Source organism: Archocentrus centrarchus, chromosome 3 (genome assembly GCF_007364275.1).
Source record: "Archocentrus centrarchus isolate MPI-CPG fArcCen1 chromosome 3, fArcCen1, whole genome shotgun sequence".
Classification (NCBI taxonomy): domain Eukaryota; kingdom Metazoa; phylum Chordata; class Actinopteri; order Cichliformes; family Cichlidae; genus Archocentrus; species Archocentrus centrarchus.
This window is the reverse complement of record NC_044348.1, coordinates 3,426,446-3,552,148: the sequence shown is the minus strand read 5'-3', so window position 1 is coordinate 3,552,148 and position 125,703 is coordinate 3,426,446. Positions and strand designations below refer to the sequence as shown.

At 41.7% G+C, this 125,703-nt stretch overlaps 4 protein-coding genes and 1 long non-coding RNA gene across 5 annotated transcripts; all 5 read left to right on the top strand.

Annotated features, from left to right (window-relative positions):
- Positions 1–11,870: 11,870 nt before the first annotated feature.
- LOC115778178 (N-acetyllactosaminide alpha-1,3-galactosyltransferase-like) lies at positions 11,871–39,100 on the top strand. Its single transcript, XM_030726237.1, has 2 exons — positions 11,871–12,133; positions 38,365–39,100. The coding sequence occupies exons 1-2, from the start codon at positions 11,871–11,873 to the stop codon at positions 39,047–39,049; spliced, it is 948 nt and encodes a 315-aa protein (XP_030582097.1). The 3' UTR covers positions 39,050–39,100.
- Positions 39,101–46,802: 7,702 nt separating this feature from the next.
- On the top strand, positions 46,803–50,649 carry LOC115778292 (uncharacterized). The gene is made up of 4 exons (XR_004019764.1): positions 46,803–46,958; positions 50,124–50,202; positions 50,380–50,442; positions 50,571–50,649. It is a non-coding gene; the product is annotated as an uncharacterized LOC115778292 (long non-coding RNA).
- Positions 50,650–52,472: 1,823 nt separating this feature from the next.
- On the top strand, positions 52,473–63,702 carry LOC115778291 (N-acetyllactosaminide alpha-1,3-galactosyltransferase-like). The gene is made up of 2 exons (XM_030726355.1): positions 52,473–52,605; positions 62,999–63,702. The coding sequence occupies exons 1-2, from the start codon at positions 52,526–52,528 to the stop codon at positions 63,681–63,683; spliced, it is 765 nt and encodes a 254-aa protein (XP_030582215.1). The 5' UTR covers positions 52,473–52,525; the 3' UTR covers positions 63,684–63,702.
- A 27,791-nt stretch (positions 63,703–91,493) lies between these two features.
- LOC115778277 (N-acetyllactosaminide alpha-1,3-galactosyltransferase-like) lies at positions 91,494–110,817 on the top strand. Its single transcript, XM_030726336.1, has 5 exons — positions 91,494–91,631; positions 91,806–91,883; positions 92,007–92,102; positions 96,964–97,101; positions 110,133–110,817. The coding sequence occupies exons 1-5, from the start codon at positions 91,603–91,605 to the stop codon at positions 110,815–110,817; spliced, it is 1,026 nt and encodes a 341-aa protein (XP_030582196.1). The 5' UTR covers positions 91,494–91,602.
- Positions 110,818–119,967: 9,150 nt separating this feature from the next.
- On the top strand, positions 119,968–122,521 carry LOC115800873 (piggyBac transposable element-derived protein 3-like). The gene is made up of 4 exons (XM_030758466.1): positions 119,968–120,145; positions 120,345–120,555; positions 120,667–121,365; positions 121,459–122,521. Exons 1-4 carry the CDS (start codon positions 120,103–120,105, stop codon positions 122,282–122,284), a joined length of 1,779 nt encoding a protein of 592 aa, XP_030614326.1. The 5' UTR covers positions 119,968–120,102; the 3' UTR covers positions 122,285–122,521.
- The last annotated feature ends 3,182 nt before the right edge of the window (positions 122,522–125,703 follow it).

Here is a 125,703-nt window from a genome sequence, read left to right as displayed (position 1 = left end):
TCTCTGTCATTGGATGAAAAAAATGCCATCACAATTCAGCACTCACATGTGATTGGCTGGTAGATCTGTCCCCCATTGGCCTTTATAAAGATAGGCCTGGGTAAGCCCCTCCCTAATAAATAATAACCCAGTAATAAAAATTATTTTTAATTATTATTTCTGTGATATACCTTGTATGTTATGTTGTATTCATGCCATGCTAATAACCTCAACTAAAATTGTGAGGCACAAGTTTGAATTACTTTGTTTTTATTTACAAAGCAATATGCATATACACACACATCATATTATATATATATATATATATATATATATATATATATATATATATATATATATATATATATATATATAAATAAAACAAAAACATTATGACATAATGCTTTGCTACTTCTGGGCCATGTGGTAGTGGCTTTCTCTCAGCGCATGGTCCAGCATACAAACACTTATGGTGCACGGCGTTGTATTTAGGGTGAGCTTCTAGTCTGTCTTGCAGTTTGGCTCAGAGGTCACTGAGCTCCTGGCTAGGGAAGCTTGGGGGTCTTAATCCAGCCCGATACGCCCTCTGAGACGCCATCCTCCTCATCCAACATGAGGTCAGTGGTGACACCGTCCCAGAAGGCAACCTCCTTCACTGCCAGGACACTCGTCCTCGCCTCCAGCAGCTGTTGACACAGAGCACACATTAAGTCATTATGAAACTAAATGAAATATTGTGAAAAATCAGGAAACTACACTGAAAGTTTGAGTCTCTTGACTTTGAATGTACACATAGCAGATAAGACCCTGAATGCAAAAAAAAAAAATTAATGAGCCCATCTTTGTCATCAGAAACAATGGTTATGTGACAAAGTACCAACTCCTGCATCCTGTGAAAAAAAGACAAATGAACAAGTACTTTGAAAACATTTACCACTGATAAAAGTACTTCAGTGATTTTGGTCATTAACCCTTGAGGCACCTTTAAACTGATTATAAACTTTTTATCTTTAGGTCCCAAAATGTTACAGCTGCTGAAACTATAAACATTCAGTGTTTATTATTTTCCCCTTCACTGCATCACCTTTTTATATACATTTTGGGTTGTTCAAAAGAAGCCAGATTTTATATAAAGTTAAAAAAAACCAATAAGTAATATTTCCCAAAAATAAAACTGCATTTACAAGCTAACTACACAAATACAGCAGACCAACAATACAATCCAACACGTCTTACCGGCTTCCTTCTTACACGACACCGGGCAGGATTTTTAATGGCTGCCGCCTTTTCCGGAACGTTAGGCTGACTGTAGCAGAAGCTGCGGCGGACCGTCTGTAGGTTTAACAAGAAGCTGGAAAACATTTTTGTACATTGTAAATAAAGAGTGTAAACACAGTGCATACATAAACATATCCAGGCAAAAAACACACAAACAAACAACACCAATAGATACTTACACACAATTATATCACGGTCCACGCATTAGGAACACTCACACTTGCGTTGTGAGGCGAACACAGTCTGTGGAAAATAAAGGTGAAAATAAATAAGAGTAAAAACATTTTAAGTTCTTCTCTCCTCCACACATTGAATACTGCTGCTTTGTTTCTGATTCTTACCTCTGCAGAGGATCATACAGGCTTTTATTGGATTCGGAGTTGTGCAGGCCGCGAACTGCTTCCTATAAGATGAAACCAAATAAAAATAAGAAACCAAATCACAATACGTCTGTCAGCTTACTGTGACCATTCCTCCACTCTTAGTATTTATGTTTTAGAAACGACCAAGTCTTACCGCAGTTTTCATTTCATTTCAATTCAATTCAATTTTATTTATATAGCGCCAGATCACAACAAACAGTCGCCTCAAGGTGCTTTGTATTGTGGGTAAAGACCCTACAATAATACAGAGAAAACCCAACAGTCAAAACAACCCCCTATGAGCTGGAAGACACACATCCACTGTCCGTTTTTTTTTTTTACATTTTACTTTTTTTTTCCATTTTTCTCATGAAGGTTTTGCTGATAACTCTTATGTACATCCATGTATAGCGAAATAAAAGTTTATATGTTTTATTTGTTTATATGTTTTCTTATTACATCTGCCTTGGTAGTCTTTAATGTCATTAATACATGTGAACATTCACTGAACGTTTATGGCAGCGTTCATGGGATGTTGTCTGAATGTTCAATGCTAGCTGGGAAGCCACTGCACAGAAGAGGATGATGGTGTGACAGTTTTCAGTCTAATTCACTGTAACAAAAAGTCTGAGTATGCTTTTCAATGAAAATAATGCTTCTGGTGTCACCAAAATCAAGTTATAGCCTTTGTTTATCTCCCTCAGTCCACTAAAGTTCAGGGTTCACAAAAAACTCCATGACAAAGGCTCACAGACAGAAGCTCACAGCCTTATTGGAAAAAGGGACAAAAGCTGAAAACATCCAAAAGTATATTTCCAACTAGATAATTCAAATTTATAAAATAGAATGATTTCTTCTGAGTTTAGTCTTGTTTGAATGTTTCGCTGTATAATTTATGTGTAGTCACATTGTAATGGAAAAAGGCTTAAAAGATGATAATGTAAATTTGATTATATATATCTCAAAATAAAAATATGCTGCTTACAACTGTTGGGAGGGGTAGACCACTGGCGAGTACTGGTGACCACTGGTGAGTACTTGATTTGCATTTGTATGACTCACAGAAACCTCCTTTACATATGAGAGCCTGCCCTAGACCTGAGGAGAGGGGGGGGGGGGGGGGGGGGGGGGTGGGGGGGGGGGCTGAGGGAGCACTGACACAGAGGTGCCGTTTACACGAACCCGTTTTCACTGGAAACGGTGTCGTTTTGATGCGTTTCAGCCTTTCGTTTACACGATGGCGTTTCAGAAACGATCCGCGTTTACACGAGGACATGTGAAACGATGAAAACGATGTAGTTCCCATGCCAGGCCACAAGTTGGCGTTGGTTTTCTCTTTGCAGTTTGTTTACGCAAGACGCGCATGCGTGGAGTGACACAGTAGGTAGTGCGGCAAATTGTTCATTACTTACAAAACGGCCAATGTGAGAGGTTTTGTGTGGACCGATGATGAGGTTGGATCGCTGCTGCACACAACGCTGAATTACAAAACGGTAAAAACACAGGAAAAGCATAAGAAGCACTCGTGAATCCGCGAGTACTGTTTATCAGTTTGCGCGTGCGCGAAAAACTGGCCGTCGCAACCATAGTGCGCATGTGCGAGTCGAGCGTTTTCAAATCACCCCGGTTTCAAGTGTTTACACGAAAACGCAAGCCGGTGCGTTTCTGAAACGCTCCACTCTGGACCCCGTTTCTGAAACACATCGTTTTCACTCTGTTGTCGTGTAAACAGAAGGGCGAAACGCATCAAAACGACACCGTTGTCGTGTAAACGCAAGGCCGAAACGCATCAAAACGACACCGTTTCAAAATGAAAACGGTCTCGTGTAAACGGCACCAGAGAGTCCGTGGAAGTTTCCCTACAGTTTATTGTTCTGGCCAAAGCCTCCTGCTGAGAGCCCTAAAGCTCAAGGCGCGCGTCAATATTACATACAAGAAACTGTCAAAAAACCCACTTTTCATGCAGTCCTGGTAGCTTTATGTCCTTAGTCAAGCAAAGTCTGGTACCAGTGAGCAGTGTGGACTATGGTAGACAGGAGGACATCTTGTGTGTTCATGGTGATAAGCATGTGTACCCCAAAGCTGAGTTAACAGTGACTATTAATGAACAACCCTACATTTTGTCCGTTGGGGTAGTTCAGAACTTGCCAGTAGATGTCATCCTGGGAATCGACTTGCTGGTACTCCTGGACTTGCTGCAAGAACAGGAATTGCAAAAAGAAACTGATTTGGGGAAAGGGGAGAATGATGGAGTGACTGTCTCTGGCCCAGTGATGACTCGAGCCCAGACAAAAGCCTGTGGTCAGCCCCTTCCGGATCTTGACAGTAGTCTGTGTGAGGGTGGCACCAAGTGGCCAAGAAAGTCCCATCGCCAACGCCGCTTTGAAAAGCAGCTATGGATGACAAGACCAGACAGGACAAGTTCCATGTGGGAGGTACCTGATAATATTGCAGTGTTACAAAGGGAGGATGATACGTTGAAAAACCTGTTTGCTAAGGTTAATGATGGGGGAATGGGAGGTGTCCTGGGAAATGAAAAGTTCATTGTTGATAAAGATGTGTTGTGCAGTTGACGGTGACCACCAACGCCTCGTGATCCCAACTAGCTGTAGGAACCTCATCATGGATGTAGCTCACACACTCCCCTGGGGTGGGCACCTCGGCCGGCAAAAAACCTACATGCGGGTTAGTTCATGTTTCTTTTGGCCATCTATGTACACAGACATACAGAAATATTGTAGTACCTGTCCAAAATGTCAGAAAACATGCCCTGCCCGTAAGTCAGACCGTGGCCTTCTGCAACCACTCCCCGTCATCTCCACTCCATTCCGTTGGATAGCTACGGACATTGTGGGACCTCTGGTGAAGAGCAACAGGGGTCATCAGTACATCTTGGTGGTGTGTGACTATGCAACTCGCTTCCCAGAAGCTTTCTCACTGCGGACCATCACTGCACCTAATGTTCTGCGTGCGCTGATACAGTTGTTCTCTAGGGTGGGAATACCAGATGAGATTCTCACAGACCAAGGAACAAACTTTACCTCCAAGTTGATGCAGCTCTTCCACAGCCAACTAGGCATCTTGGCAATCAAGATGTCACCTTACCACCCCCAGACAGATGGCTTGGTGGAAAGGTTCAACCAGACTCTGAAGAGGATGTTGCAGAAATTTGTAGCAGACACAGGCAAACACTGGGATCAGTGGCTGCCCTTTCTGCTGTTTGCCTATAGAGAAGTTCCTCAAGCCTCCACTGGCTTCTCCCCTTTTGAGTTGCTCTATGCCTGGGATGTACAGGGTCCTTTGGATCTGCTCCGGAGATGCTGGGAGACTCCTTCCCCCACGCCCAACAGTCAAGGAGTTTGTTCTTGAGATGAGGGATTGGCTGGCGAAATACCTTGGGGAGGCTGAGGTTAACCTGTGTGAGGCTCAGAAAAGCCAGAAGACCTGGGATGACCAGCAGGCTCGACATTGTGAGTTGCAACCGGGCCAAAAGGTCCTGTTGCTACTCCCTTCAGCAAACAACAAACTGCTGGTGAAATGGCAAGGGACATACACAGGCATCCGCAGGATGGGGCCAGTGACCTATGAGATCCATCACCCCGAAAATAAGAAGCGAAAGCAGACCTATCACGTGAACCTGCTTAAAGAGTGGAAGGAGTGTCCAAGACTGGAGGGAAAGCATTACTAGTAAGGGAGGTGACCCTAAAGCCCGAAGTGGGGCCAGAGCAGGAAACACCCCAGCTACTCCCTGTGCTGGCACCACAACAGGTGGCCCAGCTATTCCAGGTGTTCCAGGAGGTTCCATCGTTGTTCTCTGCCAACCCTGGCCGAACCACCCTCGTTGAACACATACTACGCCTAAAAGATGGACGACCCATACACCAGCGTCCTTATCGGGTTCCACAACAGCTGGTGGGGAAACTGCGACAGGAAGTGGAGAAGATGTTGGAGCTTGGGGTGATTGAGCCATCCTGCTCGGAGTGGTGTAGTCCAGTGGTCATCATCTTCAAGAAGAATGGTTCCCTGCGCATATGTATTGATTTCCGGAAACTCAATTCCATTTCCGAGTTTGACGCTTACCCCATGCCACAATTGAGGATCTGTTGGAGAAGATCGGCGCTGCCCAGTACATCACCACCCTGGATTTGTGTAAAGGATACTGGCGGGTACCCCTGGAGAAGTCCTCTCGACCATACATGGCCTTCCGAACACCCACTGGACTGTTCCAGTTCACAGTGATGCCGTTTGGGCTACATGGGGCACCAGCTACCTTCCAGAGGCTGATGGACCGAGTATTGCAGGAGTGTGACCATTGCAGTGCCACCTACCTGGATGATGTGGTGATCAACACTTGACAGATGTCCTTGGAAGGATCCAAAAAGCAGGATTGACACTCAACCCCTCTAAATGTGAGTGGGCACATCAGGAGGCACGCCACCTTGGCTACCAAATAGGACAAGGGGAGGTCCGACCCCAGGTGGACAAGATCGAGGCTATCCAGAAGTGCCCTCAGCCTCACACCAAGAAGGAGGTTCGATCCTTCCTAGGACTGGTCGGCTGGTACAGAAGATTTGTGCCACAGTTTGCAACAATTGCCGCTCCTCTTACCGCACTGACCAATAAAGACCAAAGAAACCCAGTAACCTGGGCGGAGGAATGTGAAAAGGCCTTTGCCACCCTGAAAGCGTGCCTCTGCACTTCTCCAGTTCTGAAGAGCCCTGACTTCAGCAAGAAATTCCTGGTTCAAGTGGATGCTTCTGTCACAACTGAGATGGAGAAGACACACAGGCGGTAATTGATGAGAGCAGAGTGCAAGTTTATTTACAGTGAGAATGTGTGAAGGGAAGCAGGTCCGGGGATTTTGTGGGAAACAGCTGGTGGCGAGCGGCGAGCAGAGAGGCCAAGGGGGGGAGGAGAGGCCAGGCAGGTGAGTGAGCAGGCAGGTGGAAAGGTCCCGAGGATCAGCGGTGGCACGGCGTGGAACGGCGTGGCGAGCGGAGAGCAGGATTTTCAGGGAGCGAAGGCAGGAGCCGACACGGAGATCTGGGGAAGGCGAACAGCGAAAACACAGGTAAGCTTGGGAATACACGACAGGAAGTCACTGAAGGAGCCGACACTAACTTGGAAGTAGTCAATGATCCAGCGACGAGTGAATGTCCGCTGGCAGCTTAAGTAATTCCACCTGATGCCTTGATCCATCACAGGTGTGGTGGAGCCACGCCCACGTATCTGCCCAGAGGTGGAGACGCCTGAAACCCCTCTCCATCTCTGCTGGACAGCCAACAACTCACACACACAAAAACACAGGCCGGCCCTCCCTGGGTTATGACAGTACCCCCCCCTCAACGGGAGCCTCCAGGCGACCGAAACTTCTCTGGATACCGTCTCCGGAAGTCCCGCACCATGCCTTTATCCAAGACGTTAGCCTGGGACACCCAGGACCGTTCCTCAGGACCGTAGCCCTCCCAGTCCACCAAAAACTGGTAACCGCGCCCACGGCGACGTGCGTCCATAAGGCGACGGATAGTGTAGACCTGCTGGCCGTCAATAATCCGAGCGGGGGGAGGAGAACCAGACGGGGGGCACAAAGGACTGGAGGAGACAGGTTTGAGTTGCGAAACATGAAAGACGTTGTGGATGCGCATGTTACGAGGCAACTTTAGACGGACAGACACAGGATTGACAATAGACTCAATCTCGAACGGTCCAAGGAAGGTTGGAGCGAGCTTCCGAGACTCCACACGCACTGGAACATTCTTAGTGGACAGCCATACCTGCTGACCCGGCTGGTAGTCTGGTGCAGGGGTCCGGTGGCGATCAGCAATCCGCTTGTTCCGCTCTTTGGTCCGGAGAAGAGCAGCGTGGGTGGCCTTCCATACCCGACGACAGCGACGAAGGTGATGTTGGACTGAGGGAATGGTGAGGTCCTCTTCGATGGCAGGAAGGAGAGGTGGTTGAAAACCCTGAGCAGCTTCAAACGGGGACATGCCCGTGCCGGTGGAAGAGAGAGAGTTGTGCGCGTACTCAATCCAAGGTAGATGAGAGCTCCAGGTGGCCTGATTGGAAGATGCCACGCACCGCAAAGCTGCCTCTAACTCCTGGTTGGCACGTTCGGTCTGGCCGTTGGTCTGTGGATGGTAACCAGAGGAGAGGCTCACCTTAGCTCCGAGGGATTCGCAGAACGCCTTCCACACCCGGGATGTGAATTGGGGCCCCCGATCGGACACTATATCTTCAGGAATTCCATGTAGTCGGAAGACATGGTTGGTCAGGAGTTGTGCTGTTTCCAGGGCGGAAGGAAGCTTGGGCAAGGCGATGAAGTGAGCTGCCTTGGAAAAACGGTCTATGATGGTCAGGACAACGGTATTCCCTTCTGAAGGAGGGAGGCCAGTGATAAAGTCCAGCGCTATGTGGGACCATGGTCGCTTGGGAGTAGGCAGCGGCCTAAGGAGACCAGAGGGAGAAGACAACAATGGTTTATTCTGTGCACAGATACTGCATGCTGCCACGTACTCACGGGTCTCCTTGATCAGCGTGGGCCACCAAAAATAGCGCTGGAGAAAGGAGACCATGCGATTAGCTCCGGGATGACAGGTGAATCTAGCTGTATGTGCCCACTGCAGAACCCGGGCCCGAACCTGGGAGGGCACATAGAGGCGATTGGGGGGTCCGGTGCCAGGGTCTGGTTCGGCCTGGAGAGCCGCTCGAACGGCGGACTCGATCTCCCAGGTGAGGGTGCCGACAACGCAGGAGGGAGGCACGATAAACTCCGGCTGGACAGAGTGGTCCGAGGAGCAGAATTGTCGAGATAAGGCGTCGGGCTTCACATTCCGTGACCCAGGCCTGTAGGAGATGGTGAAGTTGAAGCGAGTGAAAAACAAGGCCCACCTGGCTTGTCGCGCATTAAGGCGCTTAGCGGACCGGAGATATGCCAGATTCTTGTGGTCCGTCCACACCAGGAATGGATGGGTCGCGCCCTCCAGCCAGTGCCGCCATTCCTCCAAAGCCAACTTGATGGCCAACAGTTCCCGATCCCCCACATCGTAGTTCTGCTCAGCTGGCGAGAGGCGACGGGAAAAAAAAGCACAGGGTCGAAGGCCACCTGTGGCCTGTTGAGAAAGGACTGCCCCCACTCCCACGTCGGAAGCATCCACCTCCACCACGAAGGCCCTGGACAGGTCAGGCTGGATGAGAACCGGAGCGGAGGCGAACCGATTCTTCAGAAAAGAGAAAGCACCAGCCGCAGCCGAGGTCCACCTGAAAGGCAACTTGGGAGAGGTGAGAGAAGTAAGAGCATGGGTGATGGTGCTAAAGTCCTTAATGAAGCGGCGATAGAAATTAGCGAATCCGAGAAAACGCTGTAGCTGTTTCCGATCCGATGGCTCGGGCCAATCCAGAACCGCCTGTACCTTAACCGGGTCAGCTTCCAGTCGCCCCTTTCCAATGATGTAACCCAAAAAGGAGACAGACTCAACGTGAAATTCGCACTTCTCTCCTTTCACAAACAACCGGTTCTCCAACAGCCGCTGCAACACCAGCCGAACGTGCTTCCTGTGCTCCTGCAACGAGGGAGAGAAAATCAGGATGTCATCCAAGTAAACGAACACAAAGTGGTTAATGAAGTCCCTAAGGACGTCGTTAACGAGGGCCTGGAACACTGCCGGGGCATTGGTCAACCCGAAGGGCATCACGAGGTACTCGAAGTGACCGAGATGGGTGTTGAAAGCTGTTTTCCATTCATCTCCTTCTTGTATGCGAACGAGATGATAGGCGTTCCGGAGGTCCAGTTTAGTGAAGACGGTCGCCCCCTGTAGGAGCTCAAAAGCGGAGGTGAGGAGTGGCAGTGGATACTTATTACGAACAGTGATAGCATTGAGGCCCCGGTAGTCAATACAGGGGCGGAGAGACTTGTCTTTCTTTGACACGAAGAAGAATCCAGCGGCCATGGGAGAAGTGGACGGCCGAATGAGGCCAGCTGCCTGGGCTTCGGTAATATACCGGTCCATGGCGTCCCGTTCATGCTGAGAAAGGCTGTAGAGTCTGCTGGATGGATAGGGAGCCCCAGGCACGAGATTGATGGCGCAATCGTAGGGTCTGTGAGGAGGCAAAGAGACGGCCCGGTCCTTACTGAACACCTCAGCCAGATCGTGATAGGCTGAGGGCACCCCAGACAGATCGGATTTTGTCTCCCCCCTGGGCGTGGACGAGCGGTTAACAGAGGGCGTGGCGGACCAGAGACAATGCTGGTGGCACCGCTCGCTCCACCCTGCGATGCTTCGAGTTGTCCAATTGATATGGGGGTTATGCAACTGTAACCACGGAAAGCCAAGGACGATGGGAGTCTGTTGTGAATCAAAAAGAAAAAATGACAACTGTTCTGAATGGTTACCCGACAGGGTGAGGGAGAGTGGCTGGGTCTTGTGAGTGATAACAGAGAGAGCAGCGCCGTCCAGTGCCGAGACCCGGAGCGGAGTGGGCAAGGCTATGGATGGAACATCCCACTGCTGGGCGAGGGCGGAATCCATAAGATTTTGCTCAGCCCCAGAATCTATTAATGCCAACGCCGTGTGGGAACCGGAGGGAAGCACAAGCTTTGCCTGGAGCGTGAATCTCGGCAGGGAGGAACAAGAGTTAAGTTGGCCCGCCAGTACCCCCACCTTTACTGACGGACACGACCTTTTGGGCGAACAGGACAGGAAGCGATGAAGTGACCCATCTTGCCACAATACATGCATTCCCCTGCCTCCCATCTCCGTCGTCGTTCCAAAGCAGACAATCTGGCCCGTCCAAGCTGCATGGGTTGCTCCTCCGCGCCACCAGGAGTCGCCGTGCGCCTGGCGTCATCCTCCGGGGATCCTCTCCGGTCACCGGAAGCAGCGCGGTGAAAGGCATGCTGGGAGTCGTAGTTGCCCGGGGTCCGCCGAGCTCTCAGGCGATCGTCTAGCCGAATACACAGTGAAATTACCGCCTCCAGAGAAAGAGGTAAATCGCGGGTTGCAAGTTCATATTTGAGGTCGTCACTAATGCTATTCAAAAATACTCCTCTGAGCGCTCTCTCCTCCCAGCCGGCTTCCTCGGCGAGAATGCGGAAGTCCACGGAAAAATCCGCCATACGCTGTCTGCCCTGCCGCAGATTGACCAATCTCTGAGCCGCAGCCTCGGGGCAGGATCCCTTGTCAAAAACTTCCTTAAAGCGAGACAGAAAAGTGGGGAAAGACAGGTCGGGGTTACCTCGTAAAACAGCGTGCCCCCACTCCAACGCCCGTCCCCGGAACAGGTTGACCATAAATCCAATTTTTGCGCAGTCTGAAGCGTAGGCGAGTCTTTGCTGTCTGAAAACTAGTGAACACTGAGTTAGAAATCCTCCACACTTCCCTAGCTCACCATGGAATACCTCAGGAGTGGGCAGGGCTTTCTCCGGTGTTCCGGTGGCTTCGGATGCGGAGGCTGACACTACCGACGGTGCCGGCGGCGGGGCAGATGAATCGGGCTGGTGAGGCATGGCAGATAACACAGTGGGTTCCAACATACCCCGTAAGTCAGCCAGGTGTTGAGTGGTAGCACTGAGTTGGCTTGTGATCAGGCGAAGCATGTGGTCATGGCGCTGGAGGGTCTCTTCCTGGTTGGCCAAAGTCCTGCTGATGGGATCAGCCTCCGCGGTGTCCGATTGTGGCTGGATCATTCTGTCACAACTGAGATGGAGAAGACACACAGGCGGTAATTGATGAGAGCAGAGTGCAAGTTTATTTACAGTGAGAATGTGTGAAGGGAAGCAGGTCCGGGGATTTTGTGGGAAACAGCTGGTGGCGAGCGGCGAGCAGAGAGGCCAAGGGGGGGAGGAGAGGCCAGGCAGGTGAGTGAGCAGGCAGGTGGAAAGGTCCCGAGGATCAGCGGTGGCACGGCGTGGAACGGCGTGGCGAGCGGAGAGCAGGATTTTCAGGGAGCGAAGGCAGGAGCCGACACGGAGATCTGGGGAAGGCGAACAGCGAAAACACAGGTAAGCTTGGGAATACACGACAGGAAGTCACTGAAGGAGCCGACACTAACTTGGAAGTAGTCAATGATCCAGCGACGAGTGAATGTCCGCTGGCAGCTTAAGTAATTCCACCTGATGCCTTGATCCATCACAGGTGTGGTGGAGCCACGCCCACGTATCTGCCCAGAGGTGGAGACGCCTGAAACCCCTCTCCATCTCTGCTGGACAGCCAACAACTCACACACACAAAAACACAGGCCGGCCCTCCCTGGGTTATGACAGCTTCCACAGTCAGCCTTGGAGCAGTGCTGTCTCAGGGAGACCCTGGAGAGGAGCATCCCGTTCTATACCTGAGCCGTAAGTTGCTGCCACGTGAAACCAGGTACTCCACTGTAGAGAAGGAAGCCTTAGCTATCAAGTGGGCCCTGGAGAAGCTACGATATTATTTGCTTGGACAAGAGTTTGACCTGGAGACTGATCACCGAGCACTCACATGGATCCATTCCATGAAGGATCACAACAGTCACCTGACCCGGTGGTACCTTTCACTGCAGCCTTTCCGATTTACCATCCAACATCGGCCTGGGTAGTCTAATGTGGTGGCAGATTACCTTTCCAGGTTGCCGCACCTCATCAACCTCCAGGTGGAGGGGGATGATGTGACAGAGCGCCACTGTGGTCACTGATTATGGCCAGTGGACATGAAAGCATCTCCACCGGCATTCACACATTTCACGGTTTATTTACATCGGCAGTGGGAGAACAGCGTTATCTTCGTGGTAGAAAAGTAGAACAGTAAAAACGTCTTCACAATACTGCTGAAAGCCGACAGTGAGTGGCCTTTTGTTTTTGTTTACTTACGGGTCTTCAAGATAGGGTGCGTAGTCTGCCGGGTGCCTCTGTTAGGAGTCGGACGCGCAAGACGAGGCTCAGAGCTTCCGGTGGTTAAATGGTAGGATTGCGCACACATTTTAGGGTCACGTGAACTGCATTATTTTGTTTGTTTGGTTATTTTTACTTTTCTTACAATGAACTTACCTGCTTAACTTACCGGTAAATAGCCATGTCAATGTGTTTTCCTTTGTTTAATTATTTTACATCATAAATGTGAAGACATACCGTCTAGTGGGGAAAAATATCTGAATTAATGCCTAGTGGGGGGAGGGAAGCACGGTGGTGCAGTGGTTAGCACTGCTGCCTCACAGTTAGAATACCATCTGGAAGGCCTGGGTTCGATTCCAGGCCTCTCCCTCTCTCTGTGTGGAGTTTGCATGTTCTCCCCGTGCTTGCGTGGGTTTCCTCCGGGTACTCCGGTTTCCACCCACAGTCCAAAGACATGCACTTACTGGGGTTAGGTTAATTGGCTAATCTAAATTGCCCATAGGTGTGAATGTGAGCATGAATGTGAGTGTGAAAGGTTGTCTGTCACTCCGTGTTGGCCCTGCAACAGGCTGGCGACCTGTTCAGGGTGTACCCTGCCTCTCGCCCTATGACAGCTGGGATAGGATACAGCCCCCCCGCGACCCTTAACAGGATGTGCGGAAGCGAATGGATGGATGCCTAGTGGGAGGGGCAATGGGTTTAAAAGAGGACTCGGTAATGGCAAGAGTCAGTCTGCTGATGGTTGCAGTGAAGGTAACCTGTTTGTTGTAGCACCATAGAGTTGGGAAAAGCTGAGTTCCCAGTAACCTGTAAAATATTTTATTTTTTGTTTTATTGTTTTCTTTGTGTAACCCACATTTAAATAGGGCTTTAATAAAAAAATGCCCTTGACCCTCATAAACTCTAAGAATGCTTTTGGTTTAACAGTTATGTTTTATTTATGGTCGATTATTGTTATAATCAGTAGCTGAAAGAAAAAAGGCATGCATCACTTTAGCCAATGGGCTGCTGCCTAGTGGCACATTGCCCCGCCCACCACTTCCTTCGCGGGGGGCGGAATCATCTGCTGCACATCTGTTGGCCGGGTGGTTTCACAAACGCCTCCTACGAACAGTCACTGGGTAGTATTTACTAGTGATGAGAGTGTGAAACCGAAGCTTCAATACGTGCTTAGAACCCTGGGCTTACAACTCCATAGAACAGGGGTATTCAACTACATTTTTCTATGGGCCAAATTGTCATGAGGCTATTTGCCAGTGGGCCACATATTTCTCGGGACACTTAGTCTTGTGCATACTTATCGGTCCAGTTGTCGTTAAATTTTCTATTTTCGCTGTCCACCTTACGTCTCTTCTCTTTTGAATGTGACATGTTTTCATCAGAAACTGCTGTCTGGCCTCCTGCCAACTCCTCAGCAAGGAAAGTAGCTATTGGATGTCCTAATATTAGCTAGAAGTCGCTATATGACATCCTCACCTAATTTGCATAATTGGTTATTTGCATGTAGTTGCAATCGAGGCTGTAGGAGAGAGGAATAACATCTTTGGAGAGAGAAAAAGTGAAGAAAAAATATGTTTAGAACTACTAGGGCTGGGGAATATGGACCAAAATAATATCTCGATATTTTTTACCTGAACGGTGATATATGAAATATATCTTGATATTTTTTTCTTCCCAAAGGTTATAAACAAAAAGGCACCTCTGAGTCAAAGTTACATGTCCCAAATGTCACACAGACACTTTTATTAACATTCAGCTGTAGATGTACATGAGAAATTGCTCAAAAATAAACCACTGGCATATTTAAATAATAATGCTCCCCAAATAAATTAATGCTTTTTTTCTCCATAACAAAAGACTCGCAGCTGTGCTATTAAAATGTAAACAGAAAAGATACAGAGCGAAAATAGCAAAAGGCTGACTTATTCTTTTAAAAGCCAGTCTGCAGTGAAGTAGACTTCACCAAAGTGCTTCCTCCTGTGTAAGATAAAATATGTAAGCAGACTGAGTGAACAAACTTCCACGCTTCAGTCAGAAGGATTTGTAAATCCATAAATATATATGCTAATGTATCACAGCAAGACTCCCACCCGCTCAATGCGGCGTTGTATCCGCCGGCTGCATCACGAGAACACGATCAGACTCACTTCCACTATTAAGGTCACGTGACTTACGGTACATACCAACAGGTACTCTTGGGGGTCCAGGCGATGCCAAAGCGTCTGAACGGACGCCGTACAAAGGCTGTATGTACACAAAAAAGGCGATAGCGGAGGATTTCAGGTTAACAAAAAGCTCTCCAAAAGTCGCCGACATCACAGGAAAAACTCGCTAAATTTGTCGCTAGTTGCGTTTAGGAAAAAACTCACTTGTGGGGTCTGAAAAGCCACTAGCTCTAGTGACAAAGTTGCCAAGTTGGCAACACAGATAAAATGCCATTCTTCTTCTTTTTCTTCTTGAGTTTAATGGCAGTTGGTAATCTATGGTGCATTACTGCCACCACCTGTAAGGAGTGTGAACTACATGCCGTGCTTACAGTTTAGTCACAGCGTCCTTTAAAATTTTTATTTAATAGAAGTAAATGGGCAGTGCGCCGGTTCAAAATGACTGATGGGCTGGTTCTGGCCCTTGGGCCATCAGTTGAATACCCCTGCCATAGAACCGCTGCTTCGAAGCTTGCTTCAGGATGAAAAAAATCACATGACAAATGACGTCCGAAGCAGCAACTGCTTCGTTCTCGGAATGAATCACTGGACTGGTTCAGGTGATTCGCTGGTTACGAGTGAAGGAGCGAGAGTGAGACAGTCAGCCAGGTTCATACTCACACAGTTTTAGTGTTGTTATAGCCAACAGTTACTGCTGAGTTATGAATTAAAGACAACCACTGCTGGCTCGTCCTTTCAACGTGATGACGGACGCTGTCGTAACACGATTAAGACAAAAGCGGTAGTTACACAAGCACACCCAGTTAATGCCATGTTATCCCAGCACTCTGCTCTATAACACAACACACACATTCATCCATCTTTACTTGTAAATAGAACCTGATATCATATTTGGTCATAACGTGTGTCTCAAACAATGCAAAGATGCTTTAGATCATTCAGGTGTGTGAGCGTGTGCATGCAGGTGTGTAACTGAAAACATTGCACTTTTCCAGGAGAGGACGCTATAATTGAACCTTCGAGTAATTAACTTATTTTCTAAACAATTGTTGAAGTGGTTCAGTGCTTCACAAAAGCTTCATTTTCTCATCACTAGTATTTACTATAATGATGGGAATCCTGGCTCTTTTCAGAGAGCCGGCTCTTTAGGCTCGGCTCCCAAAGAAGAGCCGAGCCTAAAGGCTCTTTTGGCTCCCAAATGGCTCCTTAGATTTTAATTTTTTTTTTAAAAATGCAAAATGAATTACTAAGGTAAAAACATACATTAGGCCTATATCAAACATTTCTTTATATGCTGAACATATAATAGAGTGCTCCAAATACAAATTATAAAACAAAATATTGGGAATCAGAAAAAACAAGGGCCTTTGGGGAGTTGATCCTGTTTCTCCTGCCTGATGACCTGCCCTGTTTTGTTCTTCTAATTACACTGAGGGATGAACAATTCATATACAGTATACCTATGTGGGTTGTTTGTGCAGCCTGCTCGATATTAAATTTTAAATTTGCAGTCTACACTCTATCAGAATAATCCTTTAACGCCAGGCGATCGCTGCTGAATCGCGGGTTTCCTGACCTTACCAGCCGCGAACAGCTGATTAAGACATAGCTTCTCACCACAGAGTCAGCTGGTCAAAGGAACTTGATCAGCTGGCTTTTCACGTAACTCCACGACCATTCGTACTATCAAAAAAATTCAAAACGGTTCCTGAAAGCTCAGAAATTACACTTCACAGTCATGTAGTGGTATTACGGTATTTGTGACCGGAAGTCCGCAAACGTCTGCACTTTTGAAGTACGCAGTGTCTCGTTCGACATGTTTGGAGGTATAAGGTTAAAATGTGTCTAGTTTTTGCTACGCTTTCCGCCACTCATTTTCCTAACCGTTCTCGCGTGTATCCTCTATGTAACGCGCAACTTCATCTGGCTCTTTCCTGTCTCCGAGCGCATTTTGCAGGAGCCCCTCCCTTTCTGGTGTTTGTTTACTCACTGCGCAGTGTGTCCGTGGATTCTCCCCTCCCGCACAGTGTAGACGATCATATGATACCGTTCATCCTAACCAATCACGTGCGGCTTCCACAACAAAAAAAAAAAAAAAAAAAAAAAAAAAAGAAACGAACAAAAATAAAAAATAAACGGCTCATTATCGGGAGCCGGCTCCCGTCGTTCACTTCAAAGAGCCGGATCGTTCGCGACCGACCCATCACTAATTTACTAGTCAGTTCTCTTCTGTTAGTTTATCTCGTGCTAGCACATTCCGAGCCAACACTGCTGCGTCCGTTCTCTCCAGTTTCTCTCTCCTCCTCACGCTTCCTCCTCACACCCAGCCAGTTACAACAGGTAGACACGTACTGACCAGTGTTAATTTTGACAGCAAATTTTGTTTGTTTTAGTCATAGTCTTTTGACAAAAATGTAATTTAGTTTTAGTCATAATTTAGTCATCTGAATAGTTTTAGTTTTAGTCTAGTTTTATTTGACGAAATTATCCTAAGAATATAGTCGACTAAATCTACAGTCGATTTAGTTGACTAAACTATAAAGGGTGTAAAATGTAAATGCTTTTTATTCCGTTCCCTTGAATTAGTCATTATACACACTTACACAAAATTAAACATTTATTAAAAGTTATGGAATATCACTAATAACATTAACATTAGTGTTTCACCTGCTTCCCACACACCTGATCATTAACATCACCTTACTGCGATAATACAAGCGTTTTACAGCAGGACACGCTCTGAAAGGTACAGAGAAGTGTTCAGGACTAAGATTAGGAAAGGCTAATCCACTGCGGTGTGGAGATTTTCTCTAAACACAAACGCTAAACTGGGAAAAACACTTTACCCTGCATGACATTAAAATGCTTACCTTTGCATGGAGATCTGGGTGACTAGTTTGCAGATGTTTAAGATTTGTCGTGTTTTTACCCGAAATAGTCGCCCCACATGGTTTACACATCATTTTGTTTGTCACAGCATCATTAGTTCTATCGGAAGGAAGGACAAATCACTGGCTGGTTTGGTCTTCCCGGGTTTAGAGCAAATTTGTGCATCTGTGCGTTTGATTGGATGTTTTCCTAACTTGCCATATTAACATCTGGGCTACAGTTATATCAAATATCATCATACTACACTAATAATATTCTGTGGACTCACACAACTTGTAATGTAGAAAGATACACAGGTTTATACACCTGATTCTTTTTTAAACAAACTGCTAGCTGAAGTACTGTTTGACACAACATGTTCAACATAATTTAACCAGGAAAACCTGATAATAGGCATAATCCCTGTATTGTTATTCACAATAGTTCATTATTCTAACACATTCATTATACACCTGTGTATAGATTGATTTCAAGTACGTGAAAGTGATTGTATAAACAAAGTAACACAAGCCCATCAGTACAAAATGAATGCATTCTGCAGACTGTCCACGCAATAAACAAAACAAGCCCCTGCATCCTACTCAAAGGATCTCTAAGCTAACATCCCGTATCAACATTAAACATTTCCCAACAAAGGGTTGCAGCAGTAAGTTATCTGGAACACAGTCTTGCGGAACACTCTCTGTACACCATCAGTCTTTAACATGACACACATCTCCCTCTTTCGGCCATGGATCAGCAACAGACATTACTGGTTAGGCAATGACTAGAAAGGTAATCTGTCATTTAAGCAGGCTGTGTGCTTTAAAAACCAATAAATCAAATGGTTTCAGAATAGGACTGACAAAACAGGATCAACAGTAGATTTATGCAGCCAGGTCTCTGAAACAAAAACAAATTCAGGTCTAGAGCATTCAACCCACACTCTGTGTTGGTCCATTTAGGTAGTAGACTTCTTGCATTAATATTCAGAAACCCATACTATTACAAGAGTAATCAAAAGAAAGATCCATTGATGGCAAAGAATTATTTCCCATGACCAAGTTACTACACTGACCGGGGTTAATATGAACATTTCCTGAGAACAATAAAAGTAATAGAGTAAATAAATGACTAAAAATTTTAAAAAAAGTTTCTTAAAAACAACACATTATAAAAGGTAAAGCGGATACTCTAAAAATATCATTCATATTGTGATTATGTAACACAGAACAGTTAAGAAAATAAAAGGTCAGGGCGCCCAGGTAGCTTAGTGATGAAGCCGGCAACCACATGCATGTGGCACAGGTTCGAGTCCCGGTCTGTGGCCAGTTTGTCCACGTGTCTTCCCCTGTAAAAAAAAAAAAAAAACAGTCAAGTGTGTGAGATACCATGATGAGGACAAATTGCTAGATAAAAATTAGCAAGCAAAGCCAACGACAAATAGGGTTGCCACCCGTCCCATAAAATATGGAATCATCCTTTATTTGGCAATTAAATGTTGCGTCCCGTATTAAACCGATACAGGACACAATTTGTTCCGTATTTTCAAAAATATCCAATACTCATCTCTATCACACATACATCAACACTACTGTAAATGTAACAATTAAGCACAGAATAAAATACAAGAAATACTAAGGTCAGCAAAATTGTCGTGGATCCTCTTAGAACCCCCCATCCTGCCACAGACCGGTGTTGCCTGTTGGCGACGTCACACACCCACGCCTTTTAAAAATGCCCGCTACTACACCCGACACTCCACCACATCCCTAGGAACGAAAACGTATGCAAAGATACAGACGTGAGTGGGACGACGCACATCCATGGCTGAAGAGCATCAGTGGAGATGAGTTTAAGGCAACCTGTGTTGGCGAGTATGTTCAGTGCGCAAGGCAGGCTGGCTGTAAAAATTCATAAAACGGGTTAATTCACTGAGAGATTTTGGCACAAATATTGTTTTTTTAATTTAGTGATTTATATGATTTTATGATATGTGGGTTCCCACAAGGTCATTTTTCCCAAAGACAAGCGTCTATAATTTTGATTTGATTAAAAACTGTTTAGTCTTTTTTAAAATATGAAATATCTTGGAAAGATGAGAGAGAAAAAAATCAAAGTCAAAGTCAACAACTTTTAACTTTTTTTTAGCAAAATTTACTATAAATTTGTGGTAACTTAAAGGTTGTCCCAAGTTTTTGTCAACAGATTTTTATAAAAAAATAAATAAATAAAATCAGGCAACTCCATGATTAGTTACATTCCTGAGGGTTTATTGGGTTTTTCCTCTTTAAGGTAAAAATGTCCCCAAGGGTTCACAAAGAGAGTGCCTGCAGCAAGAACAGTTATGTACTTTAAAGCTGCTGCTGTCGGGTCACGACATGGTCACAATTTTAACAAATATGTAAAAAACATGTTTTTTTTATAAAAGTTACAAACTGCAGCTTTAAGAGATAGAATAGAATGCCTTTATTGTCATTATACAATGAGATTGGAGTTACATTAAGTTCTCATCTTATTTAGTTCATTAGTGCACACTCTACACAAACAGATCAGGTTAGGTGGTAGTGCTACTGTCATGTGGTAGATCATACAGTATAGACCATTTTACAGCCTACGTCATCAAAGGATGTGCGCATAATTTGGCAACGGAAGTGAACTGCTACTCCATTCAAATCAATACAAGGAGACTGTGCAGCGTTTAAATGTGATTTAAAAGTGATATCAGCATCAAAATGTCTGGCTGTTGCGTGTTTGGCTGTCAGAATTTCTACTCTACCAAAAGTGGACTGAAGTTGTACCAAATCCCACGAGATCGTGGCTGTTTAAGAGAAAACTTTGGCATCTGTGGTTGCAAGCCATCAAATGTACAGATAAAAATTGGACTGAGGACATGATCAGGACTGAGGAGAGGATCAGGACTGAAGACACGATCAGAAATGCTCGTGTCTGACGCGCCCATTTTATATCTGGTAAAGTTATTTATCATTGTTTATACCAGGATGTCAGGTATCTAACGTAAACAGTATTAGCTGGTAGGCTATTTGGCTTTTAAAATGTAGTGTGGCTGGCTATTTACAGGTGAGGCATCGCTGGACTCAGAGAGTCCTGATTTTTAAATTAACATTTAATCACACTGTTATAGTGGACACACTAACCCACTATGTCTTGCTCGTGGTAAAAATGTGGTCCCCTTGTAATGTAGTCTGGTCAGAGACATGAGATGATGTCACATCAGGTGAGAACTTTATTTTCCGCTGCCATACAATATGCACACACTCAGGCTGACCAGTAGAAATGTGGTTTCTGAAATAGGTATAAAATAGTAACATTAACATATCACTTTAACTAATAAATATCTATTCAGAATGCCTCACAGTCATTCGAAACAAATTATCCTATAACAGTAAGGACAAGTAAGGTGAAACAGCACAGAAACATCAACAAGGGAAAAATCTCTGATTTTAGGGCCAACAGTGCCCTCTACTGGACAGAATAATTCAGTCCAGTGCCGCGCTGACATACGGTTTAACACAGAGCAGCTGTCGGCAGCAACAGGTACAAACATTACACGCTAACTTTGTTCGACACATATTAGCTCAACATAACTACAACATAACTGGTGAAGCAAGGCTAGCACACTCGCTTATATAACAACAACAGAGCCACTTATACGCTAACAGGGATAACTATTATCAAACATGGCTAAATCTATGTGGAACAAAAACAACAAGCACAATGCTCACAAGGTGAACTTACTAGTCCCATGAACGCACACAGGCCAGCTTTAGTCCGATTTTGTCCAAAGTCCGATAACTTGTGTGCAGCTGCTCCATCAGCTCTCCACTGCTACAGTAGGGAGAGAGCAGCTGCGAGCTGTGAGTAACTGATAGATGCATTCCTATTGGTCACTGGGCGAATCATGCTCCCTCCATGCCGCTAATGCATGGTCTGCAGGTGGGCTTTTTATAGATTAAAAAATGCAGTGCCAGTCAAAAGTCTGAGCAGACTTGCATATGAATGGTTGAGTGTGTCTCATAGTGTGACTGGAACAGTATATATTTTTTTCATTGTACATCAATAATATCTGCAGCCGGAAAACTCTAGCTAGAAAAGCAGTTTGACGAAGTACTCACGCAGCCATGCAGGTACAATCCGCTGTGAGGACGTAGTTCTCTGGCTTGTTTACAGTGACCCGAGCCTCATACACAGCGCTCCTGTTTCCTTGTCTTTGACTTGGAAGAACCTCTGCCTTCAAGACACAAAACTCCGAGTCTGTGTCATGATATTTGACGTTTGGTACACGGCCACAAACAACGCAATTATAAGCATCCAGTGACTTACATGTGCTGCAACTTCTCTCCAGTGCATACGCTGGGTTTCTCCACCAAATACACGTATATATCTGCCAACCAGGGTTATTATAGTTAACGAAAACGAACGAAATAACGAAAACTTAAATTGAAAAAACATTGTCGTTAACTGAAATAAATAAAAACTACAATTAAAAGGAAAAAACGATAACTAACTAAAACTGTATTGTGAGTTTAAAAAACTAACTGAAATTATTGTGGATTGATCATTTTTCTGCTCTCCGAGTTTAAGCTGTGTGCGTGCGTGTGCACGAGGAAGCGGCAGAGTCGCTCTGAACCGACCGAGTTCAGAGCGGGTCCACGCTGCCGCAACGCTGTGATGAACCTGTTCAGTCCTTGTGCGTTTCCGTCTACTTTATCAGTGAGAGAATAACAATCAGGAATAATAATCAAAGCATCAGTATAAGGCCTCACAAATGTCAGCAAATTCCTGGAGGGAGACTGCTGTCGGAATGGACGTGAGGAAATGAAGGAAGTGGAAAAACAGGGACAAATATGTTTGCAGCCAAAAAACTGAGCACAAAGAGCGAGGACCAAAAAAAGTCCCAGCTGGCACCGCAGCACACGACCACAAGGTAATTAACACACACAACACACACAGCTACACAAGCATAAATGCGGACATGAGGTCGGACACTTCCGTAGGTTGTGTACAGAGGCTGCAAAGACCCTGCAAGTCTAATCAGAGAGCATCTAACCAAGCTAGCTCCAAAACAGAAGCAGCTTCAGGTGGTGGAGAACATCAGGATGCAGCTGGATTTGACCTTTGACTCCTTCAAAGAGTTTGTTTTTGTCAAACACCACATGTAGGTGTTGTTAATCTACTGCACTGACACTGGTGTTTATTGGGAGTTTATTGTAGAATTTATTGAGTTTGGGAGTTCATGTTTTTCTTTGTTTCTCCCTGTTGATGTTCATGTGTGTCCTAATTATTACACATTTAGCATGTAGTGCTTCTGTCTTGTGAACTGTTGGTTGTTGAATATATTTCTTTATGGTATCTTGAGTTTTTATTACACAATAGTCACTTTTGTGCATTGAAACTTGCACCTGACAAAGTATGAAAATACTAAAACTAATACTGAAACTAACAAAACTAAACTAAAACTAAGCATTAAACCAAAAATAAAAACTAATAAAAAGGAGCAAAAGCACTCTGAAAACTAATTAAAACTAACTGAATTAGAGAAACAAAAGTAAAAACTGAAACTAAACAATAATGTAAAATCCAAAACTATTATAACCCTGCTGCCAACGGATACTGGGCCACTTGCTAACACACTACAGGGATCAGAGTTGGTTGCTGGTGGTCAAAATTATTTTTTGCAGGTAGTTTTCACAATCTTTTGTTGATAATCCCTTCTCATAGATTGAAACGCTATTGAACTCCCCCGTACTTCCGTTTCCAAAATGCGCACGCATCGCTACCTACGTCATCATTGTTTACAAACAGGGTCTATTATCATTTACTAGGCTAATTGTGCAATAACCTTTGTGCAAGTTGTGCTTCATTGCACTTTGTTATATATTTGTCCGTAATGTAGCCTTGCATGTAATGTAGCCTTATTTAACAGCACTTTATATGCAGCAATTTTTCACAATAAAGTCTTCATTGCTAAAAAAGTATTTAATTTTATGTATGACTAATTGCTTTCTTGATCACCCGTTTACAAAAAACACAACATAAAAGTCAGGTGACTTGGGCTATGTTGGTCATGGTCCTGAGAAGCCGTGGCCGGGGTCCCTTATTTTGAGTTGTGAAAGGTGGCAACCCTAACGACAAACATTAAAGTCCCTGTAGACAGCTAATACCTATAACTTTACTGGTCCCATATTATCCAAGGACTAAAGGCTAGTAAGCAGGTCCAATTATAGCCAACAAGGCTGATAGATGAAAGTTAGCAAATAAGGCCAAAGGCTGAAGCCCAACACAGTGTTTTTCAACCTTTTTTGAGCCAAGGTACATTATTTTAATTGAAAAAAATCACAAGGCACACCAACAGCCAAAAATGTTAAAAAATGATACTCTGTAGCCTATATTAACAATATAGTCATTCTTATCAAAGTGTCCTGAATAGGAATCAAATAAACACAAAAAAGAACTTTATCATATAATATACATCTTCTTTCAAATAAAAAGTGCACGTAACATGTCCACTTCAACAACACAGCTTGAACATAACAAATGCCACAACAATGTGGTCTTATAGTAGAAAACTTCAGTGTTTTGCAAACTCTAATTCTGTCCAAAAGCATTCTATTACCAGGAATAACACAACACAACAATACATGAGATAGAGACAAGCTCACAGCTAATGCCAGTTTAATATCATCATGCATAAGTCCCCCGTACAATGTTTTAATAGCTTAAGATTATCATTGTTAAGTAAAATATGTATGCTGTATGTGTGCGTTTCAGATGGCTCTCATGTTGCAAAACTACCGCTGCATACTATTCGGTCTGGGCATTCAACCGGTGCTTTGCATGCCTCCAGTTTCTTCCTGTCGGGTTTTAAAAACGATCGTGGTGAAGGAGTCGCTCTCATGCCTCCGCTAGTGATGATACTCCCTGGCCAATCAGTGGCATGCTGTACTCCGCGTCATATTTTTGCATCGCCTCGGATCGCTTAGAACCTCGGGTGAGTGAGTATGGAAAAAGGACCGGCAAAGTGTACCTGATTCTAATGGAGATGCTGTCAAATCGCGGCGAGTCGTTCCGTATGGAAAAGCGGCTTAATTCTCTTGTCTCTATGTACAATGCAATTCGCTACCTGCTGCTATCTAGTCTAGTGATATGGAAGAGTATTACATGATTATGCTACCAGTCCCTACTACAGCACAGACACTCATGGCATATTAAGTGAAATTGGATAATTTCCCACGGCACACCTGACGATCTCCCACAGCACACTAGTGTGCCGCGGCACAGTGGTTGAAAAACACTGGGCTAACAAACAAGGCAGATGGCTGGAATCCAGCAGACAAGATTAATAACTAAAGTGAGCAAACAAAGCTGACAGCTAAAAGTATGACAGGCAGAAACAGTGCTTGAAACCTCACAAACAGGACTAAAAGGCAAGGTCAAAAGCTGATGTCTAGCAGGAAGGACAAATGTCAGGAGACAAATAGACAGGGCCGATGTCTGAAGGCAGGCAGATGAGGACAACGACTTAAGGGGCAACTGGCAAGTCGATGGCTAAAGGCTAGCTGGCAGGCTGGAGATTGAAGATGATGGTAGCTCTGACATAAGTTGAAACCCAGCAACCAGCACTGCCAATGAGGACTTTGTAGGGAACTATAAACTGATAGCAGACTGATTCCATCTCATTGCAGTTTAATCACTATCTTGATGCACCAAAGTTGCTTTGATGTCAACTGGCTGTGAGTGCTTACAGACCATCTAACATCACATCATGCTCACCACCTTGTGCACAAAATAAATTGTGCATTTTGAGAATAAATTCAAAATTTTGAGAAAAAAGTCGAAATGTGCAGATTAAAGTCATTTCAAGTCAAACAACTGCTACGCCATGTCTGTTATACCCTCCAGAATGTCTTGTATTATGAGTTTGTGAAACTATACTTTAGAAACGGTTTTAGTAATAAGGAAATTTCTCTTTTAGTACATAAACACTATGTAGTGATAAGTATGAGGACGTTAAGGAGAGAGTGCAGAAAGCTACATCTGCTCAGAAGGAAAAACCACACAAAGTGGCACTGGTTAGATGCAAGGATGCACCTTTGTACAGTACAGAGGGGACATGTAGAACCACAAGACACAATAACACAGCTGATCAAGTTGTTTCTACCCAAGGCGTTTTGTAGAGTATAGCAGCTGTGGCCGTTATTTGACTTGAAATGACGACTTTGACGATTTTGACTTTATTCTCAAAATGCTCAAAATTATTTATTTTTGTTTCTCAATGTGGCCCTCACACTCCTTCATATACTAGCAAGCTAAATATTTCAGTAGCACAAAAATAATTTAGTAACGCACAGAAGTGCAAAGTTTGATATGTTTTATTGGTCGAAAACATTTAATAATGGTCAAAAATGCATTTATGTAGGCTGACTGGCAACAGAACTGGTTCTTTAATTTAAACAGTGTTCTGACATGAAAGAATCCTCACAGATAATGTAATGAACAAATTATTCACTTTTTAATATCAGCCTTAAGTTTAAAAACAGCTAATAAAATATGCTTATTCAGTTTGAAACTCTAATCTAATAAATCAAAATAAATATCAATAAAAATAATAACCAAAAGAAATAAATAAAAGTGATACCTCTCACATTTAATACACAAGCTGTGTGCCTCTTTACACCCCTGCATTTAGCCAAACAGGTACACAAAAGGTTAAAACAATGGCCATTTTTTTTCTTCTTCCTCTTTCTCTTTCTCTCTCCCTTTCTCTTTTCTTTATTTTCTCTTTTTTTTTCCTAAGCCTGTCAGCTCCAGCACAATTTGTCACATAGCATGTTAAAAATAATTCAAATAAAATAAAGGGTCACACACTAAAAACACGAGCCTATAGAGAACCTATAGAGCTCATCTTGAAATAGCAAATATGTTTGGCACAGCAATGCATTCAGATCACAGTTCTGTTTGCAAGATCTGCCAAACATTGGCCTAAGCAAAAGAGCCAAAATGATTTTTCCGCCTCTTATTTGAAATTCATTGCAAATTGAATTTTTCTTGTCCTGTAAGTAAACTTTATCCTATGTATGAAAGTAAACTGACAAACAAGCCATATTCATGGTAACATTCCCGACAGACCGTTTTACCTCATTCAAAGAGTTTCTGACTCCTGCCGCTGTCTCCGGCTCCCAAACACTCGGAGCCGTTCAGAGGGGGGCGGGGGGAGCGCAGTGGCATGACGCTATGTAGCGCCTTCAAAATAAAAGAATGCTTGCTAAAAAATTTTTGTAATTTTTGGGTGGGAGAAATGCGCCTGTCTTCGATATTCGGGGGGACACGTCCTCCCCGTCCCCCCCGGTTCCTACGCCTATGGTTAGCACTATTAGCTGGGGGTTTCTGCCATAAAGCAGCTAATATGGGACACAGCCTGTTGCTTCAATACAGTTATACACATGCAACATTTTGGGTTTTCGGGGGCTTCTGGTGTGATGGCGTAGAAAGGAAGACGTGTCTGGTGATCGCTTCTCAAAATAATTATAAATACCCCATTATAACCTCGAAAAACCTAAGGATAAGTACTTTATTAACACAAAGAAGGGGTGAAGAAGAGCACAAGTGGCCAAGAAAACGCAACAATGCCAAAAATCACAAGATAAGAACATCCCGTCGACAAAAGTTAGCAACGCAGCAGGACTAGCAACAGCCAACCCTGGAGCTAGAGTGACAACGAGTGACCTGATAAAAGCTATTGGAGACAACGGTAATCTAAGGAAAGATATTAATACGTTACGCCAGGAAATGAGCAACAAACTCGACAACTTCACCAAAGAGATGCAAGTTTTGACAGAAAGAATGGATGAGCTGGAGACCCGCATGGGACATGCTGAAGACGTAACAAGCGAGTTGGCTGAAGCGTTAATCACGAGCATTGAACGACAAAAGTCCATTTCAAACAAACTGACTGATCTTGAATCCAGGTCCAGAAGGAACAATATTCGACTGAGGAAGGGAAGTCAGTGACTCAATTCATCGTGAACCTTCTTAAGCAGGAACTCCCATTACCGGCTGACTTAGATCTGAAAATCCAGCGGGCTCACCATGCACCGGCAGCGAAACCCTCACCAGGAGCACCCCCAAGACCAATAGTGGTAAACATTCAGGAATTTACGACAAAAAAAATGGTTCCGAAGGAAGCTTGGAAAAGAGGGCGGATCAAGTTGAACAACCAGAACATTTATTTTGATTACGACTATGCCACTGAGATCATCAAAAAACACAGAGTATCAAATGGTAAAGAAATGCTTAAAGCAGCCATCACCAATAGGCGGACCTCGGTCCGGATCCGGACCGAAATGATGTCTCAAGCGGACCCGACCCTAATACCAAAACAGAAATAACCACTTAATTAAAATCTTGTTGAGCGCTTTCTGGTTTACCAGCGCAGCTTTTACAGTCCTTACGGTAGTAGTGAAGCATCCAAGGAAACCCGCAGACCAATTGCATGCGAGTTTGGCTATACCACGTGATACCACCAAGCTGGTTCCTGCCGGCTGGTAAACTTTGTAACAAACAGGGTTATTATAGTTAACGAAAACGAACTAAATAATGAAAACTGAAACTGAAAAAAATATTTTCATTAACTGAAATAAATAAAATCTGTAATTAAAAGCAAAAAACAGTATTGTGAGTTTACAAGACTAACTAAAACTAACAGAAATTATAGATAAAATGACCTTTGTTTTCATAATTTTATTAAAAAAAAAACCCTTGTGGATTGATATGAAATCATTTTTCCCGCTCTAACAGTTTAAGCTGGGAGCGCCATTGGGCAACTGTGTGCATGCTCACCGCATCGGTCTGCAAAGTAATGGCAGCGGTCTGCCGGGTGCGCCTCTGGAGAAATCAAACTACATGTTGGGTCCAAACAGCCCAGAAGGTTGTGATTTACCTGTTCAGTCCTTGTGCGTTTCTGGCTACTTTTTGCTGCAGTGTTTGAATTCATCAGTGAGAGAATAACAATCAGGAATAATAATCAAAGCATCAATATAAGGACTCACAAATGTCAGCAGATTCCTGGAGGGAGACTGCTGGAACTATCGGAATGGATGTGAGGAAATGAAGAAAGTGAAAAAACAGGGACAAATATGTTTGCAGCCAAGAAACTGAGCACAAAGAGCGAGGACCATAAAAGTCCCAGCCGGCACCGCATATAAAACACCAGCACTTTACCGCAAGGTAATTAACAAACACTATCCACCTACACAAGGTAAATGGTTGGCCACTTAAGTCGGTTGTTTACAGAGGCCGCAAAGCTAGCTCTCCGAGCAGCTCCAAAACAGAAGCAGCTTCATGTGGTGAGAACATCAGGATGCAGCTGGATTTGAGCTTTGATTCCTTCAAAGAGTTCAGTTTGTTTTTGTCCAGCATTCGCTGTGTTCTGATGTTTTACACCACGTGTTCTGCACTGACGCTGAAGTTTGTTGGAGAGTTTATTCAGTTTTGGAGTTCATGTTTTTCTTTATGTTTCTCCTTGTTGATGTTCATGTGTTTCCTTAATATTACACACATTAAACACGTAATGCTGCTATTTTGTGAACAGTTGGTTGTTGAATGCAATTTTTTAAACGGTATCTTTTGTCGAGTTATTATTACACAATAGTCACTCTTGCACCTGACAAAGTATGAAAAACTAAAACTAACAAAAACTAAGCATGAAACCAAATATAAAAACTAATGCTCTGAAAACTAACAAAACTTTTTTTTATATATATATATATATATATATATATATATATATATATATATATATATATATATATATATATATATATATATATATATATATATATCACATTAAATAGTTCGACTTCCGGACCTTGGCCTCATGAAATTTTGTCTGACTGGACCTCTTTAAATTTTATTTGAATACCCCTGGCTTAAAGGATAATGACATAAGATTTCAAACACCCTACACAAACATACGCATACACTGGGAGAACGGAGTCCGCACATACAGCAGTGCGCACGAAGCTGGACTCGAGTTATGGAAACGGAGGCTGAAAGTGGAGATGCAAACGATGAGGGTGGAAGAGAACGACTCGGAAACCCAACTACAGGAGATCCTGGGATGGAAACGGAGGTCTCAACACCAGCGACCACACGCTATCTCAACAGCACAAAGAGCAAGGGAGAAACTGATAGAGTTTTAGTCTGGGCACAAACAATGCAAAGGCCACACCGAAACACAAGGTAGCCAGAAGATGAAGGGGAAACGTTGGAAACTTAGGAAAGAGGCAGCTTTTTTTTCTTTCCAAAACCTTCATAGGGCCCTCTCCACGCGAGAGACACCTTTCTAGACCTACCAATGGAGCACAGGGGGGAGCTTTTCCTCTCCCCACCAGATGGAAGTCTCAGTATTGTTGTTTTTGTTTTGTTTTTTGTGTGTGTGTTTGTTATAACGTACTAGTGGGATTTATGTCCTTCTATTTGAATAGGAAAAATGAGTGGGTTATCTAATTTGTAAGTCCTATCAATAAATGTGAATGTCTTGGTAACCCAATATAAAGAAGCAGAATATTGTCAAAGCTCATACGGGAGAAGGTACTTATGCAAGAAACCAGGGTTATTATAGTTAACGAAAACGAACGAAATAACGAAAACTGAAATTGAAAAAACATTGTCGTTAACTGAAATAAATAAAAACTATAATTAAAAGGAAAAAACGATAACTAATTAAAACTGAATTGTGAGTTTACAAAACTAACTGAAATTATTGATAAACTGACTTTCATTTACTTTTTTTTTTTTAAGCCTTGTGGATTAATATGAAGAAAGTGAAAAAAAAAAAAAACAACAACAACAGGGACAAATATGTTTGCAGCCAAAAAACTGAGCACAAAGAGTGAGGACCAAAAAGAAGTCCCAGCCAGCGCTGCATATAAAACACCTGCACACGACCACAAGGTAATTAACACACACAATCCAGCTACACAAGCATAAATGTGGACATGAGGTCAGCAACCTCCGTAGGTTATGTACAGAGGTCCCAAAGACCCTGCAAGTTTAATTAGCAACCATCTAACCAAGCTAGCTCCAAAACAGAAGCAGCTTCAGGTGGTGAGAACATCAGGATGCAGCTGGATTTGACCTTTGACTCCTTCAAAGAGTTTGTTTTTGTCAAACACCACATGTAGGTGTTGTTAATCTACTGCACTGATGCTGAACTTTATTGTGGAGTTTATTGTAGAATTTATTGAGTTTGGGAATTCATGTTTTTCTTTGTTTCTCCCTGTTGATGTTCATGTGTGTCCTTAATATTACACAAATTTAGCATGTCTTGTGAACAGTTGGTTATTGAATATATTTCTTCAAACAGTATCTTTTGTCAAGTTTTCATTACACAATAGTCACTTATGCGCCTTGAATCTTGCACCTGATTAGGTATGAAAATACTAAAACTAATACTGAAACTAACTGAAACTAACTAAAACTAAGCATGAAACCAAAAATAAAAACTAATAAAAATGAGAAAAACCACTCTGAAAACTAATTAAAACGAACTGAATTAGAGAAAAAAAATTAAAAACTAACTAAAACTAAACTATAATGTAAAATCCAAAACTATTATAACCCTGCAAGAAACCCATATGTCCAAAAGCAAGCATGAAAATTTTAAAAGACTTGGTTATCTAAATTCAGCACCTATAAAAATGCCAGGAGAAGAGTAATTACTCTAATTTCAAACTTTGTTAACTTCGAATTGATTGAGGAGGATAGGGACAAGGAGGGCAGATATATAGTAGTGAAAGGGAGGGTAGATAATAATATTGTGACATTAGTTAACATCTATGCAGCTCCAGAAGGCAATCCCAAATTTTTTAAATTAATATTTGAAAAGATAAATTGTATGAGCGAGGGGATACTGATTTGTGGGGGCGATTGGAACACAATTTTGAACTATACAAAAGACACAACAAGTATTAAAAAATATAAAAATTATAACTCTAGGGAACATAATAACCTAATTAAGGACGCAGGCCTGTGTGATGTATGGAGAGATCTCCACCCAACAGAAAGAGACTACACTCATTATTCAGGAGCACATAAAGTACACTCCAGAATAGATTTTTTCTTAATGAATACCATAGATCACCACAGAGTGAGAGACTGCAATATAGGAATGGCAGACTTATCAGAACATCATAGACTTGACCATAAATCTAGATAATCATGTTGTATCGTGTTTTTTGCTTGTGAAGGAATGAGTCAGAAACACTTAAGTCATCATGCAAAAGAATTTATATATATACTGAAAGAATCAGAAAAATCATGTGTACATGGATCTTCTCAGCTTGGAAAATCGCAGTCTGCAAGCAGTTACCTGCAACCAACCTTACTGAGAAGAGTCCTTCCTCTAAGCCAGTGGTTCTCAAATAGTGGGGCCCCCCAAAGGGGGCGCGGTGCGATACCTGGGGGGGCGCGTGTGACCCTGGGGAACAGGCTTTTTTTGGGGGGGGCCGTACTAGTATAAAGTGTAATTGCGCATCCACTACAGTAGGCGGCAGTGGCGCTGTCATTGTTACTTCTGTCACGTTTGCGACAGTGCAACATTTTACGACTTACAAGACAACAGGTTTGCCTTGGTTAGCAGTGTTGAGTCAACAGAAAGCTCCGACTGCGTTCTGCCTATAGCCTCCGTTATTCAACATAACAACCCCCAACATGAAAAAGTTTTTAACAGGGATGAAAAGAAAAGCGGAGAGAGACAAAGATAATGAGACAAAAGAAAGTCACCCGAAAGCTAAGACGAGGAAATACGACGAAGCGTATTTAGCGCTTGGCTTCACTGTCACTACAGTTGGAGAAGAGGAAAGACCGGTGTGTTTGCTGTGTCTAGTTGGTCAAACATGTTTACAGTTTAAACAAGGATTTATTTATTTTTAATTTCAGGCAATGATGCACTTAAAATCTTTTCTGTTGCAGACACGATTTAATAAAGTTATTCTTTGTAAGTTTGACCATATGTCTTTCTTTTTTCTTTAATGTTAATAAGGATAAAATGTTATGCAGAGATGGATAGTCACAGTGGGGAGTGGGGGGGCGCGAATAGTTTTCTTCTTGCTAGGGGGGGCGTAACAGAAAATAATTGAGAAGCACTGCTCTAAGCTAACCTAACTTTTTTTTCACTGCTACTCACAACCCTATTGGTTCAAAAAGGTGGGGTCGGGCCATGGTTTAAACTTGGCCCTCCCCTTTGTTGGTGGGCACGCTGGTCCCAGCCTCTTGGCACATCCAGTCAGCGGCCCAGGAACCCTAAACAGGAAGGAAAACACCTACAGAGCAGACCACGCTCCTAAGGAGATGTGGCTATTTTCATTCCCTGAAGCAGTGGGGGGGTGACGTTTTTACTGTTCACGTTTCACTTTAATGCGTGCAGTGTTTTAGCAACATTATCAAGAACGTACATACAAAACATATTTCCCGAGTCATGACAGCCAAACAACAAGATTAGTACATCATTGAAGTTTGAATTCATCAAGGTTCTTGTACAAGACATTTTCTCCCAAAGCCGTGACCGTTGAGCACCCTGATTAATGCTTTATACAGCTGCAGAAAACACAGAGAACACCCTGACCTCTGGTTTCACATTTTATCTGCTCTGTGTCTCTATCTAATTTGAATTCTTTACCCCACTGCGGAAGACATTATATATCTGCAAGATCCTAATACATTTCCTAAACTCCTAAAAATCTTGCAGGATTTCAGAGGAAAATCGGGATACAAATTAAATATAACAAAGACCCAATTACTCTGTTTGAATTATGAACCTGACAATCTAATACGACATAAATACACACTTAACTGGTGTGCAAATAAGCTCAAATATCTGGGGGTATATTTAACAAAACAACTAAATATACTCTATATGAAACTAATTACAGCGGAGTTAACCACACAATACAGAAAGACCTGACAAGATGGTCAACACTAGTGATGGATCTAAGCTTAAGAACATAGGTGATAAAGATGAACCTTCTACCAAGATTAAATGATTTATTGCTTTCATTACAAGTAGACATCCCAGAGTCTTAGTTCTTAAAATGGGATAGACAAATTTCCAATTTCATCTGGAAGAAAACAAAACCTAGAATAAAATTAAAAACCCTCCAACTAGAGAAGGGGAGAGGAGGTCTAGCTCTCCCAAATATTAAAGACTACTTCTTAGCGGCTCAGTTGAGATACATTGTTTATTGGTGTTCCTCAGAATATCATGCTAAATGGAAATGTATAGAACTGAGTTAAAGCATGTGCCAACCACAGATGAGACTAAGAGAGAAAACCAAACCTCATCCTTTGGAACAGAATAACATTGTGGATTTCACAGTTAGGTGGGATATAGTGCATAAATATAAAATGGAAGGAGACTGTAAAATACTGATATGGCCATCACAATCCAAAAAATTTAGAGCAAGTCAGACAGACAGTACATTTACGAAATGGAGAGACAGGGGAATTACAGCTGTATGCACCCTAATGGAGGGAAAAAAAATTTAAACTTTTGAAAGGCCCAAAGAAGAATTTGAATTGGATAATTCCGATTCAGATACCTGCAAGTAAGGCATTTTACGATTTAGAGATTAGAAAATACCTCTCATGGGCGTTGATAGAAATGTTGATCGATGCCTATAAAAAATTACCCTCAAAAATTGTATCTAAACTGTACAAATGTTTACAAAAACGAAATGGAGATTCATTGTATATAAAACAAAAGTGGGAATCAGAATTAAACATTGTATTGTCAGAGGATGACTGGCACTCGATTTGCCTACTACAGCACACCTCCACTAGCTCCAGGAACTGGAGAGAATTCATCTGGAAAAATCTGTCAAGGTTTTTTTTTAATCACACCTCAAAATAAAAGCAAGTATTTTAAAACCCCACAACAGTGTTGGAGGCTCTGTGGTCAAATTGGTGCCAACCACTCTGGACATGTGTAAAATTTCGCCCATTTTGGGACTCTATTGTTACGACATTTGAGCAGGTTCTGAGATATAAGATTCCTAATCAACCCCAGATTTTATATTTAGGTTTGTTACCTGATAATGTGATTAGAGTGGAGGATCTATATCTGTTTAAGGTGATGATACTGGCATGCAAGAAAGTCATAACAAGGAACTGGCTGAGCAGTGATACCCCAAAACAGAATCAATGGAGGGACATTATGGAGGAAATATACGAGATGGAAAAAATGACGTTCAGCCTGAGACTGAAAGTGAACCAGTTTGAAAAATAATGGAAGAAATGGATCTTTTTCACCACTCATTCAACTACCCTGATAGACAACCCAGATATTGTTGCATATTAGTAACCCACTAATTGTTCTGTTGTATTACCGTTGAGCTATCCAATGTTGTTTTAAAATGCATAAATAAAAATTATATTAAAAAAAAATTGGGGGTTTTCCAGTCTGACTTGGTTTTCTCCATGAAGTTCCTAAGCATGAAAAGGAGTATTCAATTAAATGTCTCGAAATGACCATTTCGGGCTGCATGATAAGGCCTTGTGCTGTTTCTTCTCTATGCTGTCTCATTTCATCATGGAGCTCCTTTTGGTCACTTGGTATCAGGTAAAATCTGTTAGCTCTATTAGCTGGGGGTTTCTGCCATAAAACAGCTAATATGGGACACAGCCTGTTGCTTCAATACAGTTATACACATGCAAAATTTTGTTTTTTCCAGTTGGTTTTCTCCATGAAGTTCCTAAGCATGGAAAGGAGTATTCAATTAAATGTGCTGTCTCTTCTCTATGATGTCGCATTTCATCATGGAGCTTCTTTTATATTAACTGACAATATGTTATGGGGAACACTATAAGCTTGTGAGAGTTGACTTTATTCCCAGCTCCATGAGTGACCAACTTATCATGGTGCAGGGTTATGCGTGCCTAGGCATTGTAGGGGTTGGGTGTATTGTCTGTTGGGCAGCAGCCAAGGGTGGAGGACCTGACAGACCAATCCCCGGCCATCAAGACTGGCTATTGGGACATGGAATGTCACCTTTCTGGTAGCAAAGGTGCCTGGGCTAGTGTATGAGGTTGAGTGATAATGGCTAGATATAGTTGGGTGCACCTCAACGCATGGCTTGCGCTCTGGAACCATTCTCCTGGAGAGGGGTTGAACTCTGTTACACTCTGGAGTTGTCCTTGGTGAGAAGCATTGAGCTGTGAAGGGTATTCTTGTGTCCCCTTGGCTTGTTGCCTGTTCTTTGGAATTTTTACCGGTGGATGAGAGGGTTGCTTCCCTGTGCCTTTGGGGTAGGGAACAGACCCTGTTTGCACTTATGCGCTAAATGACAGATCATTTAGCACCTTTCTTGGAATCATTGGACGCGGTGCTTCAGGGTGCTTGATCTGTGACTCCATTATTCCACTCAGAGACTTCAATGCTCACGTGGGCAATAACAGTGATACCTGGAAGGGAGTGATTGGGAGGAATGGCCTGCCTGATCTAAACCTATGTGGTATTTTGTTGTTGGACTTCTGTGTAAACCACAGTTTGTCCATAACAAATACCATGTTTGAACATAAGGATTATCCATAATTGCACATGGCACCAGGACACCCTAGGCCGCAGCTCGATGATCTATTTTGTAATCATGTCATCAGATCTGCGGTCATATATTCTGGACACTTGGCTGAAGAGAGTAGCTGAGCTGTCAACTGATCACCACCTGGTCGTGACTTGAATCAAGTAATGGGGGGTGTGGATGCTGGACAGACCTGGCACACCTAAACGTATAGTGAGGGAGTGCTAGGAACACATGGCAAGGTCGCATGGATATCTTGGACGGTGCCACTGAATTGGCAGACAGGGTGGTGGTCCCATCTTTAAGAAGGGGGTTCACTATCCTCAGCCTCCCCGGTAAAGTCTATGCTAGGGTGCTGGAATGTAGGGTTTGTCTGTTAGTTGGACGTCAGATTCAAGAGGAACAGTATAGTTTTTATGCTGGTCATAGAATGCTGAACCAGCTCTTTATCCTCTCCAGGATATTCAACTGTGTGTTTGGGAATTTGCCCATCCAGTTTACATGTGTTTTGTGGACTTGGAGAAAGCATTCATCCATGTCCCTTGGGGGACGCTGTGGGGGTGCTGGGTGTATGGGTGTGGTTGACTGGATGGTTGATGCGGGCCATTCAGCCCCTATACAACCGCAGCGAGAGCTTGGTTTGTATTGCTGGCAATAAGTCAGACTCCTTTTCTGTGGATGTTGGACTTCATAATTTTTTTGAACAGAATTTCTAGATATAGCCAAGTGACACAAGGCAAGTATCTTGTTCACGAGTGATGGGAGAAGGGAGCGGGAGAGTGACCAATGGATTGGAGCTGTGTTTGCAGTGATGCGGACACTGCACTGATGTGTTGAGGTGAAGAGGAAGCTGAGCGTGAAAGCAATGCTGTTGATTTACTGGTCAATCTAGGTCCCTACCCTCACTTGTTCAGTTCAATTTTATTTATATACCACCAAATCACAACAAACAGTCACTTCATGGCACTTTGTATTGTGGTCACACGCATTCACCCACCCAAATACACCTACGAGGACTGTGACAAATGCACAAAGATACACATTCATCCACATCTATCCACCCTCTGAAGCCAGGGCAAGTAGACACCCCACCCGGGCCAACAGCGACCCCACGATGCTGCCAGTCCGGCACCCAAAGCACCACCCGACTCCCACCCCGGGCGAGGTGCAGGAAACCTGGGTGTGGGATGGCCCACCCCACCCCACCCAAATTATAAATGTTGAAGTGTATGGCTTCATGTTGTTGGACTTCTGTGTAAACCACAGTTTGTCCATAACAAATACCATGTTAAAACATAAGGATTGTCCATAAGTGCACATGGCACCAGGACACCCTAGGCCCCAGGTTGATGATCTATTTTGTAATCATGTCATCAGATATGCGGCTGTGTATTTTGGACACTTGGGTGTAGAGAGGAGCTGAGCTGTCAACTGATCACCACCTGGTGGTGATCAGTGACTAGGTGACTAGACCAAGTTTGGATTGCTGCTGTACACAACACTCAATTATAAAATGGCAAAAACACAACAAAATATCGACTGGGAATTGTGCAACTCGAAGTACGCCGAGTGTTGTTCATCCATAGTGCGCATGTGCGAGTGCCTCAAGTGCTTCCAAAAAGCATCGTATTCATCCGTTTACACGGAGACGGAGGCCGGAGCAGAAACGCTCCACTCTAGAGCATGTTTCCAAAATGTATCGTTTTCACTCTGTTCTTGTGTAAACGGGAGACCAAAATGCATCAAAATGCATCAACTGTATAAACGGTGCCACAGTAACTGTTCCACTGGTGTTTCCATCATAAAGATGGTCTCAATTGCACTTGGTGTGGCTCTTCAACAAAAAAAATATGTTGAACAAATCTAAGATTTATACTTTTATTAAGAAAATATTACTTTTTTCATAGAAATTAACATACAAGTAAAACTAGTTTTGGCTTCACTTTGATGCTTAGGTTGTACCAGAATAGCTTTATTTATTTTTCATTACAAAGGTTTAATCTTTGATATACTGCAGGTCACTTACTGTACTTTGTAATACAGACTGATGTGAATAGGATTTATGCAGTTATATATCTTTCAGGGATGCATATGTGGGCTTTAAGGTTTGCAAATGAACTCTGGCACAGATTAAAAGTAAAAACTTATGGTTTATCAAAGGTTGTGAAAATAAAAGTAAAAAGAACAGAGGGTAATTATTGATTTGTCTTGTAATGTAACTAACAGTTCAATTGTTCTTCTCTGTGTCTCTCATTAAGGTACCTGGATGCCTATCTCAAGACCTTCCTCACCTCAGCAGAACAACATTTCATGTTGGGGTTACCAGTAACTTATTATGTGTTTACAGATTTACCAGATAAAGTGCCAAATATCACACTTGCTTCTCAGCGAAACATGAAGGTTATCCAGGTGGAAAAGTACAACAGGTGGCAGGACATCTCTATGATGCGAATGAAGATGATATCAGACGCAATAGAGTCAGAGATCCGCCACAGCTTTCCTTATGTCTTCTGTTTTGATGTGGATCAGGAGTTTAAAGGGAGATTTGGATCTGAGGCTCTGGGTGATTCTGTGGCATTGCTCCATGCCCACTATTATAAATTGCCAAAGCACAGGTTTACCTATGACAGAAACCCTAAATCTAAAGCCTTCATGGAGGATGGAGATTCCTACTACCATGCTGCTATCTTTGGAGGGTTGTGGCAAAATGTAAAGCATCTGGTAGATTACTGTTATCTGAGCATCATGGAGGATAAAATAAATGATGTGGAAGCTAAGTGGCATGATGAGAGCCATCTAAACAAATACTATTGGATTCATAAACCAAGCAGGCTGCTCTCTCCAGAGTACTGCTGGGACCAGAGCATTGGTGACAAAAGTGATATACTTGTCACCCGCCTAGTCTGGGCACCAAAGCATTATAACACACTTCGTACTGGGTAGAGTGGCCAGTAAATCAAAATTGGAATCATTTTGTGAGAAAAGTGCAAGCTTGTTGTTGATTTATATTGGTGTGTGTGTGTGTGTGTGGGGGGGGGGGGGGGGGGGGGGGTGCAGGCAAGTGGGAAAATAAATTTTTCTTTTCTGAAAATCCAGTTCAGTTAAATCTGGCTTGGAGAGTAATTCTGTACTGCAACATTATATATTATTCTCTAAATATTTTAGCACTAAAACAAGACACTCCAACTGAATTCAGCGACACACTGTCCATAAAATGAAAGTTCATATGTGTGAAGGCAGACAAGCAAATACTTGTAGTCTATAAAAGCCTTAGTTTCCATGTCCGCATGCAAGCTAAAGGTGAAAAAAAAGTAATCCATATATAAAGTATACTCCCTCTCAGTTTAAAGAACAAAGAATAAATCATGACATAAAAGGAAGAAAATAAACGCCACAGTTAAGTACACTTTACTTATGTAACTCAAAGACTCTATTGCCCTTGATATAATACCTCTAAAGAAAACTGTGGCCTATGTTTGAATGTACAGTCATATAGCAAATTATTGAAAAAACCTCTGGCGGAACCAGGCTCAGGGAGGGGCCGTCATCGGCCGTGACCGGTTGGGGCTGAGGGTGAGAGACAGGACAAAAGACACACTGTTAAAGAGAGTAGAGTGAAGTATAAACAGAGTAAAAAGAAGTGAATGAAAAGAAACACTCTGTTCATCATGGGAACTCCCCAGCAGCCTAGGCCTATTCCAGCATCACTAAGGGGTGGTTCAGGGTCACCTGATCCAGCCCGAACTATAAGCTTTATCATAAAAGAAAGTTTTAAGCCTAATCTTAAATATAGAGAGGCTGTCTGTCTCCCGAATGCAAGCTGGTTCCACAGAAGAGGGGGCTGAAAGCTGAAGGCTCTGCCTCCCATTCTACTCTTAAGTATACTAGGAACCACAAGTAAGCCAGCAGTCTGATACTGAAGTGCTCTATTAGGGTGATATGGTACTATGAGATCTTTAAAATAAGATGGGGCTTTGTATGTGAGGAGAAGAATTTTAAATTCTATTCTAAATTTAACAGGGAGTCACCGAAGAGAAAAACATCCCTATAGTAAATCATGGCAAAGAATCCTGCATCTCAAGTAATTTTTGTCCTCTGTTGACTCTGGAAGGTCTTTTTGTGTACCGAAAGGCAGGGAAACACTTAGGGATCCCTTTTCTGTCTGTCCACCTGTCTGTCCATCTCTCTGTCCATCACGCCTTCAGTAACCATGCAACATTTGTCTCTCAACTGCCTCATATCTGTATTTCCTCTGTCATATCTTTATCAATATTGAATGAAAAAAACTCCACGTATAAAATATAGACAGTTCTATGCAGTACCTGTTGAACAACAACTGTTTACTGTAAAAATCTTTTTGTAAATATTAACTGCTAAGCTAAGCACAGTCACTTACTTTCATTTACATGAATATACTTTCTGAAAAGTCTTTGAGAAGGTCACACATGTTCTCTGGAACACTTGTTATCTTAAAATGAGCACCAATTTACTTTTGTTTAGAACTAACCTGAATATATTATTTTATTTTTGATGTTTGTGCTGTAATCTGATTTACTCTGTCAAAATACTGACAGTGGTTTCTACGATTATCTTGAAGATTTGACATTGGGGGATTAAAATTGCACTGAAGATTCTGTTATACATAATTTATTTGAATGTATTTGAGAGCCAGGCTGTGATGTGATATTTAAAAGCACACTGTTCAAACTGGATTTTCCTTTTTAGTCTTTCTTTTTTTTTTTTTCTGTTACTGACACTGAGAAATGTTTTCCTTATTAAAATCACAACTGACACAAACTTGGTTTCTATTGACGGACTTGGTTTATGTGTCATAAACTAGCCTGACATCTAGACAAAAGTAACAAAGTCCATACAAATTCCAAAAGGCTTAAAACTGAATACAGAAAATTCTACGTAGACAGGAATCTCACAGCCATAGTAGACAGGGATGGGAAAAAAGATGCCAAGACAAAGACTGAAGGGAAGGGCTGGATCATAAATACACACACAAGACAATTAGTGTACCAACCACAGAAGGGTAACAAGATATGACAGAAACTATATCATACACAAAAAATCCTGTAAAGCAGGGTCTAAGTTGGTTTATTATGTAAGTTAAAACACAGTCTAAGTTGCAGGCCAAACAGGATTAACCTCCATTGAACAGTCTTAAAACTGAAAATATTTTAATTAGCAGTATATGAATTTGAATGGCCAGAATAAAGCATTTTCTTTCCTCAACACATTAAATAAAATATCAAATTATATTTTAGAAAAATGAATTATCTCACAGGCCAAATATAATTATATCAGCCTTGAGTGTGACACGTGATGTAAAGGATAGGTGGAAGAAAATGGATGGATGGACAGAAAAGAAGAACAGGAAATAACCATGAAGAAGAAGAAGAAGAAGAAGAAGAAGAAACAGCCTTTATTGTCCCACAGAGGGGAAATTTGGGTGTAACAGCAGCCGCAGTTATTATAAATATAAATAAAGATATAATAATTCACACTATTAAGAAAAGAATATATATAAAATCAACAAACAATATTAACCTTAATACTACTAATAATAATAACACTATATACAATGTGCATGATGTGCCGGACTATTTACAGTATATTATATATTATCCTACATTGTGTAGGCTATTGTGGTTTTTGTTGGGAGCAGTGATGGTTATAAAGTCTTACAGCTGCTGGGAGGAAGGATCTGCGGTAACGCTCCTTTGGAACCAGTGAACATAGAATACAAAAATATTGAAACTCTAATAAAAGTAAAGATCATTAAAAAAAAAGGAATCCAAACTCAGCTTGAAAAAAAAAACCTAGTACCTAATCACAAAACATTGAAACTCAGAGTTCCAACTATAAATACTAAAGATTTACTCAAACAAATGACTAAAATTACTAATTAGAACTACTAAAATACAGAAAATGTTAAGCAGAAAGCTACCTGAAAAGTATAAACTAATTCAGTTCAGTTCAATTTTATTTATATGGCACCAAATCACAACAAAGAGTCACCTCAAATCAATTTATATTGTAAGATAATGCCCATACAATAATTACAGAGAAAACTAAGCGCTCAAATCAACCCAGCCCCTTAAACAAGAATTCTGAACTTCAACTCACTGAAAAAAAAGAAAAAAACCAGGGATAGACCAAGAGATCATAACAATTAAATGTGGCTCATAACAAATGACATTTTTTTACTTTGCATGCAGCACTGTCATACTTATACAAACTGCACACTGCCTCTTTTTTAGCAGGAAAAATCAAATCAGAAAGCCATTCCCAGTGGCTCATAATGTCACACATTCCTTGTTATATTGATGGATGATAAATTGTGCTGACAGCCAGTGAGCCATGAGCGAGCCATATCTCTGTCAGACCTGCCTTTCCTCATCACATCAGATTTTTTTTTTTTAACAAAGATGGTGTTCATCTTTTCTACTCACTGGGTTTTATGAACTAAATTCTGACTGAAACTCTTCAAATAAATCTTTCCTCTGCAAATTATCTCAACTTTTACAACAACTTTGCAACAACTTTTTGGATATCAGTACATAGTCAGCAAGTGAATGTAGTATGGGCTTTTTAAGATATGGTTTAATTCAAGCAAGTTGCTTACTGTATATACATTTTAAATATCTAACAGAAGCACACCAACTGGAATGGATTTTTTTTAATCCATGAATCTCCATCAGCCACAGAAACCGCAGCAGCTGCTCACTTCATTCTAGAACCTGCTTTTTGCAGTAGTTTGCTCAAGACACTCAGCTGATGATTTCCCCCTGACAGGATCAGTAAGGACATGCCAGCTCTTCTCATTCTTATATTTCTTTTCACTGCAGAGGGACTGTCTGCAGCTGTTCTGAGGAGGTAGGTTTTCTTTATATAGATTTTAAAAATGAAAATTCAAACCCATGCACTGCTGGCACATATCATTATGCATCAGTGTTAGATGACAATATTTGGAGCCACTGGAATTTTTTTTTTTTCCCAGAAAAAGTGCATGTTTTGTGCAAGTGTGACTGTGCTACATGTAAACTGAAAGCAATCAAAAAAGACTTGTAGGTGGCAAGCCTTTCCATAAAAGAGGGTGTTTTGTACGAATCTTTGAAAAAGCAAAACAAAACGAGTCCATCTTGTTTTGTTTTGATGTTGTTTTTGTTTTTTCAAAAAAACCTTAACCCCCAACCAAAACAAGTCCAACTTGGTTTTTTTGATGGTTTTGGGTTGGTTTTTTTTGTTGTTGTTGATTTCAAAAATAGGAATGTGAATTGCTTCTGTGGTTATTTCCACAAATAAATGAAAATGTAGTGCAACAATGTTCCTCTAATTTTATCTAACGTTGTCACTGTTTGTACACTGTAAACCCAGATTTTGATTCCACTTAAAAATATTGAGTTCATATTATTTTAAATTGCCTAGAATGTGAACATTACTTGTTAATGCTGAGTAGACTGTACTTTTTGATGGTCTATCTTATTGTAATCATGTGTTTGAGTTCAAACAACTTAATATCATCAAGTTTTGCACCTGCTAAAAATCTAGTTTATACCAGTTTTACCAGACTGGATTAATGCGCCGCGGCATGATGGTTAGCAGTGCTACCTCACGGGTATAATGCCATCTAGAAGGTCTGGGTTCAATTCCGGCTTGGTCCAGGCCTCTCGCTGTTTGGAATAGTAGACATTTGGTGTTTTTGTTCACAACGCTCTCTCATATAGTTTTTTATTGTTCCATGGACAAATGTTATTTGTAAATGTTACTGTACCAGCATTCAGCAGGGCTGAGTTTTATCATGTTTAGTTACCAAATTTAAACAGACACAGTTCAACACTGTAAAAAATATTTGTGTTACTGGGCAGCATAGTGGTATGGTAGTTAGCACTGCTGCCTCACAGCTAGTATAGCTATCTGATAGTCTGGGTTCAATTCCACCTTAGCCTGGGACTCTTGCTGTGTGGGGTTTGTATATTCTCCCTGTGTCTGTGTGGGTTTCCTCCCCCAATCTGAAGACATGCAGTTACTGGGGTTAGGTTAATTGGTCTCTCTAAATTGCCCACAGGTATGAATGGTTGTCTGTGTCAGTCCTGCAACAGGCTGGTGACCTGTATGGGGTGTGCCCTGCATCTTACTGCCTTGTCAGCTGGGATAGGCTCCAGTCCCCACCACCCCCACACAACCATGAAAGGGATAGGGGAATTGATTGATCAAACTATTGATTGATTGATCATGAACTATAAAAGATAAGTTTAGTCAATTAGAACTGGAAATGGAGTAGTGCATACTTAACAGGCTGAGTTAACTGAACTGTTTCATTACTTAAAAAAATTTAAGGCAACGAGTTACCTTGGTTTTTTTAAGTAGATTTAACTTATCCGGGTTTACAGTGTAGCAGGTCTGATGACGGTGCATTGGAGTTAGGACTTCTCTTTGATCTCGGCCTCCTCAGATATCGTGTTAGCTTTACTGATGGTATGAGTCATTATGGCTTTAGGTACAAGCTACTTTTCTACAAAAGGTACCAAAGGCTTTGTAACCAAGCTAAACAAAGGCACCACTGATAAAGAGGATGTGGTTTGAATAATGTTTTGTTTTCCCAGTTGGGTAGAAGTATTTTTTTTAACTAATTTTCATCTGATTGTTTTTTTTTGTATTTCTACAGATTATGGCAAACGGCCTCTCCCTCCACTTCCACCTCCCGCCACCCGCCACCTGACACTGAAAATGCTTATCAACCTAACTTGGAGTCTGAGTACTACTAACATTTCAGACATCACATAACATGTTATAATAAAAATAGTTCAACCTATTTTATTATTTTTTTTATTTTTCATCATTATCATTGACTGGCAGTCAGGTGCTCATGTTGCATCTATCCCCTCAATTTTAATTGTATAGTGTGAATTACTTTTTTTTATTTTTATTCTTCTTATTTATATGTGTGTGTATATAAGGTTGCAGGTACAAAATACATTTCACTGTGCATTGTACTGTGTATAACTGTGCATGTGACAAATAAACACTATCTTATCTTATCTTATCTTAATGGCATTCTAGTTTTCACAGTTATATTCATTTTTTATTTCACTTTTTACAGCTAATACACTCACATATACCAACACATGCACCCAACATTTCACCTTTATCACAGATGAACTCTCCGGGCTTGTTTCCTCCCGTATGTATTTTCTTTGTTTTGCATTTGTTTTGAATGTGTCATTCACCATGGCAGATCCCCTGGACATCCTGCCCATGGATCTGCCACTCCCCGCGGTGTCTCCTTCACCTGTCGTAAGTTGTTAATTACTCACCTGTTCTTCATGAGCACTCATCTAATGGGTATTTAAGCTGGGAGAGGATCTTCAGTCTTTGCTGAATCATTGAACCAGCAAGGTATTGCTATCGGTCATGTTTACCCAATTGGAAAATTACTTTTGTGTGGAAATAACTCTCGTTTTTTTGCGCAGAACTCAACCTGTTTTTGACCCAAGGATTGTTAGAAATCAAGACAGTGTGAGTGTGTGCTGCCTGCCATGCCCCTTTGATCAGCCTGAGCCCTGGCCTGTCCTCTTTTATCATTTCACCCTTTAACATTCTATAAATAAAGAGTTTTGTACTTTCAGTGGCTGCATTTGAGTCCTTTCATTCTTGGATCATGACAGATCTTCTCTTTCAGGTGCTGTATGGTTGTTTTTGCATGTGTGTGTTTTGTTACAGCAGCAGTTGGTGACTATCCTCCCCTTCGTTCTATTTGGTTTTCTCTTTCTATCCCTCCCCAATCGCTCTTAAACATGTAAATAAAGAAACAAATAAAGAAAATAAAAGAAAGAGACCAACAAAGTTGTTTACCACAACAGAGCACAAATCTAAATTTGTACAAAACTGCAAGTCAAATGCTTTCTCTGCATCTAAACAACTGTAGTTTCTAATTCATTATTGGAACCATGTATTGCATTTATTAGTCTACATGTATTATTAGCTGAGTGTTGTCCCTTGATGAAAACCTGTATGGTCAGGATGTATTGTGAATGGAGTGACTTTTTATAATATTCTGGCAAGGAGTTTGCAAATTATTTTAAGGTCTACATTTATGAGTGAGATTGTGCAGTAGCTGAATGGGAGTGTAGGGTCTTTGCCTGGTTTAAGAAGCAGGCTAATGTTGGCCCAGTTCATGTTTGCAGATAATAATGTGATTATCTTACTGAATTTGAGTCACCTTTCTGAAAAAAAATGGGTGATAGTGTAGGACAAAGTTCTTTGTAAAACTCTGCTGCAAAACAATCTGGACCTGGGGCTTTACTGTTTGGAAGATGCTGTATTGCTTCATGGAATTCAGACACTGAAAGAGGTAAATTCAGAGCCACAACCTGTTCATCATTTTGTTTTGGTAGATCTATATTATTAAAAAAATCTTTAAAATATTTATTTGTTGTGGATCATAAGTGATGTTCCCAAGTTTCACAAGTGTTTTTCTTTATTTTCCTTTTGTGACCAGTAAGATATTATTTTGCCATTCCAGTAGTTTCCACAATCTCCTTCCAGGAATTTTTTTTGACATTTGTGAGTCCTTATTGGTAAATATCTGTGTGTTTCATATTTAATACCTGGTGTTCCAACTGACAGATCATCCCACCTCTTCCTCCTGTACACAAGTATGAACTTGAGTACTGAGAAGCAACCCTAGTGTCTCCTCCCTGTTCACATGTAGCCCTTTTGGCAGTGCGATTTCTTTTTGTGTCTGAGTGGAAAACTACAAGAGACAACACAGTTTTATTCGGAGCCTTAATCCAGTTGCTCTTTGGAGGTGTTGCAGATATATGAACCAAGCTGCTCACAGGTAAGTAAACTTTACTTCCAGCAAAAAAAAAAAATTAGGCACTGTTCATTTTAGATTTTTTTTAACAAATGCTTTCTTTCAATTATATGCTATATACAGTATTTTTTTTTTTTACTGCTGAACAATACTGGGCTCTGTTCACAACTTAATAACTAAATAAAAACAGCAAGTTTCTAGTAGGATCAAAATTATACGAAACCACTGAGTCAAATTTGTGTATTTTCTTAAAGAAAGTGTTTTTGCTTGTTATATAAATACCTGTAGGAGCATTTCCAATAAACCAAGTACTAAAAAGGAGTCTATGGCTGACGCATGTTCCTGATGTCCAAAAAGGAAAAAAGAAATGTCTTCCACTTGAATTGCATTTAAAAAATAATTTTACTTGTTGCAGGAACATTCCAAAACTCAATAATCCATCACAGAGTTGTGTACACGGTCAGAAAACCGTGCAACTCTACATCCTTCAGTCCACGCTCCTTCTCTCATCAAATCACACAGGTTTCCATGCTGCAACTGCACTTACACGTTTAAAGTGGCAGGCACCCATTTTTGCTTCTAATTACAAACATTAGAAATTGCTACCTTAGATTCTAACCTTAACAAACACAACACAAATGTTTAAATTATTAATCTTGAAATGATCAATTATGCAAACATCCAAAAAATTATAGGCAAACATGATATTGACTCCAAAAATACACTGCTCAAAAAAATAAAGGGAACACTTAAACAACACAATATAACTCCAAGTAAATCAAACTTCTGTGAAATCAAACTGTCCACTTAGGAAGCAACACTGATTGACAATCAATTTCACATGCTTTTGTGCAAATGGAATAGAAAACAGGTGGAAATTATTGGCAATTAACAAGACACAGTCAATAAAGGAGTGGTTCTGCAGGTGTGGACCACAGACCACTTCTCAGTACCTATGCTTTCTGGCTGATGTTTTGGTCACTTTTGAATGTTGGTGGTGCTTTCACACTCGTGGTACCATGAGACGGGCTCTACAACCCACACAATTGGCCCAGGTAGTGCAGCTCATCCAGGATGGCACATCAATGCGAGCTGTGGCAAGAAGGTTTGCTGTGTCTGTCAGCGTAGTGTCCAGAGGCTGGAGGCACTACCAGGAGACAGGCCAGTACACCAGGAGACGTGGAGGAGGCAGTAGGAGGGCAACAACCCAGCAGCAGAACCACTACCTCTGCCTTTGTGCAAGGAGGAACAAGAGGAGCACTGCCAGAGCCCTGCAAAATGACCTCCAGCAGGCCACAAATGTGCATGTGTCTGCAAAACCAGTTAGAAACCGACTCCATGAGGATGGTATGAGGGCCCGACGTCCACAGATGGGGGTTGTGCTCACAGCCCAACACTGTGCAGGACACTTGGCATTTGCCAGAGAACACCAGGATTGGCAAATTCACCACTGGCACCCTGTGCTCTTCAAAGATGAAAGCAGGTTCACACTGAGCACATGTGACAGACGTGACAAAGTCTGGAGATGCCATGGAGAGCGATCTGCTGCCTGCAACATCCTTCAGCATGACTGGTTTGGCAGTGGGTCAGTAATGGTGTGGGGTGGCATTTCTTTGGAGGGCTGCACAGCCCTCCCTGTGCTTGCCAGAGGTAGCATGACTGCCATTAGGTACCGAGATGTGATCCTCAGACACCTTGTGAGACCATATGCTGGTGCGGTTGGCCCTGGGTTCCTCCTAATGCAGGACAATGCTAGACCTCATGCGGCTGGAGTGTGTCAGCAGTTCCTGCAAGATGAAGGCATTGAAGCTATGGACTGGCCCGCCCGTTCCCCAAACCTGAATCCGATTGAGCACATCTGGGACATCATGTCTCGCTCCATCCACCAACGTCATGTTGCACCACAGACTGCCCAGGAGTTGGTGGATGCTTTAGTCCAGGTCTGGGAGGAGAACCCTCAGGAGACCATCCGCTACCTCATCAGGAGCATGCCCAGGTGTTGTAGGGAGGTCATACAGGCACGTGGAGGCCACACACAATACTGAGCCTCATTTGGACTTGTTTTAAGGACATTACATCAAAGTTGGATCAGCCTGTAGTGTGTTTTTCCACTTTAATTTTGTGTGTGACTCCAAATCCAGGCCTCCAATGGTTAATAAATTTGATTTCCATTGATGATTTTTGTGTGATTTTGTTGTCAGCACATTCAACTTTGTACAGAACAAAGTATTCAGTGAGGATATTTTATTCATTCAGATCTAGGATGTGTTATTTGAGTGGTTCCTTTATTTTTTGAGCAGTGTATAAAGTAGAAATCTGGCACCTACAATACATTAAGATCCCAAATACCCTATTATGAAAATATGAATTACTTATTAATATTATTATTATTTTATATTCGTTAATGAGCTTTTTTTTTTTTTTTTTCTTAAAATGATACATTTTCTCAGTTTAAACAATAAGATTGTTTTCTGGGCTCAAGTATGAATAAATATGGGTTCATGAGATTTGAAAACGGTGCTGGTGTAGCACAAATTTCAGAGAGGGAGAGTCACACTTTGTAGTTTTTATTATTAATATATTTGATATTGTTAATGTCTCACTCTTAAGGAGTTGAGTGGGTGCAGATTAATAATTAATTTATGCTACCACGATTCTGGCCATTTGCATATGTATATGACTGTTGCAGAGGTGCGTCTGTGTAGATTCTCAGTCATCCAGGTCATCGTAGTCTAAAGAGTTTGAAAAAAATGGCTTCTTTAATTTTTTTAAAGATGTTTCACCTCTTATCTCGCTTCCCTGTGCAGGTCTCCCTTTGCATCCATCCCACCAATACTCTCTTTTCCCAGCACATTGCAGGTGGGGAAAAGAGACACAGGTTTACCTCTGATGTCAATGAACAGGTCCTCTGTCTCCCACCTATTTTCAAAGTCCACTTTTCACTTGGCCATTTTGGGCAGGCTAGCTTAAATGTCACTGTCAGAATGCAGATAGAACCTTATAATTCTAAGGGGATGAAATGTTAAGGATCATAAAACATATTTTATTATTAAACAAGATAACTCAATTTTGTAATTTTTTCTTTGCAACATGACAGTCTCTTTTTTGACCATTATGCTCTGTTCAAAATCACTTCCACAAAGAAATGTGAAATGGCTTCAGTGTTTAATTAAGTGTCTTTTCTTTAAGGTTTGTTCCTGTCTATCTTCTCCCCATTCAAGAAGTTGATTTGCAGGGAAATGACAGGTCCACTGCTCCAAACCGCCAGGTAGTAGTGTGATCCAAGGATATGGTGGACTGAGCACTCCATATCCTTAAAATCCCCATTCTTGCTTAATATTAGAATCCTACTATTTTTTAAGCTAGTATCAATGTCTAGATGAATGAGTTGTAACTCCTGAACTGCTTTGTTTGTTTTTGTATGTGTAACTAAACACAATGCAAGGACTGCTAGAATCTTTGGTTTTCTGCTGTTAGCCATCCTTGGTTTCATTTGCTTATATTTAAGGTATGTACCAAAGGCCTCATTGTTTCTTTAGAAGACATATAGAAGTGCATACACAATAAGCCAATATGTAACAATCTATTTGTAACAACTTATTTTCACTGTTATGATGGTTATTCTTTCAATATCAGATATTTAAGGTTCACTGTCGCAATGATGAATCTGCCAATTGCTACAGAACCTGAACCAAGACACAAGATTAATTTTGATGACTCACTTTACATTGGGTAAGAGATCAAAAAGTGGACTCTTATTTGGTAATTAACCTCCCAACCTTGTATTTTTTTTTAAGATGATCTTGTATTAGAACTTTAAAGTCTATATATCCTTCTGAAAGAGTGCAGGCAGTCTCCAAAGGCTTCAGGTCAGGTCAAAGGGATCCATTCTTGGACCTCTTTGATTCACCCTGTGTGTTAACAATATTCTCTGCCACACAAATGTTAATGTAATTTTATCTCACTGTTGCAAATCTGCAGTCTGTTTTTGGCACATTTTTAAATTATCCAACATAAACTGGTTTTAAATTCTGAAAATTAAGTTCATGTTATTTACAAAGTCTCCTAGAAGTATCCAGTGTACAATGAATGTCACAGTTAGGCTGTGTGGCTGGCAGGGGTGGACCCAAATGCAGGACGCACGAGACAAAACTGGAGTCTGAGGCAGTTTTACTGCTGAAATCTTCTCAAAAAAAACAAAACTCAAAAATACAAAATATAAATCTCAACCAAGGCTGTGCAAAAGACAAACTGACAAGCTTGAGAGAAAAAGGGGGAAAAAAACACAAACAGGGGAACACAGACACGGACGCAACAATGTACAGAAGAAAACTGAAGGCTTAAATACACACAAGGTAATTAAGAGAGTGTTGCCAGCAGGGAACAAAGACAAAGAGACAACCAGACACCTGAACACAGAGAAACGTGAAAGACAACTCAGAGAGCATCGATTTAATGTTAAAGCCGCACCTCTGATTTACAGGGAGCTTGGAAGAACCAGATTTAAATAGCTTGCTGTCGACAAATGGAATGAGCTACAAAAGCTAAAATGCTACATCCTCTGATTTCATTGAAACATTTTAAAAGCATATATTTATTTAGCTGCAGCTATCCTTGCACAAGCTTGATGTTTGTATCTGTAAGAAAAGAGATCTTGATATCAATGACGCAACCTGTTTAAAAAGGTATTATTATTATTATTAATAAGTAGGTTTGATTAATGGGCTAAAAGAGACATTGACATTGGAATAATCTTTATTAAAAGTGTGTTGTATGTGTTTATATTATTTGGTAGTAAAATTAAATTGAAAGATTTATAATTTAGTTCAGTGTTTTTCGTTATTTAATTTTTTTCTGTTATTTTGTTTTCACGGGCTTTCCTGAGGGCACATATGCAGCCTGTACACTATTTTGGAACTGAAAATTAAGGTAAAAACTAAGCAATAACTTAGTAACAAAGTTAAAAAGGTCAAAAAAGTGACTAGCACTGGATTTTAAAACAATCGATCCACTTAAGCGAGCTTGTGCTATTTTCCGGTTTCTCGTCACACAGGGATGCATGGGAAAGGAGTTTTTAAGAAGTCTAAAACAAATTACAACCTGGTCAGTCATAATATTTCCCAAATGGAACATTTCCAGAAAAGCAGTAATTGGACAGATGAAGCTAAGATCAACTTGTAAAAGAATTCTGAAAGGAAAAGAGCAATTGTCTATCATCATTCTCCACCTTTTCAAGTATACATTTCAGGGAAATAAAACTAAAGCGTTACAAAAATAACAACTAAAAAAAACTTGCAGTGAAGACCAACCAAAGCAACAAAAATCCTTGGATAACCTCACTGCATTTTCCTGCAAAGGATTCTTGACAAAGTATTAAAAATGAACATCTTATCAGTGTAAATTACACAGTACTAAGATAACTCTAAGTTAAATTGTTGTTTTTAATGTCTCAGACTTATTTGTACAAGTTGCAAGTTTGTGAATGGAATTGGAACTAGAATGAATGCCAACATTTATTTTTTATATCATCCAGGGCCAGACCAGCAGTTCAAACATCCACATCTTGGAAAGCTCCTATCATCTGGGAGGGGATGTTTGACCCCAGTCTTTATGACCAAAGGCACATTGAAGAAAAGTCATCTGTAGCCCTTACTGTGTTTGCTGTGGGAAGGTTAGTTCCTCCATAAACTCTGTGAAAACAAAATTACTATCAAGAAGCAGTGTAATTTTTTCCCACATAGTTGTTCAGTAATTTGAGTCATTGGCTTGCTGAAATATGTGATCCACTTATCCATGCAAAATTGTTTGGGTTTCTTCAGCAGGAAGATGTTTTAGCGTTTTCTTGCATGTGTTGCACTCTTGGACACAAGCACACTTCCTTGTGTGCATATCCCTAGAATAACTCCCTCTATCTTTCTCTTTGTTCTGGAAACACAAGAAACACAAAGACAGGACAACATGGCTGCAGTCTGCAGGCTGTCATTGCAATAAACCCCTCGCTATATTCACATTACTTTCAAATTTGAGTTATATCAAATATCATCATAACGCACTCACAATAATAATATTCTGTGGACTCACACAACTTGTAATGTAGAAGGATACACAGGGTTATACAACATGTTCAATACATCATTTAACCTGCAAAGCTTGATAACAATCACAAGCACAATCCTTGTATTGATAATCATGATAGTATATAACACTTTCATTATACATCTGTGCATAGATTGTTTATACAACCACTTTCATTTACTTGAAAACAAAGTAACACAAGCCCATCAGTACAACATGAATGCAATCTGCAGACTGTCCATGCAATAAACAAAACAAGCCCCTGCATTCTACTCAAAGGATCTCTAAGCTAACATCCCGAATGTTGTATCAACATTAAACATTTCCCAACAAAGGGTTGCAGCAGTAAGTTATCTGGAACACAGTCTTGCAGAACGATCTCTCTGTACACCATCAGTCTTTAACATGACACGCATCTCCCTCTTTCTGCCATGGATCAGCAACCGACATTCGGCGCCGGCAGCCGTCTGTCTCGGAAGACGATGGTGTAGCTCTTGTGAGTCTATCTGCATCGCCAGGAATGGCTGTGCAGTCCAACTCGTGAGTGGCATTCCCTGCCACAATTGATGCATATGAAGGCACATGGCTGTTGGAGCTGGTGTTGCCGCTGCTTCCGCCTGACTCTCTTCTGGGTGGCAGTCATGTTTCACTCTACCTCTGCGTTTGTTGTACCCCGCCTGACTGCGAGTCGCCGGGAGGGGCGGTTGTCTGCCTGGCTCTCCCATGAGTTGGGATCAATGCTGCACAGCTTCATGTCCCTCTTGCAAACATCTTTGAAGCGCAGTTTTGGGCGCCCAGTTGTTCTTTGACCTTCAGCCAACTAACCGTAGAGGAGGTCTTTGGGGATGTGACCTGCGTCAATTCTCCTGACATGACCAAGCCACTGGAGATGCCTCTCACTGAGTGCTGCGTGCATGCTGCTCATGTTGGCTCCAGTACCTCAGTGTTGGGAACTTTGATCTGCCACCTGATCTGCAATATGCGCCGCAGGCACCTCATGTGGAAGCTGTTGAGTTTCCTTTCATGTCTCGCGTAGGTGGTCCACGTCCCGCTTCCATAGAGGAGTGTGCTGAGCACGCAGGCTTGGAGGGTGGTGTTGTTCCACACTCTGAGTCAGTTTGGCCATGACTGCGGCTGCCTTGGCAATTCTGCTGCTAATCTCCGAATCAATGGACCGCGAGCTGGAGATGGTAGACCCGAGGTACGTGAAGTTGTCAACGATGTCCAGGGTGTATCCATCGATGGCGATGTTTGGGGGAGTCTCTGTGCCCTGTGCCATGACGTTCCTCTTCTTCAGGCTGATGGTGAGCCCAAACTCCTTGCAGGCATGGAAGAGGCGGCTGACAAGCTGCTTGAAATCTGTCTTCAGTGTGTGATGTCAAGGCTGCGTCATCAGCAAAGAGCATCTTGCGGAGGAGCACCTCTGTGACTTTAGTCTTGGCCCGAAGGCGGGCAATGTTGTATAGCTTGCCGTCAGACCTAGTGTGGATGTAGACACCCTCTCTGCAGTCCTTGAAGGTGTATTTGAGCAGCATGGAGACGAAAATGCCGAAGACTGTAGGTGCTAGGACACAGGCCTGCTTTACTCCACTGCTGACTGGGAAGGCCTCGGATGTTGCGCCATTGTAGCAGACCGTGCTGTGCATGTTCTCGTGGAAGGACATGATCACTGCGAGCAGGTGTTGGGGGCAGCCAATCTTCCGCAACAAACTGAAGAGTCCACTCCGGCTGACCAGATCAAACGCCTTTGTAAGGTCAATGAAAGCGATGTAGAGTGGCATATTCTGCTCCTGACACTTCTCCTGCAGCTGGTGTAGTGAGAAGATCATATCTACTGTGGATCGGCCAGCCCTGAAGCCACACCGGGTAGACGCGGGAGGCAAGCGTCTGCAGGTGTGCTAGAGTGACACGGGCGAACACTTTGCCAACAATGCTGAGAAGGGAGATGCCCCGGTAGTTGTTGCAGTCACTCCAGTCTCCTTTTTTCTTGTACAAGGTGACAGTGTTGGCATCTCGCATGTCCTGGGGGATGTAATCCTGATCCCAGCAGAGGCAAAGGAGGTCATGTAGTGGTAGCAGCAGGGCTGGTATCCCACTCTTCAGGACCTGTGGTGGGATTCCGTCGCTCCCAGGTGCCTTCCCACAGGTGAGGCAGTCAATGGCTTTGCTGAGCTCTTCCACAGTGGGTGGGGTGTCTAGCTCCTCCATGACTGGCAGGTCTGGGATGGCATTGAGAGCGATGTTGGTTACAATGTTCCGCGTCGCAAACAGCTCGAGTGCTCGGTCCACCATTGCAACCGCTTCTCCTGGTCGGTAATGACATCGCCTGTCTTGGATTTGAGGGGGGCAGTCTTGGATGGGGTTGGGCCCGTTGCCTTCTTGATGCCTTTATACATCCCTCTTGCGTTGCCTGTCTTGGCAGCTGACTGAATGCTGCTGCAGAGGTTCAGCTAGTAGATGTTGGCGCATTGGCAGGTGGTCTGCTGGGCTTTGTTCCTGGCAGTCCTTAGGGCTTGAAGCGTAGTGGGGCTGGGCTTGGCCTTGTAGGCCAGTAGAGCTTTCCTCTTCGCCTCAATTACGGGCTCCATATCCTCCCAATGTGCCTCGTACCAGTCAGTGTTCTTCTGTGCTTTCTTCCCAAAGGCAAAGATGGCGGAATTGTACACAGCATCACAGAGGCGGGGCCACTTTGAGTCAATGATGTTACCTGCTGACGCTTCCTCGCTCTCGTTCAGGGTGTTCTTCAGCCTGACACTGAACTGCTGGGTTTTCTCTTGGCTGCTGGTGCAGCAGGTGTTGATGCGTGGTCTGCCCTATATCTTCGAGTGGTGCAACCTCTTCTGCATTACGTGCACCTTGCTTGCCACGAGGGCATGGACCATATCGCAGTCTGCACTGTGGTAGCTGCAAGTGAGGAGGACATTGCCGATGTCCAATCTTCTGGTCATGACTAGGTCCAGCTGGTGCCAGGGGCTAGAGCACGGGTGCCTCCATGACACCTGGTGGCTCTCTCTGCACTTGAAGAAGGTGTTGGTAATGCAGAGACCGTGGTAGCATGAAAACTCGAGTAGTCTCTGGCCATTCTCGTTGATCTTGCCCCTTCCAAAGCTTCCGAGACAGGTGGGCCAGGCCTCGTGGTCAGCCCCTACTCTCGCATTGAAATCTCTGAGAAGGTAAAGACCTTCAGTGCTGGGGATCCTGGATATTGCTTCATCAAGGGCTTAGTAGAACTTATCCTTCTCCTCGGTGGTGGAGCAGAGGGTTGGGGCGTACACGCCGAGAATGTTGACTGGGCCAGAGGACGTTGACAGACGTCTCTGTGCCTGCTGTAGGAGGTTCAATGAAGCTGATAAGCGTGTTCTTCACCGCAAAGCCAACACCGTGCTGCCTCGGTTGGTCCGGGGATTTCCCTTGCCAATAGAATGTGTAGTTAGCTTCTTTGATGGTGCCAATGTCAGCTAGTCGGGTCTCCTGTAAGGCGGCTATGTCAACATTTAGGCGCGAGAGCTCCCTGTTGATGACACCAGTCTTCCTGGCATCATCCATCTGCTGAAGATCTGCAGTGAGTCCAGGACACATGGACCTGATGTTCCAGCTGGCGAAGCGAAGAGCTGGAGGCGTCTTGCGTTGTGTTTTCTTTCACTTGCCTGGTGCGAGCGTTTTGTGGCCCACTTTTTAACACATGCCTCTCTAATCCCCACGCACCCAGTGGGGCAGGTAAGCCATGGCGGAACGGCACCTTACTGGCTGGGGGCTGCCCAGCTTGAGGCAGGTGGTAGCTGTCCAATGAGGCGCGATGACCTCTCCCACCATTGAAGGGGACCCCTGGTGCTCGTTTCCTGCGCCAATCGGATGAGCTTATAACCGGTAACTGCCCCCTCCCGTGTTGAGTCGACATCATACGATGACGCTGGAGTGACCTCTTCAGTTGAGCTACAGAGCCTGGGCAAAATTATATGGAGGGCCAGCTGTTGGCCATGCAGCAGCAGCCCCCCTCCTCGCAGCTGAAGGATCCAACGGAAAGACAGTCAATACAGCTTGGCTCCAGCTGCGCCACAGGAGTTGCCGGTGCTGACTATACATTGCCAGGCTGCCTTAGGGACTCCAGCTCCGGATTTTCTGTAGGGGTTTACTCCCTTAGCCTTTCCCATGGAAGGGTATGCTGCAAGGCAGCGGAGGTTTGGAGTCAGAGTTTTCCTTCTCCTAGATGAGATACCATCCAAGGTTGATGAGCCCCATCTGCCCAAAGCGACTGGTTTTGAGGTGCCAGTGGATCACCTTTGCCCCTTCTCCTGTCAGTGGGAACAGTTTCGGCGGGCTTAGTAGCTAAGCTGCTCGAGAAGGCCAGGAGCTGGACTTGGTTGTCAGAGGCTATATGAGACACACACCATAGGGGAGCACTTATAGGGAGTGGGAGCTTATCCCCACTACCATCCCCGGCTTTGACAACCTTGACACCATCAGGCAGACAATGACTAGAAAGCTAATCTGTCATTTAAGCAGGCTGTGTGCTTTCAAACCTAATAAATCAAATGGTTTCAGAATAGGATTGACAAATCAGGATCAACAGTAGATTGTGTTCCACGTCTGTGCTGTGCTGGTCAGTTTTAGGTAGTTGACTTCTTGCATTAATATTCAGAAACCCATACTATTACAAGAGCAGAAGTAATCAAAAAAGGTCCACTGACATCAAAGAATTATTTGCCATGCCCAAGTTACTACACTGACCGGGGTTAACATGAACATTTCCTGAGATCAATAAAAGTAATAGAGTAAATAAATGGCTCAAAATAAAAAAAAAAAAACTTCAAGCACTTAAGTTCCTTAAAAACAACACATTATAAAAGGTAAAGCAATAAGAATACTCCAAAAACATCATTCATAGTGTGATTATGTAACACAGAACAGTTAAATGGTAAATGGACTAGTTCTTATATAGCGCTTTTCTACTCAGTCAGAGCACTCAAAGCGCTTATACAACCTGTTTGCATTCACCCATGCACTCCCATTCATACAAGCACTTCCATTTTTATGAAGCTAAGTGCTTTTAATTAACTAACATTCACACACATTCATACTCCGACAGAACGGTCGGAGAGCAACTTGGGGTTAAGTATCTTGCCCAAGGATACATTGGCATGTAGCCCGGAGTAGCCAGGATTCGAACCGCTGACCTTCCGATCAGTAGGTGACCTGCTCTACCTACTGAGCTACAGCCACCCCTGAGCTACAGCCACCCCAGTTACCAAGTTAAGAAAATAAAAGGTCGGGGCGCCCAGGTGGCTTAGTGGTGAAGCCGGCAACCACATGGATATTGCTGTGTTGCAGTGCATTGTGCACAGGTTTGAGTCCTGGCCTGTCGCCAGTTTGCCCACGCATCTTCCCCTGTAAATCAACAGTCTGTCATAGAACAAAATCAAAACTTTTTAGTTGTTCCACGTACAAGACTCAGGACCAGGGGGGCATAGCTTTTCAGGCAGTGGCACCAAAGCTTTGGAACTGTTTACCACTCCAGCTCCTTTTAGCGGACTCTGTGGCGTCTTTTAAAAAACAGTTGAAAACTTTTCAGTTTAACCAGACTTTCTGTTGACGTTATTTTTATTCTTTTTCTTTTAATATGGTAATTAGGGGTGGGACTTTAACTTTAACTTTAATTTTGATTAATTAATTACGGGGAAATTAACAAATTAAAATTTTTAACACATTTTAATCGCACTTTGCACCGGAATGTTTCTCAGTGCACGAGTTCCAGGCATACAGATTATATTGACGCACAATGTAAAAAATTCAGCGGCCGCACCGTTCGAAGGACCCGGCCCACGTCCGTCGCAGCCCACAAAGACCGCAAAGGCCGGAAGTGAGCGGCTAGCCTTCATATCAGCGTCACCTGCCCTCACCTCTGCGTAGCTCATGTCGCCTAGCAACCGTGAGTGCGAAGCACAGCTGTGTAAAAGCAGCTGGTTAAATGGAGAATTAACTTTTTCTCCTTTTTGTGGTTTAATTTTAAGTCTTTAATTCAAAATAAGCTGTTAAAACAAGCATAACACATTTCAACATCAAGGAATACAGCTGAGCGAATGATTAATTTCCATGAAGTTCCTAAGCATGGAAAGGAGTATTCAATTAAATGTGCTGTCTCTTCTCTATGATGTCGCATTTCATCATGGAGCTACTGGGGACATGGAATGTCACGTTTCTGGTAGCAAAGGAGCCTGGGCTAGTGTATGAGGTTGAGTGATAATGGCTAGATATAGTTGGGTGCTCCTTAACGCATGGCATGCGCAATGGAACCAGTCTCCTGGAGAGGGGCTGGACTCTGTTACAGTCTGGAGTTGTCCTTGGTGAGAAGCGGTGAGCTATGGTGGGTATTCTTGTGTCCCCTTGGCTTGCTGACTGTTCTTTGGAATTTTTACCGGTGGACGAGACGGTTGCTTCCCTGCGCCTTTGGGGTAGGGAACAGGTCCTGACTGTTGTTTGCGCTTATGCACTAAATGACAGATCAGAGTACCCACCTTTCTTGGAGTCGTTGGACGGGGTGCTTGAGGGTGCTTCATCCGTGACTCCATCATCCCACTCAGAGACTTAAATGCTCACGTGGGCAATAACAGTGATACCTGGAAGGGAGTGATTGGGAGAAATGGTTTGCCTGATCTAAACCTGAGTGGTATTTTGTTGTTGGACTTTTTTTTTTTTTTTTAATAAAGCCTGTCATGTCTGGCAGTGTTTGCAAGCAGAATTATGATCTGAATGCACTGTTGTGCCAAACATTTTTATTCTTCCAAGATAAGCTCTATAGAGTCTCTATAAGCTTTTCTTGTTAATGTTTGTGTTTTTGTTTTGTTTGTTTGTTTATTTTATTTTATTTTATTTTATTTTATTTTATTTTATTTTATTTTATTTTATTTATTTATTTGTGTACATATACATTTAATTACAGTTGACAGGCTGAGGAGAAAAAGGAGAGAGAAAGGGGAGAAAACAGAAAAAGAGGACAGCGCACCACTAAACTAACCAAAACAATTCAAATGCTGCAACTACAAAAAAAACGAAAAAAGACAACATACCAAAACAGAACAAGCAATACCTGGAAAAATAACTATCTGGAAAAGGCACAGCAAAATGAAGCATGATTGTATAAGAACAACAATTTTGTTATGCTGTGATTGCGTTAGTGTCTGTGTCATGGAATGCACTTACCAACGAGGGCAGAAAGCCGCCGCTCTGCCCACAAGGAGCCAGAGGCAGGCAGAGAAGGACCCAGGAAATCCGAGCCATCCTCAGCCCATCAAGAGCCACGAAAATCCGTGACCGCACATTCCAGCGAAAACCGCATACCCACCCCAGCAGAGGGGAGAGGGAGGTCCCAGATGGAGCCCCCACCAGTCGAGGGGCAAGTGCCTCAGGAAATTCGAGGCATCAGGAAACCGGCCCCTCCCCCAGAGGCCAGCCCCCCGTGCAGGCCGGCGGCAGGGCCCCAGGGCCCAGGTGCCCAAGAACCGCCCGACATACCGCAGAGCCCCCCCCACGGCGAAGAAGCCCAAGCCGCCCCGGCCCACAGCCCCCAGGAGAGCAGGTCAACACGCACGCCAGAACATTCAGCCCGGCCCAGGAACCGCAAGGCCCCAACACACCGGGGAAGCGGGGGACGCAGGAGCGACCACCGAGAAGCAGCCGGGAGGCAAGGCACGAGAAGGCCCTTATTCAGGTCCAGCCATGCACACACGTATGCACACACACCCACCCTCATATGCTCATGCGCACACACACCCACACACATATGCTCATGTGCACACACACACACACACACACACACACACACATACACACACATCCCTACCCACACGCATTCACCCACCCAAATACACCTACGAGGACTGTGACAAATGCACAAAGATACACATTCATCCACATCTATCCACCCTCTGAAGCCAGGGCAAGTAGACACCCCACCCGGGCCAACAGCGACCCCATGATGCTGCCAGCCTGGCACCCGAAGCACCACCCGACTCCCATCCTGGGCGAGGTGCAGGAAACCTGGGTGTGGGATGGCCCACCCCACCCCCCACCCCACCCAAATTATAAATGTTGAAGTGTATGGCTTCATGTTGTTGGACTTCTGTGTAAACCACAGTTTGTCCATAACAAATACCATGTTCAAACATAAGGATTGTCCAGAGGTGCACATGGCACCAGGACACCCTAGGCCACAGGTTGATGATCTATTTTGTAATCATGTCATCAGATATGCGGCTGTGTATTCTGGACACTTGGGTGTAGAGAGGAGCTGAGCTGTCAACTGATCACCACCTGGTGGTGACTTGAATCAAGTCGTGTGGGGTGGATGCTGGACAGACCTGGCATACCAAAACGTATAGTGAGGGAGTGTTGGGAACACATGGCAAGGTTGCGTGGATATCTGGGATGGTGCCACTGAATTGGCAGACAGGGTGGTGGTCCCAGCTTTAAGCAGGGGGTTCACTACCCTCAGCCTCCCCGGTAAAGTCTGTGCTAGGGTGCTGGAATGTAGCGTTTGTCTGTTAGTCGAACCTCAGATTCAAGAGGAACAATATAGTTTTTTGCTGGTCGTAGAATGCTGGACCAGCTCTTTATCCTCTCCAGGATATTCGACTGTTTGTTTGGGAATTTGCCCATCCAGTTTACATGTGTTTTGTGGACTTGATGAAAGCATTCAACCATGTCCTTTGGGGGACACTGTGGGGGTGCTGGGTGTATGGGTGTGGGTGACTGGATGGTTGATGCGGGCCATTCAGTCCCTGTACAGCCGCAGCGAGAGCTTGGTTTGTATTGCTAGCAATAAGTCAGACTCCTTTTCTGTGGATGTTGGACTTAATAATTTTTATGAACAGAATTTCTAGACGTAGCCAAGTATCTTGTTTACGAGTGATGAGAGAAGGGAGCGGGAGAGTGACCAATGGATTGAAGCTGTGTTTGCAGTGATGCGGAAACTGCACTGATGTGTCGAGGTGAAGAGGAAGCTGAGCGTGAAAGCAATGCTGTTAATTTACTGGTCAATCTAGGTCCCTACCCTCACTTGTTCAGTTCAATTTTATTTATATACCACCAAATCACAACAAACAGTCACTTCATGGCACTTTGTATTGTGAGGTAAAAACCCTACAATAATTACAGATAAAGCCCTAAAGCCAAAATGACCCCCCTATGAGCAAGAACTTGGCATAAGACCAAGTTTGGATTGCTGCTGTACACAACACTCAATTATAAAATGGCAAAAACACAACAAAATATCGACTGGGAATTGTGCAACTCGAAGTACGCTGAGTGTTGTTCATCTATAGTGCGCATGTGCGAGTGCCCCAAGTGCTTCCAAAAAGCATCGTATTCATCCGTTTACACGGAGACGGAGGCCGGAGCAGAAACGCTCCACTCTGGAGCATGTTTCCAAAATGTATCGTTTTCACTCTGTTCTCGTGTAAACGGGAGACCAAAATGCATCAAAATGCATCAATTGTATAAACGGTGCCACAGTAACTGTTCCACTGGTGTTTCCATCATAAAGATGGTCTCAATTGCACTTGGTGTGGCTCTTCAACAAAAAAAATATGTTGAACAAATCTAAGATTTATACTTTTATTAAGAAAATATTACTTTTTTCATAGAAATTAACATACAAGTAAAACTAGTTTTGGCTTCACTTTGATGCTTAGGTTGTACCAGAATAGCTTTATTTATTTTTCATTACAAAGGTTTAATCTTTGATATACTGCAGGTCACTTACTGTACTTTGTAATACAGACTGATGTGAATAAGATTTATGCAGTTATATATCTTTCAGGGATGCATATGTGGGCTTTGAGGTTTGCAAATGAACTCTGGCACAGATTAAAAGTAAAAACTTATGGTTTATCAAAGGTTGTGAAAATAAAAGTAAAAAGAACAGAGGGTAATTATTGATTTGTCTTGTAATGTAACTAACAGTTCAATTGTTCTTCTCTGTGTCTCTCATTAAGGTACCTGGATGCCTATCTCAAGACCTTCCTCACCTCAGCAGAACAACATTTCATGTTGGGGTTACCAGTAACTTATTATGTGTTTACAGATTTACCAGATAAAGTGCCAAATATCACACTTGCTTCTCAGCGGAACATGAAGGTTATCCAGGTGGAAAAGTACAACAGGTGGCAGGACATCTCTATGATGCGAATGAAGATGTTATCAGAAGCAATAGAGTCAGAGATCCGCCACAGCTTTCCTTATGTCTTCTGTTTTGATGTGGATCAGGAGTTTAAAGGGAGATTTGGATCTGAGGCTCTGGGTGATTCTGTGGCATTGCTCCATGCCCACTATTATAAATTGCCAAAGCACAGGTTTACCTATGACAGAAACCCTAAATCTAAAGCCTTCATGGAGGATGGAGATTTCTACTACCATGCTGCTATCTTTGGAGGGTTGTGGCAAAATGTAAAGCATCTGGTAGATTACTGTTATCTGAGCATCATGGAGGATAAAATAAACGATGTGGAAGCTGAGTGGCATGATGAGAGCCATCTAAACAAGTACTATTGGATTCATAAACCAAGCAGGCTGCTCTCTCCAGAGTACTGCTGGGACCAGAGCATTGGTGACAAAAGTGATATAATTGTCACCCGCCTAGTCTGGGCACCAAAGCATTATAACACACTTCGTACTGGGTAGAATGGCCAGTAAATCAAAATTGGAATCATTTTGCAAGAAAATTGCAAGCTTGTTGTTGATTTATATTGGGGGGTGCAAGCAAGTGGGAAAATAAATTTTTCTCTTCTGAAAATCCAGTTCAGGTAAATCTAAAAGCTCAGCTTGGGGAGTATTTTTGTACTGCAAGATTATATATTATTCTCTTAAATATTTTAGCACTAAAACAAGACAATCCAACTGAAGCCAGCAACACAGTGTAAACACCCCTTGATATGCTCTATATAAATCCATCCATCCATTCACTTCTGCTTATCCTGTTAAGGGTCATGGCGGGGTGGGGGCGTGGGGTGGGGGGCTTATCCCAGCTGACATAGGGCGAGAGGCAGGGTACACCCTGTACAGGTCACCAGCCTGTCACAGGGCTAACACAGAGAAACAGCCAACCATCCACACTCACATTCACACCTATGACTTGCCAATTAACCTAACCCCAGTAACTGCATGTCTTTGGACTGTGGGAGGAAACCCACGCAGACACAAGGAGAACATGCCAACTCCACACAGAAAGAGAGAAAGAGGCCCAGGCCAAGGTGGAAAATCGAACCCAGGGCTTACAGATGTATTCTAACTGTGAGGAAGCAGTGCTAACCACCGCTTTATATACATAAAATTGAATTGAACTTTAAAAGGGCTTAACTATTTCAGTTCAATATTATTATTTTTTAAATCACATTGAACAGACCATTTTAGGTCTAAAACCAACCGCTATATGTGAATTTGGACATCCTAGGTGGCATCATTCTCTAGTTATTGCATTCACAAGATTTTCAGAAAACTTGACCTCTGACCTTGACCTTCAGGACAAGGTGGCTGAGATTTGAACTTGACTGAGATTTTTAGTAGATGTATCTATTGTGTGATTTTGAATCTATCCTCCAAGTTTGAAGTCAATATGACGCATGGTTACGCATGGCAGAAAGGCAGAAAACTGATCCCTAAGTGTCTCTCTGCCTCTCAGCAGGTGACACAAAAATTTTCATTTCCCTTAATCAAACAGAAAAAGAATAGCATCAATTATGACTTGATTTTCTAACCTAATCAACAGTTTTTTGTGAATGGGGATCTCAGGAGATGAATCGGTGAGCTCAGGCTGAGCGGTGACTGATGGCGTGGGGATGCAGGGAGGAATCCTGAGGGGGCGAGCAGTGGCAGGGTTGGTGAGAGTGGGTGGCTGGCGGAACTCCAACAGAGTGTAGCTGGCGCCGTGGTGAGCGGTGACTGGAAACGAGACGGTGACGGAGCAGGCAGGCAGGAACTTTCACGGACGATCTGAGGCAAGGAGCGGAGAGCAGGTAAGTCAGGGAAAACAATTACAAGGAAATAACTCAGAGAGCGGCCAACACTAACTGTGACTCAGTCAATGATCCAGCGAAGAGTGAAGGTCTGCCGGCAGCTTAAGAAGAGCTGCATGATGAGACAATTCGTCACAGGTGTGGAGTAGTGATGCCAAAATGCCTGCCCAGGAAGGAGGAGTCTCAAGAGACCGCCTCCCAGACGGCCCTGAACCAGTCCCCAGCACGCCCACGCCATGGAGGAGAGAAAAAAGAGAAACACACACACCAAAACCCCGGGACATGACAGTACCCCCCGCTCAACGGGAGCCTCCTGGCGACCCAAACTTGTCCGGATGAGGCCGACGGTACTCCCGCACCATATCCTTGTCCAGAATGTCAGACTGGGACACCCAGGACCGTTCTTCTGGACCGTACACACACACACAAAACCCCGGGACATGACAAGCTTTGTGGGAACAGTTTGGGAATGGCCCCTTCCTGACTGCACACCAGTGCACGAAGCAAGGTTCGTAAAGACATGGTGTGGAAGAACTCAGCCCAGTAGAACACATCCAACATCTGTCTGACCTCACAAATGCGTTTCAGGAAGAATTGTCAAAAATTCCCATAGACACACTCTGAAACCTTGTGGAAAGCCTTCCCAATAGAAGTAAAGCTGTTACAGTGGCAACGGGTGGGCCGGCATCATATTAAACCCTATGGATTACGAATGGGATCTCACTCAAGTTCATATGCACGTTGATATGCGCGTGAAGGCAGACAAGCAAACACTTTTAGTCTATATAAGCTTTGGTTTCCATGTCCACCTGGAAGCTAAAGCTGAAATAAAAGGTAATCCATATACAAAGTACACTCCTTCTCAGTTTTAAGAACAAAGAATAAATACCAAAAAGGAAGTAAATAAAAGCCACAGTTAAGTACACTTTACTTATGTAACTCAAAGACTCTATTGCCCTTGATATAATACTTCTAAAGAAAAACTGTGGCCTATGTTTGAATCAGAGGCGATTGCTCTAAGACTGCAAGGGAAGCTCAGCTTCCCCTAAAATGTCAAAAATAAGTGATCAAATATATTCTGTTGTGTGTACATGTCATTGACTAAATATGCGCTACAACGCGCTCAACTTTTGTTCAGAATCAGCTTCTTATCACTGGTAACGACACGGCTTTCCTCTCACTCATTCCCGCAGCTTCACAGTGCTTTAAACAGTGTGGACGCTGAGCGTCCACAGAGTTCAACAGCAAAGCAAAGAGTGCAGCGAAACGAGACGAGTCATTGGATAAATGCTGGACTTTGTCCCGCCCATCGGACGCTCAGCGTCTCTGGGGGTCTATGGGGCAGTGGGCTGGCCTCGGGTGGCCCGGACGCTCAGCTTCTGCATGATGATTGGATGATCTGTCTGAGGCTGAATACCTTTTTGATTGACAGCGAAATGAGCGAATCAGCGATCTTTTGGTGTAAACATCCGTGGGAGCATTTTAAAATTTTCATTCTGTTCTGAGTTGAACCGGAGACTTTCCTAACCCTCTTAGCGTCATTTTCTTTGTTAAAAACGACTAGCTACAAATTGAGCTTCTATTTCTGGTGGCTTTTTTGTAGCTGCTTGTGTTTGGAGACTGACTTCTGTCACTCTTTCTTACTTCTATCGCAGTTTCTGTCCAGCGGGTGCTGCTGAGCCCCTCCACGTCACAAAGCACTCACAGGCGGACACACTTCACACTAGCCTCGCGCCAGTCCCAGCTAGCAAGCTAGCTAGGTAGCAAGCTGCACATAATGGCAGACAGTTTGAATGTTGTGGACCGGAGTTGGACAGTGCAATGCCTCAGGTGTACAAACTATTGTCATTAGTGGCAACGACTGGAGCTACATCTGCAGGTGTAGAGAGGAGCTTCTCCTGTTTGACGCGGCTCAAGTCTTACACCCGCAACACCATGGGCCAAGGCCGTTTAAGCAGCCTAGCTCTGCTGGCCATTGAGAGGACACTAGTCAAGTCCCTGGAAAAGACGCCTTGTTGGTAGACAGGGTCACAGATCATTTTCTTGAAAAGGAACGGAGGGTAGAATTTACGTATAAATAAATTGAGCTTCCCCTCCTTGAAAGACCAGCATCCGCCACTGGTTTGAATGTACAGGCATATAGCAAATTATTGAAAAAAAAACCTCAGGCAGAGGCAGGCTCAGGGAGGGGCAGTCATCAGCCGGGACTGGTTGGGGCTGAGGGGCGGGAGACAGGACAAAAGACACACTGGGAAAGAGAGCCAGAGATTGATAATAACTAATGATTAAATACAGAGTGAAGTATAAACAGAGTAAAATGAAGTAAATGAAAAGAAACCCCCCCAGCAGCCTAGGCCTGTTGCAGCATCACTAAGGGGTGGTTCAGGGTCACCTGATCCAGCCCGAACTATAAGCTTTATCATAAAGGAAAGTTTTAAGACTAATCTTAAAAATAGAGAGGGTGTCTGTCTCCTGAATCCAAATTGGGAGCTGGTTCCACAGAAGAGGGGCCTGAAAGCTGAAGGCTCTGCCTCCCATTCTACTCTTAAGTATACTAGGACCCAAAAGTAAGCCAGCAGTCTGATACTGAAGTGCTCTATTAGGGTGATGTGGTACTATGAGATCTTTAAGATAAGATGGGGCCTTGTATGTGAGGAGAAGAATTTTAAATTCTATTCTAAATTTAACAGGGAGTAACCGAAGAGAAAACATCCTTATAGTAAATCATGGCAAAGAATCCTGCATCTCAAGTAATTTTTGTCCTCTATTGACTCTGGAAGGTCTTTTTGTGTACCAAAAGGCAGGGAAACACTTAGGGATCACTTCTCGGTCTGTCCACCTGTCTGTCCATCTCTCTGTCCATCACGCCTTCAGTAGCTGTGCAACATGCAGAACTTTGAGGATAGATACATATTGAAGAGTACACCTGCAGAACACAAGAACCATAACCCTACCATCTCTTATATTGGAGTTATTTAATCACTGTCATCAGTCTTTCCATCGTTCATTTGTCTCTCAACTGTCTCATATCTGTATTTCCTCTGTCATATCTTTATCAATATTGAATGAAAAAAACTCCACGTATAAAATATAGACAGTTCTATGCAGTACCTGTTGAACAACAACTGTTTACTAAAAAAAATCTTTTTGTAAATATTAACTGCTAAGCTAAGCACAGTCACTTACTTTCATTTACATGAATATATTTTCTGACAAGTCTTTGAGAAGGTCACACATGTTCTCTGGAACACTTTATTTTATTTTTGATGTTTGTGCTGTAATCTGATTTACTCTGTCAAAATACTGACAGTGATTTCTACGATTATCTTGAAGATTTGACACATTGGGGGATTAAAATTGCACTGAAGATTCTGTTATACATAATTTATTTGAATGTATTTGAGAGCCAGGCTGTGATGTGATATTTAAAAGCACACTGTTCAAACTGGATTTTCCTTTTTAGTCTTTTTTTCTGTTACTGAGAACTGAGAAATGTTTTCCTTATTACAGTCACAACTGACACAAACTTGGTTTCTATTGACGGACTTAGTTTATGTGTCATAAACTAGCCTGACATCTAGACATATTCAGACTAACAAGCCCTTTCCTAGGATAACCTTATACATAATAATCAATTCATTTAGGAACACCTGTTCATCTTCTCATTAATGCAACTGTCTAGTCAGCCAATCACATGGTAGCAACTCAATGCATTTAGTTATGTAGATCATACTGTAGTTCAAACTAGGGCTGAACTGGTAATCTGGCTGATGCTGTTGGGATTTTTTTTTTTCTTCCCTTTTTTTTTTTCTAAGAGACCGGCCCACAATTTAGAGGGGGCGGCCCATTGGCCCATCTTTAATACAGAAAGTGGACTGAACCGGTCAGGATATAGGATGAAAGCGGCCCCCACCCTTTCTCTGCATGGCCCCCTGTAACTCCCGCTAGTTTCAGTGTTGAGCGTGTGTGTTAAAATAGAGGCGACATGGAGAAACTAGATGCTACAAAATGTGTAAAGATCACAGACATGTTCGCTGCTGTAGCCTCCATGTCCTCTGTAACAGCAATGCTCCAGCAACAGCAGGCTGTAGGTGAAGACAGCAGCAGCAGACAGGGATGCAGACTTTTGAAAGAGAAACTGAGGGACAGAGTGAGCGGGAAAGTGTAGTACGTAAGCAGGTAGTTAGGTTAATACAGGGACTTTGAGATGATGGCGGTAACGTTAGCTCTATTACATGAGAATGATGAGTGATGGCGATTGATTAGTATCAATATTTATTGGTTTTTGCATACTTCCCAAAATCTGGCAGCCACGGCTGATAAAATAGCAAATGGTCAAGGCTTAGAAGTGTTGGATCAGCAGCAAGTGTCCATTTTAGGCTACATCATAGCATTTTAGATATTTACAGTAGGTTAACGGTGTGCTGAAAGGCTGCATAGTAGCTTGAATTTGTAGCTTCTATGCTGTGGTTAAACAATCAAGTGAAATAACAGATTTAAAAACTGTTAAAATGATAAGTAAAAGCTCTGCAATTTAAGCATTACTAAAGTAAGTGTAAAAAAGTATAAAAGTGTTATTAGCAAAAGGTATGCCCACATTAAGTACGAGTAAGGCAGTGTCTTACTGTGCTTACAATGCTTTTAAGACATAGTTGTGGGCCGGTCTAAGCCAAAAATGCAGATTTTTTGTCCCAGTCCAGCCCTGGTTCAAACTAAGCATCAGAATTGGGAAGAAAGGTGATTTAAGAGACTTTGAATGTAGCATGCTTGTTAGAGCACCAACAAGAATGGTCTGAGTATTTCAGAGACTGCTGATCTACTTGAATTTTCTATCCAGTGAGCAGCAGTTCTCTGAGTGAAAATGCCTTGTCTAATGCCAGATGTCAGAGAAGAATTGCCAGATTGTTTTGAGCTGATAAGAAGGCAACAGTGACTCAAATAAATGCATGTCACAATCTTGAAATGCAGAAAAGCATCTCTAAAATCACACTACATAAAAACATGAAGAATGTAGACATACAACAGCAATAAGGGCACACTGGGTGCCACTCCTGTCAGCTAAGACAGGAGTGGAGTTAGCGCTCTTTCTGGAACTGAAAACCCGAGTTTCCCTCATTTTAGGGTTAACAAACCCAGAGTTATTAGCAAAACCTGCTTCCTGGAATAGGCCCCAGGAGACAGACACTGAAAAATAAACAAAAGAAACACAGGGAGAACTAAGGTGTAAAGCAATGAAACTAACTAGAAATAAATGATATAACAAAACAAAACAGTAACAATAAAGGTAACATAACTACAAAAGACCATAAAATAAGAAACAAGGGGTCACAGACCCAGGACCATGACAGGTGGGAGGCCTCCTGTATCAGTCGAAGCTTTCTGCGTCACACCACCTGGTGGGACTTGCTCTGTAATTTTGACTGTGCCGTGCTGCGACTCCAAATGTTTCTTCAAATGTGATGTAGTGTTTTTGAAGCTAGATAGCACTTTGTCACCAGCACAGAGTGCACAGCTAACCTTGATGTTGTCATCTTTAGCTGACACAAACTCAAAATAGTGCCTGTATTTCCAGCTAGAAAAAGAGCGTCTCTCTCGTCCCTCCATTGTTCACATTTGTGTCACTTACTGGATTGCAAATAGTAGTTCGCTAGATTATTCACTGCTGAAAAAAATGGAGTCAGATTAGAGTAATGCATTACTACATAACGCGTTAAGATGTCAGTAACACAGTACTGACATCACTGCTTATAACGCCATCACACACCATCCTTGTAGCTGCTGTGTGCTCAGTATGCTGTTTTTATGGATTGTGGTTAACTCTGTGGAGCTGATTAGCTTCAGTTATGTCTGCTGTAGAGCCATCACTCAGGTCTCTGCCCTGGAAATGCCACCTGTTATCACTGCTAAAACATCTCTTGTACAATTTTCTTTAGTTCTTTTGTATTTTAGTTTAATAAGTTCATATATTTGTTTATTTACAAATCTAGTGTCCATAAAGTCTAACAAAGCTGTTTCTGCTAGGTACTTAGTACTTAGGTACTCTGTGGTTATTAGCCAAAAGCAATGAAGACATGCATAATCCAAAGGGATCAAAAAGGGTGCTGGAACAAAAATGAGCAAAGCAAAAAGTAAGTCCACAAACCACAATGGAGCTCCTGAATGAAAAACGTTTAATCATTAATTATTATTAATCTCTGTCTCTCTTCCACAGCATGTCTTTTGTCCTGTCTCTCTCCCCTCAGCCCAACCGGTCGCAGTAGATGACTGCCCCTCCCTGAACCTGGTTCTGTCGGAGGTTTCTTTCTGTTAAAAGGGAGTTTTTCCTTCCCACTGTCGCCAAGTGCTTGCTTATAGGGGGCTGTTTTGACTGTTGGGTTTTCTCTGTATTATTGTAGGGTCTTTACCCACAATACAAAGCACCTTGAGGCAACTGTTGTGATTTGGCGCTATATGAATGGAATGGAATTGAATGGAATTTTCATAAGCGCAGCCCAGTTCACCCCTGAACAGCATAACCTAATACTCAGCATGGACCAAACCTATGTCATTTGTCTGACCTCAGGTCAGCTTGGACCTATCTTGCTGAAATGTAGTGATTTATTATTCATGTGCTACCACCATCTGGCACATCAGTATACCAGCCACCTTGGCAGTCCCACTGTCAAAGACATAAAAACAAGCAAAGGGCAGTAGTGTTTATATTATCCTTGCTCTACTGTCTGTAGTGTTCATGCCAAATGAAGGTGAATTCAACTTAAAGTAGTTTAGACATTGGCGTGTACATATGTATTTAAGAAAGATGCTTAAAAAAATGGCAAAGCATGAGGACAGTAGTTTAACCATGGACCACTTGAGGGAGCTAGAGTCTTTGAAACATCACATTTGAACAAACAGGTATTTATACAGGCATATGACAAATTAATGGAATAGATTAAATAATTCTCAACATTGGAAGCGTCATTTTGTTGAATATTGTACATGAATTCATTATATAGGTTGTTTGTCTATTTGGAAGACTCATAAGCACACTGGTTGGGTTTGCCTACACAATTCTTTCTTCAAGCCACACAAACAGTTCTGCATCTCAAGCAAATTTTGTTCCTTAATGAGTCTGGAAAGTTGTGTTATCTTAAAATAAGCACCACAGTTTGCACTTGATTAAGTTTAAACAACTATGTAAGACTGCTTTTTTGCATATGCGCAATATTTCTAAAATTAGAAACAACCTGTCTCAGATTGATGCTGAAAAGCTAATTCATGCATTTATTCCTTCTCAGCTGCAGTATTGTAGTTTACTATTATCAGGCTGTCCTAAAAGCTCCCTGAAAAGCCTTCAGATGATTCAAAATCCTGCAGCTAGAGTACTGACAGGCCCTAGAAAGAACTAGCATACAGTATTTCTCTCAATTTGGCTTCTCTACACTGGCTCCCTGTTAAATCCAGAATAGAATTTAAAATACTTCTCCTCACATACAAGGTCTTGAATAATCAGGCCCCATCTTATCTCAAAGACCATGATGCACTGAGTGTCTCTTTTCATTTCATTAAATCTGTTTATACTCCACTATGCATTTAATCATTAGTTATTATTAATCTCTGGCTCTCTTCCCCTGCATATCTCTTGTCCTGTCTCTCTCCCCTCAGGCCCAACCGGTCGCGGTAGATGACTGCTCCTCCCTGAGCCTGGTTCTGCTGGAGGTTTCTTCTTGTTAAAAGGGAGTTTTTCCTTCCCACTGTCACTAAATGCTTGCTCATAGGGGGTCAGTTTGACTGTTGGGTTTTCTGTGTAATTATTGTGCCTTGAGGCGACTGTTGTGATTTGGTGCTATCCATCCTGTTGTGATTTGGTGCTATCCATCCATTCGCTTTCGCTCATCCTGTTCAGGGTCACGGGGTGGCTGGAGCCTATCCCAGCTGTCATAGGGCGAGAGGCAGGGTACACCCTGAACAGGTCGCTAGCCTGTTGCAGGGCCAACACAGAGAGACAAACAACCTTTCACACTCACATTCACGTGCTCAGTCACACCTATGGGCAATTTAGAGTAGCCAATTAACCTAACCCCAGTAAGTGCATGTCTTTGGACTGTGGGAGGAAACCAGAGTACCCAGAGGAAACCCACGCAAGCACAGGGAGAACATGTAAACTCCACACAGAGAGAGGGAGAGGCCTGGTATATAAATAAAACTGAATTGAATTAAGTAAAAACAAAACTAATCATAGGGAGAAATAAAATGCACTACTTGGATGTTAAAATCACCTACTTGCCACTCAGGAAGACAACACAAGGTGGGACTCAAAGCACAGCAATAAAAAAACAAAAAACAAATAAATAATCATCCATCATGTCCAACTAACAGCAGGTTTAACCAATTGTGTGTGTTACACCTGTTGAGATTTGCTTTGTGTTCTGGCACAAAATGACGAGACAAGAGACAGAACTGGATCTTTGGTTTCTTCATTCATTAATATTTTTAAAAGTTTACGGAAACAATGCACTTTTGTAATAGCCCACAAACCTTTTGTGAGATCCTGAGTTACTTTTGTGAGATCCTGCAACAAATTTTCATTTAAGGCCATGCACTTCTGTTTTAATCTTGATATAGCAGTGTCTGTCAGGGTATTGAAAGGGCGTTGACAGCTTGAGTTTTTATTTTATGAATATATGTGAACATGAATCGCCCTAATGGGTATGTGTCCTCCATCACTGTGGTTGTTTATGAGGTGAGTGGCTGAGAAAAGAAGGGGGGTGGGACAGTGCTGCGTGTGTTTGTGGCAATCGAGTGATGCAGAGAAGGTACAGTTTTAGCGTGGTTATGCCCAACAGTAACTGCTGGGTTCCATAAAAATTACCTCCTCTGCTCTCAGTTCCCCCCAAAAGTGGTTTGATATTCTTGCAAGATGCAACCCTGCAAGATGCAAAAAAGATGCACTTTTTGATATCCTGCAAAAGCTTTTTATTTAAGGCCATGCACTTCCACGTTAATCTGCTCTTGAGAGTTTTGAGAAACATGAAGCTAGCAACACCGTCAACCATAGTCGAATGTCTTCCAGGGTCCAGAGCAGGCGACATTCAAGGAAATTTTAAACTGCAGGCTAAGGTTAAATGTAAATTTGGTGAGAAAATTCATGTTGGCAGTAATGACACCTGGTTACGCCAATCGGAGGTCACTAAAGGTAATACTGAATTGGTGTAAAACTTCTAAAAAACAATGTTGGACTGGGTAGTTTTCTCTGGGCCCCTCCCCAATTGGATCAGGAGCGACACGTTTAGTCGTGTATTCTGTCTGAGTGGTGTTCAAAAAAGGATGTGGACTTTATGGATAATTCGGAAAGTTTCTAGGGAAAACCTGGCCTTGTTAGGAGAGACGGAATCCATTCCACTTTGAATGGAGCAGCTCTCATTTCTAGAAATCTGATCAAGTTTATTAAACCCCATAAATGGTTAAAACTAGGAAGTAGAGTTGCAGTCTTACATCCCTCTTTGTAGCTTCTCTTCTCCTGCCATTCCCCCAAAACCCCATCCCCCAGAGACAATGTCTGCTGCCAGACCACCAAAAAGAACAAAACCAAAAATCAGCAAAAAACAAATTAAATATAAAAAAAAACCAGAAAAAAAAACCAGTGAGGCCTTTGTTACATATGTTGAATATAAGCAAGAGAGCAGAAGATTCCAGTCCTCCTTGCTTTGTGTATTTAAAAAGCATGTTTACATCCACATAACCAAGAAAAAAGTTTGGGCCTCTATAGTTTTCTGTTTCTTTGCATATTTTAGCATTTCAGCAAGACAGTAGCAAATCACATTCTACATATACAATACTACAGCTTGAAACATTTCACCACCACATCTGGTCAAACATGCATCTCTGAAACTATGAAATTGGCTCTGTCTCTGTGCTGGGAGTCTGGGTATAGTATGAGGGATTTTCTGCCTAATACTTCCTTATACAAAAATACCTCGGATCTATAGTTTACTGGGAAATTAAAGCTTTTATCATTTGGACTGTTCCATCACACCCCTCTTACAGTGGTACATTCCATCTGTCCATATTGAAAAGTCATTGATTTATAGTTGATGAAATTATTTTTTTTTAAAAATCAGAGTTTATGTTGGATAAATAAATAGCATTATTGGTGTTGCATGTAATCACACCTCTGATGTTAAAAACTTTACCTGTACATGTATGATCAGTGTTTCTCAAAATGGCTGGTCTCTCAAATACAATATGGGGTGGTGTATTGAGACACTTGAGTGCTGGATCAGAGTTAAAAACATGCCAAAATTTGTAATGATGGATGCAAGGTCTTTAGAAGAAAGTGAATACTGAATCATACAGTTGATTCTAGAATCTCCAAATCTGGATCTCATCTTATGAAGACACTCGATTTGAGACACTCCTACAAAATGGTCATGTGCTTGTGCAAATCAATCATATTTATATTGTCTGTGTAGAAAGTGCTTTTCCAAATCATCTGCTTGTGCTTGATAATCAGTATGCAACAAATACAACTAAACTGAGAGATAGGCAAACTCTTCTGAAGTGGTAACAGGTGAGTAACTGTCCATGGAGGATAGTGTTTCTATCCCTGCTTTTGCTATACAAATAAGAACCAAACCTATTGCCATTCCTATACACAGGGATATCTCAAAAAAATCATTTTTAGTTCATCATAATCAATGGTGAATCTCAGATGGTAACTGTTCATATTAATGAAACTGTAAAACTCCAATTTGGTCTCAGAACTTGAACCAAATGGGAAACAAAATATCACCTTTTCCAGCTGGTGATATAAGATAGATTATGGATTATGAGACTAATTAAAAAATATTCAAAAAAAAAAAAAAAAAAAAAAAAAAAAAAAAAATCACACAAATGAGTAAGCATAACTACGAGCCGTTTTTGCTCCCATACTTCTACCCAAAATCTGTAGATAAAACTCAGATCCAAACAAAATAATTTAAAGTTAGAACAATTTCAATGAGATCTATGATACAGTCAGTGCTGGAATATGATCAGAGGGACTATCAAGAAAAACCTAGCTGTTCTTGACCCACCTTGAAAAAGTACATTTGTTTTTAGGAGATTCAATGTCCATAAGGTACCAGAACACATCTGATAATTAAAAAGTCTGAATGTCAGGGTGTGGCAGGGCACATGAAAACTGAGCTGAACTCAAAACAGCTTTAATGCTGGAGGCTTTTACAAAGGGCAAAATACAAAAACCTAAACCAAGGCAGGACTTAAGTCTAGTATACTAAACCTCGGAAACAAAAGGAAATCAAGACAGAGAAACACAAAGCATAAGGGAAACACATAACAAAGAGACAAGGAACTGAACAGGACACAGACAATGTACACTGCTCAAAAAAAATAAAGGGAACACTCAAATAACATCCTAGATCTGAATGAATGAAATATTCTCATTGAATACTTTGTTCTGTACAAAGTTGAATGTGCTGACAACAAAATCACACAAAAATAATCAACGGAAGTCAAATTTATTAACCAATGGAGGCCTGGCTTTGGAGTCCCACACAAAATCAAAGTGGAAAAACACACTACAGGCTGATCCAACTTTGATGTAATGTCCTTAAAACAAGTCCAAATGAGGCTCAGTATTGTGTGTGGCCTCCACGTGCCTGTATGACCTCCCCTACAACACCTGGGCATGCTCCTGATGACGTGGCAGATGGTCTCCTGAGGGATCTCCTCCCAGACCTGGACTAAAGCCTCTGCTAACTCCTGGACAGTCTGTGGTGCAACATGACGTTGGTGGATGGAGCGAGACATGATATCCCAGATGTGCTCAAATCGATTTCAGGTCTGGGGAACAGGTGGGCCAGTCCATAGCTTCAATGCCTTCATCTTGCAGGAACTGCTGACACACTCCAGCCACCAGGTCTAGGATTGAACCCAGGGCCAAACGCACCAACATATGGTCTCACAAGGGGTCTGAGGATCCCATCTCAGTACCTAATGGCAGTCATGCTACCTCTGGCGAGCACGTGGAGAGCTGTGCAGCGCTCCAAAGAAATGCCACCCCACACCATTACTGACCCACTGCCAAACCAGTCATGCTGAAGGATGTTGCAGGCAGCAGATCGTTCTCCACGGTGTCTCCAGACTTTGTCACGTCTGTCACATGTGCTCAGTGTGAACCTGCTTTCATCTGTGAAGAGCACAGGGGGCGCCATTGGCGAATTTGCCAATCCTGATGTTCTCTGGCAAATGCCAAGCATCCTGCACGGTGTTGGGCTGTGAGCACAACACCCATCTGTGGACGTCGGGTCCTCCTGGTAGCGCCTCCAGCCTCTGGACACTATGCTGACAGACACAGCAAACCTTCTTGCCACAGCTCGCATTGATGTGCCATCCTGGATGAGCTGCACTACCTGAGCCACTTGTGTGGGTTGTAGAGTCCGTCTCATGGTACCACGAGTGTGAAAGCACCACCAACATTCAAAAGTGACCAAAACATTAGCCAGAAAGCATAGGTACTAAGAAGTGGTCTGTGGTCCCCACCTGCAGAACCATGCCTTTATTGACTGTGTCTTGCTAATTGCCAATAATTTCCACCTGTTATCTATTCTATTTGCACAAAAGCATGTGAAATTGATTGTCAATCAGTGTTGCTTCCTAAGTGGACAGTTTGATTTCACAGAAGTTTGATTTACTTGGAGTTATATTGTGTTGTTTAAGTGTTCCCTTTATTTTTTTGAGCAGTATATATATATATATATATATATAAATAAAAGTCAAAATTTTCTAAATGCAGCCTCTGCAACATAAATTGTGTCTTCTTCTCAGTTATTTCATTTAATCCCTATTTTAGTTTTCTCAAGTTGTTAATTATATGTTGTTGTGGTGAGGCAGCAAAGCAGTTTTTTCTTTATTTTTCTTATGCGAGCAGTAAGATATTATTCTGCCCCGCATTACTGCCTTCCCTGCTTACCAAAGAACACATGGTAATATTCCAGGTAGATCATTATTTTCTAAATATGTTGTCCACTCCTTTTTGAAATAATTGATGAAATCTTGTTCTGTAAGTAATGATGTATTAAATCTCCCGTTCCTAATTGGTGGTGTGACTCTTTTCTGTGTCAGAGAGACAGACACCGGTGCATGATCACTGATAGTGATAGGATGAAACTGAGTGTCTGTGATATCCATCATCATGGAGCTGCTAACTAAAAAGTAGTCTAAGTGGGAACGTGAGTGGTGAACTTGTGAGAAAAAAAAAGTATAATCCCTCAGAGTGGGGTGATGTGAACGCCAAGAATCGCAAAGACCAAAATCCTTCAAGTACTGTTTAAGAAAGTCTGCAGACTCCTTTGACTCACTGCTGTACTGAGCCTGTCAATATCTGCATTAAACACCAGGTTGAAGTCTCCTCCTGTCATAAGTGTGGTGTCAGAGTGATCGGATAGTGAGGTGAAGAAAGTGTGAAAAAAGGAGGGGTCATCAACATTTGGTCCATATATACTAGCAATACATAATTCGATATTCTGAATAGATAAATTAAGTATTATAAATCTGCCTTCTGGATCTATGGTGGTGTTGCGAATGTTACTCTGAGTTTCCTGTTCCAGAACAGCTGATCAGAGTTAGTTCAATCAACACTTCAGTATGTTTGCCCTGAGTTAGCGCGTGCGTGCGTAAGGAAAGAAAGCCATCATCAATGAAGCTCTGATACGAGGAGTCACCATGGCAACGGGTAAATAAAGAGCGGAGCCCCCATTTTAATCCGATGGATGGAGGATCGGACGTGTCAGTGTGGAGCATGACGAGTCACTTTAATCAGCCTGACACACTCTGTCAGCATCATAGAATAAAGTTTGTTATCAAATATTACCATTTTTTTTATAATACCTGCTGTCATCATTTACACAACTTGAATGAAGCTGAACCCTAATTTTACATTTAATTTATAAAATCTAATTATTCAGCTGCAGCCTGACGGACAAAATGCAGGAGACAGAACGTGAATATAAAAATGTGGAGAAACAGCTCAGACTGAGTTTACTGACCGACCTGCGTGTCAGTGACTGAGACAGCAGCAGGGGCAGAGCTGACCTCCGGTCAGTTTGTTACTTAATAAAAACTGTTTTTGCTGCAGTTTATGACAGTTCAGTTTATGACCATTTAGTGTTTAAATAATCTTACAGTAAAAATGGAATCTATTGATGAAATATCACCTTATTCATTCTTTTAGTGGAGGATTCAGGTGGATTCTGACACGGTTTCCGTTATAGAGCAGGTGATCACTGATTTAGGTGATTTTTAATGGAAAATTTGTCGAGATACATACTCCGAATTACAGACATCGTAACTCAAAACATTGACATTTTTCCATCCAAAGTGTGTTCTGCGTCTAAAGCTTCATACAGACCAGTGTGATGTAACAGTGATGCTACAGTTTCAGAGGAACTGACTGACAGTCTGGCAGCTGCGCTCATTATAAATCCGTGACATCATCGCTGTCTCCATCCTTACAGCCTGTGAACGACTGTAAAAGCTTCATGTCACGTACAAAAATAACGAACTAACGACTAACTGGGATTTCAGTGCTTGTAGAAACATAAACGTCTGCAGATGAATTCGCTCCTTTGATCGCTTTGCAGAGACTTTATGAATGAGGAAATGAATCGGAGTGTCAGACAGGTGGTTCAGGTGCAGCTGGAGGGGAGGAGTCAGTGTGTGCTCACAGTTTGTTGCCAGCGTCCGTTACCCCAGTAACTGACTCAGAGTTGGAGCTAGTTCTCTTTCTGGAACAGAAAACCCGAGTTTTAGGGTTAAACCCAGAGCTGTTGGCTAAACCTGCTTCTTGGAATAGGCACCTGGAATAGACAACCGGACCTGCGTAAATTTAGAGCTTTCTGCTTTGTCTTTCAGAGGCAGGGCTTGGGAAGAGTCTCTGTCTCCTTAAACAGTCACCTGCAACCTCAGCTGTTTACTATTTTGCTAATTGGCCCCCTGGCTATAAGAGGCTGAAGCTTTTTCCAGGATGTATTCACATCTTTGCAGTGCAAGTGGTAAAAGCTAGCTCAGCTGCTCTAAAAACCTCTTTTCACCATTTGGATTACTGTGTTTACGGCAACTCATCTGTTCTCTCCTCACTTCTGCACGCAGGCAGCAAACCCCGAGTGTGAGGCTGGTCGTTCACTCACAGGAAAGCGAGGAGCGAGAGAAAGAAAGACAGAGACACGAGGAGACTGTGGCTGTAGTCAGGAGCAAATCCTGCCACAAAGACTTTGTTAATAAAAAAAAAAAAAAACACATTTAACCTTGCCTTCCTGCCCTACATCTGTGGACCTCGTTGCTTATTCAACCGATTTTATCGCTGCAAAATCCCGCACCCAACTTGTATTGTGTGTGTGCTTTGCATATGGAAATTTACAAGAAGAGTGTTTTATGGACAGGTAAGGTCTGTTACAGGTCTGGGTAAGGCTTTCACGGAGGTGTTTATTACGGCAGGACGAGGAGGACAATGGCTCAGAGCTTTTCTTTGATCGGTAAGTGTCTAAAGTTCTACAAAAAGCTTTATGCTTTGTGGTGGACTTTGTGTAAGTTGTTTTGTTTGTGGGGGTTGTAAGTTGTGAATATGTAGTGTTTACATTTACTGTAACTTTTGAGCAATACAGTAATCCCTCGCTACTTCGCAGTTCGCTTTTCGCGGGTTTTCAATCAGTATTAGTGTAAAATATTTATTGCGGTATTTTTCGCTGTTTCGCGGGTTTTTGCATACTCATTCTTCACATGCGTAGTACCTGTTGTACAGTAATGTCATTGATGACTGTATGTTGAAGCATTGAGGAGTTACAGCCATTTGAAGTTTGTAGATCAAAGGCTGCTCACAACCACACAACACACAAAAAACTTTACAAAACAGTAGGTTTTTGTGCTGTCTTGATAAAATTTGAAATACACGTTAAAAAGACTTCATTCTACAGCTTCATTATATTTTCCAGTCCAAACCTTCTACACTCAGTGTGTAGTTACATAAAGACAAACAGGAAAAATCTAGGCGAGGCAAAAATTGTCTAATTTTTCTGTGTTTAAAACTTAATAGCTACATACAGTTACAGCATTTTTGACTGCAAAAATGAAAAATATAGCTGGTCTTCTTCACAAAGAGACCAAGCTTTTGCATGTACTCCAAAGAGTTCAGGAACAGCAACTGATTTAATTTGGGTATACTTTTTTGGAGTGGCCAGTTAAGGGATTAAAGTCCTGATGGAAAAAGTGGTGTCAGATTCACAGGTCGCAATACACACACACACGGAGTGATTTACATGCACATAAATAGCTTTGCTACAATATTATCCCGGTAGCGGGACAGGGTGCTTGCGTGAGAGGTGGTTGTACAGACACGGTTCCCTTTTGATGAACAGGAGCGCACACATTGATTTTGAATATTTTCCCACTCCCACTAGTTTTAATTTAAAAAAAAAAAAAAAAAAAAAAAAAAAAAAAAAAGAACCTGCCATATAAGAGAACACTATTCAGCACTATAATAAACATAACTGGAATACAGCTTGTTTTTTCAAAGTTTCTCTGATCTATGCAAAGTAGTTTGTTAAAATAAATACAAGTTTAAGGTGGCCTACATATTTCACTTAATTTTGAATGTTTTCCACTCTAGTAAAAATTATGTATGTTACTGTATTTATTTATTTTTCGTCACATTGGAAATAAGGCCAAATTCACATAGTAATACTCATTTAAGTTTCAGATAAGACTTAGTTTAAGGCTGTGTAATGACTAGGTAAGCAGTGCTTATAGTTCTGGACAGTCACCAGGAAGTTAACGTACATGACAATAAGTCCTCAAACATTGCGTGCATAAGTGAACTGTCTATCTCTGCTGCACTGTTAACTTTAGAATTCTTTTTGGTTCTTTAACATACACTACCAGTCAAAAGTTTGGACATGCAATTTTACATAGTCTTTTTTTTTTTTTTTTTTTTAAATCCCTATATTGTTTCCATACTGCTATCACTAGTATTTAATGAGTTTTAAATGCAAAAATGTTAAAACAGTTGTCCATTTTTTTTTTTTTTGTATTCTGGGAAGTGGTATCATAGGTCGCTATATGTGAAAAGCAGGGTTGGATCTGAAATGCAGGACTCAGAGATAAGGGGCCTATTCCAAGAAACAGGTTTTGCTAACAACTCTGGGTTTGTTAAGCCTAAAATGAGGGAAACGCAGGTTTTCAGTTTCAGAAAGAGAGCTAACACCTACTGAGTCAGTTACTGGGGTAACAGAATCTGTAATCCTAACCTGCTCGCTGGCAGGTTTTAACCAACAAACTGAGCATCTCTCTGACTCCTCCCCTCCTGCTGCACCTGAACCACCTGTCTGACACTCCGATTCATTTCCTCATTCATAAAGTCTCTGCAAAGCGATCAGAGGAGCGAATTCATCTACAGACAAGCACTGAAATCCCAGTTAGTTCATTATTTTTGTACGTGACATGAAGCTTTTACCGTCATTCACTCATCAACAGGCTGTAAAGACGGAGACAGCGATGATTTATAATGAGCGCAGCTGCAGCCGTCAGACTGTCAGTTCCTCTGAAACATTTACTGTAGCATTACTGTTACATCACACTGATCTGTTTGAAGCTTTAGACACAGAACACACATTGGATGGAAAAATTTCCAGGTCTTAGAGATGATATGAATGTTTGAAGTGAGGCTGAAATAATTTGAAGACCTGAAAACTGAACTACCGTATTTTTCGGACTATAAGCCGCTACTTTTTTCCCACGTTTTGAACCATGCGGCTTATAGCCCGGTGCGGCGTTTCTGTGGATTTTTCTTTAACCACCAGGGGGCTCTTTAGCAGGATATGAATCATGGGACGTCAAAGTTGGAAATCAAAGAAGAAAGCGCCAACAAGTGCTAGCAGCAGGCACAAAAGAGATTTTTTTCAAACTCCCTCATCATGGAAACCACAAAAAGAACTTCCTATGATGCCGCTTTTAAGTTGAGGGCTATCGACCTGGCACTACAGGAGGGAAATAGAGCCGCTGCACGTAAGCTCGGCGTGAACGAATCAATGGTGAATTGACTTGTTATAACTCAAATTTGGGGTTGTCTGTCCCCCTCTGCTGAGTGCCGAGTAATTGTGGAAAACCGAGAGCGGCGGAGATACCAGCGGCTTATAGCCCGGTGCGGCTTATATATGTACGTTTCCAGTTTTTTCCAAAAAATTTGTAGGTGCGGCTTATAGTATGGTGCGCTCTATAGTCCGGAAAATACGGTAAATGGATTTAAAGTGACTGAAATGTCATTTTGAAAGTTACGGTGTCTGAAATTCAGAGTATTCGGAGAATTTTCCACATATTTTCCACTGAAAATCACCTAAATCTGTGATCATAGGCTCTACAACGGATCCGCAAACTGTATCGGAGGCCACCTGCACAGGAGGAGGATCCAAATCGATCAGGATCACGGATTCAGACCGGATAAGGCCCAGATCCAGTTCAGGCTCCAGTCATTTTCCAGCTAATCCAGTCTGGATCCGTTCATAATGGATTTCCTGACACGATCTGTATTTTTTTTAATTAAAATGCCTCATCCTCCTAAAATGTACTGTAATATTTAAAACCTATAAAGCTGAGACATTCATTATAACATGTTTGCCTTTACTGGTAAAACTTTACAATCATTACAGACTTGGAAAGCTGTTCTGAATGTTTTCAGCTCAATATGAAACGTAACTGGCTGTCAGAGAGCTGTCATCTATCAGTGAAGTTGATCAAAGTTCAGCTTCGCTGATCAGCTGATCTTAGATCAGATTAAAATGGTTAAACTGAAAGGATTAAAGCAGTTTTTCTGTAAATCTCATTTCTCATTTTTATCCAGTAATGGCAGAAATAATGAAATTCCCAATTTAAAAAAAATGAATAAAGTGAGGGTGCAATTCCATCAATAGATTACATTTTCATTGTATAATTATTTAAACTGAACTGTCATAAACAGTTTTTATTAAATAAAAACTGACCTGAGGTCAGCTCCACCCATGGGGTCAGCTGCTGTCTCAGTCACTAACACACATGTCAGTCAGTAAACTCAGTCTGAGCTGTTTTTCCATATTTTTATCTTCACTTTCCTCAAAGATATATGGGACTGTAGGTAGATTACAAAATGAATAATAGTGGCGGGAACAGGTCATGAATGAGATTCTGAGCTGGGGAAGAGCGAATCAGATTAGACGACTGTGTGACCATAACTGATGATAGGTTCAGATCATTTTAATAACTCAGAGAACAAACACACAACTCTTTTTAAACTTGCGCAAGGAGGAGAGATCCGTTCCTTGAACTCAGCTTGCGGCTGAGCGGAAGTTATCTGTCCTAAAGGACGGCTTCCTGCGCAGCGCTTTTATTCGGACTTTCACAATAAGATTGCGTGGGTTACACCAAACGCAGTTTACAGCATGTAATAAACAACATTCTTGGCTTTTGCCTTACCATATATGGTAGTAAGTATCCGGTAGAATGTGCATGTAACATGGCATATATGAGACACGTATCCTATATGTGTATTCTCTGCAGGCTGAAAACAGCCTGCAGGTAACTACAACTTCCTTTGTAAAAAATGTCACCATGTGTTTTCATTTCAAACATAAAAACAACAGTCATATGTACATAAAACAACTTATAGAAAATATACAAACAGAAGGTATGATAATTCATAATAAACAGAATAGAATTTATACCATAACTCCAACAACTGATATGAGCAGAAAGTACTAATCCGAGCAAATAAAGAGTGAAATCCAGAATGGGGCAGCCAAATTGGATGGGTTTCAGGCAATGGCACAAAAAGTGGGTATGCACTATATGCAATGCATTCTAACTCAGGTTAGCTTAAGTTACTACTAGTAAAATAACAGGTCACTGTTCGGCAAATGTGTGCTATAGTTACAATATAAGTTATATTGCATTTTGTGTGTTTGGGGGGCTAAAAATGTGTCTTCATATACCTCAGAAAGTATAGCTTAATATCAGAGGCGATTGCTCGAAGACTGTAAGGGAAGCTCAGCTTCCCCTAAAATGTCAAAAATAAGTGATCAAATATATACTGTTGTGTGTACATGTCATTGACTAAATATGCGCTACAACGCGCTCAACTTTTGTTCAGAATCAGCTTCTTATCACTGGTAACGACGCGGCTTTCCTCTCACTCATTCCCGCAGCTTCACAGTGCTTTAAACAGTGTGGACGCTCAGCGTCCACAGAGTTCAACAGCAAAGCAAAGAGTGCAGCGAAACGAGACGAGTCATTGGATAAATGCTGGACTTTGTCCCGCCCATCGGACGCTCAGCGTCTCTGGGGGTCTATGGGGCAGTGGGCTGGCCTCGGGTGGCCCGGACACTCAGCTTCTGCGTGATTGGATGATCTGTCTGAGGCTAAATCCCTTTTTGATTGACAGCGAAATGAGCGAATCAGCGATCTTTTGGCGTAAACATCCGCGGGAGCATTTTAAAATTTTCATTCTGTTCTGAGTTGAACCGGAGACTTTCCTAATCCTCTTAGCGGCATTTTCTTTATTAAAAACAACTAGCTACAAATTGAGCTTCTATTTCTGGTGGCTTTTTTGTAGCTGCTTGTGTTTGGAGACTGACTTCTATCACTCTTTCTGACTTCTATGGCAGTTTCTGTCCAGCGGGTGCTGCTGAGCCCCTCCACGTCACAAAGCACTCACAGGCGGACACACTTCACACTAGCCTCGCGCCAGTCCCAGCTAGCAAGCTAGCTAGGTAGCAAGCTGCACATAATGGCAGACAGTTTGAATGTTGTGGACCGGAGTTGGACAGTGCAATGCCTCAGGTGTACAAACTATTGTCATTAGTGGCAACGACTGGAGCTACATCTGCAGGTGTAGAGAGGAGCTTCTCCTGTTTAACGCGGCTCAAGTCTTACACCCGCAACACCATGGGCCAAGGCCGTTTAAGCAGCCTAGCTCTGCTGGCCATTGAGAGGACACTAGTCAAGTCCCTGGAAAAGACGCCTTGTTGGTAGACAGGGTCACAGATCATTTTCTTGAAAAGGAACGGAGGGTAGAATTTACGTATAAATAAACCGACACATTTTATGATGTAGGCCAAAATTGAGCTTCCCCTCCTTGAAAGACCAGAATCCGCCACTGCTTAGTATAGCTGTTCTCCTGGTTTCAGGCCTGAACGGGAGAGCTGAGGAGGCGAAGGCCTGCAGACTGATGATTAATATATGGTACCATGATTCAGTCAATTTGCATATGTATTATGTATCTGACTATGACAGGTGCGGGTCTGTGTAGATTCTTAGTCATTCAGGCCATGGTAGTCTCAAGAGCTTGAAAAATAAATGGCAACCGGAGCGCTTTAAATTTTTTAAGACATTTCACCTTTTATCCAAGAGGCTTTTTCAGTTCTACAATCAAAGGGTGGGGGTTGTCGTCTTTGAAGGTGGAGACTACTATTAATCATGTGCATCATCAGATGAGCCAAAGTGTGTGTGTGTGTGTGTGTGTGTGTGTGTGGGGTGGGGGGGTGGGGTTAGGCGTGGGTTATTACCACCAGGAGTATCAGGTTTCAAGTGAAATCACTGTTAGACCTTGCCCAACCCTATCATACATTCTCATTGAGGTCACCAGAAGTAAAATGTGAATGGCGGTTGAGGCACCTGGATTTGAGGACTGAATTTGAGGCAGCTGACAGCTGGTGCCATAAGCCACCGCTTCTGTTCAATTATGTTAGTTCACAGTTGACATAGCTCCCTTCTTTTACTCCTCTTTCAAACCATGTGTCTCCCTGTTTCAAAATGTGAACATTGGCATCCTTGAAAGAGTGTTCTTTATCCTTTAGCCACAGATGTACAGCTGAGGCTTGTCCTGTTGAGGTGGCTCTTCTATGTTGTGCCATGCATTTGTGGAGTTGCTTAGGTTGTTTTTGGGAGTTTTGGGATGAACAAATATTTGTTTTAGAATGTGGCTGGGTCTGAAAAACAGTACGAGTCAAAAGTTTGGACACGCTGCAGCTATTTTTATTTTTACTCTGTCGTTTATCCTATCGATAATCCCAGTAATTGGAAATACAAGAAAACAAACATCTTATGTATATTTGTCTTAGTAATGAGTAATAGTAAATCTTCAAAAGAGCAAAAAAGACAAAGACAAAAAAAAGTAGTTCTCCCATTCATTCATGAATGGGACACACTCTCCCATTAGTCTATTTGTACCTAGTCAAGACAAAAATCTGCTTCCATTTCCTTCTAATCTATTAAGACCTCTTACCTTGTAGGTCCCTGGAGGGACAGAACTTGGACAGATCACTGCCTCAATAGTGAATGTAATTGTTTTGTTAACAAAGAAATGACAAGACATGTCAATAACTTTTTATTTTTTTTTATTTTTTTTAGTAATAAACGTGATAAGAGCATAATTGACTACATTTGTTTTTTCTATTTTTCTTCATCTTTAAAAAAATTTGAACAGCCAAATACAATTTATATGTACTTGTCAGTTCAGATGAGGTCATGACCTGGATACGGAGTGTGGGCGAGGGTGACGCCCATGGAGGACAGCAAAGGTCTCAGTCATAAGGTGCCTGCTACTTTGGCATGGCCCCCTGCTACTCCAAAACAATTTGAAAGCCCTGTGCAGTACCGGACTGTACCGGCTTACTTTCACCCCTGGCTGTTTCCCAGTAAAGGTTTAATGGAGGTTACAGAGGGAAAAGCTTCCACTCCATCTGAGATGACCGGCTCCGCCTCTTTGCGCTTGTGCAGACAGACTGCACTAAAAACAGCTGATTGCTGTTGTTGTGTTATCAGTGTTTATGTTGAAAAACTGGGGGCTGCGTGAGCGTAATGTTGTAATGCTTTATATTCACAAGCATTCTTCTAAATACGTTTCTACTGCAGGTCTATATTTAGTCACTAATCAGGGATTAAAGTATCAAAAATATTTTGACGGGGAAGGGGTCCTTCGGTACCGGACGGTCACTAGTGCTAATAGCTGCACTGACTAGCAGTATGTCCAGGAGCTGAAGTAGAGAAAGAAATAACAGCTGAAATTCTCAGCACAGCGAGCACAACACACAAACACGCAGAGAGCGGTGGAGGCATGGAAAAACATGTCAGCGATGATCGCTCAGTGTCAAAGGGAATCCGTCACAGCGACGGAGAACTTTATAGAATCTGAGGAGGGTTTTTTCTAACTCCTGATCCCCCACTCCATTCCAGTAGGTGGTGGTAATGCAACTCTAAGCTGGTTTGTTCAACCGCAGACCCACAAGAAGAAGACGACGACCGAAAACTGTAATGCAGCTAATGTGGGTCGGATCGGATTGCTTATTTCTTTCCGATATCTGATCCAGTAATTTAGGCCAGGATCAGACCGATACTGATACTGAATATCAGATCGGCGCATCCCTAGTCAAGACGCTTGTCTCGGTCACGTGATGTTACCGCTAATATTAAACCCGATGGCAAAAATGAGTAAAAGAAACAAACGTCCCTGGAAAGTTTCTTTGGGAAGGGGAAAAGGCCCAGTGAGGAGCCAGAAGAAGAGCCTACGACTTCCAAGAAAAAAGCTGCATTTAACAGACAGTACCAGGAGTCCTATTTAAAATATGGATTTATCGCTTCAGGTGATTACCCCACACCAAGCCCACTCTGCCTTATATGCGGTGACCGGCTTTCTAATGAGGCAATGAAGCCATCAAAACTGCTTTGCCACTTGGAGACTAAGCATTCTGGATTAAAATACAAGCCTGTGGAGTATTTTCAATGAAAAAAGGGTGAACAAGAAGGACAGAAACAGTTATTGAGGGCCACCACATCAACAAATGTGAGTGCACTGAGAGCGTCATACTTGGTGGCTAACCGTATTGCTAAGGCTAAGAAGCCGTTCACTATTGGTGAAGAATTGATCCTTCCCGCCACTAAAGACATATGTCGTGAACTTCTAGGAGAGCCTGCGGTTAACAAGATAGCACAGGTGCCTCTTTCAGATAGCACCGTCACTCGGCGCATTGAAGAAATGGCAGAAGACATTGAGAAACAATTGTTGGATGGAGAGGATTAATTAATACATCACTGTGGTACGCACTCCAGGTTGATGAGTCTACAGACATTGACAACAAGGCAATACTACTTGTTTATGTGCGATATCTTTATCGGGAAATGTGCATGAGGATATGTTATGCACACTATCGTTGCCAACCAGAACCACAGCTGCAGAACTATTCAAGTCACTGGATGATTATATATCAGAAAAAATGAAATGGGCCTTTTATGTTGGCATATGTACAGACGGAGCTGCTGCCATGACCGGATGGCTGTCTGGTTTAACTACTCGGATTTTGGAGCTTGCCCCTGAATGTGAGTCTACGCATTGTATCATTCACAGGGAAATGCTGGCTAGCCGAAGAATGCCACCTGAACTTGAAAGCCTTTTGAACGATGTTGTTAAAGTTATCAACTACATCAAAGCACACGCTCATAACTCGTGCCTGTTCGAACAGCTTTGTGACGAGATGGACGCGGAACACAGACGCCTCCTCTTATACACAGAAATAAGATGGTTATCCCGAGGGAGATCACTGGCCAGAGTGTTTGGATTACGAGAACAGCTGCAGAGATTTCTCTCAGAAAAAAAGTCACCGCTCGCTGCAAATTTTAGTGACATGGAATAGATCGCAAAACTTGCTTACCTGTGCGACATATTCAACCAGCTCAGTTAACTCAATCTGTCACATCAGGGGAAAATGACAACACTGGACTCAAGGCCAGTCTGTGGAAATTTTTTCTTCATGGCTCAAAAAAGGTTGGGGACCACTGTTCTAGGAGACCCAGAGATGCCACTGGGAGGTGTAGATTTGTTTGATTTTCACTGCTGAACTCTGGTAAATATGATTTAAAGTGTGGCATGTTGAGTTTCATTTATACAATTTATAAATATATATATATATTTATAAATATATATATATATATATATATATATATATATATATATATAAATATAAATATATATTTATAAATATAAATATATATATATATATATATATATATATATATATATATATATATTTAAATATATATATATTTAAATATATATATATATATTTAAATATATATATATATATATTTAAATATATATATATATATATTTAAATATATATATATTTAAATATATATATATATTTAAATATATATATATTTAAATATATATATATTTAAATATATATAATATATTAGAGAGAGAGAGAGAATCTCCAAAGTACCTGATTCATATATATAAATATCACTTTGCCAAGAACTGATTGCAGCAATGTATCAAGAGCCACAGTATCCAGGGTAATGTCAGCATACCACCAAGAAGGACAAACCACATCCAACAGGATTAACTGTGGACGCAAGAGGAAGCTGTCTGAAAGGGATGTTCGAGTGCTAACCCTGATTGTATCCAAAAATATAAAACCACAGCTGCCCAAATCACGGCAGAATTAAATGTGCACCTCAACTCTTCTGTTTCCACCAAAACTGTCCGTCCACAGGGTCAATATACACGGCCGGGCTGCTATAGCCAAACCTTTGGTCACTCGTGCCAATGCTAAACGTCGGTTTCAATGATGCAAGGAGTGCAAATCTTGGGCTGTGTACAATGTGAAACATGTATTGTTCTGAGTCCACCTTTACTGTTTTCCCCACATCCGGGAGAGTTACGGTGTGGAGAAGCCCCAAAGAAGCGTAGCACCCAGACTGTTGCATGCCCAGAGTGAAGCATGGGGGTGGATCAGTGATGGTTTGGGCTGCCATATCATGGCATTCTTATGGCCCAATACTTGTGCTAGAAGGGCGCGTCACTGCCAAGGACTACCGAACCATTCTGGAGGACCAGGTGCATCCAATGGTTCAAACATTGTACCCTGAAGGCGGTGCCGTGTATCAGGACGACAATGCACCAATACACACAGCAAGACTGGTGAAAGATTGGTTTGATGAACATGAAAGTGAAGTTGAACAGGTGTTTCAGCTTCATTGTCCAACCCCTGTATATTGTTCCGGCACATGGTCAGGTTCCAGTGCAAATATGCCTGATGGTGAAGACCAATCATGAGCAGTCATGGCAGTGTGACTGACAGAGTGAGGAAATGGTCTTGTGGTATTTGGACGCCCACCTCGCAGCCTGTCTCTGACATACCCTGTTACTTATAGAACTCAGCAATTTAGAGGCAGTAGTAGGACTCATTCCAGATAATGCTGCAACATGGCTTTGCAGAACACCAGTTTGAAAGTTTTTATGTGTAGTCTTTTTTTTTTTTTTTTTTTTTTTAATTTAATTTAATTTTATTTTTAAATCTGTTTCTAATATCCTATGAACTTGAAATGTAATTTACTCGTGTCATTTATTGTGTGATTTGTACTGTTGTAAATTTCTCTTTGCAACATGACAGTCTCTTATTTTGACCATTATCCTCTGTTCAAAATCACTTCCACAAAGAAATGCAAAATGGCTTCAGTGTTTAATTGTGTCTTTTCTTTAAGGTTTGTTCCTGTCTATCTTCTCCCGATTCAAGAAATTGATTTGCAGAGAAATGACAGGCCCATTGTTCCCAACAACAAGGTAGGAGTGTGGCCCAAGGATATGGTGGAGGACTGAGCACTCCATATCCTCAAAATCCCCATTCTTGCTTAATATTAGAATCCTACTATTTTTTTTAAGCTAGTATCATTGTCTAGATGGATAAGTTGTAACTCCTGAACTGCTTTTTTTTTTTTTTTTTTGCGTATGTGTAAGTAAACACTGCGCAAGGAGTACTGGACTCTTTGGGTGTCTGCTGTTAGCCATCCTTGGTTTCACTTGTTTATATTTAAGGTATGTACCAAAGGCCTCGTTATTTCTTTAGAAGATATATTTGCATACAACATAAGCCAATATGTAACATCTATTTATAACAAATTATTTTCAGTGTTGTGACAGTTATTCTTTCTATATCAGATATTTAAGGTTCACTGTCCTGATGATGAATCTGCCAATTGCTACCAAACCTGAACCAAGACACGAGATTAATTTGGATGACTCACTTAATTTTGGGTAAGATATCTCCAAAAAGTAGACTCTTAGTTAGTAATTAACCTCCAAACCTTGTATTTTTTAGAAGATGATCTTATATTAGAACTTTAAAGTCTACATATCCTCCTGAAATAACTCAGACAGTAGTCTCCAAAGGCATCAGGTCAGGTCATAGTGATCCATTCTTGGACCTCTTTGATTCACTCTGTGCATTAACAATATTATCTCTACGACACAAATGTTAATGTACATTTTTATGCAACTAATACTATTTTACATAGAGTTCATTTTATATTCAATTTTATTTTAAAATTATCCAACATAAACTGTGTTTTAAATTCTTAAAAAAAATTTAGAACACATTCAAACCTTTCATGGTCGTGAAATTGAAACTGTTGGCTTTTATAAAGACTCTATTTATTTTATAAATATACTGGATGCTACACTCACTTTAAGACCCATGTGGAATACCTATAAAGACAATTAAAGACAAAAATTGGATTTTTGCGAAGAAACATCTAAAATTCTGTCTGTGCTTTTTCTCTCACAAAAAACTGAGATGGTTCTCGCAGCGAATAGAAAACAGAATCACTATATAGTGTATGTTGTTTAAAAGGCTCTACTGCAAAGATTGCCTGGTTACCTCTACTCTTTGCTTAAATTAAAACAGTACTTGCAGTGTTAAAGACACACCTCTGATTTACAGGGAGCTTGGAAAAAACTGGATTTAAATACCTTGCTGTCAATAAATGAAATAAGCTAGAAAAGCTATGATGCTATGTTAAAACATTTTAAAAGCATATATTATCTGCAAGCACCCTTGCACAAGCTTGATGTTTATAAACAGGTATCTCTTAAAGGGATCTTGATCTCAATGAGGCAAACTGAATTTATCTGTGATACACAGGCTCTTGGTCAATTGTGTTTATATTATTTGGTGGTAAAATCAAATTGAATGATCAAATTTAGTTCATTCTTCTTGTTTGTGGGTTAGACTGAAATATGTAAATGATTTGTCTAACAAGAAAACTAAAAGAATACAGTACTTTATATATTTATATTTTTCTGTTTTTCACTGGCTTTCCTCAGAGTGCACATATGCAGCCTGTACAATGTGCACACACATTATGTAAAACTTCTAATGCAAATAAAAGTTTGTAAAGTATATTTTGAACTGAAAAGCAAGGTTAAAAACTAAGCAATAATTAAGAAGTAAGGAAGTTATAAACAAGCTTTTCTAAATAAATAAATATGAGGTTTTGTGAATTAAATGTTTCCTTTCCCCAACGTTTTTTAAAAAATAAAAAAAGGATAAAATGACAGGTCATTAAAGTGCCTTTATGCTTCTGTGATGATTGGTATTATGAGGGAACTGACTAGCACTGGATTTTAAAACATAATGAGTCCACTTAAGTGGTTCCAGTATCTCATCACACAGGCCTCTTTCCCACCACCAGGGTTCCGGAGCCGGTGCCTTAATTTAAACTGTTAGGCAGATTTTCCACCGCGGAAGCACTTGGTGCTCGACCGAAAAATGGGTTCAACTCCGGCCCACAAACTAGCTCGAACTAGCTCGAACCAAGAACATGTGACGAAAGCGGGAGAAGGGCGCGACTCTTCCATCTCAATATCAAGTTTTCTACCATATTACATGTGTATTACATGAGAAAAGCAAAGCGATTTTCACGGCTGTGAATTAGGTTGGGCTCTAAGGCTGAACATGCTGCTTTGTATCAGTTCATATTGCAGATAAAAGGACACAAAGTGCGTACCTGTCATCTTGCTCTAATCGCTGTCTGTGTGTTTACCTCTGTGCTGCACAGAGATGCTGCAGTAGTTTGGTTTGGACCCTAAAACGTATTTGCAGCACAAGAAAGGGGAGCGTGTTCTCCCACGTTTGTGCGCTTTGGCTTCTGTGTCCAGACGAGGACCCGCCCACACTCATACGTAAAGGAGCAGTTCACAGAAACGCGGTGGAAAAGCGGGCCCGTTTTTAAGCGTTTCACTGGTTCACTGGGAACAGCACGAGCACTGGCACGCGAACCGGTTCCTCGGCAGTGGGAAAGTAGCAATTGGGATGTAAGGGAAAGGAGTTCTCAAGAAGTCTAAAACAAATTGTAACCTGGTCAGTCATAATATTTCCCAACTGGAACTTTTCCAGAAAAGCAGTAATTGGACAGATGAAGCAAAGATCAACTTGTAACAAAATGCTGAAAGGAAAAAAGCAATGGCTCAGTCTATCACCTGGTCTCCACCCGATCAAGTATACATTTCAGGCAGATAAAACTAAAGAGTCACTGTAACTTCTACCCAAAGAAAATGAATTGATGGATCAGCTTAGACCCCATATAATTAAATATGGCCTGCAAGATAATTTCATATGGCTATTATTGTCATGGTGGAGAAAGGACTCAAAAATGCAGAAGGTAAGTGACACTTCAAGGGTTTTATTTACAATGCAAATGTTAAACTGAGGTTTGTCGGTAACGGGTGGAGGACAGGACTCCTCTGGGATGCTCCACCATAAAACTGAATGCCTCTCTTCAGCTGCTCTAATCACACTCCACTTCTGCTTGTTCACGCTGTGACTCGTACTCCAGCTTTCCAGTCTCTAGGGAGAAAAGGAGACAGAGGGTCAGTTAACGTTAGTGGGGGAAAAACTCCTATGCACAAGATGGCCTGCTTCTCTACTGACTGGGGTTAAGTAACAATCCAATGTCTAGTCGTTTTGTGTGGCCTGGCATGTACACTCAAGTGAAGCAGTTTTGTAAGTCATGTCAGCTCAGCTTATCTAAAGGAGTGGCCCGTGCCCATCTTCAGCCATTGCCGATCATAGATACGCCTTTTGAAAGAAAAGGAATGGATGTAGTAGGCCCTCTTGAAAGAAGCTCATCTGGTAACCGTTACATACTAGTCATCTGTGACTATGCTACTTGTTATCCTGAAGCTTTTCCTCTTAGATCAGTGGGAGCCAGACAGGTTGCTAATTGTCTGCTGCAGCTGTTTTCTAGAGTAGGCATACCTAGAGAGATCCTCACAGACTGTGGGACAAATTTTCAGTCTAAACTTCTGCAACAGGTTTATCAGTTACTAGGTATAAACGGTATCAAAACCACCCCATACCACCCCCAGTCAGATGGACTTGTGGAACGGTTTAACCAGACACTAAAGAACATGCTTCGCAAGTTTGTTGCAGAGAATGGCTCAGACTAGGACCAATGGCTGCCTTACCTGTTTGCCTATCGTGAGGTGCCACAGACCTCAACAGGATTTTCGCCATTTGAACTGCTCTATGGTCACCAGGTGAGAGGTCCATTGGACCTGCTGAAAGAGATGGGAGCAGCCAAGGGCAGATGGGGACAATATTATGGCTTATGTGGTGAAAATGAGGGCAAGACTGGAAGAAATGACTGTGCTAGCACAACAGAACATGAAAGCAGCTCAAAACAGTCAGAAACTTGGTACGACAAGAAGGCCAGGGAAAGAACCTTCCAGCCAGGACAGCGGGTGGTGTTATTGCTTCCCACAAGTGACAATAAACTTTTGGCCAAGTGGCAAGGGCCTTACAAAATTACAAAATGCCTCGGTAAGGTTAACTACGAGCTGTATATGCCTGACAGAAAAAACAAACATCAGATCTTCCATGTTGACCTGTTGAAGGAATTCTAGCAGCCCACGCAACAGCCCATGCAGCAATGCTTGGTTCGGGTGGTCAAGGATGAGGAAGAGCGAGAACAATTCCTCCTTATAGACAAGGTAGAGCCAAGTTCAGTGTCTCTTGCCCACCTCCCGCCTTCCCAGCAGGATGAGTTAAGACCTCTACTGGATCCACAGTTGTTTCAAAAAAACCTGGTTTTACAACACTGGTAGAACACAAAGTTCACCTGAGGGAAGAGGCTCAACCTCACAGGAAGTTGTACAGGATTCCTGAACGTCTGGTCCCACAGCTGAGGAAGGAAATTGACGTAATGTTGGAACTTGGGATAATTGAAACCTCAACTAGTGAATGGTGCAGTCCAATTGTGCTGGTCCCAAAAAAGGATGGATCACTGAGGTTCTGCATTGATTTGAGATACCTCAACTCTGTTTCCAAGTTTGATCCTTACCCAATGACTCGCACTGATGAACTTTTGGAACGGGTGGGGAGAAGCAAGTTTATCACCACTCTTGATCTGAGCAAGGGTTACTGGCAGGTGGCCCTAGCACTAGAAACAAAGGAGCTAACAGCCTTCAAAACCCCTTTTGGACTGTTTCAGTTCAGGGTGATGCCATTTGGTCTCCAGGGGGCACCAGCAACATGTCAACACCTCATGGACCAGGTCTTGAGGGATGTGTCTGAGTTTGCTGCAGCATACTTGGATGATGTGGTGGTCTTCAGCCAGAACTGGGAGGAGCATATGGTTCACCTGCAACATGTTCTCCACCTGATCAAATCTGCTGAGCTTACCATTAATCCTCACAAGTGTAAGCAACAAAAATGACTAGTGGCAGTGGCGCAGTGGGTAGGCATTCACCTTGCAGCTGGAGGGTTGCCGATTTGAGCCCCTGTCCCTGCGCTGCGTTGTGTCCTTGGGCAAGACACTTAAACCACATTGCCTGATAGTAGCGCCAGTCTCTGGATGAGTGCTCTGGAACGATCATTTCGTTGTGTGTCTTGTGCGCACAATGACAATCAGTTGAATCTAAAATCTAAACCTATCTTTGATAACCCCATCAGCTTCACACTTCTCACTGCTTTTGCCTGCAAAGGATTCTTGAGAAAGTATTTAAAATGAACATCTTATCAGTGTAAGCTACACAGTAGTAAGATAACTCTAAGCTAAAATTTTGCCTTTAATGTCTCAGACTCACTTGCCAACATTTATTTTTTGATTTCATTCAGGGCCAGACCAGCGGTTCAAACATCCACATCTTGGAAAGCTCCTATCATCTGGGAGGGGATGTTTGACCCCAGACTTTATGACCAAAGGCACACTGAAGAAAAGTCATCTGTAGCCCTTACTGTGTTTGCTGTGGGAAGGTTGGTTCCTTTATAAACTCTGTAAGAACAAACTTATTATCAAGAAGCAGTGTAATTTTTTTTCCCACATAGTTCAGTGAGGAATTGACTTGTTAAAATTAGGGATGCGCCGATCCGATATTCAGTATCGGTATCTGTCCGATACTGGCCTAAATTACTGGATTGGATATCGGAAAGAAATAAAAAAAAATGTAATCCGATACATTAAATAACGTTTCGCTCACATTAGCTGCATTACAGGGCTCGGTCGTCTTCTTCTTCTTGTCGGTTTGCGGTTGACCAAACCAGCTTAGAGCTGCATTACCGCCACCTGCTGGAATGGAGTGGGGGATCAGGAGTTAGAAAACAACCCCCTCAGATCCCCTGTCGCTGCGACGGATTCTCTTTGACACTGAGCGATCATCGCTGACATGTTTTTCCGCCTCCACCGCTCTCTGCCTTGTTTGTGTGTTGTGCTCGCTGTGCTGAGAATCAGCTGTTATTTTTTTCTCTACTTTAGCTTCCGGACATACTGGTAGCGAGCGCAGCTATTAGCACTAGTGACCGTCCAGTACCGGAAGGACCCCTTCCCCGTCAAAATATTTTTGATACTTTAATCCCTGATTTGTGACTAAATATAGACCTGCAGTAGAAACGTATTTAGGAGAATGCTTGTGAATATAAAGCATTACAAGATTGCGCTCATGCAGCCCCTAGTTTATCACGTGAACACTGATGACGCAACAGCAGCAGTCAGCTGATTTACGTGCAGTCTGTCTGCACAAGCAAAGAGGCGGAGGCAGCGCGCTCAGATGGAGCAGAAGGAAATGTTTTTCTAGTGTCCAAAAGAAGCCTTTTCGTCCCTGTAACCTCCATTAAACCTTTACTGGGAAACAGCTGGAGGTCCTTCATGAACCACCTGATCAGTAAGTGAAGAAAAGAGAACTTTGTAGCTGCTCCATCCACCCTGTTTGTTTCACACAGGGAAAAACTGCAGTACGGAAGTTAAAATATGCAGATGAACTGTTAATATGAAAAAAAGTATTTCTTATCCAGTTACTTGGGTAATCAATATTATTTTATTGCTAAAATAATCGATAGTTGCAGCCCTAATGAAATTTGCAACATGCCATAAGCATCCCCTTCTCACACAGAAGCAACAGGATTCAGGTGACAGTTATTGTTGTAAGTAAGTAAGTAAAGTTTATATATATAGCGTTATTCACAGACAGAAAAGCCCTGTACAGTAATTAAAACACAATATCAACACACTATGTCAAAAACATAATAACATTACCATATTAAAAGAAAAAGAATAAAAATAAAGTCAGAAACCAGAAAGCCTGGTTAAACAGAAGAGTTTTCAACTATTTTTTAAATGATGACACAGAGTCAGCTAAATGGAGCTGAAATGGTAAACAGTTCCAGAGCTTTGGTGCCACTGCCTAAAAAGCTCTGCCCACCCTGGTCCTTAGTCTTGTATGTGGGACAACTAAAAGACTTTGATTTTGTTGTGTGAGAGACTGTTGACTTCTTTTTTTTTTTTTTTTTTTTTTTTTTTTAATGTTTTTAAATGCCTGGATCAATTTTAAATATCGGATTTATATCGGTATCGGCCGATATCCAAATGTAAAATATCAGTATCGGACATAAAAAAGTTGTATCGTGCCATCCCTAGTTAAAATATGTGATCCATTCGTCAATGCAAAAGTTTTGTTTTTTCAACAGGAAGATGTTTTAGCGTTTTCTCTCATATGTTACCACTTAGACACAAGCACACTTCCTTGCAGTGTTAATTTTGACAGCAAATTTTGATTTAGTTTTAGTCATAGTCTTTTGACGAAAATGTAATTTAGTTTTAGTCATAATTTAGTCATCTGAATAGTTTTAGTGGTGGTCTAGTTTTAGTCGACAAAATTATCATAAGACTATAGTCGACTAAACTATAAAAAGTGTCAAATATAAATGCTTTTTCTTCAGCTCCCTTGAATTAGTCATTATACACACTTACACAAAATTAAACATTTTTTAAAAGTTATGCAATATTATTAATAATATTAACATTAGCGTTTCACCTGCTTCCCACACACCTGATCATTAACACCACCTTACTGAGATAATGAGTGTTTTACAGCAGGACACGCTCTGAAAGGTACAGGGCAGTGTTCAGGACTAAGATTAGGAAAGGCTAATCCACCGCGGTGTGGAGATTTTCTCTGAACACAAACGTTATTTGTATTAAATTGCTTACCTTTGCAATGGAGATCTGCGTGACTGGTTTGCAGATGTTTAAGGTTTTTACCCAAGATAGTCGCCCCACATCGTTTTATTTGTCACGGTATCAAAGGACAAATGTGTCCATACATCGGCTCTTCTCTTTCTCCATGCTGAAATTGTTTACATAACTTAGTTCTATCGGAAGGAACGACAAATCGCAGGCTAGTTTGGTCTTCCCGGGTTTAGAGCAAATTTGTGCATCTGTGCGTTTGATTGGATGTTTTCCAAACTTGTCCCGCCCTTTCACAAAATTAAATCATTTCTGATTGGATTTCGTCCCCGCCAAGCATTTTTGTCTCGTTTTCATTCGTTGACGAAAGTGTCAATTAATTTCGTTATAGTTTTCATCATTTTAGGTAGTTTTTATTTAGTTATCGTCATGTAAAAAAGGTTCGTCGACAAAAACTATGACAAAAATATTTCATCAGCGAAATTAACACTGCTTCGTTGCATGCATAAGTTCAGAATAAATCCATCTATCTTTCTCTTTGTTCTGGAAATACAGAAACACAAGCACAGGATAACATGGCTGCACACTGCAGGCTGTCAGTCCACTGAAACACATTATATTCACATTACTTTCACATTTGAGTTAAATCACATATCATCAAGCACTCACACTAACAATATTCTGTGGATTCCCAACTCCTAAATGTAGCAGGATACACAGGCTTATACATTTGATTCTCTTATTAACAAACTGCTAGCTGGAGTACTGTTTGACAACATGTTCAATACATCATTTAACCTGCAAAACCTGATAACCGGCAAAATCCCTGTTGATCATGATAGTACATTATTCTAACACATTCATTGTATTTGAGCGCATCCGCACCACTGCACCATCGCATGGTCTGCAGCAATATGGCCTGAGGTCTGGTGGATCAGTTCAATGCCTCATTGAATTCTGTAAAATAGGCCATCATCAATTCACAAAATGACTCTACTGACGATATTTGATGGAAACAGAACAAGCTGTACGTGCGGCACAGCAGGTGTGGAAAGCAGCCAAAGCTGGCGGAGATAAATTCAACAAGAAGTGGAAGCATTATTCCAAAAATGGAAACCGTACGGAGTAAACCACAGAAAACGGTGATGGATTTTATTCTACATGTTCCTGGCCTATTTTCATCTATGCTGGCACTGTTGCCAAATTTTGTGCAATAAAACTCGCTGTCGACTGTCTCAAAAGTCGCTAAAGGACTAGTCGAGGTCCGTGTGTGTGTGTCTGTTAGTGCGCGCGCACGCTGTCCCCATCGGTGCCGAAGAGAGGTCCGGGTGATGCCACAGCGTGCGAAGGGACGCAGTATGAGTATGAAGCTAAATTGGGGCCATAAAGTTTGTTTGGGAAAAAAAAAAATTTAAACTGAAAAATTATTTTGAACCCTAAAAAAAAAGAAAATAAAAAAAAATAATAATAAATAATTAAACAGGGCAAAAGTTTTGCAACTGAAAAAAAAAAAAAAAGACCTGAAACTGGAAAAAAAAAAATTCAAAACTACATTTCAGATTCATGGTTTTTTTGTTTTGTTTGTTTGTTTTTTTGCACTTTCAAATTATTTTTCCCAGTTCGAGATTTTTTTTTTTTCCCCCAGTTTCAGATTTTTTTTTTTTCTAGTTCAAACTTTTGGCCCTGTTTTGACGTGGGGGGGGGGCTCAGATGAAGGGGGTGTGGAATCATGACTGACAGCTCAACACAGTGGCTGAACAATATAGTCCCAGCTGTTGCATTCAGGGACCGTGGGAACTGGAAATGTCTTTAACGCATCATCGATATTCTATATGTATCTGATTGGTTTTGAAAGATAACATGCTTCACCGATACAAGCAGCTTATATGAATATACGACTCAAATCTCGGAGGAAAAAATATGATCTTGACAGATTTGCACAGCGTTTTAAGTCCGTGTTAGAGATTTCTTATACTCTCAAAGTAAAGCAGAAGCCTCGTCTTCATCTGCGGGCGCTAGCAGTGATCAGGTAATAAAAAGAGATGGAGAGAAAACAGACACATTCACTGTTGATACCTGAGCAGTTTACAGAAACTGCATGACCTGGACCGTGTCACTGCGATACGTTGGCTAGAAGTGGCAAGTCAGCCTTAAATCAATAAAACCACATGCAAAGGGAGTGGATTTTCTGAATAAAAACGACTGACGTTTAAATTTAACTTCATATTTTAGATGGTCCGACGCCCATTGAAATATTTACCGTTCTTCAGGGAGGGTCCCTGGGGCCATGCAAGTGAGAGGGCCCCTTCCCTGGGTCCCATTTCCCATTTAAAATGCTCTCATTCCGGCTCTGGGGGAGCTCGGGGCTCCAGGGCGAGATGCTGAATGATTTCGCCCGGCCACGGCTCACTACCCTCGGGTACTCAACATGTGACTATGAACCTGTGTCTTTCACACTTCCCTAATACTATTTGTTTTTGTGCATGACTGGTTGAAGAATTAATATGTTACATGGATTTCGTGTCTTTGGTTCATTCTTGTGTTGGAAAGGATACTTTCTTATGAGAAGTTAAGTGAGGCTTAGGGTTTCCTTTATATGCTTCATGAGGTGATGGTAATTGGACTAGTTCTTATATAGCACTTTTCTGCTTTAATTGAGCACTCAAAACGCTTATACAACATGTTTGCATTCACCCATTCACACGAGCACTTCCAAATGTAACTAAGCTAAGTGCTTATTATCTAACATTCACATACATTCATGCTCCGATGTTTGCGTCAGAGAGCAACTTGGGATTCAGTATCTTGCCCAAGGATACTTTGGCATGCAGCCCGGAATCGAACCACCAACCTTCTGGTTAGTAGGTGACCCGCTCTACCAACTGAGCCACCCCAGGTGATCATACCTGCTCTTGGGTTTCTTTCATTTGCTTTATCAGATTATGTCCAAGCTGTGCCATGTTCTCTTCCTCTGGTTTCTCTCTGCCTTCAACACCATCCTTTAACTCTATAGGCATATTCTACAAAAATTTACTTAACCTTATACCTCCGAACGTGTCGAATGCGACACAGCATACTTGAAAAGTGCCACCATTCATGGACTTCTGGAAACAAATACTGTAATATCCTATATGACTGTGAAGCTTTCAGGAACCATTTGATGTTTTCAATAGGACAAACGATAGAAAGGTAGAAAGGGCAAGTAACTGATGCTTCACCGGTGATCACCTGGCGTTAAAGGATTAAACTTTTATTTAACCAGACAAATGGATTAAGAACAATTTCTTGTTTAGCACTGCAACCCGGCAAAAGACAAAGCCTTTTGAGAGGATGGGAGTATGGAGAATCAAACAAACATTATAGAGCAATGAATAAACAAAATACACAAAACACAACAAACGATTATCATAAAATTCCCAGTAACCACATTAAGTAATAAAACATCTACGATCATCCCTAAAAAGTTGTAATAACTGACATAGGTATGAAGGTGAATAACCCAAAAGGGTCTTACAGATGAGAGGAACCCAGTGAATATTACAGTGAGTATGTAAGGAGGGCCAATTAATCAAATAAAGAGAGCATAGTTTTTTTTTTCTTGTCAACAATGATACATTTTACAGCTGGGGTAAATGAAGAACAATTTCTGTACAAGTAAACAAGTCTCACTTTGACCTTTGATAACAATAGATTAATATAATAGATTAAGTAGTATCATTACAAATTTCTAAGTATTTATAACCTGTTACCTGTTCAACAGTATCACCCTCTATAGTAATAAAATCCATTGTGGGTGAAGAGGCCCCAATTCCCATGACTAAACCACATACCTTGTTAATTGTTTTTCTTAACATTTGTGATGGCCAAACCTATGGCCACACTCCAGCAAAGTCGGTAACTCCTTTATGCACTATTCATACATATACCATTATTTTAGTTTGCAATAAATTGGTTGGTTTAAATGCATTTGTTCTGTTTGTAAGCGCGCACATTTAGTTCACTTGTATTTTTTCTCAACCCATGGTTCATTTTTGTTTATGCTCATAATTAGTTTGTTTTTTCTTTACCGGTACTTACCTGCTCTGATCCTGGGGAGTTGCCTGACAAGATGTTGGCCAGGGCTGACCACACCTGTACACTGGATAAATTGGGCTGCACCACCAGCTCTGGTAGAGGGGAGGGGCTTAGTTTCTTTAGCTAAATAAAGCTTTCCATTTAAGTGAATAATTTGTATATGGGAGCTTTAAGATTTTGCTTTTAGTGTTTTTTTTGGTGTTTTTAGTTTATTAACAAACTTAGCTGTATTGTGGTGTTTGGTGTAATTGGTGTATTCTGTTTAGTTACCCCTAGTGTGTTTTAATGGTCTGATCAGCCAGCATATATACCCCTGTGTGTCATTTCTTAGGTGGGTCAGTTATGTTTTGTTTGTGCAGTGAGTTTGTTTGTGCACATTTTTGCCTGAGTTCAGTTTTGTTTCTTTGACCACTTTTTATGAGCTCAGCATTTTGTAATTTTGATTTTTTGGGTTAAAATAAAAAACCCTATTTTTCTAATATTTCCTGTGACTCCTCTTGGTTTTTGACTCGGTCCCCCACAACGTTTAAAACAAGATCAATAAAGGCTAGCTGTATTTCATGAAGACATAGTAACTTTACAACCTCATCAACAATAAGACCAGTTGCATATAAAATGGTATCATCAGCATATAAATGGACGGAAGCCCCAGAGGAAGATTGCGGAATATCATTAATAAATAATGAAAAATGGATTGGACCAAGATCGGAGTCCTGAGGCACACCAGTAAGAACAGGAAGCGACTGTGAAACATGAGAATCAATCTTTATTTGCTGCAACCTTTAAAAAAATTAGAAAACCCTGGCTGCAACTGACCTGAAATTCCTATATTGTCTAAAAATAGACTGGGCACAAGACAAGATGTTATAGTCTTCAAAATAGTCAATTAGTTGTTTCTCAAAAACCTTTAATACACGTGGAAGAATGGATTTAGGTATATAGCAGTTAATATCAACTCGATTGTCACCCATCAAAAAGAAGATGAACAATGGCAGCTTTCCAATCAGCATGTATTTCTGTAGTTAAAAGAGAAAATGCTCATCAATGAACCTGCAATAATCAAAGTGGCTGTTTTAAAGAATAATGGGCCAAGTCCCTCTAGGCCTGCCTAGAATTTAAGGAGAGCAATTCCTTCCTAACCTCATTTTCTATAATCAGTTGAAAGTAGGGATGGCACAATACCACTTTTTTATGTCCGATACCGATATTTCACATTTGGATATCTGCCGATACGATACAAATCTGATCCTTTTTTTTTTTTTTTTTTTTTTTTTTTTTTAAAAAGAAAAACTGAAATATCACATGGTCATAAGTATTCAGACCCTTTGCTGTGACACTTTAACTCACGTGCTGTCCATTTCTTCTGATCCACTTTGAGATGGTTCTACTCCTTCATTGGAGTCCAGCTGTGTTTAATTAAACTAATTGGACTTGATTAGGAAGAGCACATACCTAGCTATATAAGACCTCACAGCTCACAGTGCATGTCAGAGCAAATGGGAATCATGAGGTCAAAGGAACTGTCCAAGGAGCTCAGAGACAAAATTGGAGCAAAGCACAGATCTGGCCAAGTTTACAAAAGAATTTCTGCAGCACTCAAGGTTCCTAAGAGCACAATGGCCTTCAAAATCCTTAAATGGAAGAAATTTGGGACAACCAGAAGTCTTCCTAGACCTGGCCGTCCAGCCAAACTGAGCAATCGTGGGAGAAGAGCCTTGGTGAGAGAGGTAAAGAACCCATAGATCACTATGGCTGAGCTCCAGAGATGCAGTAGGGAGATAGGAGAAAGTTCCACCAAGTTAACTATCACTGCAACCCTCCACCAGTCGGGGCTTTATGGCAGAGTTGCCGAATGGAAGCCTTTCCTTAGTGCAAGCCTGCATAGAGTTTGCCAAAAAAACACACGAAGGACTCTCAGACTATGAGAAATAAGATTCTCTGGTCTGATGAGACAAAGATTGAACTTTTTGGTGTTAATTCTAAAGCATATGTGTGGAGAAAACCAGGCACTGCTCATCACCTGCCCAATACAATCCAACAGTGAAACATGGTGGTGGCAGCATCATGCTATGGGGGTGTTTTTCAGTTGCAGGGAAAGGACGACTGGTTGCAACTGAAGGAAAGATGAATGCGGCCAAGCACAGAGATATCCTGGAAGAAAACCTCTTCCACAGTGCTCAGGACCTCAGACTGGGCAGAAGGTTCACCTTCCAACAAGACAATGACCCTAAGCACACAGCTAAAATAACAAAGGAGTGGCTTTGGAACAACTCTGTGACCATTCTTGTCTGGCCCAGCAAGAGCCCTGACCTAAACCCAACTGAGCATCCCTGGAGAGACCTGAAAATCGCTGTCCACCAATGTTCACCATCCAACCTGATGGAACTGGAGAGGATCTGCAAGGAAGAATGGCAGAGGATCCCCAAATCCAGGTGTGGAAAACTTGTTGCATCATTCCCAAGAAGACTCATATCTGTACTAGCTCAAAAGGGTGCTTCTACTCAATACTGAGCAAAGGGTCTGAATACTTATAACCATGTGATATTTCAGGGTTTGTTTTTTTTAATACATTTGCAAAAATTTCTACATTTCTTTTTTTTTTTCTGTCAAGATGGGGTGCTGAGTGTACATTAATGAGAAATAAAATGAACTTTTTTGATTTTAGGAAATGGCTGCAATGAAACAAAGAGTGAAAATTTTAAAGGGGTCTGAATACTTTCCGTACCCACTGTATTTGGTCACTAATCAGGGATTAAAGTATTCAAAAATATTTTGAAAGGGTTGAAGGGTTCTTCAGTACAGAGCGATCGCTAGTGCTCATAGCGGCGCTCGTCAGCAGTATGTCTATGGTTATAGCGATCCGCTCTGGGAGCTGAATAACAGCTGAAATTCTCAGCACAGGGAGCAGAACACACAAACACGGTAGAGAGCGGTGGAGGCATCAAAAAACACATCAGTGACGGGAATCCGTCACAGTGACGGACAGCTTTTTAGAATCTGAGGGGTTTTTTTCTAACTCCTAATCCCCACTCCATTCCAGTAGGTGGTGGTAAACAGCACTAAGTCAACCGCAAACCCACAAGAAGATGACGGAGAATTGCAGCTCATGTGAGCGAAACATAATTTAATGTATCTGATTTCATTTTTTATTTCTTTCCGATATCCGATCCAGTAATTTAGCCAGGAACAGACCGATCGGGGAATCCCTAGTTCCTGTTTCCTTTTGTTCTTTTGATCATTCCTGCATCTCTGGTTTCCAGTGTCTGTTTTGTCCCTTTTCTCATATGTTCAGTATTTAGTTTTCTCCCAGTGTTGTCACGTCTGTGTTTATTTTAGGGCTGCAGCTATCGATTATTTTAGTAATCAAGTATTCTATCGATTATTCCATCGATTACTCGAGTAATCGGATAAGAAACACTTTTTTCGTATTAACAGTTCATCTGCATATTTTAACTTCTGTACCGCAGTTTTTCCCTGTGTGGGCTTCTTTTGGAAGCTTCTTTCCATCTGAGCTCGCAGTCTCTGGTACCGGCTCCGGCTCTTTGCACTTGTGCAGACAGAAAGCACATAGAACAGCTGACTGCTGTTGTTGTATTATCAGTGTTTATGTTGAAAATCTGGGGGGCTGCAAGAGTACAGTGTTGTAATGCTTTGTATTCACAAGCATTATCCTAAACACGTTTCTACTGCAGGTCTACATTTAGTGACTGATCAGGGATTAAAGTATGATGGGGGAAGGGGTCCTGCCGGTACCGGACGATCGCTAGTGCTAATGGCGGCACTCACTAGTAAACTGCGATTAAACTGGAAGCTGAAGTAGAGAAAAAATAACAGCTGAAATTCTCAGCACAGCGAGCACAACACACAAACATGGTAGAGAGCAGTGGAGGCGTGGAAACCCATGTCAGCGATGATCCACTTTAAGTGTCATAGGGAATCTGTCGCAGCGACTTTGAGTTTTTTAGAATCTAAGGTTTTTTTTTAAACGCCTGATACACTCTCCAGTCCAGTAGGTGGCGGTAATGCAGCTCTAGGCTAGTTTGTCTATCGCCATTAAACCCACAAGAAGAAAAAGATGACAACTATGGAGAAACGCTCCATTTACACGGAGGTACCTGAGCGCTGCAGAGTTTAAACGAAGCATCGAAGCAGCAAATTTGTGTCGAGGATTTTTTTATAATCGAATTATTTTAGTTACTTGATGACTCATTGCAGCCCTAGTTTACTTGTTTTCTATTTTCTGGTTTTATTTTCTTGGTTCCCTCTTCCATGTGCATTGTGTTATTTTTGCTTAGTGTTGTTCCTGCCCAGCTGTTTCCACATCCTTGTTATTCCTCTGTGTACATATTGTCTCGATTTTCCCCTTGTTCCTTGTTGGGTCCTCATCTTTGGCTCCTGCCCGCTGTGTGCTTTCCATCTGTTTCTCTCTGTTAAGAGTTTTGTGAATCTGTTCAACTGGCTTCTATCCAGCTCTGTTTTGTTCAGCCCTCTTCCAGCAATAAAGCTGATGGTTTTGGGTTTTTGACCTGTCGAATCCTGCATTGGGGTCCTCACTTGCCTGCCATACTGAGTTTCATGACACTGGCACAGATTAAGAGAAACTACTTATGGTTCATCAAAGGTTGTAGAGAAAAAAAGAACAGAGGGTACAGTAATTATTCTTTTGTTTTGTAATGTGACAGGAAAACAGGTTATTTATGAAGGAAGACCCCTGAAACACTTGAAAAAAGTAAGACATTTAATATATTAAAGAATCAGAAAATTTACACACATGGCCATGTGGGAACCCAGAGCAAGAGTGTGCTCGCTCTCTCTCTCTCTGAGCTCGTGTTCCTGTCTAACCATAACATTTTTATACTGAAAGCCTCTTATCTAAACACAAACAATCTCTGGGCGCTATGAGTTGACCTTCGTCATTCAGTCTTGTCCAAGCTGGTTTTTCATGACCCAGATTCCTCTAAGTCATGAGCACATCTTCTTCCTGATCTAATTTAATCAAGATAAGATGCACTGAAACAGAGAAGTTAGTCTAGTACTTTCTGATCTGTTGCTCTCTTTCTAATGTATTATTTAATTGTTTATTATTTGGTTGATTCACTGTTTATTAATTAATTTACTGGAGTTTACCTTTAAACATTTGTCCTTTTGCAGTGGCTTGCAAAAATATTCATACCCCTTGAACTTTTCCATATTTTGTCACATTGCAACCACAAACATAAATATATTTCACTGGAATTTAATGTGAAAGACCAACACAAAGTGGTATACAGTTGTGAAGTGGAAAGAAAATTATACATGATTCAAAACATTTTTACGAATAAAAAACTGAAAAGTGTGGTGTGCAAAAGTATTCAGCCCCCTTTTCTCTGAGTGCAGCCAATTGCATTCAGAAGTTGCCTGATGACTGCTAATGACTAAAAAGAGTCCACCTGTGTGTAATCTAATCTCAGTACAAATACAGCTGCTCTGTGACGGCCTCAGAGGTTGGTTAAGAGAATATTGGGGAGTAAACAGCATCATGAAGTCCAAAGAACACAGCAGACAGGTCAGGAATAAGGTTGTGGAGAAGTTTAAAGCAGGCTTAGGCTATAAAAAGATTTCCCAAGCTTTGAACATCTCACAGAGCACTGTTCAATCCATTATCCAGAAATGGAAAGAGTACGGCACAACTGTAAACCTACCAAGACAAGGCCGTCCACCTAAACTTACAGGCCTAACAAGGAGAGCACTGATCAGAGATGCAGCCAAAGAGGCCCATGGTGACTCTGGACGAAATGCATCCACAGCTCAGGTGGGGGAATCTGTCCACAGGACAACTATTAGTCGTGTACTGCACAAATGTGGTCTTTATGGAAGAGTGGCAAGAAGAAAGCCATTGTTAAAAGAAAACCATAAAAAGTCCCATTTGCAAAATTGAACTTTTTGGCGAAAATGCAAAACACTATGTGTGGTGGAGAATTAACACTGCACATCACTCTGAACACACCATCCCTACTGTCAAATATGGTGGTGGCAGCATCATGCTCTGGGGCTGCTTCTCTTCAGCAGGGACAGGGAAGTTGGTAAGAGTTGATGGGAAGATGGATGGAGCCAAATACAGGACAATCTTGGAAGAAAACCTGTTGGAGTCTACAAAAGACTTGAGACTGGGGCAGAGGTTCACCTTCCAGCAGGACAACGACCCTAAACATAAAGCCAGGGCTACAATGGAATGGTTTAAACAAAACATATTCATGTGTTAGAACGGCCCAGTCAAAGTCCAGACCTAAACCCAATCGAGAATTTGTGGCAAGATCTGAAAACTGCTGTTCACAAACGCTCTCCATCTAATCTGACTGAGCTTGAGCTGTTTTGCAAAGAAGAATGGGCAAAAATTTCAGTCACTAGATGTGCAAAGCTGGTGGAGACATAACCTAAAAGACTTGCAGCTGTAATTGCAGCAAAAGGTGGTTCCACAAAGTATTGACTCGGGGGGGCTGAATACTTTCGCACACCGCACTTTTCAGTTTTTTGTTTGGAAAAAATGTTTTGAATCATGTATTATTTTCTTTCCACTGCACAATTGTATACCACTTTGTGTTGGTCTTTCACATTAAATTCCAGTGAAATATATTTATGATTGTGGTGACAAAATATGGAAAAGTTCAAGGGGTATGGATACTTTTGCAAGCCACTGTATTCACTGAGTAAAAAAATAATCCCTAACAAATGTAAATAACAATTCAATTGTTCTTCTCTGTCTCTCATTAAGGTACCTGGATGCCTATCTCAAGACCTTCCTCACCTCAGCAGAACAACATTTCATGTTGGGGTTACCAGTGACTTATTATGTGTTTACAGATTTACCAGATAAAGTGCCAAATATCACACTTGCTTCTCAGCGGAACATGAAGGTTATCCAGGTGGAAAAGTACATCAGGTGGCAGGACATCTCTATGATGCGAATGAAGATGATATCAGAAGCAATAGAGTCAGAGATCCGCCACAGCTTTCCTTATGTCTTCTGTTTTGATGTGGATCAGGAGTTTAAAGGGAGATTTGGATCTGACGCTCTGGGTGATTCTGTGGCATTGCTCCATGCCCACTATTATAAATTGCCAAAGCACAGATTTACCTATGACAGAAACCCTAAATCTAAAGCCTTCATGGAGGATGGAGATTTCTACTACCATGCTGCTATCTTTGGTGGGCTGTGGCAAAATGTAAAGCATCTGGTAGATTACTGTTATCTGAGCATCATGGAGGATAAAATAAACGATGTGGAAGCTGAGTGGCATGATGAGAGCCATCTAAACAAATACTATTGGATTCATAAACCAAGCAGGCTGCTCTCTCCAGAGTACTGCTGGGACCAGAGCATTGGTGACAAAAGTGATATACTTGTCACCCGCCTAGTCTGGGCACCAAAGCATTATAACACACTTCGTACTGGGTAGAATGGCCAGTAAATCAAAATTGGAATCATTTTGTGAAAAAAATTCTTGATGGTTTATATTGACATGTTAAGACTTACAAATAGTTGTTCTGTCTCTGTAGTCAAAGATATAAAAGCAAGCAAAAGATAATAGTAGTATATTATGAGAGCAGTCTTTGCTCTAGTGCCTGTAGGTTTCATATCAGAGGAAGGTGAATGAAAGCTGAAGTATTTTAGACACTGGCACATGCATACCTATCCATGCTCCCAGCTATGTACAGTAGGAACAGTATGGCCCCTTCCTGTTCCAACATGACTGCACACCAGTGTACAAAACAAGGTCTGTAAAGACATGGTATGGAAGAACTTGACTCAACCTGATAGAATACATCCAACATCAGTGTCTAACCTTATAAATGCATTTCTGGAAGAATTGTCAAAAATTCCCATAAACATACTGGTAAATCTAATGGAAAGGCTTCCCAGAAGAATTAGAACTGTTAGAGCTGCAAAAGCTGGGCCGACACATTAAACCCTATGGATTAAGAATGGGATCTCACTCAAGTTTATATGTGTGTGACAGCAGACAAGTAAATACTTAGTGTATATATAAGCTTTAGTTTCCATGTCCACATAGAAGCTAAAGTTGAAAAAAATAGAAGGGCATCCATATACAAAGTACACTGCGTCTCAGTTTAAAGAATAAATGCCAAAAAGGAAGAAATTAAAAGCGACATTTAAGTACACTTTACTTATGTAACTCAAAGACTCTGTTGCCCTTGGTATAATACTTTCAATTAATCCCCATTTGGAAGACAAATAAGCTCACTCATTGATTGTGCCTACACTACCCTTATAGCAAATCAGGGCAAAGAATCCTGCATCTCAAGCAATTTTTGCCCCCTATTGACTGTGGAAGGTCTTTCTGTGTACCACAAGGCAGGGAGACACTTAGGGATCACTTTTCCGTCTGTCTGTCATGCTTTCAGTAACCGTTCAACATATTGACTTGAAACGTGGAGAAGAGATACATATTGAAGAGTACTACTGCAGAGCCCAACAACCATAACCCTACCATCTTTTATACTGGAGTTATTTCACTGTCAACAATCTTTCCATCATTTGTCTCTCAGCTGTCTCATCTCTGTATTTCAAATCTCATGTCTTTATCAATATTGAATGAAATAAGCTTCATGTATAAAATATAGGTCACGTGTTCTCTGGAACACTTGTTATCCTAAAATAAGCACCAATTTTATCTTGTTTAGAACTCACCTAATTTTATATTATTTTATTTTTGATGTTTGTGCTGTAATCTGATTTGCTCTATCAAAATATTGATGCTGGTGCTAGGGGGCCTTGCACCCCCAAGAAAATAGCTTGTGTCTGTGTGTGTTGAAAACTGAAAGAACAAATGATCCTTCATAGCACCCTCAGTAAAATGCTTGGATGGATTTTCCTTGTTTAGTCCTGTGTTACTGAGAACTGAGAAATGCTTTGCTTTCTACAATCGCTGCTGACACAAACTTGGTTTGTTGATGGACTTGTTGATGGATGTATTAGTTTAGGTGTCATTAACTAGCCTGGGATCTAGAAAAACCTCAGAGACTAACAAGCCTTTTCCCAAGAGAAACTTATGCATAATTAAAACTTCATTAGGTACACCTCGCAACTATCTAATCAGCCATTCACATGGCAGCAGTTCAGTTCATTTAGTCATGTAGATCAAGACCATGTACTGAAGTTCAAACTGAACATCAGGATAAGAGGGAAAAAAGAGAAGGTGATTTAAGAGACTTTGAACCTGGCCAAATGGGCCCAAGCAAGCATGGTCTGAGTATTTCAGAGACTGCTGATCTACTGGGATTTTCAGATGCAACTATCTCTAGGGTTTACAGAGAATGGTCTGAAAAAGTGAAACTATCCAATGAGCAGCAGTTCTCTGAGTGAAAACACCTTGTTGATGTCAGAGGAGAATGGCCAGACTGCTTTGAGCTGATAAGAAGCCAACAACGATAATTGAATAATTGCTTGTCACAACCTGGAAATGAAGATCATCTCTAAAATCACACTACATCAAACCATGAAGCACACGTGTGGACTACAGACGCAATAAGGGCACACTGGGTGCCACTCCTGTCAGTTAAGAACAGGAAACTGAGGCTACAGTCAGCACGTTCAGATGAGTCTTGATTTCTGCTGTGACATTTAGTTTGTAGGATCAACAACAAATAGTGGCATCCTGCCTTGTATTAAAGTTGCAGGCTGGTGGTTGTGGGGGTGTAATTGTGGGAGATATTTCTTGTCACACTTTGGGCCCTTAGTACCAGGTAAGCATTGTTTAAATGCCAGACTACCTGAGTATTGTTGTTGACCATGTCCATTCTTTTATGACCACAGTGAACCCATCTTTTAATGGCTCCCTCTAGCTTTATAAGAAGCCATGTCACAAAGCTCAAATTATCTCAAACTGGTTTATTAAATGTGACAATGAATTCAATGGCCAAAGTCAAATCTCAATTCACCTTTGGGATATGCTATATTTGGCACCAGTGTTGCCAGATCTCGCGACAGAAACAAGCAACCAGCTCTATGAAAACAAGCCCAAAAGAAGCCCAACTGGCAACCCACAACACTGTGTAAACCTGATCCCGCTTTTAGACAGTATAGCTCTATAGTAGTATAGCTCACTTCTTTGTTTTGTCTCATTGTGTTTTGGAGCAGTAAAACCCATGGTTCTTAGCCTCATAGAAGACAAGGGTGCACAGTTTTTTGTGTGTGTGCTTCTCTGTATTAGCATGTTGAACTAAATCAGCATGGTGAGCACATATTTCACACTTGCAAAATCTGGGGAATGCCTTTAGTACGTCTCCCATTAGGACCACAGCTACTTTCAGAGGTGTATGCGGACAGAACTTCTTTTTTGGGGGGGGGCAACAGGAGGAGGGGAGGTGAAGGAGCACAGGGGTGCCTAATCAGCGCCGTGCCTCTGTTACTGATCATTTCATATGCACAGCTGTTAAATACAGAAAATGCCAACTAGAGAAATAATTTTGTCGCATCGTTTTGGCGCCCCCCTCATGTGCGGCACCCCTATGCATTGCATATAGTGCATACCCACTTTTAGCGCCACTGTCTCCCATCTGAGCTCGGATCCATTCTTTAAGAGCGCTCTCTTTCTCCCACTCTTTATTATATTTTTTCTATATTTTCCCCACTTACTGGAGCTCATTCTTGCGCTGCCTCCTCACTCTGGGCTGTTATGAGTGTTTGTTTGGGTGTGCGCCCGGTCAGGAGCGATAAACAGGAAACGGGCTTGGAAGGGACATACTACCTACCACTCGTCTTTTGCTTTATTATAGGGCGCTGAGAGATAATCAATGAGTTTCACTCGGAAAGAAAGTCAAGCCCAAATAAGCAACTCCACGCTCAAAAATAAGCCCAAAAAAACGCAACCCATGACTCGCAGGATTTGCAAGCGACTTTAGAAAAAAACAAGCCGAAAGTCACTTATAATAAGCGGACTTGGCAACACTGATTGGCACCCATATCTGTGCAACCAACACAAAAACTCTTTCAGTCAGTTTAACTGCTATGGATGTTATTAAAAAGACAAATCCTTGGCTTCCATGAGGGAAAAAGATAAGAGCCCAGAAATTGGTTCTTTCTATCACCCGCACGTACCCATTACCACTGCAACTCCACATGCCAACCTCTCCACCACAGTTATCTCCAGCCTACCTGCCAACTGGCACCTCTCTCACCCCATCCACATCTCCTCCACCAGTGATAAAAGCGGGTGGATTTAGCATTTTAATGCTGTCATCAGAGACCACCTCTTCTCTGCTGTACCCTCGACTGGACTGCCTATCTTCAGCCTTATCCTTAGCGGCAAGGTGGTCTGAGGATGAAGAGCCAGTTGCTGTCATACCACCAGCCCCTCTTCCTGACGGAAACAAGTCAAGTCAAGTTTGAGTCTGTGAATCCGCCTCTCTTCTGTATGTTTATGTTCGTTCTGCACCAGAAAACAATAACATTTTGTCCTCTGTTTCTGAGCTGGTGAAGGAAACCATGGAAGGAAAACATGGGTATCATGTTTCTAAGCCTTTGAACTATAACATTTTGTGGTGTGTTTCTGAGCCAGCAAGAAATAAACTTATGGCATGTTCTGCCTCTAAGCTGGCTAGTACTAAAGACATTTCAAGTTCTGCTTCTGAGACTGTTTTTGGTGCCTACCCAGCCAAAGACTTTGTGGGGTTTTTTTTCTCTTCAGCTCTCAGCGGAGATGGTCGCACTTTTCTTCTCTCCCCAGCCCTTCCTTTCCCCCCTGCTTTGCTGCTTTAGAGCCTCTCTTCACACAACTTCCAAACTGGAATTTATAATTATCGATCTGGTCAGCTGGTCTCTCAACGCCATTGTTTTCATCGAATTTTCACCATGAGGAGATTGGGGGAAGGAGAACCCTATTCTCTCTTATCAATTGACATTCCAGCTGGCTATGTTATGGATTCCTGCGTGGTGTGGAAGATGACGTACCTGGCCCTATTGTCAATGGAGGACACACACATTTGGCTTATTGACACTGGGATTTCTCCGAATTGGACCTGGAGATACCTGGCTTGTCGTTGCAATTAAGGAAGTCTAGGCAGCTGTCTGGCCTCAGTAAGGCTGCTTATGACGGGAATGCAGGAAGGTACATTCTCAACTCAGACTGTATATCTGGAGCTGATTCGGAGGGGTAAGATCTTGGAGATTTATGTATCTATTTCTGCACGGCGAAGGAACGAACCAAGAAGATTCAGATAAATTGGATATTTTTCGCCACAGAGAGGTGCCAGAAAGACTGAAGGCTGTCAACAAATTAATCAGTACAGTCTGTACCAAAACAAGTCGTAGAATCAGAAATTTGGCTCCCTGGCGGCCTTGGACTGCCGCTTATCAAATTGTCTCCAGGATGTTTGTAAACAGATACTCTACGCCCCCGCTGTCCTGTCTTCTTCTGACCTGTGTTGGACTGATCTCCCTGACCTAGCCGCTGATGTAAGGAGGTATAAGGTACCACCTTCTGTCAAATGCATGTCAAGATCTTATCAGTAATAGATAAAGATCTATAGCATAGATAAGATAAGTAATTTTCATATAGATGACGTCATATTTTTAATTGAATGTAGATTATAAAAATAGATAATATTGTATAAGGGGTATATGGAAATGAATGTCAGGGCTGGTGCTTATGTGTCACTATAGGGGAGGTGGGTGAAAGTATATATATATATATATATATATATATATATATATATATATTTATATATATATATATATTTATATATATATATATATATATATATATATATATATATATATATATATATATATATATATATATTTATATTTATATATATATATATATATTTATTTTAATTGGGTATTTTATTTTTATTTTGTAAACATAAATAAATAAAAAGGCACAGGACTTGTCATTTCATTTTTGTGAGACATTACAGCTTGTATAGTTTGTTTTTTCTTTTCATTTTTTCATTCAACTATGACCGAAACATTTTGCTGTGGACCACATTGGAAATCTTTACTTAATTTTATTTGTATATGTTTAATTCCTTCTAAAACAATTAATGAAATCAAGATTCGTTTCACCCGATTTTCACAAAGAAGACAGCACCAGGACACCGTTAGTGAGCCTACTGAGACCTCTGAGTGCCACCGTGAATGTGATCAGACAGAAAGGTCAGTAAGCCTGAACTTTCGCCCCTCCTCCCTTCCTCTCTCCCCCCGCCTCTCTCTCCTCCTACCTCCTCCTCCTCCTGCTCCTCCTCCTCTGCTAAACATCAGATTAGCCTCAGTCAGGGTTTTGTGTTTAATTCCTCTGAGAAAAAGAAAAATTAAAAAATGAAATTGTAAATTAAAAAAATAAAATTGTAAATTTAAAAATAAAATTGTAAATTAAAAAATAAAATTTAAAAAGTAAACTAAAAATTAAATTTTTAAAAAGTAAAATAAAAGTAAATTAGTGAAATCATCTGTTTTTTTTTTTTAAAAAAGTTTCTGTTTTCTAGTTCCACTAAAAACCTCCCCTCCCTCCTCCCTCCTCCCCCCTATGTTGAGCTGCTTTGAGAGCTTATCCACCTCTCTGTATTACAGTGTATTACGGTATTGAAAAAAGAAAACCAATAATTTAGACTTCAGAGGGGGCCACACCTATGCCCCCTATTCAGGGCCTCTCTTTTCAGGGTAATACCTCTGTTTGCTTTAGGTAAGATACAGAAAAATAACGGTCACCGAACCTCTTTAGTTTGCTGTACACATCTGTTTTTGTAAGATAACTAACCCCCCACCTCTTTTTACTACCACCCCCTAAAAAAAGTCTTACATAACTCGGTAATAAGTATAAATGAGCAGCCTTTTGCATGGAAATACCTCTTTGAAAATCTGAAATTTTTTCAGCTCCTCTAAGCAACATCATCTGTAACCATGGCATCAACAGCGCGCAAACTGAACATTATCAGTCAAACGCCTGTTTCAAATTACCAAGCTTATGGCGAACCGCCTGCAAAACGCTCCATGTATGTTTGCCGTGTTCAATTTCCAGCGGATGAAAAATTCGACGATCATTGGAGCCTACCAAACGGGGAGACGTGGGGCTTCAGTTTTAAAAGCCTGACCAATGAGCTCTTGATTTATCAACTTAAGGCTGGAGAAACCTATGGACCAGGCACGACCACGGTCACCGTCACTGCATCCGACTGGGCTGTTTTAAGTTTAATCGTAAACCCTGAGATTCGTCGCAGCATGGCCATCTTTCCCTGTAAGAAGACTCACAGCCGACGTGAAGAACCAGAGCCACCTGCAAAAGACCAGGCCACCCAGACAGATTTCTGCGAGATTAAACAAGAAAAGGACGATGATGATGACCGTCATTTGGTGATCGCTGAAAGAGAAGAACATCAGAGCACACGGCCATCTCTCACCGGTACTGTGACCTTTAGCTTCTGGGAGACCAGAAAATCAGCATTCGGTAGATGGTGTTTTAAGGCTAGTAGACAGATTACAGAACAAAATGATGATCTGTTTTTATTAGACATTTACAGTTCGCAGTCTGACATGATTCACAATGTACTGTGTATTCCTCTGTTAGAGTGGATGAAGATTATGGACTTGAAAACCTCAAAAATTGATGAACTATTTAATATTTCACAAAGACAACAAAATGCTGTTTTTATTAAGAAAAAACTATAATTCTGTAAAAACAGAGCCCCTCCTACCAGCTTCGAAATCCCCTCCCTCTTTCTCCCTCTCACCCTTTAAAAGCACTCTCGCTGACTCATTTTTTGTAAAACACAACCATGGACAGTCCCGACAACACACAGAACCGGTCTCCGAGCGCCTCAACCATCCTGCGGCCTGCAGACCCTGAAACTGAATCTGAATTAGCCGTGGATTGGTCTCCGCCCGGCTGGAACGATCGGTCGGATGATCATCTTTGGCAAAGCCTTGGAGACGAGGCTATCTCGGGTGATTTGCAGGTCACAGAGTAAATGGGAGGTTACCAGCTGGGAGGTTACCAGCGCCGGTTCTCGACTTACTGAAACTCACATTAAAGACTGTTCTGAATCTGGTCATACAAAAGCACATGCATGAGATATGAGAGGGATGCAAGGTGTTTCACCCTTCTCAGAGGAGACACTCCTGTCTTTATCCTCCTGAACGACATTATTTTTTCAGGTATTTTGAGGACTTAACAAAAAGATTCTGGAACGGTCATTTCATCGACACTCTATTGAAAATCCTCCGTTTGGAAGGGTTTACACCTGACCGTGTTCGCCTCATGGGGGCTGCCGAAGCGTATTTGTACGAGCTTTGAGAAGCCAAAGACATTTTTCAGGCTCTTTCAGAATTTGAAGATACCATTGTTGATGTGAAACGAACATTTGTAGATCGAGTCTTAAATGAAAATTATCTTTTGTGGGTTGAATCTGACTTATCACTCATGCCGTCTACTTAAAAATAATAAATGTTTTGACTTTACTTGAATAATGTTTTATGGTTTGAAGTTTTAGAAAAATGTTTTATTTTTGTTTGAAAAAAAAATGTTTTACTGTGTGAAGTTTAGAAAAATGTTTTATGGTTTGAATAAGGTTTTATTTTTGTTTGAAAAAAAAATGTTTTATTGTATGAAGTTTAGAAAAATGTTTTATTGTGTGAAGTTTAGAAAAATTTAAGAAAAATGTTTTATGGTTTTGAATAAGGTTTTATTTTTGTTTGAAAAAAAAATGTTTTATGGTTTGAAGTTTGCTTGAAAATAAAAGTTATGGAATCTTTTAACTATTTTGTGTGTTTGTTCATTAAATAAATTACACTATCACATTTTAAATGTTTTCATATATGTAAAACACATTAAGGATCACAGATGGCTGAGACTGATACACTGAAAAAGATATATTATGACCCAGCTCATCCTGGGAGCTTAGGAGGGGTTGAGAAACTTTATAGAGCTGCACAAACGAAATCAACAACCACACTTAACAAGGTGAAAGAGTTCTTATCAGGGCAGGATGCATATACGCTTCATAAACCAGTACGAATTAACTTTCTCCGAAATAGGGTTTTTGTCCCCCGCCCTATGAATCAGTTCCAAGCTGATCTCTGTGACATGCAGGCCTTATCTAAGTTTAATAATCAGTACAAGTACATGCTTACTGTGATCGATGTTTTTTCAAAGAGAGCGTTTGCAATCGCCTTGAGGTCTAAGTCAGCTGCTGACGTCACGCGTGCCTTTGCTGCGGTTTTGAGACAAAGTGGAGTGCCTGAAAAGTTACAAACTGATAAAGGAAGTGAGTTTTTCAATAAAAGTTTCCAGAAATTAATGAAGAAGAATTCTATTAATCATTTTTCTTCAGCTAGTAATCTGAAGGCATCTGTAGTTGAACGTTTCAATAGAACACTTAAATCCCGAATGTTTAGATATTTTACAGCTGAAAATACATTCAGGTATATTGAGATATTGCCTGATTTACTGAACAGCTATAATAATACTTCACAGATCCATTAAAATGACACCTAATCAAGTAAATTTTGCAAATACACCCCAGGTATTTCAAAATTTATACGGAACTTTTTCATAATGCATTTTTGTCCTCTGTGGAGTACATAGGTTTTTTGTTCATAACTCTGAAACTATACATGCCACTGTGTTAAATCCTGTTGGTCCTTAGAGAGGACATCCTGGGCTTTCCAATGATATGACATGTGTGGGGGTGGGGCTTTTCTGGAATTTTCTTTCTGATTCTTCACAATGGCTGCCATCCCTGTGAGCACATTTTATCGAAAGAAGAAAGGTAAGTATATTATTTTCTAATTATGAGCTTTGTGAGTTTAATATTCAGATTGCTTCTAGTAAATGAACATCTAAGGAATAGTTAGGTGGATTTTCAGAGCAGTTTAATTATTTGTTGGGATAAAACATAACCTGTTTATGTGTGTCCTCCATAGAGGACATCAGGATTTGCTTTTTATTTTTTTAACCTGTTTTAATAGAAATCAGCTCACTGACTGAGGCAGAGAAAATCCTAAACAGGATTATTGATGGAGACTCAGACATAGATTTGTCAGATGAGGAGGACCAAGAGGGACAGATTGACGGTGATTTTGAGGTCGGGAGTTCAGAGGATGAGGCATCAAGTGAGGAAGAGGAGAGTGAAGTTGAGGATGCACGGGCCCGTCGCCCACTTTGGACCAAAACTAACACGTAGGCTTCTGAGACAAGAGTAGATAAGCTTAGACAGATAAGAGTATTTTTTTGGATGAACTATCACTTTTAGAGGACATAATTATTTAATGTATTTGTCTGTCTCTTAAGATTCCTGCCTGTGCTGGAAGACTCCGGAGAGGTTGTCTGTACTGCCCCAAACCGTGTAGACTGGCCACCATCAAAATACTTTGAGCAGTACATTGACAACAAAGTTTTTGAGGACATGTCCTTTTGCACAAACCAGAGACAGATTCAGGTGTCAGGCTCAAGTCTGAATACAACACCTGAGGAGATTAAGACCTGGTTTGGAGTCTCAGTGTACATGGCATGCCTTGGTTACCCAAAAATCAAAATGTATTGGGCCAAAAAAACAAGAGTGCCAATAGTTGCTGAGTCGATGACAAGGGATCGCTTTTTCAAGATCAGATGTTCTTTGAAAATCACTAATGATCTTGATGTAACTGAAGAAGAGAGGAAGCTCAATATGCTTTGGAGAGTCAGTCCACTTTTGAAGAAGGTGCAACAAGGTTGCCTAAACCTACCCAGGCCAGGAAATGTTTCCATTGATGAACAAATGATTCCCTTTACTGGTCGATGTCCAGTCCGTCAATTCGTTCCTGGCAAGCCAAATCCAACCGGATTGAAGGTGTTTGTTCTCGCTACTCCAACTGGAATTGTATTGGATTTTGAAGTCTACCAAGGAAAAAACACCTTTGTCGGCAGAGACACAGGACTTGGAATAGGAGCAAATGCAGTTCTTCGGTTGACTGAGTCCATTCCCAGGGGAACTCACCTGTACTTTGACAGGTATAAACGTCAATTGTGGTGCTGTTGATGATGATTCTCTGTAAACAAATGACACTTATTTTTTATTTTTTGTGTTTGTGTCTGTCTGTCTAGGTATTTCACCTCAATAAAACTACTGGATAAATTGCTAGAAATGGGTCTGCCTGCAAGTGGAACATTGATGAAAAATAGACTCCCAAAGGATTGTAACATTACATCTGATAAAGAGTTGTTGAAACAAGGAAGAGGCTCCTCTGTAATGGTGACAAGGAAACATCCTGAGCTGGCTGTGACAAAATGGGTTGACAATAAACCTGTACTCATGGCATCAACAGTGCATGGAATAGAGCCCCAGGATACCCGGACCAGATGGTCACTGAAAGACAAAAGGCATGTTCAAGTGTCCAGACCTGCAGTGGTGGCAGAGTACAACACCAACATGGGTGGGGTTGATATGTGTGATAGAATGCTTAGTTTTTATAGAATGGCTAACCGCACAAGGAAGTGGACTGTACGCACAATCCTACACTTCTTCGATCTGGCTATCACCAACTCCTGGTTACAGTATAAGGAAGACAGCCAAGCTTTGGCACGACCTATGAAGAAAACTCTCCAATACCATGACTTCAAACTGCTCTTAGGTGAGGAACTGATTGCCCAGGGGCAGTCAGGCCAACCTAATCCAATTGAATCTGATGCGTCGAATGATGAGGAGTACGTTCCATCACAGAAGAGAAGGAGGCCCCAGCCAGATAAGGAAGTGAGAAAGTATGGAGCTGTCCATTTGCCACAGATGATGGACAATCCTAATAGTTCCAGGTGCAGAGCAGAAGGGTGCACTGGAAAAACCTACATAAAGTGCATCAAATGCAACATGTACCTCTGCATCTCAAAGAAGAAGAACTGCTTTATGGACTACCACAAACCAAAACAGAACTAACACACCTGATTAAACTACACTAATCAGCTTGCTTTTGATAAGCTGAATGAGGTCCCTGGAAATCTGAACCACTGGCTTGAATGGTGTAGCCATTTGAAATTTACAGCACTAAAGATTGTCAGAGTTCAGAGGTAAATGTATGCCTCGAAATGTGTTCATATTTGCCACAAGAGAGTCCCGATGTCCTCTCCAAAGGACATACTCTAAAAAATAAATAAAAACATGTTTTGAAATTTTTTCAATTGTAGTGATGTTTTTTCACACCAAAGAGTCATGTAGTGTAAAAAAAATTGAAATTCAAAAACTTTTTTTTCTCTGGGTCTCAGGAGGATATACTAAGAAAGTAAAGATGAAGCTTAAAGAGGGTGACTTGGTGAGGTTATCTAAGTTGAGAGGGGTGTTTGATAAAAAATATGAACAAGGCTGGACCAGTGAGATCTTTTCTGTGAGCAAATGTATCCCGTCTACACCACCAATCTATAAAATTAAAGATTATGATGATGAGGAAATATTAGGATCGTTTTATGAACATGAACTTCAGAAAGTTAAAGTGTGCAAAGACAAGCTATATCATGTGGAGAAGATATTAGCTAAACGTAAACAGGGTCGTGAGAGAATCGTGTTAGTTAAATGGAGAAACTGGCCATGTAAATTTAACAGTTGGATTAAGGAAAAGGACATTATCAACGTGAAACTAAGAAGTAAAGCACGAAGAGGGGGCTCCACTAAAAAAAAAAAAAAACTAAAGATGGCACACCAAAGTGAGGGGTTCTATGTAACTATGCCATCAAATTCTAGTATGAATGTTTTCAAAAATAACACCAGTTCAAGTTTCAGAGTCGATTTAGCCAAACATCTTGACCTACAAGAAGACTGGCAGGTTGCTTTAACGGAAATATCTTATCCGAGAACATGGCACAATCTTCCTACGGAGTTGGCTTATTTTGAATGGAGAAAAAAATCAACACCAGCTCAAAAACTACCTCCAGTCCATAAAATACATTTTAGAGGAGGGTTCTACTCAGACCTCACTCAACTCTGTGCTGAATTGGATTTTACTCTACATAAAATTGATCCTCTGGTACAGATAAGATTTAATCCAATAGAAAAAAAAATTGAATTAGCTGGCAATAGTCTGTTTCAAATCCAAACCTTTGCACCTCTGGCTTATATGCTAGGCCTGCCCTCTGGGAATTGGTTTAAGTGTGACAGCATAGTTCCTTATCCCCCAGATTTAAATGCTGGTAATTACCATCTATACTGTTATTCCGACGTTGTCAGTCTTCAGCTAGTCGGTGATTCCTATGCGCCCTTACTGAGAACCGTTAAAATACAAGGAGAATACGGTGAAATTGTTACTCAGGTTTTTAACAAACCAGATTACCTACCTCTGGCTAAAAAACATTTGGAAAATATCCAAATTGAAATTAAAACGGATCAGAACGAGCCTGTGAACTTTACATACGGAAAAACAATTGTAAAACTCCATTTCAGACCTGCAAAAAAGTTTTAGTGTTTTTTCCTCCAAAATGATCACCGATAATAACAGATTTATAACATACTATCAGGCACAAGCAGGTCATGGATTGCCAGGTTTTTCCGGAGCACCTGTGATGTATGGTAAAGGTTTTGCGTCCATGTTTTCTAAATTGTTCAGATTTGTAACCCCATTTTTAAGAAGAGGATTCAATGTCGTCCAACCTCATCTTAAGACGGCTGTTAAGAGCATAGCGTCTGATGTGATCACGAAAGCAGCAAATCATTTTACCAGACCGGACACAGAAAGTCAGGATGGTTCAGGGATATCTTTTTTATCTAGGCAGCCCCTAAAATACCCCCCCTGGTGAGCGACTGCCTGGCTATAAAAAAACAACAAAACGCCAGAAGAAACAAAAAACAAAATCATTTGTAACTAGGAAGCGGACCAGCAAGAAGTCAACTAAACGTGTGAAAGATATATTTTAGAATGGCTCTGTTACATGAGAAATCAGGGGAATGTACACTCAGTGAGCTGGATCTTTTCACATCTCCTTTAACACAACTTTCGATAGATGAGAAGACTTACACGGAAGTCAGGCCCATTTCAGCTGTGTCTGATAGGGGACCTTTGGAATTTTTTGTGCCTGGTAATAGTTCAAATTATTTAGACCTCAATGACACTCTCCTGTACCTAAGGCTGAAAGTATCCAATGCTGATGGAACAGACTTGGCCGCTGATGCACGTGTGGCTACAATCAACTATCCACTCAATACAATTTTCAGTCAGTGCGATGTTACCCTAGGTGATAGGCTAATTTCACAAGCCAGTTCAACCCATTCTTACCGGGCAATTATTGAGACTTTACTGAATTACTCTGATCACACGCTCAAGACTCAGTTCAGTGCGGGCTTGTTTGTAAAAGATACCGCTGGATCAATAGATTCTACTATACTTGATAATGGACCTAATAAGGGGTTCGTAAAGAGGGCCAGGTACTGTGAAAGATCCCGAGAATTTGAAGTGATAGGCCCTTTACATGCGGACATATTTTTTTGTGAGAGGTTGCTATTAAATTCTGTTGACCTAAGAATCAAACTCACAAGAGCCAGTGACTCATTCTGTCTGATGGCACCAAGAGACTCCAATTTCAAGCTGAGTGTGACAGGAGCCTCTCTATTTGTTAAAAAGGTGACAGTCTCACCAGCTGTTAGAATTGGGCATTCATCTGCTTTATTAACCCCTTAACTGGCAGCAAATAAAATCACCTGAAACAACTACATAACACCCTCTGGTTATTATTGGCTCTGAACAACCCATTTCATAGCCTATTAATCGGCTGCGTCTGGTCCGCGGGCCGAATGAAGTGCATTTATATGGCAGGTTAGACCCGCCCATTTTGACTGACACCTCATTCGGCCAATAATGTTAAGAAATGGGTTTCCCAGAGCCAATAATACTCAGAGGGCGTCACGTAGCTTTGTCAGGTGATTTGGTGAAGCCAGTTACATGATTGGCCGAATGACGTGTCAATAAAAATGGGAGGGTCTAGCCTGCCATATAAAAGGGACTACAAACGGCCCGTCACCGGGCCCTTGCCAGTTAAGGGGCTACAGGCAAATGCCTTGTACCCCCTATCAAGCATAAACGTCAAGACTTATTCAATTCCTGAAAACTCAAGGATATGTAATCAGGAGAATTTATTTCTAGGAACCTTACCAAAATATGTGGTTTTGGGTTTAGTAGATCACGAAGCTTTCACAGGAAGATATGACCTGTCTCCATTCAATTTTCACCATCATGATCTTGAGTACTTAGCTCTTTGTTTGGAGGGGAAACAAATTCCAGCTAAGGCCTTTCAACCGGACTTTGTTAACGAGAGGTTCGCTAGAGAGTATTACAGCATGTACACTGAGACAGGGCGAAATCTAAAAGACATCTC

What these genes read in the sequence shown, in the direction of transcription:
- LOC115778178 (XM_030726237.1), top strand. Translation starts at nt 11,871, where the DNA reads ATGACAGCTTCCACAGTCAGCCTTGGAGCAGTGCTGTCTCAGGGAGAC. An exon ending in AACAGTCACCTGACCCGGTG is followed by an intron (nt 12,134 to 38,364) that starts GTACCTTTCACT and finishes TCTCTCATTAAG; the next exon opens with GTACCTGGATGCCTATCTCA.
- LOC115778291 (XM_030726355.1), top strand. Translation starts at nt 52,526, where the DNA reads ATGTTTGACCCCAGTCTTTATGACCAAAGGCACATTGAAGAAAAGTCA. An exon ending in ACTGTGTTTGCTGTGGGAAG is followed by an intron (nt 52,606 to 62,998) that starts GTTAGTTCCTCC and finishes TCTCTCATTAAG; the next exon opens with GTACCTGGATGCCTATCTCA.
- LOC115778277 (XM_030726336.1), top strand. Translation starts at nt 91,603, where the DNA reads ATGACAGGCCCATTGTTCCCAACAACAAG. An exon ending in CCATTGTTCCCAACAACAAG is followed by an intron (nt 91,632 to 91,805) that starts GTAGGAGTGTGG and finishes CGTATGTGTAAG; the next exon opens with TAAACACTGCGCAAGGAGTA. An exon ending in TTCACTTGTTTATATTTAAG is followed by an intron (nt 91,884 to 92,006) that starts GTATGTACCAAA and finishes TTTCTATATCAG; the next exon opens with ATATTTAAGGTTCACTGTCC.
- LOC115800873 (XM_030758466.1), top strand. Translation starts at nt 120,103, where the DNA reads ATGGCTGCCATCCCTGTGAGCACATTTTATCGAAAGAAGAAAG. An exon ending in ATTTTATCGAAAGAAGAAAG is followed by an intron (nt 120,146 to 120,344) that starts GTAAGTATATTA and finishes CTGTTTTAATAG; the next exon opens with AAATCAGCTCACTGACTGAG. An exon ending in CTTTGGACCAAAACTAACAC is followed by an intron (nt 120,556 to 120,666) that starts GTAGGCTTCTGA and finishes CTGTCTCTTAAG; the next exon opens with ATTCCTGCCTGTGCTGGAAG.